Source organism: Pavona decussata, unplaced genomic scaffold (genome assembly GCF_977016875.1).
Source record: "Pavona decussata unplaced genomic scaffold, jaPavDecu1.1 SCAFFOLD_41, whole genome shotgun sequence".
Classification (NCBI taxonomy): domain Eukaryota; kingdom Metazoa; phylum Cnidaria; class Anthozoa; order Scleractinia; family Agariciidae; genus Pavona; species Pavona decussata.
This window is the reverse complement of record NW_028145463.1, coordinates 1,752,233-1,875,000: the sequence shown is the minus strand read 5'-3', so window position 1 is coordinate 1,875,000 and position 122,768 is coordinate 1,752,233. Positions and strand designations below refer to the sequence as shown.

General features: G+C 39.2%; 6 protein-coding genes, 1 long non-coding RNA gene and 1 pseudogene across 14 annotated transcripts; 3 read left to right on the top strand and 5 right to left on the bottom strand.

Annotated features, from left to right (window-relative positions):
- Window positions 1-1,243: 1,243 nt before the first annotated feature.
- Window positions 1,244-23,760, bottom strand: LOC146482988 (uncharacterized). 2 transcript variants are annotated; one of them, XM_085106591.1, is made up of 13 exons: window positions 22,588-23,757; window positions 22,415-22,507; window positions 18,894-19,012; window positions 17,843-18,004; window positions 17,168-17,245; window positions 15,936-16,003; window positions 15,190-15,349; window positions 14,778-14,939; window positions 14,568-14,645; window positions 13,978-14,045; window positions 12,158-12,271; window positions 4,011-7,298; window positions 1,244-3,215 (listed from the first exon to the last, which is right to left on the bottom strand). In XM_085106591.1, exons 3-12 carry the CDS (start codon window positions 18,982-18,984, stop codon window positions 4,026-4,028), a joined length of 4,254 nt encoding a protein of 1,417 aa, XP_084962717.1. In that variant the 5' UTR covers window positions 18,985-19,012; window positions 22,415-22,507; window positions 22,588-23,757; the 3' UTR covers window positions 1,244-3,215; window positions 4,011-4,025. The 2 variants fall into 2 exon arrangements, with proteins under 2 accessions (XP_084962717.1, XP_084962718.1); XM_085106592.1 differs by lacking the exons at window positions 14,568-14,645; window positions 14,778-14,939; window positions 15,190-15,349; window positions 15,936-16,003 and having other exon boundaries at window positions 22,588-23,760.
- Window positions 23,761-27,613: 3,853 nt separating this feature from the next.
- On the bottom strand, window positions 27,614-29,737 carry LOC146482987 (uncharacterized). The gene is made up of 3 exons (XM_085106496.1): window positions 29,728-29,737; window positions 28,422-28,806; window positions 27,614-28,340 (listed from the first exon to the last, which is right to left on the bottom strand). Exons 1-3 carry the CDS (start codon window positions 29,735-29,737, stop codon window positions 27,614-27,616), a joined length of 1,122 nt encoding a protein of 373 aa, XP_084962622.1.
- Window positions 29,738-31,470: 1,733 nt separating this feature from the next.
- Window positions 31,471-32,082, top strand: LOC146482986 (uncharacterized). The gene has a single exon (XM_085106495.1). It carries the CDS (start codon window positions 31,471-31,473, stop codon window positions 32,080-32,082), a length of 612 nt encoding a protein of 203 aa, XP_084962621.1.
- Window positions 32,083-39,719: 7,637 nt separating this feature from the next.
- Window positions 39,720-119,515, bottom strand: LOC146482981 (uncharacterized). Of its 4 annotated transcripts, XR_014864022.1 has the most exons (9): window positions 119,282-119,515; window positions 118,786-118,927; window positions 118,051-118,200; window positions 117,807-117,897; window positions 115,543-116,355; window positions 113,752-113,915; window positions 113,516-113,606; window positions 39,892-40,055; window positions 39,720-39,739 (listed from the first exon to the last, which is right to left on the bottom strand). It is a non-coding gene; the product is annotated as an uncharacterized LOC146482981 (long non-coding RNA). The 4 variants fall into 4 exon arrangements; XR_014864023.1 differs by lacking the exons at window positions 39,720-39,739; window positions 39,892-40,055 and adding an exon at window positions 112,501-112,968; XR_014864020.1 differs by lacking the exons at window positions 39,720-39,739; window positions 39,892-40,055 and having other exon boundaries at window positions 112,501-113,606.
- LOC146482983 (uncharacterized) lies at window positions 52,760-107,773 on the bottom strand. The gene is made up of 12 exons (XM_085106488.1): window positions 107,767-107,773; window positions 107,563-107,658; window positions 105,491-105,652; window positions 105,086-105,163; window positions 104,449-104,516; window positions 104,105-104,195; window positions 103,706-103,867; window positions 103,506-103,583; window positions 100,372-100,439; window positions 59,567-59,680; window positions 53,905-58,299; window positions 52,760-53,402 (listed from the first exon to the last, which is right to left on the bottom strand). Exons 1-11 carry the CDS (start codon window positions 107,771-107,773, stop codon window positions 53,917-53,919), a joined length of 5,307 nt encoding a protein of 1,768 aa, XP_084962614.1. The 3' UTR covers window positions 52,760-53,402; window positions 53,905-53,916.
- Window positions 75,781-84,021, top strand: LOC146482985 (uncharacterized). Of its 4 annotated transcripts, none has more exons than XR_014864003.1 (5): window positions 75,781-78,621; window positions 78,977-79,032; window positions 81,697-81,792; window positions 82,765-82,874; window positions 83,793-84,021. XR_014864003.1 is itself a non-coding variant. In XM_085106589.1 (4 exons), exons 1-4 carry the CDS (start codon window positions 78,415-78,417, stop codon window positions 82,790-82,792), a joined length of 387 nt encoding a protein of 128 aa, XP_084962715.1. In that variant the 5' UTR covers window positions 75,781-78,414; the 3' UTR covers window positions 82,793-83,665. The 4 variants fall into 4 exon arrangements, 2 of the variants coding, with proteins under 2 accessions (XP_084962715.1, XP_084962716.1); XR_014864004.1 differs by having other exon boundaries at window positions 75,783-78,621; window positions 81,697-81,802; XM_085106589.1 differs by lacking the exon at window positions 83,793-84,021 and having other exon boundaries at window positions 82,765-83,665.
- Window positions 89,417-93,457, bottom strand: LOC146482984 (tetratricopeptide repeat protein 28-like). The gene is made up of 2 exons (XM_085106601.1): window positions 90,978-93,457; window positions 89,417-90,474 (listed from the first exon to the last, which is right to left on the bottom strand). Exon 1 carries the CDS (start codon window positions 93,312-93,314, stop codon window positions 91,005-91,007), a length of 2,310 nt encoding a protein of 769 aa, XP_084962727.1. The 5' UTR covers window positions 93,315-93,457; the 3' UTR covers window positions 89,417-90,474; window positions 90,978-91,004.
- Window positions 108,042-109,992, top strand: LOC146482982 (uncharacterized; annotated as a pseudogene).
- Window positions 119,516-122,768: the final 3,253 nt, after the last annotated feature.

The window sequence follows — 122,768 nt, the reverse complement described above, 5'->3', positions numbered from 1 at the left end:
TTTTTTCTGATGTTTTGCTCTTTTCTCGCAGTTTTAATTTCTGAAATAAATGTCTTCGAAGGACAATATTAAAGGCCCAGTTTCACCCATTCGGCTTTGCGGCCGTTTGTTATTGTTTATAAGCGCTTCTATTGTTTAGTCTTGCGATCTGATTGGTTTACCAGAATATTCCCGCTGGGATGAAAGTCCTGGCGCATTCAAAATAAATCAGACCACGCAAATCGGACTGGTTGATTTCGTTTCAGTCGCTCCGATTTATTTTAATCTCTATACCTATAAGAAATATGTACTCTCCAAAGCGCTCGAGTTCTTTGTACTCCTTTGTGTAAAATTTTCGGCGAACGAAATTCGAGGTGTGGTTCGTTTTTCTGCATTCATTCCTTTGAGCGACGCGGCGAAACAGTCGAACAGTTAAAGCCGGCAGCCCTCAACATTAAATAATTTTGTCCGAAGATTTTCATTCTATTGTTGTATAAGTTAGACAGTAATCTTAAAGTGTCCTTTCGATTATTATAAAAGCTGACATGAAATGAAATTAACAGTGCTGGACTCGTTAGCTCAGTTAATATCGCTTTCAAAATTATCATGAAAATGAGCGAGCTGCGCCGATCCGGTCTATCTTACTATCATGAAATTATTTCTACCTTTGATGATAAAGCAACGATGCTACCAATGAATCTGCAGCTTACTAAGCAAATGAGTATTTTAATTTATTTGCCTGTGCCAATAAGAAAAAACGAAGGGACGCCACCTAGAAAACCATACAGTTTATTACGTCTCTTAATTCGCAACGCTGTTTACATGAATCGGGAGAATAAAATCGAATGGAGCTAAAAAACTTACGTGTTAAGGTCAGACATCCGTAGAAATCAGGAACATCGTTACAACAGATGCATGCATGGAGACAACAAATCCTCCCGCTTCTTTGTTTCAGAATAAAAGCGAGACGAATACATTCCTTCGGAATAACAACTGTACAACTACATTGTCAACGGCGAGATGTTACTTAGAAGCGACCGACGATTTTCCAATTTTCCTTTCCACGCGAAGACTGTTCTTGAAAATATCCACATAAATAAAGCGAGAGGATATTATACAAAGCTTAGTGACACGAAAAATAGTGATATTCCGGGAAATGAACTCGATGAATGTGGATTACTTTCGCTATTTGGCGCTCGCTGATAATTTTCTGAATTTTCGACTGTGCGAAATTCAGTTCGGCGCGCAATGTCTCTTGGGTGAACATGGGCCTTTAAGTATTATTATATGGCAAGGTAGTCTTGAGGTAAATCCGCGCGTTCTGATTGGTTCTTTCTTGGTCGGGATTTTACCATACGGACCGTTTCCGTGGAAACGGTCATAAGCCGTGTATTTTTGTTTACGACAAGCGGCAAATTTGAAAATTTGCAGCTAAAACTGCGAAAAGAAACTCTGAAAATACTTTCATTCTCTGCAAAGAAACTACCCAAAAGACTGATTCCAACATGGATGAAGAAGAATATCATTTACAAAGCAAATTTTACTATCCCAAAGATCTAGAAACCTCTGAAACAGGTATCAGCGAAAGCCATGCACGAAGTCGTAAACAAACAGAGAAGTGAAAACACAAAAGGAAGACGTCTACTGATATGAACACGCTACTCCGTTTTATTGAAGCTAATGGCTTGAATAGTCAAACAATTGAAAGCCTACCTGCGTCCGAGCTTTTTTTTTTTATGAACGTACGCAGGAAAAGATGAATACGAGCCAGCAACTTCTTCCAGTTTTCAGCGCAATATACAGCGATACTTATCTGAGAAGAAATATCCATTCAACATACTCAAGGACAATGAGTTTGAAAACTCGAGAAGAGTTCTAGCTGCGAAGCACAAGTCACTGGTTCACAAGCACGACAGAAGAGACAAGCTGCAAGCCGCTCAGGCGATTGACGAAAACGAAGAAGATGCTTTTTTTGAGGCAGGAGAATTCGGCGACTCCAATCCAGTTGCACTTCAAAGAACTGTGTGGTGGTATTTATCCCTACACTTGGGTTTCCAAGTCAGAGATGAGAGCGATGAGGACGATGCTGCTTCTTTTAAAGTCGAATGTAATTTTCACAGCAACCTTTTCTGGATCCGTACTTTGTGATGGGCTAGTAAAGTTTCGACGAAACCAGTTTTGTGAGTTTCAAAACAAAACCGCGGCTGTTAAGATTTTCGTCAAATTCTGCTACAAATCGTTCTTGAAGTCTTTTCTATAATCAACATGATTATATAAACGTTCAGTAAATTTGTTTTCAAACTCGTGGTACCGAAGCTTGTTCTTTCTGGGTTGCTCGCGTCATCAAAAACACGTCGCGACGGAAACCCTTTGAATTCAAGTGACCGGAGGTGCGTGTTTATAAATAAACCGAAGTTTGCTCCGAGTGCCATATAATAAACTACTTACTAACCTAGCTTGCTCGAGCCGCACTAGGGAATATTGGCCCTCGGTCGTTTTTGTACGGACCTCGCTGCGCTCGGTCCGTACTGCCACGACCTCGGGCCAATATTCCCCAGTACGGCCCTCGCGCTCGGTTAGTAAGAGGTTAATACCTGTAAATCAATAAATTTCCAGTTCCAGACTATTGGTATCTCAGTAATAATGCAGATGCAACAGCAAAGAATTTATATCGGAATCACACCTTTGATCACGAGAAGTCCTTCTTTTGATTCTTGACACCTATTTTCTTGCATTTTATAAACGAGTATTTTCTTTTGCACCATCAATTTAGCAGGTAAGTAAGAAAATTTTAAAAACTCTCAGATCCTTCACGTCTAGTTTGGCTCTTAAATAGCAAGGTTTTTACTCACCAATTGAAGATTTTGGCAAGTCCTAGACTAAAATCAATACGAGAGGTCCTCTCTTATAAATATTCCCTTTTTGCACATAAGATTCTCGTAAAAAAAAAAAAAATGTGAAGACAATTTTGCAGTGCAAATAGTTCAAAACTACATGTATGTAAAGACTCCAATCTTTATCCAAAAATATTTGTAATAAACTGTACTGTACATTCCTTTGATAACGACTACAAAAAAAGCGAAACCACACCATACATATACAATTAACAGTATTTAAAGTCTCCGGCGTACGAGTTCCAAGCCATCTTTGTCCGGTCATCATGATTCTCCAACTCATAAGCTTTCAAAAATGCTTTCTGGTCTTTCCTTGATTTGTTACAACTCTGTGTTCAGCAGCTATAAAGTAAAAGCCAAAAGGCAGATTTGAGTGATAGCTTGAAACGTCTGGAATAATTATGCATAATAGGGTTGTAGTTGCAGAGATTTTTTTATATGTCTGTCTTCCCTCTATGCTATGTCGTTTTACAAATGATTTAGACTATTCCTGAAAATACTTCAGCATCTCTTAATGTCTTACTCCAATTTAAAATGGAGACAGCATCGCTTTCAGATTAAGCCATCTACTCCCTCATGCTTTAAATATTGTCAAAAAGATCGCGCAGCAGAAGAAAACACCTTTTGGCGCATCAGAATCGCCAAACCTCAAAGGGACACGTTTTGACTTAAGCTACGCATACTGCAATGTAAAACGGATTTAGTTTCGTTTCTCAGCCTTACCAAAATGCATACCAGTTTGTTTAACTGAACAATACTTAGACTCGATGTAATGCTCGTAATGCTCGTAATGCCCATTATCTCAATTTGGCGATTCTATGAAATCTTATAGAATTCTAACTAATCCATTAACCTCTAGGCTCTAATTAACAATTACGATTACTAACCAATTTTTATAATAGAGACTTAAAGGTAACAAAAGATAGTCACTAATCTTCCCAAACCCAAGCGGTGGAGAAGTAAATTATAGCGCTGAAAACGCTTTAGACCTTTTGTTTTTCTCCATCAAATGGGAAAGTAATATGTTCAACGGGTGTTTGGTTCCAAAAAGGTTAAATTAAAACAGCCGCAAATAACTTTAATGAAGAGCTAGTAAATTTCCTTACTTAAACGTTTATCAGTGGTCAGTGTACTCACAGTAGAGCAGGTCAGCTACTCTTGTCCGCCAAATTCTAGTGTGACGTCATCACCAATTAGTACAAACGGAGCCCAGCACTTCACGTCACTAAATTCGTCAGATTCTCTCATGTATTTCATGGTTTGATTCAGGGCTGCACTGGCACTTTCACCTTTCACTAAGTGCTGATAGAATCTTTTCATGAATTCCATAGTAGCCTTGTCATAAATCCCCCATAATGACACCAGAACAGACCGAGCACCAGCACCCAAAAATGCCCGTGCGATGCCAACCACACCCTCAGCCTTAATCTCTCCACGGGCACTATGACAGCAACTCAGCACAACCAATCTAGCTCGCATCTGAATATTCAGCACATCTCTCATTGTTAAAATGAAGTCTTCCTCGACAGGAACCCGTGATACAGGTGAAGGGTTTGGTGCCAAGGCAATTTCTCCCGTTTCCATTCGCCCATGTGCTGCAATGTGCACCAAAGCAACTGCGGAGAGTCGTTTCAATACTTCATTCTTCGTTGCATGCTCTCCAATTAGCGGCGTAGTGTGAAGTATTCGCCCTATCATCTGCGCTTCTTTTCGTGCGAATGGCAGCTGCGGAAACTTCCTTCCCTCAAAAGTTACCTCGTGTATCCAAGGATCACCCACGATCAGCGTTCCGCTCTTAATGTGGTAATCAGCGGGACAATCTGCGATCAATTTCAAACTCGTCAGTGATGGAATCACACGCACTCTGAAGGATTCACAGAGGTACTTTGAATCTGAATCCATGAATGCAGCAAAAGGAGCCAAACACAATGGACCCACGGGAACGAATATTACTTCATCGTCAAGTAACAAATCTTGGATGGGACTAATAAGAGTCTCATGCAACAAACTTAAAGAACTATTCGGGGGATTGAAGATTTGATGTTGTCTCTCGTCAGGAGGGGACCTCTCATCTATAAGGTCTTCATCTCTAGTCATATTTAATGAACGGTCCTCACATTTGACAATAGCTCTTCCACGAATTGTTTGGATTGTGGTTTCAAAGAATTTGTCGGCATCAACCTGACCATCGGGAATCTGTTTCCTTCTTAACTGAACATCCTTTCCTTTCTGCAAAACCCAAAAAATGACTTCTTGATCCTCAAGTTCTAAAAAAACTGTATTTAAAGCAACACCACTTAAAATGTTAGCCATAGTTTCTTTTTCCGTGTTAGGTTCTGCTGGGTAAAGTTTGGATGCATACTTGAACTCAATGAGATCATTCAGAGCCTGTGCACGTCCCTGCTCGGCAGATGAAAGAGCCTCCACAATCTTGCCTTGCTCTAACAACAAACGCCATAAACTATCGTATGCAGATTGGTAAAAACCGCGCAAGCTCACTTTCCAGTCATCATTAAATCCAAGATCGCGCCTTAAACCATTTAACGTTGCTATACTCCGTTGGCAACAATCTACAGCTTTGCATAAAGAGCCCATTGATTTAAAGACGAGTCCAAGGTTGTGAAAACATTGGACAATGATAACTTTGTCTCCCACTTCTTTTGCGAGTTCTAGGCCTCGTTCATGGTAATGTATGGCTTTTTTGAAATCTCCGATGTTATGATAATCACTGCCTAGAGTAGTATACGCCTCTGCTGAACTTGAGACGTCTCCCACTTTTCTTGCGATTTCTAGGTGACGTTCATGGTAGTGTAGGGCTTTTTTGAAATCTCCGAGTCTGTGGTAATCGTTGCCGAGATTTGCATACGACTTTCCTTCTTTTGAGAGGTCTCCCACTTTTCTTGCGATTTCTAGGCTACGTTCGTGGTAGAGTATGGCTTTTTCGCAATCTCCGAGGTTACGGTAAACGTTGCCTATATTACCATACGCCATTCCTTCACTCGAGACGGTTCCGACCCCTTTTGTGATTTCTAAGTGACGTTCATAGTAGTATATGGCTTTTTTGAAATCCCCTAGGCTGGCATAATCGCTGCCTAGATTACCATACGCCATTCCTTCACTTGGGACGTCTCCCACTTTTCGTTTGATTTCTAGGCAACGTTCATGGTAATAAATAGCTTTTCTGAAATCTCCGATACCACCATAGTCGCTGCCTAGATTACAATAGCTCATTCCTTCACTTGAAACGTCTCCTATTGTTTTGAAGATTTGTAGGCCTCGTTCATGGTAATATATGGCTTTTTTGAAATCTCCAAGGCCCTGATAATCGCTGCCAAGGTTATCATACGCCGTTCCTTCACTTGAGACGTCTCCCAATTTTCTTGCCATTTCCAGGCAACGTTCATCGTAGTGTATGGCTTTTTGGAAATCTCCGCAATTACGATAATCGGTGCCAAGACAACCATACGCCTTTCCTTCACTTGTGAAATCTCCCACTTTTCTTGCTAATTCTAGGTAAAGTTCATGGTAATGTATGGCTTTTTCGAAATCTCCGAGATTAAGATAATCGCTGCCTAGATTACCATACGCCAATGCTTCACTGGAGACGTCTCCCACTTTTCTTGCGATTTCTAGGCAACTTTCATGGTAGTGTAACGCTTTTTTGAAATCTCCGAGATTAAGATAATCGCTGCCTAGATTACCATACGCCATTGCTTCACTGGAGACGTCTCCCACTTTTCTCGCGATTTCTATGCACTGTTCATGGTAGTGTATGGCTTTTTTGTAATCTCCGAGAGTAAAATAATCGTTTCCTAGATTATTACACGCCATTCCTTCACTTGAGACGTCTCCCACCTTTCTTGCAATTTCTTGGTGACGTTCATGGTAGTGTATTGCTTTTTCGATTTCTCCGAGGCTTGCATAATCGGTGCCTAGATTACCATACGCCTTTCCTTCAGTTGAGACGTGTCCCACTCTTCTTGAAATTTCCAGTTGACGTTCATGGTAGTATATGGCTTTTTTGAAATCTCCAAGTTTCTGGCAATCGCTGCCTAGGTTACCATACGCTGTTGCTTCGGTTAAAACGTCTCCCTTTGCTCTTGCGATTTCTAGATGATGTTGATGGTACAGCTTGGCTTTTTCTAAATCTCCGAGTTTATGATAATCATTGCCTAAATTGCAATACGCCCTTCCTTCATTTGCGATATCGCTTACTTGTTTTGCGATTTCTAGGCAATGTTCATGGTAGTGCACGGCTTTTTTGAAATCTCCGTGACTGTAATAAACGTTCCCAAGATCCCAAGAAATCTCCATTTCCCGAAATTTGTCTCCCATTTCTTTTGCATTTTTTAGGTCACGTTCGTGGTGTTGATTTCGAGGGATATTTGTACCTCTGCCAGTTTTGACCAAAAAGGTGCCTCTTTCCTATCAAACATAAACGTAACTGTTTTTAGAAATAATTTGCTTCCAATTATGGACACTGTCACTTACGGTAGTTGAATAATTGGCAATGGGAAAAAGTATCCGCTGATTATGTGTTTTACACTTGCTCTTGAAATAGGCTTTCAAAAATTACGTAACACTGATAATGTATTTTAAATGTACTTTATCTTCGACTGTAAGCAAAGAAAACACTTTTACTTTTATCTTCATCGCTCTTAACAGCAAAGCGCACAGGTATGGCACAGGTTTGTAATCTTTTGTGATAATAGAGAGAAAGAACGATATATAGACAATGATAATTGAAAATACATATGGACACATTCTTAAACTTTCAAATTTTAAAAACAGTACCAGGTTTTAACAAAAGTTGACAAGAATATCTTTTAATTTCGGAAGTTTCCGAAATAACTATATTGTAAGTTTGCCTTGCTTATTTATTTTTTCTCTCTTTGCTTCTTATTTTTCTTTCTTAGTTAAGTGAGCTGAAGTTGTATGTCCCGTAGACAAAATTATCACTTTATAATGACGGCCCATTGGTAGAGAATATATTCCGTATAGGGCAGAGGGGTGAAGTCACGAAGCCCACTACGGAAAAAATTTTGTCCCAACTAGCCATTATTGCACAACCTAGACAAGTAAATGAATCGATCTTTATTTGGATTTTTTTTATTACTAAGCAGTGCACACCAGAAATCATCCTTCTGCATAATGATGTTGGAAAGGGAAATCCGCAAGTCCTGGTACAAATGGTTTGGTGACTCCTGACTCAATATTTTGGCCTAGAGCATTACGTTGAAGATGTCTATGTCTTAGAAAGTCTTAAAAAACAGTTCACTGAACTATCAACTCTTTAGAAGTCTATTTCTAAGTGATAACTTGTTTACTTCTAAGTGACAACTTGTTTACTGTAAGTTATTTCATATAAACTGTTCGCACATCGTCAGAGAATCTGACAGGAGTCTTGATGCAGTTCCTTTGTCATCGCCTCAGAGGAATGTTCTCTTTGGATTCTGTCGAGCTTGGCTGTACCACAGGTGTGTCTGAAACGTCTTTTTTTCCAGCTTCGTTTTGACCATTCTTGTGATGGTTAGGAACGACTTTAAACTGTGACGAATTTCGTGTAACAGTTTCTGATCCATTACACACTGTGACCATTGAACTTTTCTTTCCCTCCACAACAAAACGTTTTGGGTTGTACGGTGTGCTCAGTTTATTTTGTTTGGGTTGCTCCATAAGCCCAATGTTTACCTGGAGTCATTTCTATCTCTTGAGCACTTGTCTTGTGGTCAGCGTTGTTTCCGTAACGCATCTCTCTCGGCGATGTTTGCTGATAGATCTTGAGACATGAATTTACGTTGTCTGGATTAGACATGTGGTGGTTCGGGTATTGTAATCTTGAGCTTTTTGTTTTTCAGAACTTCGCCAGGTGACACGTTGGTGATGGAATGAGGTGTTGCGCGGTACTGACGTAAAAACTTGTGTAGCTATTGCTTCCAATTTTTGCCTTAAGCTTCTAGATGGGCAGTCCCAGCGCTCTTCTCAAGGGTCTGCGCTAAACGTTCTGTTTCACCATTGGCTTTGGGCCAGTATGGAGTAATCCTTCTGTGCTTGAATCCTAAGTAGTCAGCAAAGTTTTAAAACTGAAATCCGTTAAATAAAGGACCATTGTCACTCTTGAGGACATCTGGTATGCCTTGTCTTGCAAATATGGCATCTAATTTAGGGATCACAGCTCTGGCTGAAAGTGAGGCGAGTACTTCCACGTAAGGAAAACGACTGCCCGATTTCGTCAGTTACCACCATTATGTAATCTGGTGGTGGTGACTCCGTTTGGCATCAGAGACAGTTCTTCACTTTTTGTTCTGCCATCCTACCTATGCCTGGGAACCACACTTTGTCTCTGATTAGTTGTTTGGTCTTCATCATCCCTTGGTGACCTTGAGGCGCTAGATCAATACCAATACCAAGCCATTGAACACCGAGATTTCTTGTTTCATTTACTTGTACAACTACTTCTGGGCTGCTCGACAGGTCAGTTTCAACTGCCTTAATTACAGCTTGCAACTGTATATTTTTTGGTTTCTTGCTTAATTTTTTCGAGTGTCATTGCCTTTGGGACATCATAGTTACAAAAAATAATTGACGTAATGTTCGGCGACGTTCTGTTTCACTGGTTTTGAACTGGAATGTTGGCTCATGAAATCAGCAAGGGTTTCTGCGTTTCTTCCAGGTCGGTAAACTAATTTACAGTCATAAGGCATAAGTCGAAGTTTCCACCCTTCAATCCGTGCTGAGGTTTGCTTGTGGTCGCTAAAGATACCAACGAGGGGCTTGTGATCAGTGATGACTGAAAACTGGAATCCATAGACGTAGAGATGAAAATGTTCTACAGCCCATATGGACGGCAAGCATTTCTCGCTAGGTTTGGGAGTAACGGCTTTCGACATCACTCAAGGCTTGACTTGCATAACTGAGAACTTTGCCTTCTTGCAACAGTAAATCACCAAGGCCAACTTCGCCTCCATCAGCAATGACTTCTATCCTCTTCCTTGGGTCAAAATAGGACATGACATGATCTCCAACCAAAACTTCTTTCAACTCTTCTAATGCTCTCTGCTCTTCTTGTCCCCATTTCAAGGGTATGTCTTGTCTTGTCAGCTGGCGAAGTGGTGCTGTGATTGTTGAATAATTCGGAATGAAACCTAACACATACTGGGTCATGCCTAGCAGAGACGACTTCACTGGGGGTCTGCAGAGGACTTGCTCTGTAGATTGCTTCGACCTTCACGAGATCTGGTTGATGCTTTTGGGGCTGAAGACGGGCCCATAAGACTTGATTTCAGTTTTGGAGAATTCGCACTTGTCTTCGTTGAGACGGTGCTGTTTTCTTGGAGTCGCTGAAGAACGCCACAAAGATTGTTGTCGTGCTCGTCTTCACTTTTCTCGAAAACAATGATGTCGACGGAGATGTTCTTGCATCACTGTATGCCGGTTAGAAGCTCTCTGATTGCTTCTTGGAAAATTTTGGATGTCGCATTAATTCCATATGGAATTCGCTTGTACCGTCTTTAGCCAACATGAGTGCTGAAAGTGGTGACATTGCGACTTTCCGGTGCAAGTTCAAGTTGTTGATATCCTAAAGGCAGTTCCAATGTACTGAAATGGGCTGCTCCATTTAAATCAGCAATCCATGGTTGGTATGAGATTTTTTCTCTTTTGATTGCTTTGTTTTCTTCTCGCATATCAATACAGATTCGTACTTCTCCAGATTAATGACTAATCCAGGGCGTGAGACCATCAACTTCTTCAATGATACCCAGTTTTTCTGACCATTCAAGCTCTTTCTCCACGGCTTCTCGAACATGAAAAATAATTCTGCGGTACATTTGTTGTCTGGGAGTCACCTCAGGATCAACATGTCACTTAACAGTTTTGTTGCGCACATTTCCTTCACCTTCAAACAAAGATTTGATATCTTCTTTTAAAGATTCAGGGCCGTCCTCTGGCTTGTCGGCGGCAGTGACAGTGGTACCAGATATCACGATCAAACTAAGCTTCTGTGCAGTGTTGTAGCTGAGGAGATTTCCAGTTGTTCCTTTCAAAACACGTAACTAGGTGGTAGTACTGACGGTACTAGATTTTATGGATACTGTGAAAGTTCCAAACTCAGAGAGGAAGGTTGCAGATCCATACGAATAAATCTTGCTGTGAGCAGGCTGTGACGTTTGGTTGCCAGAGTTGCCCATTCTTCGAAATGTTGCTTCGTCCAAAAGATTGGCGGATGCATTTGAATCAATCGTCATCTCCACAGACTGATTCCACAGTGATGGCTTCTTGCTCTCTGGATAATTTACTGTGTATACATACTCTTATTCCTCATCGGACTCTTGGCTAGGTTGTACGTAAGCCACAGTTCGAGGTTTTGATCTGCAAACATGTGCAAAATGACCAACGTTTCCACATGCCCTACACGATTTACCACGAGCTGGACATGGATTCCTGTAAGGAGCGTATCCACCGCAATTTCCACATTTCTCGAGTACTCAATTTTGCTTGTTTGACGTGTGAAGTGGCTGCGAGGAATTCATGCTTCGCGGGCGGACGCGACGATCAATTGCTGTAGTCTTTATGCTGTGGATATCGGATTTGGTTGTTTTCCATCTGTTTGCTAGCTTTTCGCTGAGTTCTAACGCTCGTCCTAACTTTAAGAGGGCTTCCTGTGAAAGGTTTTCTCGAAGCGCAGAATTTGAAGTACACGTGAGAATCATGTATTCCTTGATTTCTTTATCGACATCGGAAAATTCACAGGTTTTTGCGAGTTGTCGCAACGCCCTGCTTATGTGTAAGAACTCAATTCTGTATTTTACTTGCTCTCGTGCTCTAAATACATGCGCATGATTATGACTAATTAACGACATTACAGAGAGGTTCGTGTATTTTAGAGTCCGTAATACAACAAAAACGTAGCAATTCTATAATTTCGGCATGCTTTTCGGTTGAGTATCGAAAATCATTCTGCGTTTCCTTTGGTATTTGTTTACTGCACTCGATGATTGGTTTGCAAAGTTTCCGCCACTTTCTCAAGACCAATCGTAACTTGCTTGAATAAAGATTAAACGTGTTTCCCGCGCCCGGCAGAGACCTCATTAGTTTTCTTCGAATTCTGATTCGTTCATTGCGCTGTTTACGTCTTTTGTGATTAACCAGAGTAATTACGTTGGTTTTGGTTTTGCTACACTCAATCAAAATCCGCTTTGATGTTCTATAAGCGTTGCTAATAAAATTGGTTTTCCTAACCAATAAACACTGAATAAAATTTGAGTTATTATTTTCAAACTTACTGTTTGAGTTTCAGACGGATCCTTCACTGCCTCTTCCCCAGTGCCTTGCAGCTGGTTTTGCTCGCTCACCGACCTGCTCCTTAATTCCAACAACTTCCGGTTATTCTTGTCAATCTTACATATTGGTCAAGATTTCTAATACGTCCCAAATAAACACCGTTATAATATGGTAAGGTAGTCTTGATGTAAATCAGAGCTCTCTGATTGGTTCTTTCTTGGTCGCGATAAGCCGTGGTTTTTTTTTTGTTTACGACAAGCGGCAACTTCAAAATTTGCAGCTAAAACTGCGAGAACCTGTAAATACTCCCATTTTTTGCAAAGAAACTAGTGAAAAGACTGATTCTGACATGGACGAAAACAAATATCATTCACAAAGCGAATTTTACTATTCCGAAGATCTAGAAACCTCTGAAGCAGGCATCAGCGAAAGTCATGAAGCTATTGAAAATTTCATAAACAAACAGAAACGTGCCGGAAAACACAAAAAAGAAGAGGTTTACTGATATGAACACACCATTCCGTTTAATTGAAGCTAATGGCTTGAAAAGTCAAAGAAGTGTACGAGCCAGCAACAATTTCCAGTTTTCAGCGCAGTGTACAGCGATTCTTATCTAAGAAGAAATATCTATTCAACATTCTCAAGCACAATGAGCCTGAAAAATCGAAAAGAGTTCTGGCTGCGAAGCACAAGTCATTATTTCACGAGCACGGCAAAGGAAACAAGCCGCAAGCCGTTCAGGCGATTGACAAAAGCGAAGAATGTGGTCCTTTTGAGGTTGGAAAATTAGGCGACCCCAATCCAGTTGTACTTCAAAGAACTGTGTGGTGGTTTTTATCCCCGCACTTCGGTTTCCGAGCCAGAGATGAGAGCGATGAGGACGACTGACTTAATGCTGTTTCTTAAACTTTGAAATGATTTTCACAGCAACCTTTTGTTCTTGATCCATACTTTGTGATGCGATAGTCAATTTCTTGGGATCGACGAAACCTTTTTGCGAATTTCAAAAATAACCCGCAGCCGTTACGATTTTCGTCAAATTCCGTTACAAATTGTTCTTGAAGTATAGTGTATGATAAACATGATTAAACGTTTAGTCAATTTGTTTTTTTAACTCGACGTGGTACCGTAGCTACGTAGCTTGTTCTTTCTGGGTTGCTCGCGTCGTCGAAAACAAGTCACGGCGGAAGTCCTTTGAATTCAAGTGACCAGAAGTGCGTTTTAACAGAAAAAATAATAAAACAAGTTTGGTCTGAGTGCCATATAATAAAATGCTTACTAACCTAGCTTGCTCGAGCCGTACTGGGGAAAATTGGCCCTCGGTCGGTTTTTGTACGGACCAGGCTGCGCTCGGTCCGTTCTGCCACGACCTCGGGCCAATGTTCCCCAGTACGGCCCTCGCGCTCGGTTAGTATACTAAGAGGTTAGTAATAATGAGTGGACATTTAGAATTAAGATATTTCATAAAATGTAACGGCCTGACTTAAAAAACGTTACATTTGAAGGACAGTGTACTTAGCTACATTTCCACCAAAAACCTTTGCGCTTTTTCATTCAAAACAAGAATTAAAAGTCAACAAGGCAAGTCAAAGCGAGAAAACTGGAAATTAACATGTTCACTTGTAATTTCGTTAAACGATTGTTTTCATGGCCTGCATCTGGTTCCCGCTTGGAGTACCGCGCTTCTAGAAAACGTCTGTTGTGATAACTAGTTTGCACAAAAAAGTAACCGAGGATAAAGTCAAGTTTCTGTCATTTTAAAGTTGAAAAACTGGGAAATATCTATTTTTATTATTATTTGTTTGCGTACAATGAAGGATACTGCTAATCCCTTATCACACCACGTGATGGCTTCCTGAAATTGATTCAGCTGAACACAGGCACTTGCTCCTAAATGAAAAAAAAATGATATCAGTTTGGCATTTAAATTGACTGACGCTTGAACTGCACCATGCCTCCATGAATTAACTATAAAGTACGATAAGTGTTCTGGCCAAATTTTGACCATTCGTGATGTTGCACATACAAAATCACACGTTAAAAAAATAGTGGCTGCGACAGTCAACAGCATTAACATATCATTGAACATAAGCTGGTTATAGTTTACTTAATGCTCGTCTGACTGCTGTAAAATGATTGATAGAGCTTTCACTGCTTAATTACATATTAGAACCCCTAAAAGGCTCTCCTAGATCTCCAAAATCTGGTTTCTTTAAGTGGCACTTGTTTTGTAAATACACCACCAGTTACAATTTAGGAGTTTTGTTGGAATGAGTGACGGAAGCGTTTAAAAAATTCGGAGAAAATATTACTTGAAATACAAAGTAAACCCTACAGCTATATGGGCTTTTTGGACTTTCGTTAGATTAATAACAGCATAGATTTCCAACCATTTTCTAAGGTGACTGTTACCTCTAAAAATCGCTTTGACATAAGACGGTTGTAAGTCCGTGGCAGTCTTTGCATCACTCAGTGAATCATGGAAGTTACCTGCGCGAAAATCGATGAAAAGAAATATGCGGTTTTGACCAGCGTAAGATTAACACTAACCAGTCTTAATTGTTTGTGGAAAGACATTAATTTATAAGTTGACAAAACTCATAAAACCTCAAAACTCCTCACCCAGATTAAAATGTGCCGTTGCTCTGTTACTGTACAGTGTGGCATTCAATTCTTCATCGTTGCAGTGCACTTTGATTCCTTTGGTGTAAAGCAATATGGCATTGCTGAAATCTTTCGTCCTGAATTTATCATTGCCCTTGTCCTTGAAGAGCTCTGCTGTTGCTGAAACGAAGGAGGTTAAAAGACATCTTGCATTTTTTTCTGAACAAAGTTCGCAAACAAGCTATCACTGTCTATCATAAGGAGGGGGAGGTAATGTTTTTCTTTTTTTAACAAGAAAGGTTGACGAAATACGGACTTCCGGCACCCATTAACACTCCCCTAAGAGATGTTGCGGAGTTAGACCTTAAACGTTCCAATGAAGCTTTCAAAAGCTCTTGGACCGTTATTTGTCGTTACTAAAACTCCTTACCTCTTAAAGTGGTCTGATCATCAGTTTGAAGTGTTTTCTCGGCAGCAGTTGTGATGTCAGATTCGTTTGCATCGTCCTCTCCGCCTGCATCTTGTAGCTTGTTCTTTTCCTTGACAGACCGGCTCCTCAATTCTAACAACGTCTGGTTGTTCTTGTCAATCTTACATAAGTCAAGGCTTGCAAGAACATAGCCGGGTGTGAAAGTTCTCAGTAGTTGAAAAAACACTAAGTCAGACAGGCCAGTCATATTGGTAGAGTTTGTTGATTTCTTCCTCGTTTGTTTGTTTGTTGGGTTTTCGGGAGTTTGAAAAAATTAGCAACATTAGAATTTTGATGAGTAATTTCTTAGATATTCCAGCCATCCGCGCGAAATTATTCGTTTAGATCAGTTCTTAACAAGCCTCGTTATTATTTATTGTTTCATTGTTTATATGTCTTTTTTTTAACTTTATAAATACTTATCATCGAAATGTTTTATCACATTTTAGCGTTCATGACATTCTTAACGATTTTAACTGTATTTTACTCCCAGTTGAAAATGAACTCCGAGAGGTCGAAACGTCGTGACTTTTTAGCGTTAACGTTTATCAAAAAAACATTCCAATTACCATGAAATGTCAAAGAAATCATTTTTTTACTTGTCCTTTTTTTTAAGTGGGGTGGTACAGAAAAGCAGGAATGATAGACAATAATAAAATATGAATTTAATCAATATTTTTCGAAGTAGCATCTGTAATAAAGGATACTGCTAATCCCTTACCACACCACGTTATGGCTTCCTCAAACTGATTCAGCTGAAGACAGGCACTTGCTCCTAATAAAACAGAATAATGTTGCTTTGGCATCATTTTTTCTTAAAAACAGGGTGGCTCGTATAATGTTACTAAAGGTCACTTCTAAGGACTCCAAGGCAAGGCCACCCTCCTTACTTAGCCTTACTTAGTCCGCTGGAAATATAACTTAACTTTCCAGTGAATTTAAAGAACACTGAGAAGTGTCTAAAATTTGAACTTTGTGACGGCAATATGAGCGTGCGCCGAGAAAAATGTTATCTTTGGGCACAACTGGCCTGGTATTCGGGCAAAAAATTATCTTCTTAATAAATTGCGGTAACTGTTGTGAAGAACAACTACACTTTGTCAGGAAAATGACGGTAGAATCATTTTTTAACCAACAAAATTGCTTATAATATTGCATAGTTTGTTATCTATCTATAATCGCACACAAGGTCAATTTACGCCCACGAGGGTCGTACCAGTTTTAAAACTTTCTTTAATCAGTAACCACGAACGTAGGGTAACTTGCACAAAAAATAAAAATACAAAAACAAATGAATGCAGTGCAAACAACTAGTCAAAGTAAAAGAAAATCTACAAATCCATGATAAGCAAAAACTTGCTTGACTAAATAATTTCAAAGGAATTTACGTATAGTTGACGATCCTTCACGGTAGATCTTACATTATAGAGTTGGCAACAAGTGGAGCTTGGTAAAAAAGCGGGAGGGGAAAAAACGCCCACAAAAGAGCTGTTGGGGCATCGGCGTGTGCGGGATAAAGATGGGCATTGAGGGTTTAACATCCATAGAAGCTCCTTGACTGGACAACTGCAATGAGAGCCAATGGACTTGGAGAAAGTCTACCTAGATTAGAGCCTCAATATTTGAACGAGATACATGGCAGTTTACATTACGAGATGTTAAAGAAACAAACACAAGAGGGTCGTGTAGGCCTATGAACCCCACGTTAGCAACAACCATTATTATATTGCAGCTCGAACTGGTTATTTCTTATAATAGTTACGTAATCCGGAGACCGCTGTCTCTGTGCACCAGCGACCAACAATTTTCATTCGGGCAAATGAACTTCAGCCCGTCTAAAAAGAATTGCCGGTACGTACGCGATCGGACAGCAAACTTCTGCCGCCTCGAGAAAATTAAAATAAGGTTTTCCTTTGTTTGTTTGTTTTAGAAACCTTACCTCTCACGATCGCTTTAATAAACAATGGCTGTGAGTCAATAGCAACCTGAGCATCATTCAGCGAATCATTATAATTTCCTGAAGAAGAAGAAGAAGAAGAAGAGATGCAGAAACATAAATGAGATGAGAGGTAATCATAAATTAGGTTTCAATTTAACCCTAGCTAGACCAGAAGAGGGGGGCGGGGGAAGGGAGGTATTTTGCCCGCGGCTAATTTGAACATGAATAAGGTTTTTAATATTTGAGTAAACGGCCTGAAACTTCAGGACTTTTTCACAAATTATCTGCGAAACAATTTAGTGTGACCGGTGAGTGTTCATTGACTTTGATGTTACCCCTGAAACCAATCTTGGACGAGCATTTTTGTTTCCAGAAAGTGTAAATCCCATTTTCAAATTAAGAAAAAAATACTTATTTTACTCTAACATTTATGTTTTTAGCTAATATTAGTGTTCTTTTATTGGTTTTGATTAATTTTGGTTCAATTTCGTAGCTTTCCTGAAGTTTGGAGGAACTCCTGAAATCCAAGATGGCGGATATAAGATGGTCGCTATTTAGCAATTTTGACATAATGACACGTTATATGGTGGCATCTTCATCAGTACTCTTTAAATGTGCGACATTGAAACACCTTAGTTAGGCGAAGCCTAGTTAATTAACATGAAAAATTCGAACCTAAACAAAAATAGGCCTCCGCCCTGTTGCTGTACAGATCGGCCTTTAGTTTTTCATCCTTGCAGTTTACTTGAATTCCTTTCGTGTAGAAGTATACGGCGTTGCTGAAATCTTCCTGTTTGTATCTCTCGTTACCTTCATTGTTGTAAACCTCTGCAATGGCTAAAATGAGGCCAACAAAAAGATAGTGTGTTATTCATACAACATAAAATACGGTTTCGATTAGCCCTAGACTACAACAATTCCGAGAGTATCTAGAGAGGGTTTATAAATGGCGTTTAGATTTACGGATATAAGTCGGCATATACAGGTAAGTGAGGGTGAGAGGGAGAGGGGGAAAATCAAAGGAATTTTAACATAAAAGTGTTAAAATAATCGGTAATGGAAACTTCAAAACAAACTCATCTTAGATGTCCTTAATATAAGTTGGTCATTTCTTAATGATACATTGATTAAACATTACTACAGTGGAACCTTGATTTAACGAAGTGCCAAGGGACTTGGGAAGTTTTTTCGTTATTTCGAGGTTCTGCTCCATAGTCATTTTAAAAGACCAGGCTGGAGAATATCGTTCGTCATACCGAGGACTTCGTTATATAGAAGTTTACCTCGCCGGCAAGTTCGAAGTGTTGTAACAGTGACAATTTAGTATGACTTTAACCTTAGAAACGAGGTCTTAGAGAAAGAGGAAGCTTCTAGTAAATTGTAAATGTTTTAGTTTATTATACTTAACTCACATGTATGTCGTGTGCAGTGGGAAATGCCTGCAGCACCCTAGTGTTTCGTTTTAGGGAAAAAAGCTGGAATAATTGCTTCATTAGTAGAAAACAGCCATTTTGGATTTGAAAACGCAGAGGATTGACACGAGGAACTCTCAATCCCTTTGGACAGCTATGGGCCTGCTTGGTTAAATCGTTCCAGTTCTCTTCTGGGTTTGGTAATCCATGACGTTGCACTAACGCATAGCACATGAACGGTAGGCTACCATTAGGATTGAGTTTGTTCTATACCCAACATCTTCTGTAAAGGAAAATAACATGTTTCTTCTCACCTCTTAAAGTGTCGTCATCAAAATCCAGCGTTTCCTCACCAGCTGGTGTGACGTCATTGTCATTTGCGGCCTTGATTGGACTCCTCGCCATGAATACTTAGAAAATCTGCTTAAATCCCCTAGGGAATATATTTTTTCAATTACCATTACTGTTATCAAACCAATCAAACCAATGTTCTGTTAAAGTTGATTCGATTAAGTTACATTGCGCATTCTTACTGCACATAATTTCTTGCGGGCCGGCGCGCAGATTTTCCTTCATTCTAAGCTCTGTTAATCAGTAAAGTTTATGAATTCGAAGTTGATTATGTTAGTTTTTCAAGCAAGCAAAAAATAAAGGTATTTGCTCTTGCTTCTCTTGCGCTTTTGCCAAGGAAAAAATGGCCTTGTCAGTATCGTTTTCCTTCAGTTTAGTGAAGGTTGCGTAGACAGCTCCACATTTCTTTTTTGAATGAAAAGTTTGACCAGGACTAGTTAAAATTGAGTGCATAAGACTCTTCTAAGCAGACCTAGATTGCTTGCTATTCATTGCTTGGCTTCTACATAAACACTTTCTAGTTAAATTAGCTTGTGTTGGTTGTATGAATTTTATGCCAAGGATCAATGAACAATAATGAATTAAGATTTCCCCTTTCGCATAGAAGACTGATTTCTCGTCAACTTACAGAAACAAAAAATACAGCGACAACCAAGAGTTCCATTCCGTGGAATATCTGTTCGGAAAGACGTTACCCACCTTGCAAATTCGGATTGAATTATGAAGAAAAACATGGGCCTTTTTCGCGAAAGGTCACCTTGAGCTTTCGCAACGCTGAAAAGCTTATCCCTTGTGTTTTTAGTGGGGGCAAATACGTTGTTTAAAGTGCAAAAAAAGCCAGCAGCAGTTGGTTTATTCGGGGAGAAAGATTCCATCTCCTACAATTTCGACAATTTAAATTTTTAACTTTAGAATTCGAACAGATCAAACTGTCTTAGCTTATACGAATTTGCGTTTTTTAAAACCATAAAACGATGCGTGAATGAAAACAGTCGGCCCGCTGTTTTCCAAGTTGGCCGCTATTGCCGTCGAATCTGGGACAGTCAATTAAATGCTGCCGGACTCCGTGGGCAATGACTTCTACGATTTGCTACACAGCCTAAGAATCTGTTTCTGCAGACTTAACTGTTGGGTTATTTTGCTGATCCTGCGAATCATCGTAATGGTTTTCTTTCTTGATATGTTCGATTAGGGGTGGATGAAGCCGACGTTTGATCGATAGACAACACCTGAGGGTACAATACCTGTACACGGTTGCTTTTACCGTCCCACTATATTCAAATCACAGCACTGGCATTCCCACTGAATTCAAAATGGAAACTTATATCTAGGATCCCGCCTTAAATTTAACACAACTGTTTTCCGATTCACAAGTGTTTGAAAGAACGCTGATGTGACCTAGAAAAGCGTGTCATACTAACATCAAATATTGGTAGAATATTCAGCAATCTAATGCATCCAACGAGAAAGTTAAATAAAAATGCTTGAAATGTTGTGTCCAATGTTCTCAGATAGTTTCGTCCCTTTTTAAAGTCATCAGTACTTGTTTAAACTAATTCAGTTTGATTTGTACGGATGTCTTCAGGAGCCGAAAATTTAACTCACGGAAAGTTTTAGGAAATGGATTTTCTTTCCCAAAAAATTTAAGTTCTAGCTGTTCTACGAAAATGCTAGCGGACCTTTCTTCGCATATTTAACAACCTATTTTGCCCCCTCAAAAAAGAAAGGAATCTGTTTCCTTGTAGTGCTTTGAATTTTCGAGCTGGCATTTTAAAAACTGAAGATTTTCTATACTTTACGAATGAATCCTAATTTCTAAGATGATTAAGGCCACCCGAACAGATATCCACCGAAATAACCCCTTGAGTGCACCTGATCATGAGCAATGTCTGCTTCGTGTATTCAATGAGGGGAGCAGTCACAAGTGGGGCCGAGTTTGGCCAGAGTGAAGCGTATTCATAAAATTGTTGCTATTAAGATTTCTTGAACATTGGATGTTGAATGTTGTAGTAACAGAATTAACCCATTCTGTTTTTCGTGAGTTAACCTAAGTGTTTTTGGTAAGTGCTTATGGGTTCACTCTACTACTCTAGTTCAATCGGCACTCAGCTCCAAAGGGTTCTTGGTTTTTTTAGAAGCACAGTCACAACTCTAGTTTGCTCCTGTTTTTGCAATTATTATTCCTTTCAATACACAAGACAAATCAGCATCAACAAACTCACCACCTAGCTGTAACCTTGCAGTTAGATCACACTTATCACCATACCGCAACCTTATAAACAGCAACCACTGTATCGCTGCTTATGAGCGGTAACAGCTTTTACAAACTGATATGACTTTCAAACGACTGATCTTAAAGCAGAGACACCAATGACCAGTGGCTTAAACAGATACATGAACTGTATTAATAATTGGGGGTTTTTCCCTTCTTTAGAAAATGAATGCCTCCAGCTGGGCTTGGTCTCATAACAATAACTTACTACAATTGATATGACTGACAAGTAGTGAGCTTTATTGCATGAGATGCAAATGTTTCCATTTGTAATCATATTTTTCAGAGAACATTTCGATCCCTTTGTTTATGTTTCTACTTCAGCTCATAAAGATTGTGCCACGCTGCGAGCCTTTCAGTTTGTCTTGACAGGCAAGCGAAACTAAAGCCTCCAGTAGTTTTCTAATGTATACCTTAACTTCACTGTACACATGTTGGTTCAGTAACACAATATTCACAATATCCGTTTGAATGATATTCAATAAGACCAGACTTTAGTCAGGCGCACCCAACAAGGACATCTTAACCAAATACTTAAACGTTGTCTTACAGATCGTTTAGTGTTAGAATACTTTAGCTGAAAATTTAAGTTGCTGGCAGTTTAATTAAGGGAACGGAATGTTTTCCCCCGAATGTATGAGATGCTGTTGGCTTTACCGCAATGCTAGCTGACCTAATGCAGTTCGCATTTTTAACAACATATGTGACCTTTCAAGCAGAAAAGGAATCAGGTTTGTTGTGTGACGAAATTTTGAGCTGACACTTTTCTACTTTTCACTACTTTCACATTACTTACTTTTATTTTTAACTAAATCAGCACTTCTCAGGCGATTATGCATTTCGATAAGACATTCATCGAAAGGAACTATTGGGTTCCCATGAATAATAATTTCAAAGTCAACCTGCGAGCGACGTATTGTTGAGGCCGTTACATGTATCCCTAATTTTAACAAACGGTGAAACATTTGCTCTCACCAATTTTGGCGACAAACAGACCTAAAGCGACATCAATATCGACCGTCCAACTGCTTCTGTCAGTAGGCAGCGAAGTTATTAGCTGTGGGCTATGTTCCCCTACATGTACAGAGAAGTGTTCATTGAAATGAAACCGAAACTACAAATGCAAATTCTACATTGAAAATACCAAATAAATGTTGGATAATTTAACCCCGAGAAGAAGCTTACTGGAAGCAAAAACATTAGAGTACTCACAAAAATATGACAGTAGGTAAACAGGAACAAGACTAAAGCTACTAGTGCTCAATCCTGTGGCTGGTTCCCATTTGATATGAGCTTATGATTAACCTGTCAACAAATGACCATTGTGAAACACTGAAAATCGTTTCCTATCTATAAAAAAACTATAAACACTAAATACTGCTTACCTGATATTCCAGAGAGTTTACATGACTGCATGGCTTCGATACATACGATTGCTAGTGACTGTGTTTGGCAGGTTGCATTCGTTTAATTGCATGAATAGTAATTAGGGTTTTTTCCCTTTTCCATGAATACTGATATGCTTTGTTCTTTTTAAAAGTGTTTTATTGGTGTCGGTTTTCTCGTTTTTTGGCATAATCTGTGAAGGTTTAGTTTCATTGGTATTGGTGGTTACCCAAGCTGCAACAAACTAACATGCTCTAAGAAATTGAAATAAAATAATGGTTTCATTTCGTGAAAAGAAATTTGGACGTCTGTACGTCGAGCTGCGTGCAAGTTGGATGGAGCTAACACTATCCCGTTCGTTAATAACTATTAAATCACAAACTGTGTACATCATAAGGATACACTGCCTATACACAGTGGCTTACCGCTCTATTATATTCATTTTAATCAGCGCTGGTATTCTCACTGAATTGAAAGATCAGCTCAAACGCTGCGTTTCCGCCATCAACCGAGAACTGTTTCCCGAGTTACGTTCGAATGAAGGAACACTATTGTCTTCTCATTTGTTAACGTTTTGACATCAAGAAACGTCTCATTAACATAAAGTGTCGATCGAATATTCAGCAACATATATAGGGCTCCCATTTCGGCGACAAACAGACCTAAAGCGACATAATATCAACGGTCAAACTTGTTATGTTCAGTAGACAGCGAAATTATTACCTATGGGCTATATTCTCCTACGTGTACAGTGACGTGTTCATTGAAAATACGAAATAAATGTTGGATAATTTTAACCCCGAGGAGAAGCTATCTGGAAGCAAAAACAGAGTATTTACGAAAAATATGAACATAGGTAAACAGGAAAAACAGCAAAACTACCGGGACTTAAACGGAGTCTTAATCCTGTGGCTTGTTCCATTCTGAAATGAGCTTATGATGACCCTGTAAACAATTACTTATTTTTCAACACCGAGAAATGTTTCCTACTTACTATTTTCCATAAAAAATACAAGAAAACTGCACACTTCAAATGCTGCTTACCTGAAATTACAGACTCGGAATGTACATGACTAGCTTGAACATGTATGAGTGTTAGTGACTGTGTTTGACAGCTGGCATTCGCTTAACTAAGCATATCCTGAATAGGAATTAGGGTTTTTTCTCCTTACCGGAAATAGCGATATGCTTTGTGGTTATATAATTCGGCCGAAAAAATTGCCTTCCGCCCCATAAGCTGCCGTGTGCAAGGTGTCAAATATTTCTTTGTTATCCTTGATGACCAAAAATTCTTTCAGCAACCATTTAAATCCTGCTTTGAACTGGAGATTCTCGCCAAGAAATCGTTTATGTTCCATTGACCTTCTTCCGTGATTAAACAATGAGATTGCGTTACAGAAACGCGCAGACACATCCAGACGGGCTGGGGTGGGGGTGGGGAGGAAACAAAAATGGAACAGCTCCTAAATTGAAAAAAAGAGGATCATTCAAGATTACTGTCAAAGCTATTTTATGCATTTCGGGTATTATTATGGGGCGTGGGAGGGGGGGGGGGTGGGGGGTAGGCGAGTAAAACACTAATTTACAGCATCAGTTGATCGTTCCTCTTCTGTTTAGGGTTCATACAAGCCCACAACTATCCCAAGCTCAATGGCAGCTTTATATTTGTAATATTAGGTAACAGTGAGAAAGTACCGGCACGTAAAATTAATATGAGGGTTTGTATGGGAATACATGCCGACATAGAATTCCAATAAAAAGCTATTTATTTACTAAATCTGAACATCGTTGGAAATGCCATGACAGCTTTGTATTTGTAATCTTAGGTAACAGTGAGAAAGTTATATTCACCGGCACGTAAAATTAATATGAGGGTTTGTATGGGAACACATGCAAATTAACGGCTAACATAGAATTCCAATAAAAAGCTACTTACTTGTTTTTTTTTTTTTGTGTGTGTGTGTGTGGGTATTACACTTGCCTGTTTGTGTTATGGATGGTTGTTTTAGCGACACGAGTGCCGCTGAGGATCAAGCTGCCTACGTTACAACCCAAACAATATTCTCGAAAACTGCCAGGCTAAAGAGCTAAACTAAACTTAAAGGCTAAGTGTAAATATGCTTCGCATTATGTGCGAATATTTTAATTTAGATATTGCAAATATCCCAAGATCGCGGAAAGCACCATACATGCAGCTGCTTAGCAATGGTGTGCAAACATGCAGCTGCGTTTCATCAGGACAATAACTGCATGAGCCTCAGGCTCATTCCATTATCTAATGTGAAAAAAAAAAAAAAAAAAAAAAAAAAGCAGCAACAAATATTTAAGGCATATGGGTTTTCAATAAAGAGGGTGGCTGAGGCATGTCAGTAAAACGCGGGGCCTGGGTCTTTTTTTTTTTTTTTTTTTTTTTCAACATCACAGGTCATTTGTGGGTCAAATAAGGATTAAAGCCAATATAAAAAAGTTAAGTCTCTAAAGCTTACTAGCTTAGGATAGGATAGGATAGGACAACACTCGTTGCAGTTCCGTATTCTGGCGGACATTGGTTCCGTGGATATACCATTTAACAGTTGTTGCTGTGTTACCTGGCTTATGGCTGGAAGCGAGGCTGCCGGTGACCTTGTTTTGATACAAATCTCTTTACTTTTCTTATGCAAATGCAGGCATGTTTAATGTTAAATTGAATCACGCATCACCAAAAACCTTTTTAAAGCAATTACGCATGACGTAAGTAAGTGCACTAAGCTAATAATGTAAGATTCCAAACTCTCCAAGGACGCATTATTGAAAATTGTATTGCATGCAGCATCCTCTTAAATTGATTGTGTGTTATTTGATTTTATTTGCCATACATGTTTAAAGACGACTTACTTGTGGGAAAAAATGCTGGATGTACCCTGAAAGGTTAACCCTACGTTCAACTGTCTTCTTCCCTTCTTGTCTATCGTGACTTTTAGGTCAAAGAACGTTCACTTATCTTGGAAATCTAATTGGTACATCACGCGTCACGCGCTCGTAAAAAAGAAAATCACGCATCTCGTTGTGATGTCAGTCCCGCATCACGCACGGGTTCCATTAGCCGTCACGCTGCTTATTTATGGGCCATCACGCGTCGCAAAAAAAACCCCTTGCCACCCTCTATAAATTTACTTACTATTAGCTGTTGTGCCCTATTTGTCAGTCGGTTGCCCTTCGCAACAATTGATGGCATTTCCAACGATGTTCAGATTTAATAAATAAATAGCTTTTTATTGGAATTCTATGTCGGCATGTATTCCCATACAAACCCTCATATTAATTTTACGTGCCGGTACTTTCTCACTGTTACCTAATATTACAAATATAAAGCTGCCATTGAGCTTGGGATAGTTGTGGGCTTGTATGAACCCTAAACAGAAGAGGAACGATCAACTGATGCTGTAAATTAGTGTTTTACTCGCCTACCCCCCACCCCCCCCCCCCCCTCCCACGCCCCATAATAATACCCGAAATGCATAAAATAGCTTTGACAGTAATATTGAATGATCCTCTTTTTTTCAATTTAGGAGCTGTTCCATTTTTGTTTCCTCCCCACCACGACCCCTGCCCGTCTGGATGTGTCTGCGCGTTTCTGTAACGCAATCTCATTGTTTAATCACGGAAGAAGGTCAATGGAACATAAACGATTTCTTGGCGAGAATCTCCAGGTCAAAGCAGGATTTAAATGGTTGCTGAAAGAATTTTTGGTCATCAAGGATAACAAAGAAATATTTGACACCTTGCACACGGCAGCTTATGGGGCGGAAGGCAATTTTTTCGGCCGATGGTTGTCCTAACCGACTTTGAAGAATTCAACTCAGTTTAACAGCTGCGGTGTATTACAGTGATTTCGCACAACAAATCATCGAAAATGCGGCTGTATCCGACTGAAACTATAATTTGATACATTTTGAAATATCCAGTTCTCGATAGTTCACGAGGTAAGTGCAATTTATCATTATTTTCTTAGTAAGTCGTTATTTTCATGTTGTTATGCTAATTACGAAGGCGGTGTTTGTTGACAAAAGTACAGGTAAAACGTCTTCTTCTATAATTTTCTCTTTTTAACTGCCCAAAAATTTTATTGCATATTCTTACAGACGAGATATTGCTCTTTAACCGGGATGCTGTTTTAGGATGCCAACTAACGTATCTTTAGCGATATTTTTCTTTAAACTCGGCCATTTTTTTGGCACCTGAAGAGTAGTTCAATAGGGAAGAAATTAAAAATTTTGTAAAAAAATTAGATTTCGATCAAATTCCCAAAAAAGCTTCTCAACACAACAACAAACATTTGCTTGTCTCGAATAATAAGATTTTGTTCGGATTTGTAACGCTTTCTTTGTAAGGCAAATTCTTAAAAGTGTGTCCTAAAATGGCTCTTAAAACAAATCTGACAAATTGTAGAAGTGTACCAAGGGTGGGCCCAAGAGAGGCCCGCAACACTAATCTTGACATTGATTAACGGATTGTGTACCACGCGTGCATGTCACACACACAAAATGTGGTTTCCTTGGATCATACAAAATCTATCTTTAAGAGCCGTCCTCTGTAAATATCGACTATCGTCGTTTGGACGAGAAAAAATGAAATCCCTCAAACTTTCTCAGAAGAATGGTCTATATAAGTGATTCACATAATTATAACTTTCAGCTCAGTTCGATTCGTATTTTAGCTGTAGTGCGAGCATCTTGGTTTTACCACTCTGAGAGGGCTTTCAGCGGCCATTTTAGGCCACACTTTTAAGAATTTGCCGTACAAAGAAAGCGTTACAAATCTGAACAAAATCTCATTATTCGAGACAAGCAAATGTTTGTTTCTAAAAACGTTCTCTGGTTAAAAGTTTAAAAACACTAAGCTTTCGATTGCCAGTCTGCAATCTTTAAAAAGTGAGATGTAAAAAGCGAAGGCAGAAATATATATACAAAGAGGTGACCAAAAAAAAATAACGAACAAATTTGAATAAATACAATAATACAAGGGAAATACTAGTGTGAAGAAAAACTATCGATGACATGAATAAAGTTTTAATAAAATTGAGTATTGTCTTGGCAGATGTTTAGTATCATTGTCTGCCTGGCTAGTTATCGCAGTGTGCCAAGATTCCAGCGTTTTTCTTACGCGTGAATTGCCTCTGTCGACGACACGTGCATTCTCAAAATCAATAGTATGGCCTTCGAGCCACGCATGGCTGGCAACATTGGAACCACTTTTAAAAACTTTGGTGTTTCGAATATGTTCCTTTTTCCTGGTGTGTAAACATCTGCTCGTTTCTCCAATGTAACTCCATGTGCAGTCCGCACATGGGATTTTATAGACAACGTTCGTTTGGCGATCTAATGGGGGTCTAGATTTAGGAGACACAAATTCTTGTTGCAGGGTCTTGACCGGTCTGGTGGTGGCTCGGATGCCGTTCTTGTTAAGAATTCTTGTAAGTGGTTCAGTGACGCCTTTGATGTATGGTAAAACTGCAAAGCCATTTTGGGAATCTGGTGAGTCTATCAACCTAAAGAACATTCCCACTAACTCTTCAGGGGAAGGGATGATTTCAGGGGTCGAAGCCTTCTTTAGGATGTTGGATATAGTTGCTAATGGATAGCCATTTGATTTCAACGCATCAGAAACGTGGGTCAGCTCTTTCTTTACTCCTTCGGAGGTGCTCGGGAGGTTGATTGCCCGATTTAGGAGGGTAGAGGCAGTACTTAATTTGTGTTTTAACTCGTGATGAGAGTTAAAGTCCAGGTATCTGTCAGCGTGTGTGGGCTTTCGATAGACGCCGATAGTAATTGTCCCATTCTTCCTGGTTATCAAGGTGTCTAGAAAGGAAATTTGGCCATTGTTCTCAGTTTCGAGGGTAAAAGATATTTTAGGGTCACCTGCATTAAGAGTATCGTGGAACTTGCCAACGGAGTGTTTCTTTATTATGACAAAACTGTCCTCTACGTAACGTTTCCAGACTTTTGGGGGTGTTGTTGAGGCGGCGATAGCCGATTCTTCAATTACCTCCATGCAGAGGTTAGCTATAACTGGGCTAACTGGGCTCCCCATTGCACATCCATGTATCTGTTTGTAGACAGAGTCGTTGAACATAAAGTAGTTGTTGGAGAGGGTGAATTCCAAGAGGGAGATGTTTTCATCGGTGTTGAGCTTCGTTCTTAAGAGTGCCTGACTGTAACTTTCGAGAATCGCTGGCCAAGCTTGAAAAATCGAAACTCCTGATAATTTGCCTGAAGTTTACTTTTGGGGAACTATCTTCGAAAATATTATTTGAATGTTCTGGAAATTTATAGTTTTCGAGAATTTTGGAGAAAACGAAATTACGGGTTTTGCCTCATTAGTTATGCAAAAATCTTACTCAAAATCAGCCAAGTTCAATACGCTTGTGTTGAAACAGTACGCAACGCTACAAAACGAGGTCGGTTTTGAATAAGAGCATAACTCACCTACGTTCTATCAATGGGACCTATGTAAGCTTTTGTAGAACTTTGGAGGGTTTATGGCTCTTTGAAAAATTGACATTTTGAGGACTTCGCGATGAGGTGAAAATTGAGTAAGATTGAAGGTTTAAAATGCATCTTGGTATGTCAGGTATCGACTCGAGAGGAACATTGTGATAAAGTTTGGGTCTTCGTCTTTGATAATATGAAATAAAAAATGTGGCCAATCAATGCACGCGCTGACGAAAACCAAAGTTAGCGAGGCTTCGTTAACAAATTTGCATAATTCGCAACTGTTGAGAAAATGCTGTTGTGGCGACTCGGTGAAAACATTGACCCAGGCTATCTTCAAATGGTCATTTTATCTCATATTGCATTTGTCTGTTTCTCTTTCTTGTTTAATAACGTGATAGAAAAGGTCTGGACAAAAAAAAAAATGCACGCCATCGGGGAAGAAAATATTCGCCAAATTTTGCATAATGCAAATCTCCCAATAAATCTTTCTGCAAAAGGAATCTGATTGGGAAGGTTTCGTGGAGAGACCCGAAACACTCCATATAAGAGGAGTTAAAACAACCTTTAATTATCCGATTTCAACAAATAATTGTCGAATCTTAACCTTTAAAAATTAATAGTGCCAAACTGACACTCGCTATCGCGTTACCTGCGTCACGTCAATACCTGTCGACATATTTTAAATAATATAATGCCCAGAAACCAACTTGTGCTGCGAAATTGCCATTTACAACAACTAGAATAAAGACCTTTATTTGCTGGCAAATAAGCGGTTTTGATAAAAATAAAACGTTCACAGGACACTGGAATCACGTTTAAAAAATACACGCTTGTCAAATGAGGTAAGAAAGTTAGACATGGAGTCGGTCAAAGCGAACATTTTTAATTAAATCAAGTTTGTTTAGTGGAATGCTTTTCAAATAGCGAGTCCAACCTTTTTCAGTGGCTTCCAAATAATGATCACTCAGAAGCGGGTCAGTTCAAAAAAAAAAAAAAAACCTCGCTGTTCGTGTTGTTTGATACTGTACCTTCGCAAGCGACTGAAAAACAATGTCAGCCGGCATGCCATACTTTAACGTAATTACTGATATGAAATATCACACATGCACGAATACACACTTCAAAACCTGTGTGTCAATTTCTGTTTAACCAAAAAAGTAACTCAGTTTATACCTACAGTCCACATTGGCTGTAGGGCATGCATTTATCTTTGTTGAATGTCAACAAGAGAAACACGGGTATCTCAGTGACACTGTGTACACGCAGTGTCTACCTTGTCATGTCACGATGAGTGTTACACAATGGCGTAAATTATAAGGGTTTGTATTGGAATTTACGAACGTGTCTTTGAGTCGAAAAGTAAAGGGCATGAATTGAACAAAAATGGCTTACCTTTTCTCCTTGATATGTTGCCAGTGTTTGTGTGCCATGTTTTGCCAATTTCAGTACGATTCCAGTGGGTTTTAGGTTCGCTGAAAGTTTTCGTTTCCCTATACGGTATCCTACTATATATATATATATCTATACCCCCAAAATCTTGGTCACTTCGGTATCAATAGTACTTTTAGAAAAAAATTGCAACGTTATCAACGCAGTCAGTATAAAACGTGAGTCGCAGACGAAGAACTGTGGACCACGGGCTGGGTATAAAAGAGGTAGTACTAACGGTATAGGAGGACTATGGACTACCGACTACGGACTGGCTGCATGCCCTACAGTCCACATTGGCTGTAGGGCATGTATTTACCTTTGTCGAATGTCAACAACAGAAACACGGGTATCTTAGTGACACTGTAGACACGCAACGTCTACTGCATGCATGCACGACATCTACATGATTGTTCACATGGGCTCATTGGTTGATCACGATCAATGATCATCAAACATCTTTTTGCGCATTTAATCTGCACTGCAAGAGCAAGTTTTCACCAAATCGAGCACTGAGATGAATGCAAAAATCTAAAATGCCGGGCTCTCTTCAGCGCGTATTAAAAATTCAGCTGTTTCGCTGAGATAAAGCAAGATTTTATGTTTGCACTGTCGATCCTCACTATTTTATTCCCAGTCTGTTACAATATTGTTATTGCGTGACACTGTCACAGCCTCGTGGCATGCCTACGTCACAGTCTTGTTTTCAATAAAAACTTACTTGTTGAACCGCCATCTTGAATGTGAGCTAATCTTCTTCTCTCATCGTCTGTTCGTCCGCTAAGGAAGACTACGCGTTCAACTTGTCACATGGTGGCAGCGGTGGGATAAAGAACAACTTCGTCAGTGACTACTGCTGTCGGCAATTCTCCTCCGAACCTTTAAAAACTCGCTGTTTGCTCCACGCATCTCTGCTGTCGCACGTGGACCTTCGCTGACCTTCGCAACTCGTAAGTCGCTGTTTTAAAAAATCGTCTAAATATGCCCAACAATGAAGCTCCCGGTGCTGAGGCGCCCATTGCTGAGGCCCCCGGTGCTGAGCCCAACGAAGCACAACGTTTTCGCCGTCCTCAAGTTTCTGCTCCAAAGCCTCTCGAAGTTGACGGCGATCGTGCTGATAATTGGAAAATATGGAAACAACGATGGGACAACTACTGCATAATCACTGGCCTCCTCGACCAACCTGAAGATTACAAGTGTGCGATGCTTCTCCATAGTATTGGAATTGAAGCCATGCGGATTTTCAATGGTCTGAAGTTCGGCGATGGTGAAGACCGAAACAAAATGGCCGATATTATTAAGAAGTTTGACCAACACTTTCTCGGACAAACCCAAGAGTTCTTTGAGCGTTTCCAATTTAACCGACGAAATCAGGAATCCGGTGAGTCGATCGACGAGTATATGTCCGTACTCAGAAACATGGCTAAAACTTGTGGGTTTTGTGACTGTATGCGTGAACTGTTGATAATGGATCGTTTGCTACTTGGAATCTTGGATGACAAAACGCGGGAAGAACTACTCTCCACGCACGATTTAACCCTCATGAAAGCTATCGAGATCTGCCGCGCTCGGAAGCCGCAACCCTTCACATGAAAGCTTTGAAAAGTGAAGAAATCAACAAAGTCAAGGAAACTCCAAAACAAAAGAAGCATGTGAAGCACAGGGACCCCACTAAAAGCAAATCTCGCCAAACAGAAGACCCACGCGCAGTCACGAAGAAGTGCCATTTCTGCACTCAAGTTCATGTTATGAGAAAGGAATCTTGCCCTGCCTGGGGAAAGTTGTGCACATCCTGTGGTGGAAAGAACCATTTCTCTGCTTCAAGGAAATGTAAACGTCGAAGCGTTTATGGTGTGATGGATGACTACGCCTCTGGCTCATCGAACAGTAGCACTGGAACTATCAGCGCTATAACAGCTTAGCTGTGTCACGATGTTAATTCTGTACAACCCCAGCACCAACTGATCTACTGCGAAATGGAGATTAACCAACAACCTGTGAAGCTTCAGGTTGACTGCGGTTCAACTGTTTGCATTCTGCCCAAACGTTACCTTGGAAACCTCCAAATTCGCCCTGAGATTGTCAACCTTCAGATGTGGAACAAGTCGTCTGTTAAAGCCCTCGGTAAATGCAAAGTGTACGTCAGAAACCCGGCTACAAAGCAAAAGTTCAAGGTTGACTTTGTCGTGGTTGACAAGGATCTCACCCCACTGCTCAGTGGGTCTCATCACAGTAAACTATGACAACTTCAAGGTGGTTAACACTGTCTCCTCAGCTGATCGCTACTATGTTCAGCAGTTTCCTGATGCCTTCAAGGACACACCAGGCACTCTTCCTGGCAAGAAGGTACACTTGACCACTGAGGATGTAGCCATCCCGGTCGTGCGTTGTGCTCGTACCCTCCCGGAAGCTAGGAAGGACGTTGTTAAAGCTGAACTTCAGCGACTCGTAAACGAGGCAATAATCGTACCAGTAGACGAGCCCACTGACTGGGTCAGTCAAATGTCCGTAGCTGAGAAGAAGTCTGGCATTCGCATCTGCATAGGCCCCAGGCCACTCAATGAGGTGCTAAAGCGTGAGCACTACAAGCTCCCAGTCCTAGAAGATGTCCTACCAGAGCTCACCTCAGCCTGCAAGTTTTCAGTATGTGACCTCAAGTCAGGCTACCTCCACTGCGAACTGGACTACGAGTCAAGCCTGCTGACCTCCTTTGCAACTCCATTTGGGCGTTACCGCTGTCTCCGCCTCCCATTTGGCTTGAAAGTAAGCAGTGAAATCTTCCAGAAGAGGCTCCATCAAGCCCTGGAAGGTCTAGAAGGCGTGCGCTGCATAGCCGACGATGTAATCATCTGGGGTCGCACAGATGATGAACACGATGACAGAGTTCGCCTCTTCCTCCAACGCTGTTGCGAAATTGGAATCTCCCTGAACAAAGAGAAGTGTCGCTTCGGTTTGCACGAAATTCCGTTCATGGGCCATGTCGTCAGCAACACCGGCCTGAAACCTGACCCATCTAAGATAGAAGCTGTCGTGAAGATGGACGCTCCAACCGACAAGGCAGGTGTCGAAAGGCTTAGAGGAACTGTGAACTATTTATCAAAGTTCGTTCCCAAACTCTCTGAAATAATGCGACCTATCAACGACCTCACTCGTCCCGACACTGAATGGACTTGGGACTCTGTTCATGACAAAGCCTTTGAGGAACTCAAGCACCAACTAACGCAAGCACCGGTGCTGGCCTACTTCGACCCAACCAAAGAATTATCTATACGGTGCGATGCTAGCGGGCAAGGTCTAGGAGCGGCACTCCTTCAAGAAGGACAGCCACTAGCATATGCCAGCAGAGCCCTAAGCGACACCGAGACCAGATATGCTACCATCGAGAAGGAAATGCTGGCCATTGTGTTCGCCCTGGAAAAGTGGCACCAATACACCTTTGGACGACCTGTCACGGTATATTCTGATCACATTCTGGTACGGGCCCTAGCCTACGACATCAAAGTACAGTACCTCAATGGCAAAGAAATGTTCCTAGCAGACACCCTTAGCAGGGCATTTCTTCCCAAAGCCAGTGAAGATGCGCAAGACGAGTTTGAAACCATCAACGCCCTCACGTACCTAGTCATGTCTGATGAGAGAATTCGTGAGATCCGCCAGCACACCAGCAATGATCCGGCTCTACAACAGCTGAAGCGGACTATCCAAGAAGGCTGGCCAGACGACAAACTAGCACTATCTCCCCTCGTTACACCTTACTTCAGCATTCGTGATGAATTAGCAGTCACCGATGGCTTGGTCTTCCGTGGAGAAAGACTGGTGATCCCCAAGAGCATGAGATCAGAAATTAAGAAGGACATACACAGCGGTCACCAAGGTGTTGAGTCATGCTTACGAAGGGCACGCGAACATGTATTCTGGCCCGGCATGAACAAAGAGCTGAAGGAGTGGATCCAAACCTGTGGAACATGCAGAGAATTTGAGCAGACCTACTGTAAGGAGACACTTATGAGCCATGACATTCCCGAGAGAGCATGGGAGAAGATCGCTGCTGATCTGTTCACCTACAAGAACAGAGACTATCTCATCACAGTCTGCTACAGGTCCAACTTCTGGGAGTTAGACCGCCTGTACGACACCAAGTCTTCGACTGTCATTAAGAAGCTAAAAGCTCACCTCGCCAGATATGGTATTCCTAAACAGTTGGTTAGCGATAACGGCCCCCAGTTTGATTCCAATGAATTCAAGAAGTTCACCAAGAGCTGGGGCATCGAGCACACGACAACCTCACCCCATCACAGCAAAGCCAATGGCAAAGTGGAGTCGGCGGTGAAAGTTGCCAAGCGAATGCTACGCAAGACTACCAAGTCAGGAGAAGACCAGTACTTGGCCCTGCTTAACATCAGGAACGTACCCACACAAGGCGTAGACAGCAGCCCAGCCCAAAGACTTCTGGGGAGAAGAACCAGAACCCTATTACCAACCACACATTCCTTGCTCGAGCCGACGAATCCAGTAAGTTCTCATGAATCTGAGCAACTACGCCTAAACCAAATGAGGCAGGCGAAATACTACAACCGCTCTGCTGATGACCTGCCTGTACTGAAGGCAGGTGACACTGTTCGCATGAAACCATTTGTGCTTGGTCAGAAATCATGGGACAAAGCTGAAGTGACCAAAAGGCTTGACGAGAGATCTTATGAAATTCAGTCAGCTGGAACCACCTACAGACGCAACAGACAGCACCTGGTCAAGACTGCTGAACCCTCTGTCCAGCCGGACATCTCTGAACAACCCAGACCTGACACAAACGTTGGAAGTGACCAGTCAGCCCACCAGCAATCTCAAGCCCCTGCTGTGCAGGCCAGTCCAGAGCAGGAGCATGTGCAGACCAGTCCAAGGACACACCCTACAGGAGAGAAAGGCGCTACAGCCTCCCCTAGGCGCACCCGTTCCGGACGCATCATAAGAGAACCAGCGAAGCTAAGCGACTATGTCAGGATTTGAACTGTTCTCTTTGCAAGACACATTGAGACTTTGACAGCGCATTTCATGTTGCTGCCAATTGACTGTGAACACTATAGTACAGAGTTGTTGTTGTTATTTTTTTTTCCCACCACTTATTACTCGCCATTTCTAGGTTATTAGGAAAATTTTGTTTAAAAAAAAAAAAAAAAAAATGGGGAGGATGTTACAATATTGTTATTGCGTGACACTGTCACAGCCTCGTGGAATGCCTACGTCACAGTCTCGTTTTCAATAAAAACTTACTTGTTGAACCGCCATCTTGAATGTGAGCTAATCTTCTTCTCTCATCGTCTGTTCGTCCGCTAAGGAAGACTACGCGTTCAACTTGTCACACAGTCCATTTTTTGTTTCTCAAAAACAACAATAAAGGGACAAAAACAACTACGTACTACCGAAACTTGATTTTATACATCTTAAACTTATTGAAAATGAATACAAGAAAGATATGATTTTCAGACTTCCAGTTCTCTTTTAAGCCTGGTGCGTAGTACGTAGTCCTGCTATTATACATATACCTTAGTACCTCTTTTATACCCAGTCCGTGGTCCGTAGTCCTTTGTCCACGCATTACGTCGTATTCAGACCGAGTTGATAACGTGCGCAAGTCTTCGAAAGTAAATTACAGGGGACTGAAGTGACCAAGAATTTGGGAATAGATATATATAGCAGGATATAGAGCGAGGAAAATGTCCAGCAAACCTTTGAAAATCCACTGGAATCGTACTGAAATGGCCAAAATATGGCACATAAACACTGGCAAGAGATCGAGAGACAAGGTAAGCCATCTTTGTTCAATTTATTCCCTTTATTTTCGATTCCAAAACACGTTCGTAAATTCCCATACAAACCCTTATAATTTACGTCATTGCGTAACACTCATCGTGACACTCAAATTACAACATGACAATAAAAAGGTCAAACGAATTTCTTTTGAACGCTCATAGAGCTTCGGCCACCTGTGATGTATGCAGTAGACATTGCGTGTATGCGGTGTCATACCCGTGTTTCTCTTGTTGGCATTCGATGTCCAAAGATAAATGCATGCCCTACAGCCAATGTGGACTGTAGGTATAAACTGAGTTATTAATTTGGTAAACGGAAATTGGCACACAGGTTTTGAAGCATGTTTCTGTGCATGTGTGTTTGTGGCATCTTTTACAGTCAACTCAGGTCACGCGTGAACGATATTTTTGAAATTTGAATGGAGTTTTGAAATTTACATGTCAGTTTGCAAATCGCCAACGAGATTTCAGAGTTCCCGTATAAATTTTCCTAGCTTATTGACGGTATAAAACTATGAATTTTTCTTTACACTGCAAAATTGAATATTTCAAGAATAATAATAATTGTTTCCCAAGTATTTTGAATCTTTTTTTTGAGTTAATGCGTCTTTTTCGGAACGATTTCCAGAAAATGGCCCAGCTCGTCTGGATGTGCGCGCGTTTCTGTAACGCAATCTCATTGTTTAATCACGGCGAAAGGTTAACGGAACATAAACGATTTCTTGACGAGAATCTCCAGTTCAAAGCAGGATTTAAATGGTTGTTGAAGGAATTTTTGGACATTAAGGATAACAAAGAAATATTTGACACCTTGCACACGGCAGCTTATGGGGCGGATGGCAAGTTTTTCGGCCGATGGTTGTCCTGACGGACTTTGAAGAATTGAACTCAGTTTAACACCTGCGGTGTATTACAGTGATTTCGCACAACAAATCATCAAAAATGCGGCTGTATCCGACTGACACTATAATTTGATATATTTTGAAATATCCAGTTCTCGATATTTCACGAGGTAAGTGCAATTTATCATTATTTTCTTAGTAAGTCGTTATTTTCATGTTGTTATGCTAATTACGAAGGCGGTGTTTGTTGGCAAAAGTACAGTTAAAACTTCTTCTTCTATAATTCTCTCTTTTTAACTGCCCAAAAATTTTATTGCATATTCTTACAGACGAGACATTGCTCTTTAACCAAGATGCTGTTTTAGGATGCCAACTGATGTATCTTTAGCGATATTTTCCTTTGAAGTGGGCCATTTTTTTGGGCACTTGAAGAGTAGTTCAATAGGGAAGAAATTAAAAATTTTGTAAAAAAATTAGATTTCGATCAAATTCCCAAAAAAGCTTCTCAACACAACAACAAACATTTGCTTGTCTCGAATAATAAGATTTTGTTCGGATTTGTAACGCTTTCTTTGTAAGGCAAATTCTTAAAAGTGTGGCCTAAAATGGCCGCTGAAAGCCCTCTCAGAGCGGTAAAACCAAGATGGTGGCGCTACAGCTAAAATACGAATCGAACTGAGCTGAAAGTTATATTTATGTGAATCACTTATATAGACCATTCTTCTGAGAAAGTTTGAGGGATTTCATTTTCTCTCGTCCAAACGACGATAGTCGATATTTACAGAGGACGGCTCTCAAAAAGCAAATGGAACAGCGATCTGCTGGGGGCATGACGTCCCACAATTTTTGACAGCCGGACAACAGAGAGACATTTTATTGTGAAATTTGGCGCGAAACTTCAGAGTGAAGGCGCAGTCTTTGTGTACAAATACGTATAGACTTCCCTTATGCGCCGAAAGAGTGACCTATTTTGAGAAAGTCTAAAATACGTACGGCCAACGTGGTCGGACTTCGGCTTGCTTGATCATAATCCCTTGCCTCTTTGACGGTTTGTGTAGTTTGAGCGGGGTAATTAACTGAGAATGAGACCTCAAATTCTTCCAACTTCAATTTATTTAAACTTATTTAAAATTACCGCTGCACCTCAATTACCCTTCCGCGCCTCTAAATACCGCAAGACTAACCTGTGATATAAGCGACAAGAAACTGTGTTGTGCTGCAATGCGATACTGATTAGTGTACCATATTCTACGTCGCTCGTTATACGGAATACACATGTATACTTTCATATTGAGAATCCTGATTAAGATTACGCACTGATAAGATTAACCAACATTTCCACTCACGGACGGAACCAAAATAAAGCTGTTCCGAGGAAATCGTATGTAGCACCGCGCGGTCTTAGTGTATTAAAAAAATAGATGTGAATTTGTATAGATGATTACATGACGCTTGTGTAGTTGCAAAGCTTGATCGTGCAAAACTCGTTCCCCAACTTACCTTATGATGTCGCTAGCTTGCTGTAATCATTTGCGAAAAAATAATTTGCACCTTTGCAGAAGTTCGCGTTTTCTACATAAATGTCCTTCGACCAAGAGCTTCCTGTAGTCTGTTGTGGGTTATGGGATTTTTCCCTCGACAAAACCGTAAAGTACGTCAATCACCCGAACGAAAGAATGTGCTTCGAAAAGCAACTAAATTCAGTTGACACCTAAACAAACCCTCATTCAGAAGGAGCCTTAACCTTACTCGTTATTCCTTGCACTTCTATCATAGCTGATATTCATTGGTGGAAATGTAACTTATATTTTGAAAATTAACAGCAATAAATACAGTACAAACAAATCTATGCCATTCCGTTCGCTGTTGTTGTTCTCAGCTTGCGTAAGAAGATCGATCATATGACATTCCTCTATGACAGATGGCCATGAAACAATTCACAACATGAATTAATCACGTTGCCTTCAAAGTGTTTCTTTGTCTAGTCAAGAAAAGGGGTTTTCCCCTTCTTTAACCTTTCGGTTTCACGGAAAAAGGTCAATTGAAACGGTGCCAGCTTACAAGGATATTCATTGGGGGAAATGTAACTTATATTTTGAAAACAAACAGCAATAAATACCAGCAAACCTGTACCATTCCGTTCGCTGTTGTTGTTCTCAGCTTGCGTAAGAAGATCGATCATATAACATGCCTCAATTGCTTTGCTTCCAATTAATATAGATGGCCATGAAACAATTCACAACATGAACTAATCACGTTGCCTTCAAAGGGTTTCTTTGTCCAGTCAAGAAAAGGGGCTTTTCCTTCCTTTGGACTTTCGGTTTTAACAGAAAAGGCCAATTGAAACGGTGCCAGTTAACACGGGTAGGGAAAAACCCCTTCGATCTGTTTTAAACGGAAAAATTTGCTACCTGTCGGTTGAGCTAAACACAACAAGAAGATATCTTTCCGAGAGACGGTTTCAAAATAGGTATTAAATCTTCTGTCCTTTGATTATTACTTCTTAATTTCGACTAACCGTAGAAATAGCTGCTACAACAACTTATAGCGGTGATTCTAGTCTTGAGGCCTTGTACTTGTACTTCGTGTAACAGGGATAACCTGAGAATACGATGAGGGTCAGTCCTCGCATATATGACTCCTGACTAATTTACTTTATGTTGAAATTAGTGTGCATAATTTTCACTGGACATTTTTCATGTCCCACTATCATTTTTAGTAAGCTCTAGCATGAAACTCGTTCTCCAACTTACCTTATGATGTTGCGGGCTTGTCTAAATCACTTGCGAAAAAATAAGTTGTTGCCTTTGCAGAAGTTTGCATATTCTGCATCAAATGTCCTTCGACCAAGGAGTTCCCTGTCTGTTTTGGGATAAGGGGTTTTTCCCTCGGCCAATCCTCAAAGTACGTCAATCACCTGAACAAAATAATGTGCTTCGGAAAGCAGCTTTCAGTTGACATCCAAACAAACCCTCATTCAGAAGGAGCCTTAACCTTCCTCGTTATTCTTTGCACCTCTACCATAGTTGATATTCATTGGGGGAATGTAAACTCATATTTTGAAAATTAACAGCAATAAATACCAACCAATCGTTACTATTGCTTTCGCTGTTGTTGTTTTCAGCTTGCGTAAGAAGATCGATCATATGACATTCCTCAAGGACTCCGGAAATTGTTTCGCTTCCATACATGGTCATGAAACTATTCACAACATGAATTAAGCACGTTTCCTTCAAAGGGTTTCTTTGTCTAGCCAAGAAAAGGGGTTTCCCCTCCGTTGGCTTTTTGGTTTCACCGGAAAAAGCCAATTGAAACGGTGTCAGTTCACAATGGTGGGGAAAAACCCGTTCGATCTGCTTTACACTGAAAACTCTCCTACCTGTCGTTACATAGTGGATCTTCAAGAACCACGAACTTGCTATATTTTCATCGCAAGAAACCGAATCTTTATCACGAGTCATTTACTTTGAACTCAACTGATTGAAAAGAGAAGTTTCAAATTACGAAACGTTATATTTATTCGAAGTAACCAAATTAATTATTAAATTTTATGAATTCATAGAAATAAGTTAATGAAAGACCAGGGCATAGATGGAAACTTATCGCGTTAGGCTTAGGGCCTATTCATATCAATTTTGTCTTCTGTTCATTTAATTTATCGCGTTAGGCTTAGGGCCTATTCATATCAATTTTGTCTTATTTATTGGCCGTGTTGTAGCTATCATAAGGTCTCACGTGATTGGCTTGCAACCCTTCTAGAAAACAATAGAACAAACAGCAGAAAAAATAATTTAAGCCCAAAAAACAACAGCAACTGCAGAAAAATTAAAACAATTAAAAGCTTGCGAGAGCTGCTACAATGAATTCATTTCGAAAAATTTAGCCCGGTTACTGAGATCTTGGTAACCAAGCTAGCCCGCCTTCTCATACGGATGACATCAAAATGTTTACAAAGGACAGAGCGGAGAGGCGAGATCTCGGAAGCTGAGTCGGACAAGTTGACTAAGATCATATGAAGAGGCCATTAATCTGGTATACCAAAAAGCAGAGATACTTGCTATTGAATCAGTTATGATATAAGAGATTACAGAGTAATACGACACACAATCAAAACTTACAGCACAAAATTTTAAAGACCGTTTGACAAAAATACAAATTTGAACATTCCTTTTCTTCTACAAAACTCACTGTTACTTTAGTATCCTTATAAACAGTTCATTTTGCTAATACAGTGGAACCCAATTAATACGGATTTATACCACAGGAGGATTCTTTTCAGTTTAATGGAAAGAATTATCTTCAAATACATGCCAACCTATTCATGGCAGCGGTTGAAACCGAAATCCTTAGTGAGAGCACAAACAAATCACTGGTGTAGGAAAGGTATATCGATGACATGTTCTCTTTGTGAAACAAAAGCATAGAGGAAATAAATGAGTTCACTGCAACTACCGGAAATCTAACAACCACTATTGTGAATCATATATTCAACTTTCTTGTTCTGGCCGTATCTCAGTTTCTTTTCCCTTTTTTTCTTCACAAACGCCAATAATGTCCAACTTTTTTTTAACTGAACAGGAAGCTCTGAATTAATTTTTTTTCTTTCATCCAAGCCTTTAACCAGCCAAAACTCATTTTTGACTGGACACTGTCCGTTTCCCTGCCCATTTTTATCAAGCCCTGGGTTATTTTATGCCCTGATGGCTTGTGTTAAGTGGTAAACTGAACAAACCACGCAGAGACTACCCCCCCCCCCTCTCTACTCCTGCTTCTAACACTGACTAAGTCTGGTTGTACACAAGGACGTTTTTCTTGACAAGTCTACATTTAAAATACAAACGTTTTAATTTTGGTTATACGACAAAATATGTCGTATAAAGTTTCTCTTTGACAACTCTCCTTGTTAGAAGACTTGTTGGAAACGAGTAGGAACTGGAACTAGTCAAATTTGCACGTGATCATTTGTATCAGATTTCTCGGAGAGATTCTTGTTTTGAATGTAACTCTCGAAGGAACTCTGGAACTATTACTTCTAAATGTAGCGGAATTTATCTTGTACGTCGGAAATAGCGGAATTCTTTCTCAGGGAATGTTATCATGTAATCTTTGAGTTTATCAAGGATTAAAGAGTTTGGTCAAATACAACAAGACTGATGATCTAGGCTTTGAAGACGTTCACCGAAAACTTGGTAATCCTTTTCACGAGAACAAGTCCTAAAATTATAATTTTGACGGCGTTTTAAATTGTACGGCCCTTATTGTTTCTTGTCCTAGGGTGTGATATACAAGTCGCATTTCTTCCTTTGTGACGTCTTCAAGTTGGCATCTCAAATCGAGGGCGTACATTTTAATTGTAGATTAATGCTAAATTATTCGTCTTTTTCTCTCATCTATTACCACGAGGAACGTTACAGCAGGACGAACAACAGTGAAGCCTAAATAAGTTCTTATAGTTATTTCCCGGACAAACCATTTGCCAAGTTTATTCCATGGAACGGTCCGTCTATAACAACATGGAGGAGGGGCATTATGGTGTTATGGCAGATTTCCGTTTTGTACACGCTTTGAACTTTCCATACATCAGGGGCACCCAACGGATCGTTTCGGTAAATTATCTGTTCGGAAGGCCCTTAATCTCCTACAATTTTCTAAAAATAATTTTCGCCTCGAACTTTCGTGATATGGGAAATTTAAGGCCTGGTGTTTTCGGATTGATAAAAATGTCGTTTCGGGTACCGACAAAACGGTCAGCTAAGATTTTCGGAAAGGAAATAAGACCTAAGTTTTTGGGAAATAGACAAAAATGCCCTAGTAATTTCGAAAAGACTCAACTTCCCCTAGAATGACCGAACAGATAAAAATATTATAGCGCAGCTTTAAATGAATCTACAGAGCTTTAATTAAATAAAGGCACTCCAGATAGCCTGAAATAGCGTTTTAAAGGATCTGAGAGAAAACTCCCATTGGGTGCCCCTGATACATTTCCCAGTATTTTTTCCCGCGAACTATTTTTAGTAGTAGTTCACGGCTGGTTCGCTATACAGACAAATGTATAGAAAGTTCAAAACACGACTGGACGCTTTCTGGCACAGCTACATCACTCCAATTTTTTTTCTTAAAATCCTTTTCCTCGGTGCCAAAAGTTTCCAATTGATGAATTTTTCAGAAGCGATGTTTCATAAAAATTATTTGACATCGGATTTCCATACAAACACTGTTATTTCATGCCTGTTTGCCTACTCGTCAAAATGGCGTCAAAAACCGCGATAAGGCCTATTATATAGCCTATACCTTTATTGCAAATGGAATTGAAAAGCTTGTCTGTTGTTGTTATTATCATTTAATCATTGTTATTAGAGAACTAGAAACACTCCGTAAGATACGGTAATAATTATTGTCATACAGATCTTTCAAAATCTGTGGTCACAATATGGATATTACAATGTTCTTACAGTAATCATTCCTGTGAACACATTCAATTTAGTGTAATCTCCTTCGGGAAGTCTAGAGTGGAACAATCCAGCCAATCAGAGCATGAGCACTAAAATGGCTTTCAAAGCGAGAACGGCGAGTTCTCGAAGACGAAGACGAAGAGCAGTTTAGCTCAGCTTAAGTCATGAATAACATAAGCATTTCAAATGTTTTACTTGATGTTAGTCGTTTTCAAATAACATGCTTACATGTAAACAACATTTTATTTTCTATCAGATTTTTTTTAAGCGAATCATTGTTTTCACTGCAAGGTCAGTAAACTTTAGTTTTCCATTGCTTCCTTTGGTGTGAATTTTCACGCTTCGTTCTAAACTTGATCACTTGGTGCATCAACAATGCCATGGTTATACGCCTCGTTCCAGGCTTGATCACATGGTGTATGTTTACATGCCCCGGCGTAAAACAAAAGTTAGATTCATTATCTTACCAACAACACGTTCTAAAACCTTCCGTCGTATTCTAAAATAGCCCAATTCTAGTAAAAATGTGACACTTTTATCGTATTTTTGCAAGATTTGGGTTAATCGGCTAGTCGTATGTAAAAAGTTTGCATAAAAGAAGTAAATTTTACCAAATTCGAACGTATGTTTGCAATTTTTCACTAATAGAGGGTATTTGTTGCCAAACTTTTGCTTTGTTTTGCAAGATATTGCGAAAAATGTCGTTTTTCAGAATATGCTGCCTTCCATCAACAAAAATAAAATGAAAAATGGCCATGGAAATTTCCACGTCGTTTTTGATACATAGGCAAAATGGCCATGGAAATTTCCACGTCGTTTTTGATACAAAGGCAAAATGGCAATAGAAATTTCCACATCGGTTTTGATATAAAGGCAAAAAGGCCATGGAAGTTTCCACGTCGGTTTTGATACCAAGGCAAAATTTCCAACGTCATTTTTTAGCAGAAGTACAAATTGAACATTGAAACTGCATCGTTATTTTTCTGGATGAATTTCTAAATGTCGAGCGTAAAGGTCATTGGAAAACTACTAACATGAATGATGGGCAGTGAAAATTTTTCGACTTTACTTTTAACCTCTTCCAAGACATATTCTCCATTTTACAAATTGCCCTTTCTTTACACAAAAAAATGATGCAAAGAAATATAGAACGAACACCACGATAACATAAAAAAACATGAAATCTTGTGGCATGGATGACATTAAGTGCTCGATATGCTCTACTATTACTAAATTGAAAACAAACTGCTGAAATGTTTAAAAAATTTAATCCATTTGATTTTTGTCCACTCTGTACTAATTATCTGTTTAAATCAAATGAGGTTTTTTTTTTAATTTCTGATCTCAGTTATCTATCTGATATCCCACATGCCGTTTTAATTTTGGCACAACAGTCGACAGCCGGGCAATTTGGATTGCAGAAGTGACTCTCACTGCACCTGAAAATTAAAGTAACAACACAAAATCAGCACAACTTAATCGCCAAAGTTTAACATTAGTTTAGGTTACTGAGGAGGTAGTGAACGGTAACTAAACAACTCGCCCCGCGGTACGAAAAGGCTAATTGATAGATTCAAAAGTTGAAGGGACGTTATCAGTTATTTCCGTTCATTCGCGCGAAAAAGGAATACATATCCATGTAAAAAAAGGATAATAATAATAATAATAATAATAATAATAATAATAATAATAATAATAATAATAATAATAATAATAAAAGATTTTCATCGAAAAGCGAAAAGGGAGATCAGTCGCGAACAAGTCAATAAATTAAAGGAACGTACTGAAACAAAGTGACATCTGAGCGTTGACGGGTGAGCGCAGGCTTCGCCAGTGGCATGAAGAAATCTAACGTAATAGTCGCGGGGAGCTATGAAAATTTCATGAAGTGAGCTCTAATATTCGTCATACAGTCAAACTTGTATTAAGCGGACACCCTCGGGCTTGGGACCTTGCTATTGTCCGCTTATTTTATACAGGGTGCCCGCTGAAAACAGGTTCCCTATCATATTAATATTCCTCAGTATCTAAAGGTCTTGAAATTCCACTCAGAAGGATAATGTAGAAATTTGTGCAAGTTAAGAATATTTTGTAGACCCTATTATTAATGGCAGAAACAAGAAAGATTTCATTCTTACCGTGACCCGGCGGGATAGATGTCTTCCAACGATTTAGTCGCACTGGCCTAATCTCTGGTTTTTGAAAACCGATTCATCCACTGTTCGTGGATCCGAGGTAGTACACACCAAATTTGTATCAGCTTTTGTTCTTTGTCGAACGTTGTATTACAAGCTGTAAAGGCAGTTGTATGGCCTGATGATCACGGAGTTCTATGTGCTTGTCCAGAGAAATGAATATGTGTCGTCTTAAGTCAGATGGAAAACAAAATAAGCCCTTTGTCGGCGCAACAGTGGCAGTTGTGGTGAGGCGTATACAACCCAGATACCGACTGCGTCACGTACTAGGTTCGTGTGAAGTCTCCCATGCTACTTTTCTTGAAGAAAAGAGCCTTGAGAAGTAAAATCAAGTCTTTCACGTACAAAGTAATGTTTTTTTTTCCTTTTTGGTGTAATTCTGTGACGAGCTCTGCCGGCACACAGTCATTAACAAAAGATATATGTTACATATTCCCCCTGACATTTCCGGCCCTTGTCATAGAATCATTTGTGGCATATTTGTGGTCCACCGAGAAACGGTTACAAGGCTTTCCGCTTATAGATTATTGCCGTTGTACGGTCACAACTGAGAACAGCTGGTTTCTGAATGTTGTATATTACTAGTTTCTCATCTGCATCAACTTGGGACTCTCTGACATGTGGTGATGAGCTGTGCTAGATCCTCTCGTGCGAGAATTTCATAACTATTATTGTAGAAATGTCAATGACCTTTGGGTCCCAGCACGTTGTATGTAAGTTCACACGAACCGATAAATCAGTCCCGTAAGAACAAGTAAGGATGAGATCCAGGATCCGAAATTAATGTAACAGGCAAAGTGCAGTTATTTATAATTCGTTCAAAAGAATAGACAGATCCGCGATCCACTACACTCTAGGACGCGCCAAGCAGAAGAAATGTCTAATGCTTAAAACCGTTTAGATTTTCAATATTTCTACTCCGCAGAGAACACACAGAAATGCTGGAAATGGCCATGGTAATTTTCTACCCTCTCCCTCCCCCTCCCTCCCCCCCGCCACGACGTTGTAAACACGACGTTTGTAAACATTGGCATTGGAAATTTCCATGGCTATTTTGAGTTTGTAAAAAAAAAAAATGGCCTTGGAAATTTCCATAGCCATTTTGTCTTTGCAAAAAATGGCCTTGGAAATTTCCATGGCCATTTTGAGTTTATAAGAAAAAAATGGCCTTGGAAATTTCCATGGCCATTTTGTGCTTGCAAAAAAAATGGCCTTGGAAATTTCCATGGCCATTTTGAGTTTGTAAGAAAAAAAAATGGCCTTGGAAATTTCCATGGCCATTTTGTGTTTGGAAGAAAAAATGGCCTTGGAAATTTCCATGGCCATTTTGTTTCTGGCAATAAAATGTTGGACATTTAGTGAAAAACATGCCATACTACCTTAAACTGGTAATTTTCACAACAATTCTTGTTATTTCTGACATGCTGGAATTGGCTAAAAGTTGCAATAACAGCGCATACTGGCCCAATTTGTGAAAGTGCTACTAGGAAGTTGGCAAATATAAGCCATACGAGCCTAATTATTGCAAACTTTACCTGATATTTTGGCACTTTTTTATCCGAAAGTGCCAATTTTGTACAAAAAAAGGCGTTTTAGAATATCACATTTGGTTTTAGAACGTGTTCAACTAAACAAGTACAACAGGAAACAATATTTCAAATGTCCGATATTTTTAGCCTTGTAGTTTTTTCACAGGTTTTATGTAATCACCCTAATAGACGGCGTTTTAGGAACGTTAAGTACTTAGTAACAAGAAGTATTAGTCAGAAGTCTGTTCCACCGTTTAAAAAGTAAAATGACACTACAATTTATCGTATATTCAATAGTTTCAAACAAATACAATGGTAAGTTCTGTTTCCTTTCTACTTTCAACATGTCATTAAAGCCTGGTTTACACGTACGACGCAAGCATAAGCATAAGCACAAGGATGTTTACACATACGATAACCATAAGCATAAGGTGACATACGCAAGCGCAGAAGCATAAAAATTTGCTGCCGCCATTTTGCAAATGGCAACGCATGAGTAACTAGAATGTACGCTGACAACTTGTCACTGTTTTTCAGTTTTATTTCCTTGCGCTTGTGCTTATGCTTGCGTCGCGCCGGCTTACACGTAGGTTTCTTGCGCTTTTGCTTGTGTTTATGCTTATGCTTGCGTCGTACGTGTAAACCAGGCTTAAATACACATTTCCGTTGTTAAACACGTTTCTTGTTATCACTGCGTTTTCCCGTTTCACATAGGCACCATGGGTCATTTTTAACTCTTTCAACCTTACCTTCTTATTGCCATCATAACAGCACTCCTGCCTCCCCAAGGCAGCATTCACTGCCGTTCCGGTATACTAGTCTATAGTATATGCCTCAATTTCTGGCTAAAACCTCGCCTGCCCCTCCCCCCTCTAACATTTGTCTGCAAGTAACGTAATATGCTGTATCTTTCCGCATTACCTGCCGCGTTACTGTGGATAAAATATTCCTGATATTGTATACTAAATATAGTATATATTTGTGCTGTAAAAACTAATTTCCGATAAAGTAGCAGTACAGGGCTAATTACTCCTGAATTACCAGTAGTGTACACGAAATATAATGACATACGAATCCGACGGTATTACGAAGTAGCCACGGAACGTACACAAACAGAGCACTCGTGTCAGCTAAATTAAAGGTCCTCAAAGGTTAAGATCCAATTTTGTAAGGATTGACATTTGAATTTATCGCGTGGTGGTAAGTTTTCAAACATTTAAAAATGGTCGTTAGGTTTCCACGTGGTTAGAATCAAGCGTAACTCTACTGACACAAATACACAATTACAAATAAATTCATCGATGTAAGCGAAAACCTACCTTTTCCACAGTGATGACAGTATTGAGTAATTAGCTTCTTCGGACGATATTTCTTTGTCACAGCTTGGACAAAACATCTTTCGATCTCTATAGAAATGAACTTAAAGCGAAAGAACACTCAGAACAAACTTCGTCGTCTGGATTTTGTAGATGAAAACATGAAGCATCGTGGAAACAAGTACAGTTCTGCCGTGGCATTTTACTTCTGCCTTAGCATTTCACTACCGCCGTGTTAAAACTCTTGCAGTTGTGCCGTGAGTTGGCGTGGTTGTGCCGTGAGTTGGCGCGGTTGTGCCGTGAGTTGGCGCGGTTATGCCGTGAGTTGGTGTGGTTGTGCCGTGAGTTGGCGCGGTTGTGCCGTGAGTTGGCGTGTTTGTGCCGTGAGTTGGCGTGTTTGTGCCGTGAGCTGGCGCGGTTGTGCCGTGAGTTGGCGTGGTTGTGCCGTGAGTTGGCGTGTTTGTGCCGTGAGTTGGCGCGGTTGTGCCGTGAGTTGGCGCGGTTGTGCCGTGAGTTGGCATGGTTGGGCCGTGAGTTGGCGCGGTTGTGCCGTGAGTTGGCGCGGTTGTGCCGTGAGTTGGTGTGGTTGTGCCGTGAGTTGGCGCGGTTGTGCCGTGAGTTGGCGTGTTTGTGCCGTGAGTTGGCGTGTTTGTGCCGTGAGCTGGCGTGGTTGTGCCGTGAGTTGGCGCGGTTGTGCCGTGAGTTGGCGTGTTTGTGCCGTGAGTTGGCGTGTTTGTGCCGTGAGTTGGCGCGGTTGTGCCGTGAGTTGGCGCGGTTGGGCCGTGAGTTGGCGCGGTTGTGCCGTGAGTTGGCGCGGTTGTGCCGTGAGTTGGCGTGTTTGTGCCGTGAGTTGGCGTGTTTAGTTGGCGTGTTTGTGCCGTGAGTTGGCGCGGTTGTGCCGTGAGTTGGCGTGGTTGTGCCGTGAGTGATGTGGTTGTGCCGTGACTTGGTGTATGTGAAGTGATACTTGTGGGCCAGTGTAGTTTTTTTTAGCTTTCTTTTTTGCAACTACACACCACCAACTGCTCTAGTTGTATACATGTACCTGTAATGGAAATGATGGTCTGGATCCCAGGAGAAGAATGAAAAATATAGCAAAGCCAAGAGCAAATTTCTTGCTCAACAAGTTTTATTCTGTCAGCTTGTGGTCACTCTCTCCACTCTTTGTACATGTCTTGGTTGACAAAGCTGAATTTAGGGTGGGGTGGTCTAAGTATCTTATTTCACACCTCGGAAAAAAAATTGTCTTAGCTTATTGAATTAGTTCTTAATTCGTCATCACAGCTTCAATTTCTTAAATCTGGGCTTCATTGTAACCGCTAAATGACCAGTTAATTTTGTAATTTTTGTTTAAAACAGGCCAAGAGTCTCACGCCAGAAGGAGCTCATCAGTACATTAAAAGCAAAAGACCTCACATTCTGCTCTCTCCTCGGCAGTGGGAGACCATTAGATTGTTTCACCAAAACCTGTTGCAGCAGGAAAATCGTCATACCACAGGACATTAATTGTTATAAGATTATTGTGATGTGAAGTGTTGTGGTAAACATTTGGCCATAAACCCTTACTTCTCTCTCTGTATGCAGGTGGAATGGATGTCAGAACTCACATTACATTACATTTTTTGTGCTTATAATTTAATTGTTTTGGTACATCCTTTCTTTTGTGAGATAAATTTGAATAAATTAGCTCAACTAGTATGAATGTGTATAATGTTGGCCTTAATTTGAATAGCACACATTTGCATTAAATTAGACAGAGTGTTTGGTAAGACAAGGCTGTCAATGGTCTCCATGTTCACTCTTCAGTTTGGAAAAAAAATGCTAAGTTCTGCTCTTTGTCAGTTACAAAAGGAAACAAAGTATCCTCGTAAATCAAAGCGCAATTTCTATTTGCCAGAAATGGATGGCTTCATCACTTACTCAGTAATTGGAATTTTTGAAAACTGTGAGAGATTGCCAGGGTAATATCATCTTATATCTCCCAGTTTGAGTTGTGTCACGTGAAACATTTTGACAAATCACACACACGACAAAGTGTTTGATGGATTAGAAAAACCTGGTAACATTTGATTAAAAACCTCATTTGAGGTCTGGCAAGGTCTAATTACTCCAGCTGCAAGTGTCAGGGATGCCCATTGTTATGTCCCGCAGTTTCTAAATCACGAGAAGACCAGAAGTATGCCCCACTTCACCCTCCTGAATAGGGTACTAGTTTTGATTGCAAATCCCAGAGCTTCCACTCGTACACCTGGGTGGGGATGGACGATACAAGGAAAAGTTCCTCATCAAAGATAAATAGCTATTCAAATTCTCACATTTTTGAAAATACATGGTTTTTATCAATTAAACTGATTGGTCAATTTCAAGGTCCCAGTTTTGTGAACGGAAACTAGTCCCTCGCATTTTGTTACATTTCTGTAACAGAGCACAGGTTTGAAGTTATACCCCAAAGATAGAAATAGAGAGGCAATGAGGAAAAAGTTTTCTTTCCCAAGGAAATGACGCTGTGACAGAATGAAAGTCTAACGACCAAAACACGTTACCACAGCTTCTCTCTGAGATCTCTGTGATTCTTACAACGTGTGGCGAAATGTGTAAGCTCCGTTACTGAACAAATGTCCAGCTTAGTTGTCTTAATTTACCTTTCCACAGAAAAAGTAAACCGTCGACGTCCTCTTTCAAAGAACCTTTTTATTACTTTTCAACATGTCAACACTCTGAAACTAAATAAGCTATACTAAGGTATGCTCGTTAACATTCTGAAGTTAAACTAAATAAAGTGTACTGAGTGGTTATCCAGTGACATGAGAAGCATCTCCTGTATACTGAGGTTTCTTCTATTGTTGTTTCATGTTCTTATTTGCCTTTGGCGGTAAACGATAATTCAAATGATCACATCATCCTCAATCATCTTGTATCTTTACTTATTTGTCATGTGTTTCAATTCTTTTTTCCGGGTGGGTGCCCCACGTGGGATCTCGTTTCCAGCTCGCACTCTTACCCTTTTGGGTTCTCTTTTGATATTTTCTCCACTGCAATGTTTAGCAAAATAAATACCATCAGGTTAGAGAACAATGAACTACTTCATTACAAAGTTTCGGCCGCGTACTCTCGTTGAGGGAGGGACCACCTCCCGCAAAAAAAACAACAACAACAACAACAAAAACAGATCAAAGACCAGAGGAAAGCTGGCAGGAGAAAGCACGTGTACAGGGATCTTACAAACTTGGGAAAAGATATCCATCATTTATACCATTTACAATTTTCTACATAGATTCATGAAGGCCCTGGTACTTTTTTCTGTCCCAAGTCAATGTTTTGGATCACTCGAGTAACGTCTGCCCTGGAAAAACAGTTTATTTTAATAATATTTAATGGAAATTTCCTTGCGAGTTAGTCTAATTTAAAATTAGTGTGTCGTAGACACTAAATAACCAGCCTAAATTAGGTTCCAAACTACTGTATTATTTTCGGCAATGTTATCTGTACGTGAGTAACATTGTCACCTTAGACCACACCTTGTTTACTGAAAAAAAAAAAACTCAATACCGTAAACACTGGCATATAAGCCGTACTTTTTTTGCTTGCAATTTTCGCTCAAAATCGGGAGTGTGGCTTATCTGCGAGAACATCTACAAAAGATTACGTGAAACTGCAATTTTCGAAACAAGCAAACTGTGCTCAAGTGTGAGAATAATTCAGTTTTGCAGAAGCAATTGCTAATTCAAAAATGTGATTAAAGCTTTCTGAATATTTCTATATGATTTTCATATTGTCTTTATTAAGCACTCAGTTTAATTTGTGTATAAAAGATATAAAGACAAAATATTTTCATTTACGTCACAAAACATTAATTCTAACGTTTCTGCCCTCATTCTTTCAGCTCGATTCTAGGCACTTTAATTTTTTTATGATTTTTTGCTCTTTTCTTGCTATTGCCATTCTATAAAAGTTATAATTGATGAAATAAACATTAAGTACTTTTAATTGAGAAAAAAAATAACAGTGCCTTACTATTGACATCTGAGTGAAATGGAAGTTGTAACAGAAAAACATTTAATAATAATAACAATAAGAGTAGTAATGATAATATTTTATTGAACTCTCTTGTAGTGATTTACCGAATTGACGGGTTACATCAGTGAAAACTAAATAAACTCAAAGTACCCTGTATACATTAAATGAAATCTATGTACACTACATTGCAATTTATGAGGTAATCACGTCTATGATGAAGAGCAGTCAGTTTTTTTATTCTAGACACCCGTTTTCTTGCATAAATGATAAACTAAAATTTAATCTTTTTCTACCAGTGTACTGTAATTCTATTTAAGCAATCAAGAAAAAAAAAAAGTCTCAGATACTTCACGTCTAATTTGATTCTCAAATTGCAAGGTTTTTCCAACCCATTGAGGAATTTGGCAACTCCTACACTAGGTAACCATGAACCAATCTAAATACTGCCTTTAAGCACAGAAGTTTATTGATAAAAAATGTTAAGACAATTTCGTAGAGAAAATGTTTCAAAACTGTGTAAAGTGTCCAATCCTTATCTAAAAACGTTTGTAATTAACTGTACGGTATATAATAACGACTTCAAAATAATCGAAATCACACGATAATTAAAAAAAAAAAAACGGCAGCAAGTATTTACAGTCTCTTGCACGAGTTCCTAGCCATCCTTGTCTTGTCTTGATGATTCTCCATCATGTAAGCCGTAATAAATGATGTGTTGGTCTTTTCTTCATTTATAACGGCTGTGTGTTCAGCAGCTAAAAAGCAAAAACACCAAGAATTGAGATAAATTTGAGTGACAGCAACAAACGTCTGCAACAATTATCCATAACAGTCTTGCAGAGGCGGAGTGCTTTTCTTCAACATTTCTTGCATGTGTTAGTCTGCGTCTCTTTCAGATTAAGCCATATAATTCCTCATGCCTTAAAAACTGTCCAAAAAATCGCGTCAATGAAGAAAAAATATTTCGCGTATAAGCAAGAAACCACAAAAGGCTACTAATTTTCGAGCGAACATTTTACAGGGGAGAAACGGAAAATTTCCAATGGCACAAAAATCGTAAATGCTAACAAAAGACTGTCGGTATTCTTCCCGAACCAAAGTGATGAACAGGGAAACTGTTCCATTGAAAACTTTTAGACTTTTTTCCATTCAATTGAAATAGGTTTCAAAATTAAACGCTAAATAAAATGAGCTGCATATAAATGATCAAGGAGAGCTGGCCAATTCTCTTATTCAAACGTTGATCAGTGTACTCACAGAGCAGGTCAGCTACTCTTCTCCGCCTAATTCTAGTGTGGCGTCATCACCAATGAGTACAAACGGAGCCCAGTGATCCACTGTGCTAAACTCGTCAGATTCTTTCATGGATTTCATGGCTTGGTTCAGAGCTGTACTAGCACTTTCACCTTTCATTAAGTGCTGGTAGAATATTTTCATGAACTCCATAGTAGCCTCGTCATCAATCGCCCACAATGACACCAGAACAGACCGAGCACCAGCACCCAAAAATGCCCGTGCGATGCCAACCACACCCTCAGCCTTAATCTCCCCACGAGCACTATGACAGCAACTCAGTACAACCAGCCTTGCTCGCATCTGAACATTCAGCACATCTTTCATTGTTAAAACGAAGTCTTCCTCGATAGGAGTCCGTGATGCCGGTGAAGGATTTGGTGCTAGGAGAATTTCTCCTGTTTCCATCTGCCCATGTGCAGCAATGTGCACCAAAGCAACCGAGGAGAGCCCTTTCAATACTTCATTCTTCGTTGCTTGTCTTCCAATTAACGGTGTAGTGTGAAGTATTCGTCCAATCATCTGCGCTTCTTTTCGTGCGAATGACAGCTGCTCAAACTTCTCTCCCTTCAAAGTAACCTCTTGGATCCAAGGATCACCCACGATCAGCGCCCCACTCTTACTGTGGTAATCAGCGGGACAATCTGTGATCAATTTTAAACTCGTCAGCGATGGAATCATACGCACTCTGAAGGATTCGCAGAGGTACTTTGAATCTGAGTCCATGAATGCAGCGAAAGGAGCCAAACACAATGGACCCTCAGGGACGAATATTACTTCACTGTGAAGTAATAAATCTTGGATGGGACTAATGAGAGTCTCATATAATAAACTTAAAGCACTATTTCGGGAATTGGAGGACTGATTTTGTCTCTCATCGGGAGGGGATCTCTCATCTGCAAGGTTTTCGTCTCTCGTCATAGTTAATGAACGATTCTCACACTCGACTACATTTCTTCCACGAATTTTCTTCATTGCGGTGTCCAAGAAATCATCGGCATCAACTTGACCATCGGGAATCTGTTTTCTTCTTAACTGAACATCCTTTCCTTTCTGAAAAACCCAAAAAATGACTTCTTGGCGTTCAAGCGCAAAGAAAACTGTATTAGAAGCAAAACCATTTAAAATGTCAGGCATAGTTCCTATTTCCGTGTCATATTCCGCTGGGTCATGTTTGGATGTATACTTGAACTCCATGAGATCATTCAGAGCCTGTGCACGTCCCTGCTCAGCAGATAAAAGGGCCTCCACAATCTTGTCTTGCGCTAACAACAAACGCCATAAACTAACGTATGCGTTTTTGTGCAAATTGCGCAAGCTCACCTTCCAGTCATCATTCAATCCAAGATCGCGCCTTACATCATTCAAAGTTTTAATACTGTGTTGATGACAGTCTACAGCTTTGCACAAAAAACCAAGTGATTGAAAGGCTATTCCAAGGTGATGAAAGCATCGGCCAATTACAACTCTCTCTCCCACTTCCTTCGCGATTTCTAAGCATAGCTCATGGTAGTGTATGGCGTTGTTGAAATCTTTGATTTTGTAATAATCGCATCCTAGATTGCAACACGCACTTGCTTCACTTGAGACGTCTCCCACTTTTGTTGCGATTTCAAGGCGACGTTCATGGTAGTGGATTGCTTTTTCGAAATCTCCGAGAATGTGATAATCATTACCTAGATTACCATACGCTTTTCCTTCCATTGAGACGTCTCCCACTTTTCTTGCGATTCCAAGGTGAAGTTCATGGTAGTATATGGCTTTTTGGAAATCTCTAAGGTCCTGATAATGGCTGCCTAGATCACTATACGCCTCTCCTTCCATTGAGACGTTTCCCACTTTTCTTGCGATTTCTAGGTTACTTTTATAGTAGTGGATAGCTTTTTGGAAATCTCCGAGTCCATGATAATCGCGACCTAGATTACCATACACCATTCCTTTACTTGAGACTTCTCCCAGTTTTCTTGCGATTTCTAGGCAACATTCATGGTAATGTATGGCTTGTTTGAAATCTCCGAGTTTGTGGTAATCGTTGCCTAGATTACCATACGCTGTTCCTTCAAGTGACACGTCTCCCTCTTTTCTTGCGATTTCTAGGCTACGTTCATGGTAGTGGACGGCTTTTTTGAAATCTCCAAGTTTGTGATAATCACTGCCTAGATTACCATACGCCACTCCTTCACCTAAGACGTCTCCCACTTTCCTTGCGATTTCTAGGTCACGTTCATGATACTGAATGGCTTTTTGGAAATCACCGAGTTTGTGGTAATCGCTGCCTAGATTACCATACGAATTTCCTTCACGTGAGACGTCTCCCAGTTTTCTTGCGATTTCCAGGGAACATTCATGGTAATGTATCGCTTGTTTGAAATCTCCGAGTTCGTGGTAAGCGCTGCCTAGACAACCACACGAATATTTTTCACGTGAGATGTCTCCCACTTTTCTTGCGATTTCTAGGCAACATTCATGGTAATGTATGGCTTTTTTGAAATCTCCGAGTTCGTGATAATCGCTGCCTAGATCACTATACGCCCCTCCTTCCATTGAGACGTCTCCCACTTTTCTTGCGATTTCTAGGCGACCTTTATGGTGCTGTATGGCTTGTTTGAAATCCCTGAGTGTGTAATAATCGTCGCCTAGATTGCCATACGCTGTTCCTTCACTTGAGACATCTCCCACTTTTTTTGCGATTTGTAGGTGACGTTCATGGTATTGCAAGGCTTTTTCAAAATCTCCGAGACCCAGATAATCGTTGCCTAGATTACCATACGCCACTCCTAGTGAGGCGTCTACCACTTTTCCCGCGATTTCTATTCCACGTTCATGGTACTCTATGGCTTTTTTGAGATCTCCGAGTTTGTGATAATCGTTGCCTAGAGTACCATAAGCCACTCGTTCACTTGAAACGTCTCCCACTTTTCTTGCGATTTCTAGGCTACGTTCATGGTACTCTATGGCTTTTTTGAAATCTCCAAGTTGGTGATAATCGGTGCCTAGATTACCGTACGCCACTCCTTCACTTGAGACGTCTCCCACTTTTCTTGCGATTTCTAGGTCACGTTCATGGTACTCTATGGCTTTTTTGAAATCTCCGAGTTTGTGGTAAGCAGTGCCTAGACAGCCATACCAATTTCCTTCACTTGAAACGTCTCCCACTTTTCTTGCGATTTCCAGGCAACATTCATAGTAATGTATGGCGTTTTTGAAATCTCCGAGTTTTTGATAATCGTTGCCTAGATTACCATACGCCGTTCCTTCGCTTGAGACGTCTCCCATTTTTCTTGCGATTTCTAGGCAACGTTCATGGTAATGTATGGCGTTTTTGAAATCTCCAAGTCCATGATAATCGCCACCTAGATCACTACACGCCACTCCTTCCATTGAGCCGTTTCCCACTTTTCTTGCGATTTCTAGGTAACGTTCATGGTAGTGTATGGCTTTTTGGAAATCTCCGAGTTCGTGATAATCGCTACCTAGATTACCATACGCCGTTCCTTCACATGAGACGTTTCCCACTTTTCTTGCGATTTCTAGGCAACGTTCATGGTAGTGGATGGCTTTTTGGAAATCTCCGAGTCCATGATAATAGCTACCTAGATTACCATACGCCGTTCCTTCACTTGATACGTTTCCCACTTTTCTCGCGATTTCTAGGCAACGTTCATGGTAGTGGTTGGCTTTTTGTAAATCTCCGAGTCCATGATAATCGCTACCTAGATTACCATACACCACTCCTTCACTTGAGACGTTTCGCACTTTTCTTGCGATTTCTAGGCAACGTTCATGGTAGTGGATGGCTTTTTGGAAATCTCCGAGTCCATGATAATCGCTACCTAGATTACCATACGCCGTTCCTTCACTTGAGACGTTTCCCACTTTTCTTGCGATTTCTAGGCAACGTTCATGGTAGTGGATGGCTTTTTGGAAATCTCCGAGTCCATAATAATCGCTACCTAGATTACCATACGCCTTTCTTTCATTTGAGACGTTTCCCACTTCTCTAGCGATTTCTAGGTAACGTTCATGGTAGTGAATGGCTTTCTTGAAATCTCCCAGTCCATGATAGTCGCTACCTAGATTACCATACGCCGCTCCTTCATTTGAGACGTTTCCCATTTTTCTTGCGATTTCTAGGCAACGTTCATGGTAGTGAATGGCTTTTTGGAAATCTCCGAGTCCATGATAATCACTGCCTAAGTTACAATACGCCACTCCTTCACTTGAGACGTCTCCCACTTTTCTTGCCATTTCTAGGTCACGTTCATGGTACTCTATGGCTTTTTTGTAATCTACGAGTTTGTGATAATGGTCAACTAGATTACCACACGCCGTTCCTTCACTTGAGACATGGTTCATCGCCTTTGGTAATAATAGAGAAAAACAACCATCTAAAGACAATGATACTGAAAAAGAGAGACATGTGCTTAAAGTTTCAAATTTTAAATGTTTAAACATGTTTTAACAGATTTTATCACGGAGATCTTTTCTAAGTTTGCCTTTTTTTTTTTCATTTATTCTCTTTTAATTCTTCTTGTTCCTCTTTCCCAGTTAAGTGAGCCAGAATTTCATGTCCTGGAGACAAAATATCACTTAATTATGACGATGGGTTAGGAAAATATATATATTCCCCACGGCCAGAGCGGCAAAGCGAAGCGAGTCCAATACGAAAAATTTGTGCTTATCTAGCCACTGTTATAGAGCCAAGACAAGTAAATGAAACGAGCTTTATTTGGAAGCCGATCTGATTCTTTTCATTACTAAACAGTGAGCAACAGAAATCAAAACGTTCATGGAATTTTCAAACTTCACTTCCCACCCAAGCCCTCTAACACGTCTTCAATGCATAAGAGTATTTTAGTCAGTTTGCTAATAACCGGCTTCCAGTTTTTCAAGCCTCAAGCCATGCCTTGGACAACAAAAGCTAAAGCGCAAGAAAAAAATCAACATTGAAATTGTTTCGCCTTAGAGTTCGTATCTCTGCTAATGGAATTCAGAAAATGAGTTTGCACCAGGCCTTCTGGCAAGGCAACTTTCAGATGACCGTATATGTCGATTTATCGTGTCAAGAGGCGCTGACAGATCTAGCCGCTAACTGATTGTCACTCTGATCACTATCAATAGATTTTGAAGCATCATTGTGAAATCCAGGCACTTCCTCATGCAGTCTCAGAACAATTAGGATTTCTTTCTACGGAAGCTGGAGAGGTTCGTGTTTTTTACACTCCATGATACAACCAAAACGTCGCGTTGCCAAATGTTTTCAGTTGAGTATCGAAAATAATTTTGCGTTTTCTTTGGGTTTGCTTTACTGCGACCTATGATTGGTTGACAAAGTTCGCTCCACTTTCTCATTCATCGAGGAGCCAATCAAAGACCCATCAGTCACATGCTTGAATGTAGCTTGTGTTTCCCGCGCCCGGCAACGGCCACATTAATTTGCATCGAATTCTGATTGGTTCATTGTGCTGTTTATATTTTTTGTGCTTGGCCAGAGTACTAACGTTTGTTTTACTTTTGCGATATTCAATCGAAAACCGCTTGGATGTTCTTCAAGCGTTGCTAATAAAATTGTTTTTACTAACCAATAAAACTAAATTAAACTTGAATTACTGTTTATCAAACTTACTGTTTGAGTTTCTGACGGATCCTTCGCTGCCTTTTCCCCAGTACCTTGCAGCTTGTTTTGCTCGCTCACCGACCTACCCCTTATCTCCAGCAACTTCTGGTTGTTCTTGTCAATCTTACTTTGGTCAAGATTTCTAATACGTCCCAAATAAAGACCATAACAAATTTCAAAACTCTTACGATAAATACCAGTAATAATGAGTTGCCATTTAGAATTAAAAAAATTTCATAAAACGGCTGGACTTTTGTTAAAACTGTACATTTGAAGTAAAAGTGAACTTAGCTATATTTCGATCAAAAACCTTTGCCCTTTTTCTTTCAAAACATGAAAAGAAAAAAAAAAGTCAAAAAAGGCACTTCAAAGCAATAAATACTGGAAATTAATAAGTTCACTTGTAACTTTCTGAGAACTATTTTTTTCTTTAAGCAGTTTAAGATAAAATATAGTTCTCGAATACGAGTGTTGAGTGCCATTATGTTAAAATAAGTCCAGACGTTTCGGGCTTAGCCCTTCTGATCAGTGGAAAAATCTTTGACTTTCCACTGATAGTGCCACGCAGCTAACGAAAATTTTTCGTTCAACTTTTATTGTTTTCTTTGCCTGTATCTGGTTCCCGCTTGGAGCACCACGCTTCTAGCAAAAGTATGTTATGATTCCTAGTTTGCACATAGAAATGACAGAGGATACGTCAAGTTTCTGTTATATAATAAACTTTGCAAAACTTGAAAATATCTATTTTTCTTTTTATTTGTTTGTGTACAATGAAGGATACGGCTAATCCCTTATCGCACCACGTGATGGTTTCCTCAAACTGATTCAGCTGAACACAGGCGCTTGCTCCTAATAAAATAGAATGATGTCAGTTTGGAATTTAACCTGACTAATGTTAGAACTGTACAATGCCTCCACCAATCAGTTAAAAAATGCGATAAGTACTCTAGCAAAATGTTCACCTTCGTGATCACGTGCCTCTGTATAGTCAGCAGAATTAACATATCAGTGAACAAAAGCTGATTATAGATTACGTAATGCCCATCTGACTGCTGTGAAATAATTGATAAAGCTTTTACCACTTAAATCACTTATTAAAGCCCCGAAAAGCTCTCCTAGATTTTAAAACTCTGATTTCCTCAGGTGCTATTTGTTTTAACACTATTGCAAAGCAAATACGAGCCACGCGCTCATTGGACTTAAATTAGAATAACAACGTAAATTTCCAACCGTTTTCTTAGGTGTCTCTTACCTGTAAAAATCGCTTTGACGTAAGACGGTTGCAAGTCAGTGGCACTCTTTGCATCACTTAGTGAATAATGGAATTTACCTGCGCAAAAATCAATGAAAAGAAATATAAGATGTTGACCAGCGCACGATTAACACATATGATTCTCAAACTCATTACTAATTCATGAAGAGAAAACAAAGGAAATCACTACCGTGAAGGAGGTTTGGAAATGTGATCTTAATTATCATAAAATTTTGGGAACTTTTGCTTCGAATTTCTCCAAGAATTATCAATAGTTTGAGAAGCTCATATCAAACACTCGAAAGAGTGTTTCCACCTATTTCCAAATACCTCAAAGTTGGTTAAAAAAAAAAACTCGGCTGCGCCTCGTTTTTCCAACCTACTTCTCGATGTTTGGAAATCGGAGGAAACACTCTTCCTCGTGTTTGATCTTTTATATCTTAACTGTTTGTGGAAAGACATTAAGTTTACAAAACTGTGAAAATCTCAAAACTTCTCACCCAGATTAAAATGTGCTGTTGCTCTGTTGCTGTACAGTTTGGCGTTCAGTTCTTCATCCTTGCAGTTCACTTTGATTCCTTTGGTGTAAAGCAATATGGCATTGCTGAAATCTTTCTTTCTGGATTGATCATTGCCCTCATTCTTAAAGAGCTCTGCTGCGGCTGAAATGAAAGAAGATAAAAGACATCTTGCATTTTCCTATGTAAAGGTTAAGAAACTGGGCGTTGTTAAGGTGATGCTAGTGCAGTCCTTTTTGCTACTGCGGCATATTGTAAGTCATTATAAACAACGTAAACTGTTCCAAAGCACATTTTTAGCGTTAGTAACGTCAGGCAATTTTACTGATTTTCTTCAGGGCTTTTTTGAGTTCCTTAGCTTGCGGGTCGGGGTGGGGCTAGTTCATGCTTTCTCGTTCTTCTCATCTGCAACATTAACGCTACATGATATATTTTTCCACACAGTACACTGTACGTTAAAATTAAAGAAATGCCAAAATGGTATAAAACAAATTATAAAGATACAACGGTAAATTTTTGTTAAGGGTAAGGGGGGGAGGGAGGGGGGGGGGGGGTCAAAAACAAGATATCACGGTCTATAATGGGGAGGGGGGGAGGCCATTTGTTTTTCAGGAAGAGAATCATTACTAAAATTCCTCACCTCTTAAAGTAGTTTCATCATCAGTATTCAGTATTTTCTCAGTAGCAGTTGTGATGTCAGATTCATTTGCATTGTCCTCTCCGCCTGCATCTCGTAGCTTTTTTTGTTCATTGAAAGACTGGCACCTTAATTCTAACAACGTCTGGTTGTTCTTGTCAATCTTACTTCAAGTCAAGACTTGTAAGATCGATAATAGTTGTAAAAGTTATCAATAGTTAACTAAACCGTCAAACTACTATAAGCATAAAGTCATATTTGTAAGGTATCTTGATTTTCTCATTTGTTTGTTTTGGTTTTCGGGAATTAAAGAGAAACCATAGCATTGATATTATCAGGGAAAGTAAAAAAAAAAAATCATTTCTTCAATTATTCTTGCGCGAGGTGGAACATAAAAGCATGAATGAAGGAAAATCATAAAATTTGAATTTTGATCCCAATTTATCGTTGTAGCATCTGTAAAGGATACGGCTAATCCTTTTTCACACCACGTGGTGGCTTCCTCAAACTGATTCAGCTGAACACAGGCACTTGCTCCTAATAAAAAGAATAATATTAGTTTGGAATAGTTTTCTCTTAAAAAATGGGGTGGTTCATATAATATTCCCTTAGGGTTACTTTTAAGGACACCAAGAAAAGGCCACCCTTGCTGTTTTATCCTGGGTAAGCTTTACTGATGTCTTTAAACTCCAAATACTAAAATTTTGTACGTGACATTTATATAAACAGTATTGTAAAAATTATGATGCGTCACTTAAACCCCTATAACATAAATTTTCAGGGAATGTAACATTTAGCGGTGTTAAAAATTTGAACATTGGCACAGCAAACTACGGCGCCTCGGTGAAAAGGAATGTACAGTGTTTTTTTTTTTTTTAGAAATATCTTACCTGTCACGATTGCTTTTAACAATGACGGCTGTAAATCAGTAGAAACTTTAGCATCATTCAGCGAATCATTATAATTTCCTGAAGAAGAAGAGACCAGAAGTAATACATTAAAAAGGTTTAATTTTAACGTACCCTTTAAAGTTGCGATATTAAAACACCTTGGTTAGGCAAAGCCTAAAACATGTTAAACATACTGACCTGAACAAAAATATGCGACCGCCCTGTTGCTGTACATTTCGGCCTTCAGTTCTTCATCCTTGCAGTTCACTTGAATTCCTTCCGTGTAGAAGTGAATTGCGTTGCTGAGATCGTCCTCTCTGTGTCTCTCAATACCTTCGGTGTTGTACACTTCTGCTATGGCTGAAACAAAGAAAATTAACGAAGGGTTTGTGCTTTTATTCTGGGACGAGCTGGAGGGGAGGGGAGGGGGGGTTGGGTGGGGAGGGACAAGTACGAAGCATAGTGAAAGTGTCAAACTGTTGTAATTTTGTATAAAAAAATGATGTGTGGGAAAGGAGTGATTGGGATTTATTCAAACTCCAGAAACCATGAGGAGTTCAGTACGAGTAAGGGATTAATTGTGGAATCCTCTGGAGAAGAAATGGAATCTTTAATTTAAAACGGCAGTTACAGTTTTCCGCAAGAAAAATATGGTTTAAGCAATGGAAATTAAACAAAAGGTACGCGAAAGAAACGTTGAAAGAACTCCTTAGTTGGTTGGCAAAATGTCTTTTCCTCGACCCAGACGGTCCCATAATCCCTCATTCACACCAATCTACCAATCTACATCAAATTAGAGTGTCTGTAATTCCTGGTCAAGTGGGGACTTTTAAAAAACGCGCAAAGAAAAGCAAGTTTTAGTATAACCACTTTAGGTCGAAGGTCCCGTTTAATGATGAATTGAGTCATGTTCTATTTAACAAAATGCTTTTGAAACTGGAATTTTAACGACGTGGACACACAGCAAGATGAAAAAAAAAAATCGAACTTTTGATAGAAATTTATTTTTGCAGAATAGTAAGAGAAAAGCCCATCTTTGTGGCTATAGCTCTAGCCTTTTTCGGGGAAAGGATTATGTCCAGGACCCACTGTCCAATATATTCCTGCAGCGCATGTTATCCAGGGGAGGATTAATATTGGGGCGCCTCTTTAGGTCTTCGGAAAAAGGAAGTAACATGTTTCTTCTCACCTCTTAAAGTGGCGTCATCAAAATCCAGCGTTTCCTCATCAGCTGGTGTGACGTCATTGTCAATTTCAGCTTGGGTTGGACTCCTCGCCATGAGTGATGGAACTTCCTTCCTAAAACGGCTATGGATCGAATATTTATAAGCTCCTTTTTTGTAGAAAACAGAAATGGCTCTATTAAGGAAACATCAGTGAGTTCTAAAGTCAAAGAAAAACAAGGAGGACCAAGATGGTCACCTTGAGTTCGGAAAATCATTAACAACAACAACAACAACAACAACAATATTTATTAACTCACACTTTGACTAATTACAGGGGATCGTTATATACATCACAGGTTAATTAAAGAGAATAATGACAATAGTAATTTAGGTAATTGAAGCCTAGAGGCTAAAGGAACCGTAAGGTTTTCGAGTTAACCTCTAGTAACTATTTACAGTTAATTTTGATTAAAACAAAAGAAGCAACGAAGAAGAAAGAAACCAGACCGAGTAGTACACGTCATCTTAAGTCCTTTGCGGACATCAGAGAAAGGCAGTATTCACCCTCCAAGTGTCATTGCTTTAATACTTACGGTGTCATCAAGGGTCCCCTCCCCTCCCTTGCCCCCCCCCCCCCCCCCTCACTCCCTTCTCCCCTCGCCCAACGAAGGCCCCAAAAGACCAAAAACTGCCGATCTGGATAGGATTAAAATAGCTGGGCTCACGTTCTTATTCCAGTCACGCCAAAAGTCGAATAAAGTGGACGAAATTAATACCTACCTCAGTAGCACAAAGTATGATTTACACTTCGGGTCATGCAAGGTTGGCCAGCTGGAGGAGAAAATTGTTATTCGCTCAGATTAGTAACCAGCTGTTGTTATATATAATATAAAACAGTTATGTTTCAAAGAGACAAAACATTCAAAAAAAACTTCTACGTAAAGCAACTTACTGACTACACCCAGGAAAAAAATTAATCACTAAAAAGTCTTTTAGACGTTAAAGTAAGACTCGGGTTGGTGTAGAGGGAAAAATTATATACCTGGGTAGTTTTCAAAATGCACATTTCACTTCACATTCACGACTCAGGTAAACGTTTCTTTGACGTGTTAACTACACGTAGTGAGCTCAACTCATGACTATAAAAACGTTGACCAAAGATCACGAAAAAGCAAACAAATAAGCTATGCTGGTCACACAATCCGACGATACCTTCAAATTTATTTATTATAAAAGACGTATAAAGGAAAATTATGGTTTTATGGTTCAAGGTAAATTAAAAACTTCTTACTTTTTTTTCACAGACACACTGAATATTCTAAAGGCGACTATTAATTCGTTCTAAATGGATTCTACTGAAGATAAAACTAGGTTTCCTTACGTGTTTGTCCTCATATCATATCTTCAGATTACTTTACTCGAGTCTATGTATTTCCCAGACAATGTCATAAGTTTAGGTAGTTGTTTTTCATGGGTGTTGGCCTTCGGAAGCATAAATGCACTCGGGAAAGAAAGCTCACGCTTATAATACTACGTTGCGATTTCTTGCACGCAAGGATCGTGTATGCCCGTTTTTTAACACGTTTGAGTGGCGTCACGGCCGTTTCGCGGAATTTCTGCGCTCGGTGATTCTTTATGACAGTCTCATCAATCGACTGTTCATGTTTTACTTTTAGTCAAGCAATGTTTTTTAAATGTCTTTTTAGCAAAGTATTTTGTTTCGAATTTTCCCTCTACGAACAGTTTCTAATTCAGAAAAAAAAGTGCGCCCCTACATTCAGTTTCATATAACAAAATGTTCACAATTTGGTGAGATATTCATCCTCCGTCCTTCTAAACGCGTCCTTGCTGTACTTTGTCTCTTATCTGTTAAGCCATACAGTTCCCGTACAAAGCCATGTGTAAGAGAAGTTTTCACATTGAAAAATGAAATTAAAAAAAAATAAGGCGACGTCATAGGTAACACTAAACAAATTATATATGCTGGACTGACATGAAAACTTAGGACGTTGAGTGGGTAAATACCGGCAAAGCTCTCCTCTAAACTCTCTCTGATCTTTGTCTTCTATGATTATAAAAGGCAGACAGACGTGGCATTGCATTCATGAGAACAGAATTCAAAGGAGAATGGACGACTGAACTTGGAGTGTTCCTAAACCCGGGATCTAAGTGTAAGTAAAACGAAACAAGCCTCCTGCGAGCGAACACAGCATTCAACTCGGAGCCCAACTCTAACGTTAAAACGTTAGATGCAAGTTGAGCTAGTATTCTTTGCTTCCTTATTAAAAGCGGAACGACCAAACCTTAGCGAAAATTCAAGTGTAAAGAAAATTTGAGTTGTTTGAAACTTCTCTCTCTTCTCTTAAAACTCCCTGTTGTTGTACTAATTGGCAGTGGGCGTCATTAATACTAATTTGAATTTCATTTTCAGTTGAGTTTACAGCGCATAAATTTACTTTTAGTCAAACAAAGATAAGATAAAAGTGGTTTTAAGGGATATGCCAGAGAAATCTATTGATTCATTTCGCTGGATATCTGTTCGGGAGGGACTTTAAATCGCCTCAGAAATTCAGATTTAGTTTCAAAGAAAATGTAAAGTTTTCTTCGGGAAAATATAAGCTTAAAATTTCGAAACACTAAAAATTAATTCCCTTCGTTTTCGAAGAGGCAAATATGTCGTTTAAATGCAAACAAAAGTTGGCTGAAATTTTCATAAAGCAAACAACAGTTAGTAAATTCGGGGAATACGATTCCGCTCGACTAAAGCTTTCTGCAACTTAAAGGAGCATTGTTACGGAGCCTTTGCTGTATTTTGGTCAAAACTGCTCATAATAGTTGATAAAGAACCTCTTTTCTAACACGAGATTTGCTCTTGGAGCACCGAATGGAAATGAAATGATTTCTCCAAGGAAGAGTAAACTCTAATACATTTTTAGCCATTTCTACAAGATACCTAGGATAAACTTGAAAAAATTGGCCAAATTTTTTCAAGTTGTAATCTATTTCCATCCTAGCCACCCGCAGCCAGAGATGAATGATACTAGTTTCTGTGCACTGGTAGGGTTATTATTCACAATACTGAACCATTATTTTGACGTTTACAACCATACCTGTATGATTTTTTGCTATTCAAAGTGACACTTAAAATAGGTGACACTGCACCATTTAAATTTCTACCTGAAGCATCCGAAGAAATCAAACTGTATTAGCTTACACAAATATGTCTTCAAAAGGCCGCGTTCCAGAACGATCTGGGAACACAGGTAACAACGTTTGAAGTGTTTTGCTTCAATTTTCTCATTAGGTGTCCCCAATATATCTCTCTCCTTGAACAGTTGTTAATCCAGGAAACAAAATTCAATGAAGTCGTTGTTGGGTTCAGTATTAAACAACTTGCACAATTTGGTGAAATTGCCACCTTTTCAATCCGAAATTAAAAGGACGGAATTTGTCTAAACGAAGTGACTGCCCTTCTACATTGAAAGCGTTAAATAACATAAGCAGATACTCGACATTCAAAGCTGTTCTTACCTTAAACTATTTGTGTTTTAACACTGTATAAATTGCGGGCAAAGCCGAGATAATGAGTTACTTGCTTCGACGTCGAACTTCTCGTTAGATAATGGATCTTCAAAACCCACGGACTTGCTATATTTTCATCGCAAGAAACTGAAACCTTTTTTCATGAGTCATTTACTTTGTCAAACCCAACATTGAAAAGCGAAATTTCAAATTACGAAACATCTTTATTCCAAGAAACCGTATTATTTATCATATTTTATGAAGTCATAGAAATAAGTTTTTAAAAAACCCAGGATATATATGAAATTTTAGCCCGGTTAGCGTGGAGAAATTAGCGCGATTCTTCGCTTTGGTTGTCAAAAAAAATGTTCAAGTCCTGGGTTATTTTATGCAATGGATTGTGTTTCACGGTAAACTGAACAAGCCACGCAGACACTAGCCCCACCCCTCCCCCTCCACTCCTGCTCCGAAAACTGACTAAGTCTGGTTTACACCAGGAAGTTTTTCTTGACAAGTCTGCATTTCAAATACGAAAGTTTTAATTTCGGTTGTGCGACAAAATTTGTCAAGTTTCTCTTTGAACTCTCCTTGTTAGAAGACTGATGATCTAGGTTTTGAAGACGTTCACTGAAAACTTGGTAATCCTTTTCACGAGAACAAGTCAAAGTTTAAAAAAAAAATGTCAAGCATAAAACTGGCTCGGTGAATGAAACTGTCCTAAAATTATGATTTTGACTGCGCTTTAAATTGTAACCTTATTGTTTCTTGTCCCAGGGTGTGATATACAGTTCGCATTTCTTCCTTTGTGACGTCTTCGAGTTGGCATCTGAAATCGAGGGCGTACATTTTAATTGTAGATTAATGGTAAATTATTCGTCTTTTTCTCTCACCTTTTACCACGAGGAACGTTACAGCAGGACGAACAACAGTGAAGCCTAAATACGTTCTTATAGTTATTCCCCGGACAAACAATTCGCCAAGTTTATTCCATGGAACGGTCCGTCTATAACAACATGGAGGGGCATTATGGTGTTATGGCAGATTTCCGTTTTGTACACACCTTGACAAGCTTGACTTGGACCGACGCTTTGAACTTTCCATACATTTCCCTGTAAGTTTTCCCGCGAACTATTTTTAGTAGCAGTTCACGGCTGGTTCGCTATACAGACAAATGTATGGAAAGTTCAAAACACGACTGGACGCTTTCTGGCACAGCTACATCACTTCAATTTTTTTCTTATAAAAATCCTTTTTTCTAGTGCCAAAAGTTTCCGATTCATGAATTTTTCAGAGGCGATGTTTTATAAAAATTATTTGACATCGGATTTGCATACAAACACTGTTATTTAAAACCTGTTTGCCTACTCGTCAAAATGGCGTCGAAAACCGTGATAAGGCCTATTATATAGCCTATACCTTTATTGCAAATGGAATTGAAAAGCTTGGTTGTTGTTGTTATTATTATTATTATTTAATCATTGTTATTAGAGAACTAGAAACACTCCGAAAGTTACGGTAATATTTATTGTCCCGGGGGGGGGGGGGGGGGAGGGTGCGGCCCGCTTCCCAAAACCCTTACCCTATTTATGACTTAAATCTGCGATTTATCGTACCCTATTTGTGACCTGACCAAAAATTTGATTTTTTTTTTTATTCATAGCAACGACACATACAAACAATACTACGTTACATGACTATTTGAGTTACACTACTATTACTACATTACATTTACATTGCTTGACCTACTTACAGAAATTGTACTTACATTGCTTGTATTCTTTTTAACTAATTACGAAATAAATACACGTGCTACGTCATCCTGCATACGATGCTAACACAACACACACACACATACACACACACGCACCCCACCCACACATACAAGAGATAATAAAAGATTCCCCTTACTTAACTTTCATACTTAAAGTGCTTCACGCATCGTAGTTGCTGAGAGTGGTCCACTTAGCTCTGTATTTTTCGTAATTAGAATTTCTAATGGCTATTTGTCTTTCACATTTGATCTTGCTGTCTAGTAAGGCAAGAAAGACCTTTAAATTTGGAGTCTCTGACTGGTTTCTTGCAAGAAAAACATGATATTTAGCAATAAGAAGATAATGGTTTTACGCGTAGAAGGTGGTCGTTTCAGGTTTGTAACCGTACAGGATTTCAGTATTCCTAGGACTAATGTTGTCAGAGCGCTTAGCATTCCACCACATCATTATGTCTTTCCAGAAGATTTTAACGTCGGGGCATTCGCAAAGCATGTGAATAAGCGTATCGTTCGGAAAGAGGCAGCGTTCACATTCTGGAGAAGCCTTTATATTCATTTTGTAAAGAGAGTGATTAGTGGGTATGATGTTATGAATTAGTTTAAATTGGAAGCTCCTCAGTTTGTTTTCGACTGTGACTTTAAAAGGAAGCTCGTATACTGCTTTTACATTCAACCCTTGTTTTCTAAGATTGATTTCAACGATGGGGGGAGAAAAGGATCTTTCTGCAAGCATCACACGGGCTTTTTTTGGAGAGGAGATGTCAAGGGATGGAACTGGTTCGTTATCGCCGTTAGTGAGATTACCTACGATTTCGCTTTTCCAAATTTTAGGGATTGCCGCAAGAACACCAGCATAATCGAGAAAAGTAGAGCGAACGCTATATTTGCATTTGAAGTTTTCGAACGAAAGGAACTGGCCATGGATGTTTAGGAGGTCGCTTATTTTCAAAATGCCTTTATTAGCCCATGATCTATAATAAAACGATTTTCCGTTTATCTTTATAAACCGATTGTTCCAAATGATTTCTTGTTTGTATTCATTTGCGTTACGTGGGTCTTTGGAATTGAGCTCTTGCCATACAGCTAAAACGTCTTTATAAAAAACAGAGAGATTTTTGAGGTCGAGTAATTTAAGATCGTAGTTACATTGAAATAAGAGAGTTCCACCGACCTTACCTAAAAGCGAATCAAGGAGGGCACACCAATGGCGGTCATTTGCTAGACAGTAACGATTAACCCACGAAGTCTTGAGCGATTTAACAACGTCAGCAAAATTGAGCATATTAAGACCGCCGTGGCTTATTGGGCCGGTCAGAGTTTTTCTTTTGACTTTATCTGGCGTAAATTTCCAAATAAAAGAGAAGATATTGCTGTTGACTTCTTTTACAAATTCTTTGGGAACATTTAATACGGAACAACTATAAACAAGTTTGGCGAGAGCTAAGTTTTTGACGATGGCAATTCTGCCTAAGATCGTTAAATGTCTACTTGACCAAGTATTTAGAACTTTTTTGAGTTTGGCAAGCCTCTCGTCGAAATTGATTTTATTCCCAACCTGAACATGATAAGGAAAAGCGATTCCAAGCGCAATGACGTATTGCTTCGGCTATGAAATGCCAAAAGGTTCTTCTTTGCCTAATCGGCTTTTCAAAGGACCAAGCCAGAGACCCTCGGTTTTAGACTTATTGATTTTCAAGCCGGAAAGGTCACCGAACTGATCGAGAAGAGTTAGTAGGGACACCGCGGCTGAATCGTCGCGAATGAAAGCGGTGGTGTCGTCAGCGTACATACTGAGTTTAGTGATCTTATTTCCGTTTTCAAGTCCTTTGATTGATTCATCGATTCTTATTTGGTGGGCGAGTGGCTCCACAGCTAGAACAAAGAGTAAGCCTGAAAGAGGACAACCCTGTCTAACACCCCTTTGGAGAGAAAAACATTCCGACGAGTAGCCATTATTTACAACACAGCTAGAAATGTTGGTGTAAAACGTTTTGATCCAGATGAGGAAACTTGGACCGAAATTCATAGTGTTAAGCACTTTAAAGAGAAAGTCCCATTCTAAAGAATCAAAGGCCTTTTCAAAGTCAAGGAAGAGTATCATTCCGTCCTTGTTTTCATATTGTTCAATTATATCCCAAATTAAGCGAATATTTTCACCAATAAATCTACCTTTGATGTACCCAGTTTGATCACCGTTTATCAAGTACGGAAGTACTTTCTCTAAACGTTTCGCAATACATTTGGTTGCTAATTTGTAGTCTGTGTTTAGAAGAGAAATAGGGCGCCAATTTTTTAACAGAAGAGGATCTTTATTTTTTGGGGGGATCAGGGAGATGATTCCTTGATTCTGAGAGATAGAAAGTTCTCCTAGTGAGGCACTGTGATTGAAGCAGTCTATCAAAGGACCAGAAACATCGGGCCAGAAACGAAGGTAAAATTCTGCTGTTAACCCATCTGTGCCAGGAGTCTTGTTAGGTTGAAACGTTTTCAACGCGGCAAGGCATTCCTCTGCGGTTATCAGACCTTCGCAAAGGTCTTGTTTTGTGCTGTCGAGTTTTGGTAAGGATTCACAATCGAAAAAGGTAGAAAAGCGTTCAGCTGAAAGCTGGTTTTGAGAGGTGTAAAGCTGATTGTAAAAATTTTTCATGGCGGTTAATATAGTTTTTGGATCCTCTACAGTGCTACCGTCAGGTGTCTTCAGCTTTGTTATATGTTTCTTTACATAACTTCTTTTTTCTAAGTTAAAAAAGTATTTGTTGCATTTTTCTCCTAATTCATACCATCTAGCCCTACTCCGGATAATAGACCCTTTAGTTTTTTGCACGGCAATTTCATCTAATTCGATCTTGAGTTTTCTAGCCTTGTTTACAAGGGAGCTATTTTCTGGGGTTTCGTCGATACGTGAGTTGATTTTCTCTAGCTTTTGGAGGAGGTTCAATTCCGTACTTCTTTCAGCGTTGGCTTTCTTTTTCGCAAAACGAATTGCAAATATCCGGATCTCCATTTTCAACATTTCCCAAAATAACCTTTTATCAGCAACATCTTTGTGTTTTTGGGCGGCGTGTTTGATGATGAAGCTCATTTTTGTGACGAAATCTTCATTTTCTAAGAGTGAATTATTAAATTTCCAGTAGCCTGGGCCTCTTTCTTCTTGTTTGTCTTCAGGCTTGATCGAGATGGTGACAGGGGAGTGATCTGAATCCTGATAGGCGGAAATGTCGGTTTTCGAAACGCGGCATAATAAATGCTTCGAGATGAGCCAGAAATCCAGTCTACATTTGATTTTCCCGGAGCTATTTCTCCACGTAAACTGTGTATCATGTGGATGTTGTTCTCGCCAGGGATCGACTAGGTCATAGTTGCAACGGAGTTCGTCGATCGAATGTATTACACTTTTTTTGAATTGAATGTCTTTGCCTCCAAATTTATCGGAAGCGGACAGTGGGCAGTTAAAATCTCCACCAATAAGAATTTTGTCAGTTTGCTGGCCACGAATAGAATCGGTTATCTTCTGAAAAAATGAAATTTGCTGGTTTTGGTCGTTTGGGGCATAAATATTAACGAGGCACAATTCGTCTTCGTTGACGGTGGTGTTTACAATAATAAATCTGCCGTTTTTATCCGCAGTAACATTCGTCACCTCTTTACTGAGCGAGGGACTGAAAAGAATCATAACACCTCTACTGTGTTTTGAGCCGTGCGCAAAGAAAATGTCGCCTCCCCATTCTGCTCGCCAAAAATTTTCCAGCTAGCATCGCTGTACGTCTCTTGCAGAAAAATTACATCAAATTTTCTAATATGAAGCCACCGGAAAAGTTTTCTTCTTTTGACAGATTTGTTGAGGCCTCTTGCATTAAGAGAAACAGCATTTAAGGTCATATACACACTAGATTTATGAATTTCTGTCTAACGCAATTCATGAACCACAGCTTGCAACGTTCGACCTTGCGATGGAAACGTTTTGTGCAGATGGTGCGCTGACAACAATTTACAATACGTTGAGTAAGGCGGGTACAAAACACGATGAGTACAACAAGTGTACTATGGCAACTAACACTTAACATAATAGAAACACTAATTAAACTGCGAAGCAGCTTATTGTATAGAAGGGAATAAGTGCCATTTTTTAAAGGCATGTTGAAAAGAGACAAAACCCTCCTACAAAACTCTCCGCCAAAATTTAAATAATTAATTGATGAAGCGAAAGGGAAGCGAGGGTTTTGAAAGGGAACGTTTGAATAATGTTATGTTACATGTGGGAGAGGGTGGGAAAGAAAAATATTTGATTATAACCTAACGAATATTGTCCAAATCTTCGACTTCATATACTCTATGTACTTGATCGCTTTGGGACTTCCTGACGAAAATTTTGCCGTCAGTGGTCCAGGCGCTATGCCAGTTGTTGATCTTTTTAACTTTTCTTACTTTACCGAACAGTTCACGCCTATAGTTAGTTAAGTTCTCATTAATATAAACAGCTCCTGCATTATGAAAATAGTTGTTTAGACTTACTGACTTCAGGTGCTTTTTGGATTTATAGAGTTCATTTTTGGCTCTGTATGATCTGAATCGTACAATGATTGGTCTTGGACCGCCGTTAGATCTTCTCGTAGCCATTCTATGACAGATGTCGATGTCATTGTTGGCAATATGTACATTGAGAACCTTTCCAAGCTTGATGATCTTGTCAGACAGATTTTCTTCTGAAGACTCAGGAATGCCGTGAATTTCGAGATTATGTTTTCTAGTGTATTGTTCTAAATCGTCTATTTGGCATATAGCGGTGTCCAGATCGCTTTTAAGACCATCTAGATCGTCGTTTAAGTCGGCAACTTCATCTTCTGCTTTGCGAACTTCTTTCTTGAGCGAGCTCACATCTTGTTTCAGCTTGTTATTCTCCGCCTCTAATTTTTCCAGTTTATCGATGTGGAACTCTAGCGACTTCTGCAGTTCTTCGTGTGGCTTGCGCAAAGCTCTATTCTCTTTAAGAAGCTCGTCAGTGTTCCGTTGTATGTTGTTCAGTGCGATCCAGATACTCGACAGATCGGCATGCTCGACCATGTGCTCTGTAGTCTTTGCAGTCTTATTTGGAGGAATTTCGGGCGAGCTGCTGCTACTAGGCCTTTCAACTCTCTTCCCTCCAGTGATGGGCGGACTTTCGTCGCATTCGCTTACCTTTTCAGCCATTTATTACGAAGCGGAGAGCTACACAGGACGGACTACTCAAAAACGCTGCCGTCCATCTTGGCTCTCCCCCAGGACTCCACCAAAAATTTGATACCCTATCTATGACCTGATAGTGCCTGGTCAACTTCAATTCAAAAACCCCTGGAGCCCAGCGCGTGACCGCGGAGCGCGTGACAAGCCGTTGCGGAACGTTCACAGTTGCCGTAAACATCATGATGAAGAAGTAGCTTCTTCAAAAACAACAACAACAACAACAAACGAATTCAAAACTAGAATGAAAAAATCGATACCCTATTATTACCAAAATGGCGGCAAAATGGCTAAAACCGATACCCTATTTATGACCAAGGCGGCTGAAAAACCATACCCTCTGGCGCCGTACATAAATATATAGTCCATATAAGGGAGTACCCCCCCCCCCCCCCCGGAGGTATTGTCATACAGATCTTTCAAAATCTGTGGTCACAATATGGATATTACAAGTTTAATCATTCATGTGAACACATTCAATTTAGTGTAATCTCCTTCGGGAAGTCTAGAGTGGAACAATCCAGCCAATCAGAGCATGAGCACTAAAATGGCTTGCAAAGCGAGAACGGCGAGTTCTCGAAGACGAAGATGAAGAGCATTTTAGCTCAGCTTAAGTCATGAATAACATAAGCATTTCAAATGTTTTACTTGATGTTAGTCGTTTTCAAATAACATGCTATACATGTAAACAACGTTTTATTTTATATCAGATTTTTATTCACTGCAAGGTCAGTAAAGTTTAGTTTTCCATTGCTTCCTTTGGTATGAATTTTCACGCTTCGTTCTAAACTTGACCACTTGCAGGGGCGTAGCTAGCCTTCAAGCCATTAAGCACGGGCTTAACAAGAATTTCGTTATTAGTTTTTTTTAACAGCCGAAAGCCCGTATTTTCTTTTGCTTACTATTCAATAGCGAATACCCGCTATATCAACGTTTTATTTTGAAAAACAAAATAATGGCTTTTAATATTATATATTAAAAAATGCTGAAAGTTTAACAAAGGATAGAAACGTTACTATAGAACTCTGAAATAGTTTTGCGCACGAAAATCTAGCTGAAAGTTGACTCCGTGCTTACCATTCTCCTCACTTTGCCAGGGTCCATTGCCACACCAGAGAGATCATTTAGCACCATGAGAAGAGTGAAAACATATGTGCGGTCCACTATGCTGACAGAGCGACTATGATATAAATGCACGCATACAGGGACACGGCAAGAAAACCCTCATTTACCAGTGATTTTACCAAACGGAGAATTCTAGGAAAATTTAGTATTTGCCTTCAGTTTTCCGATGTTAGAAAATGTTCTGTGAATTTGTGGTTTTTCTTTTGTGAACGCTGGCAAAATGTAAAGTTTATCATATGTTTTCCATCACGCGGAAAACCGCCAGTCAACGCCTTGTATTCAGAAACGTTTTCTTTATATTTTCCCGCCTGGGTGAACGTGGCGTTTATCGTAGGTTTTCTAACTGCATCTGTTTGCGGTTAACACAAGGTAAACATGGCATTTACTGTTAATTTTGCTGCGCTCGAAAAACTCCTGTGAACACTTTGTTTTCCAAAATGTTTTCAGACGGTTTTCCCAAGAGGGTAAACGCGGTGTTTGTCTCGCGTTTTCTTTACATTTATATTCACGGTTAACACAAGGAAGACATGACATTCGCCAGCAATTTTGCTGCACTCGAAAAACTCCCGTGAACACTTTGTTTTTCAAAATGTTTTCATATGTTTTCCCAAGAGGGTAAACGCGGTGTTTGTCTTAGATTTTCTTCACATTTATATTCACGGTAAACACAAGGAAGACATGACATTCGCCAGCAATTTTGCTGGGCTGAAAAAACTCCTGTGAACACTTTGTTTTCCAAAATGTTTTCAGATGTTTTCCCAAGAGAGTAAACGCAGTGTTTGTCTCGTGTTTTCTTTACATTTATATTCACGGTTAACACAAGGAAGACATGACATTCGCCAGCAATTTTGCTGCACTCGAAAAACTCCCGTGAACACTTTGTTTTTCAAAATGTTTTCATATGTTTTCCCAAGAGGGTAAACGCGGTGTCGGTCTGTCGTTTTCTTTACATTTATATTCACAGTTAATATAAGGAAGACATGATATTATCCGTGAAGTTTGCTGCGCTGGAAAAACTCCCGTTAGCACTTTGTTTTCCAAAGTGTTTTCAGGAGTTTCCCAAGAGGTTAAGCGCTAAGTACCAATCGACTCTGGGACTGCGGGAGCACTCGTTTTACTCACTTCATTTAAATATTCATCAATTCTGGGACTGCGGGACTGCCAAAGCGCTCGTTTTACTCACTTCATTTAAATATTCATCAACTCTGGGACTGCGGGACTGCGGGAGCACTCGTTTTACACACTAAGATTTAAATATCTTTCTTTACATTTTCCCGCCTGAGTGAACGCGGCGTTTATCGTAGGTTTTCTAGCTGTATCTGTTTGCGGCTAACACATGGTAATCATGAGATTAACTGTTAATTTTGCTGCGCTCGAAAAACTCCTGTGAACACTTTGTTTTCCAAAATGTTTTCAGACGGTTTTCCCAAGAGGGTAAACGCGGTGTTTGTCTCACGTTTTCTTTACATTTATATTCACGGTAAACACAAGGAAGACATGACATTCGCCAGCAATTTTGCTGGGCTGAAAAAACTCCAGTGAACACTTTGTTTTTCGAAACTGTTTTCAGATGTTTTCCCAAGAAAGTAAACGCAGTGTTTGTCTCGCGTTTTCTTTACATTCATATTCACGGTTAACACAAGGAAGACATGATATTCACCGTGATGTTTGCTGCGCTGGAAAAACTCCCGTGAACACTTTGTTTTTCAAAATGTTTTCAGATGTTTTCCCAAGAGGGTAAGCGCTAAGTACCAATCGACTCTAGGACTGCGGGAGCACTCGTTTTACTCACTTCATATTTAAAATATTCATCAACTCTGGGATTGCGGGAATGCGGGAGCACTCGTTTTACTCACTTCAGTTAATATATTCCGGCATCAACTCTGGGACTGCGGGACTGCCAAAGCGCTCGTTTTACTCACTTCATTTAAATATTCATCAACTCTGGCTTCGGGAGCACTCGTTTTACTCACTTTAATAGATTTAAGTATCCATCGACTCTAGGACTGCGGGAGCACTTCTTTTTCAAGTAAGATATTTAGCAATCGAGACATGATATTCACCGTGAAGTTTGCTGCACTCGAAAAACTCCCGTGAACACTTTGTTTTCCAAAATGTTTTCAGGTGTTTTCCCAAGAGGGTAAACGCGATGTAAGTCTCGCGTTTTCTATTCCTTTCTCCTGACGGTTAACACAAGGAAAACATGACATTCGAAGGAAATTTTGCTTAGCCTGCGAACAGGCTCCCAATTAAGTGGGGTATAGCCGTAAGGGCGAAAAGAAAAGTCAGTAAGCCGGGCAAGCGGTGCACGGTTTTGCTGCGGTTGAGCCTGAATAGGAATAACGTGCGCCACAACGAGAACATTGTATGCGACGTCTGTTCCTTTTCTTGAACTTTGCAGGAGAACTTCGTTTCGGCATACTAGTAAATACTTAAATTTTAGTGGAAACACCAGAGTTCCGAATTCTTTTCTTCTTGTGACAAATTTTGGCGCCTGCAGCTTGCCTGCAACGAAAACTGCTGATCAAAACTACTTTGGGCTTTTGAAATGCTGGCCAAGAAGGAGTCTCCGTCGGCAGGCGTCGCTCCTTGATCGTGTGCTGTTTCGTGTAGCGTTGTGGGATTGATTTAGCGCGGTGCGCGTGGCGTTGTGGGACTGATGCAGCTCGGCGCCTGGGGACGAGGCAGGCTTCTTGGATTGTTTATACATTTGTTCCCGCCGTTGTTGCCTAAGTTGTCTTCACAATCGGCGGCGTCATATGCCGTCTAATGCCGTTTTTAAGGCCATCGAAAAGATCCAGGAAACTATGGAGAATGGTTTCAAGGCCATAGAAGCAAGGATCGCTTCTTTGGAGGAGAAGGTAAATCACGATGTAGCTACGCAGGCTAACAGCGTTGGATCGTGTAAGCCATCACCAAACAGTTCAGGCAGAAAGCGAAAGATTCACAGAAACCCTGATCTGTCGGTAAGTAGGCTCTTTATGGAAAGCCGATCATGGATTTGTTGTTTCTGTGTATGTTTGCTCATAGGAAGGGGACATATCTTAGTTTCTACGCCAAATGAACGTTGGAAACCTTTGTAATTTTTCAAATTTCGCGCCTCGATCGGCGAGCAATTTTTCACACCTTTTCTTCTGAAACCCCCGCGTAACGGCTAGGAGATCATTTTTTTTTTTTAATGAAAACGACCTCAAAACATTGCGATTTGGTGACCGGCAAGCTTGGCAAAAATACAACCTTTTGTATCCCTAGGCCATTGCGTTCCAAGCATGGAGATTCTTTTCAGCAGTCTTTATAAGACAAAATATTTTGTGTTCACAGCACTATATCCGCTCCAAGATGGATCAGTTGGAACTGTCCTGGAATACTGACAAGAAGTGAGTTCTTTAAGTTTTTTATGTATCGGACAATTTTAGCGGCTTTTGTTACTTTTAAGGAGGCTCGTAAGGGTTTTGTCATTGTTGTAGTGTCTTTGAACTTATGAAAGATAATTGCAAAAAATTGCATGTGGGAATATGGACAAACTATAAACATCTTTGTAACTCAGTTGTTGGGCAATACCTTAAAGGTAGTTCTGATGTCATTTGGGTTACCATGGCAACAGGTTAGCTCACGAAAAATGACCTCTAACTTTCAGATTTTGCATAGTCAGTTACCTACTGTGTTTATTGCTTGTTGGAAAGCATTCTAAATTCTTTAACTCCTTTGGAAATATTACAAAAGTTATCTACAGTAGTAGATCTTGTGTTTTTCCAAAAAAGGCATTTTTTCACGTACAGAATATTCAACTTGATAAATTTCACCCAGAAAATTCTATTGGAAGTGGCATACTGAATGTTGCATGCATGTAAAAAATCAAAATAGGTCACTGTGCAAAATTTCGAGATTACGACAAATGTTTCTTGCAGCTTTTATTCCCGGTCGCGTAATTGATTGAGTTCGGCAATCAAACCTAAAAAATTGTGTGAGAGTTCGCTTTCTGAATCCAATCACATTTAATTGAATGGTGCAAACCATCAGTTGAAATACATGTAGACAAAAATTTTGAAAAGTCTTTTTTAGCATGTAAGAACAACAAAGAATTAGGTGAAATGAACAGTAGATTGATGTAGCTTTGCTGAAACATCATTTTATGATCTACTACTGTTATCATTTTTAATCGAATGTATGCCAACTTTGGCTACCAAACCTAATCAAACCAAATCAAAGGTCAATTGCTCCAATTTTTGTGTGAGAGTTTGATTGTGTTTGATTGTCAAACTCAATTGATCCCAATCGTTCGATTAAGTTCGATAAATGAAATGTTCTACATGAATTTGGTTCGAGTAGTTACGTCGGGCACACGCACACATGGCTACAAACCCTTTTGAGCCTTTTGGGACTCACGCTAAGTAGAGAAAACAGTGCCTAAACGTACACGCAAAATTGCGTGGATATTAATCATGCAATGATTAATTTTTTTACGTTTAGGTTTTTTGGAGTTTGGAAAGCCAATTTCAAACAAATGCGTGGATTTTACATGTGCATTTAGACAGTGTTTTCTGTATAATATAGTGCGAATCCCTTAAAAGTAATAAAAGCTATTTCAACAGTGCCCATAAATAATTTAGTACAAGTGTTTACTAGCAAGGGTTCCACTGTGAAGCATTCATACCTTTCAAATAAATAAATAATAATAATATTGACAAGTCCTTGGGGATTGTTCTCTGTACTGACCCACACTCTTGCTAGTGTGCTAAATGTCTCTTCTTTGAATTTACTTTATATGGTTTCCCTATGCATCAGGGGAAGAAGTAAGCAGCTTATAAGATGATCCACTTATAAGATGGCTCCATAGGGTTTTCACTTATAATATGCTGAGCACTATATGTATGTTACACATTGAGAGCCAGCTTTCTCTTGTTTTTGCATGTACATGTACTAATTATTCATTGAAATGACCTGAAATGTAAACATTAAGAACAAAACTGTCCTCCAACCCTTGCTGGCAAAATAATGCCCTTCAGTCTCAAGTTAAAACTGCTCAAACACAGGTTTTTGTTAGCATGAATAGGCCTTGATTTCAAATTTTGTCGTATTTTCTTCAGCAAAATCTTCTGAAATTTTAACAGTGGATAGAAACTCATCAGAAAAATCTTTCAAGAGCAAAAATGGTAGGGGTTACAAATTCAGATTCTTTGGTTTTTGCAAATTTGTGGTTTTTGCTACTGCCTAAAAACTTGTCTTACTGATCAAGTTTTTGCGAAAATTGAGCCCTTATTGGAGAAAGTTATTTGAAACCTCTCAGGTGCAAGTTTTTAGGAAATTTAACTGAAGAAAAAGCTAAGAAAATCCAAGTGAAAGTTTAAATTTCACAGACAATAATGACATCTTAGAATACAAATTTGCCAAGATTGCTTTCTGAGCATGCATGAATTTTAGAGAAACGGGCTTGTTTGCGCAACCAAATTGGATTAAACAACCTCGGTTGCATTACTCTTAAGTTCACGCATGCCCAAATAGCAATCTTGGAAAATTGTTAGTGTATCATTGCCTGTGAAAATGTAAACTGTTTTGCAGTGCGCAACTCTACTGCACACAATGGCAAAATAAAAAATTGTCGCTCATTCTAGCTAACTACTGAGTATCACTCAATCTGACTTGCATCTAACAATAAAATTCTTAAGTTGCATTTTACGCTGAATTTAAGGTGTTTTCATAAGACTTGCCCCAGTCCCTTCGCGGAGAAACCAGTTTTGAAGCTCGATTTACCACTGCTTTGTGAAATATCTGCAAAACCAACCCGGTGAACCTATTTTCTTTTTTTCAGATTTCTAACCACAATGTCATTTGCCAACTACCGTGAAAATTTAAGGAAAATCCTAGTGTTAGAAATATCAAATTTTGCGCCTAATATCTAGCCAATGGACATTTTGGCCTACCTTCAGAGGTAACGAATTAGATTATTTTGTTGAATATCTCAGCACAGGCGGCCCAAATGCGAAATAAGAGTAGTTATTTTGAATGGATTAATTTTGTGGCACATTTATTATCATTTGCAGGGAGAATGAAGACCCAAACCAGGCAGTTACAACAACCTTACTAAGAGAGATCAAAGAAGTAGAACAAATCAAAAAAGATCCACTCTGCACAGAGAGGTAATTTTGGGTAAGTTTTTATGATCATGCCTATGTCTGTGTGTATACTGTATGACTTAATAATTATTAAAAGGTACTGGATTTTCATTAAATGCAAGGCAAGGCCCAGATGATATAACAGCAGTGGTCACACTATCACTTTTACCAAATGAATAGCAAAAAACCTTTGTCACTTGGCAGCCATGTTGAGTCTCAGAAGAATGAAAAGCTTTGTTTTCACATGGCAAGCCTCGCACTGCAAAAGCAATTCTTGTTTTCTTCTGAGACTCAACATGGCCACATGTGACAAGGGTCTATTCACTGGGATTTCACGAGACTGGGAGTGAGAAAGAAGGGAGGGATCGAGCCTGTGGACATTCTTTTGATGGGGCATTCCATGATACCAAATTCTGGTATCATGATTTGATTGGTTAGATACTTTTTTTAGATAACTGTTGACAGCTTTGCAAACAATGTTAACTTTAGTTATTAAACATCATTTTGATTGGCTTGTGGTGTAAATTTGCATCATTTTGTCAAAGAAGCTGAGCTTTTTGCTTCTAGTTTGGAGAGGCAAAATGATGGCATCAAAAAGATGTTGACAGCCTCTGTCCCTTTTCTTTCTTGCCCTCAGTCCAATCTCTGCTTGTGGTTTCTCTTCACCCTATAACCCACTTAGGAGCTTGTTCACACTGGCAGGATAGAGTAAAGTATATATCAGGCTGCTGAAAGAGCAGTTTTTGTTTCATATTTTATTATATTCTCATCTTTTTCTTTTGAGAAAGCCTACTTTTTTAATAAAACCCTGACCAGTGTACCCACATGAAGCAAGAACAGCCACAATTCTGATTGTTATATCGATCATGTGCACAGGGCTTGTGTAAAATGCATTAGGATGATATGGTTTGTAAACCTTCAGTCCTGAGAATACAAAAATATATGAAACAGCAAATTTATTGTACTGGCAACTAATTCAGTGTGTTGTGCTTTCAGATGCTATTTCTCAGAACTATGCCTCTAGCAAGAAGAGAAAGAGGCCAGAAGAAAATGGCACCTATGAAAAGTATCAGCAAGAGCAGAAGAGGAGGCAAAGGATCAAAAGGGTAAGCATTGTATCACTGATAAAATAACACATGATAGGATGTAAGTTTCAGAATATATTATTGCTGTACACACTTGAAAGATATAAACCATGAATGATAACACCCAACAGCTTTTGGGAAACTTTCGACCCACATGACTGTATGAACTTATTTGTATTTTTTTTGCTAGAGAGTAAAAGCACATGAAGATTTTAAGGCTTAAAATTTGCATTTTTCTTGTCGATAAGAGAAAAACAAGAAATATGCATACCCCATAATTCCATAAAGTTGTATTGTTTGTACTTTGCCCAAGGCAATGCTTTTTTTTCAATCTAGTGAAAATGTTTTGGATCCCATGTTTGGTTTATACTAAATATATTCCTGTAGATGCCACTATCTGATTTAGTTTAAACGACCGATGCATCCAGTAGAACACATCATTTTTTCTTTTCTAAGATTACTTTCAGGTATTTGAAAGGAATGTTTGTTTAGCTAATGCAGTTTGATTTCTGTGGATTATTCACAAATCCCATCCCTTGAATTTATGAGCTGTTGTTGAATTTCCAGAAATCCTAGCTAGCTGTACAGTACATCACTCTTGACACTTCATTTTTCCCAAAGAAAGCAATGGGAATTAGTTTTCTTGTGATATGAAAGTTTCAGGTGATGTTTCATCAAATATTGAAAGAAAATGCAAGCTCCTCATCCATTAACTAAATACAAATTACTTATAAAAGGCTTTCTGTAAAAGGACCAGTGGGTTACAGCTCTGTTATAATAAATTGAAAGTCTCAAGGCATCACAGTGATGCTACATGTACGCTGATTATTAGTGCATTTGCTGCCTATTTTTGAATTATGTATAATCATTTTGCCTCAAATTAAAAACAGTTATTTGCTCTTAATAACTTGTTTCTATCTATCAATTCTGTCAATTTAGAAACTGGAAAAAAAAAGACTGAAAGTTGTGAACGAAGAAGAGAAAGAGGACGAAATATTTGTATCCCTCCACATCAGCCTTGTCTCCTCAGATACTGGAGAGTGGAGGAAGTGTCAGACCTTTTTAAGACACTGGATGACAGGTGGAAGGCAGCAATGACACCACAACAAAAGCGTCAATCAGTAAGCCGAAGAAATGGCCTTCCAAGTCTTCGGAGCCCAAAATTATGGAGTTCACCAGTAGTTAGTTTGGGCTGTACGATCTTTGTAGATCACTCAGCTATAGTTTTGGGGGCAGTAATGTTATTAAGGGTTTCATGCAAAAGGTATGCAAGCTGCTTGAAATCAACACTTTTCTGGCTATATACAAGAACTCAATGAGTTGAAAGATTTTTTTATTAAACAAAGTCTTTGAAGTCCTTGAAACTGAGTCTTGAGGTTATAATAGAATCAATCAAGCTCATAGCTTTTGCATTTTACCCTTCAAATAATAACAAAGAAATTCTTTTTTCTCATAGACTGCCTCCTTTTTGGATATCAGACATTTAATACTAGGGTTATACATTGTAGTATTTTTCTTCATTTCAGTGTTTTTGCCTTTATAATCTTTTACATTTTTACATGATACAACTGTATCTTGTACAGGGTATGTGTATATAGTTTCTTAGTACAAGATATCAAAAAAAATATTCTACAGCTGTTCTTTGACTGTCATCCAAATTTTTTTTATTTGAATGAAGTATTTTGGAGAGCAGTTGTCTCTTGAACAACATGTACAGGGTATGTGTCTATAGTTTCTTAGTACATGTTGTTTAAGAGACAGCTGTTCTCCAAAAAACTTCATTCAAATAAAAAAAATAGTAGATGACAGTCAAAGGACAGCTGTAGAATTTTTTTTTTCATTACTACAAGTTGTTCATGCATGTGATTGACTGTGTTGAAATGCACATGTGATCATACTAAAAATTAAATGACATCTTCCAAGTCACAACTTTCTGAGTTGAATGAAACTTTTGGGTGCTTGGGAGAGGTAGCTTGACTGCAAGGTTAAGTTTGTACAGGGTGACATTGCATCAGGGTTTGTGTTAATTTTACTTGCTTACAATCTAAGAGGTTATAGTAAATGAGCGTAATTTGCTTCTTTGCCAGTAGGTAATACTGATAACTGATTGTAGTAATGTTGGTGGGTCCTTTTTTCTCAGCTTTGTTTTTGTATTCTTGTTGTATTATATAAAATTCTGAGTTCTCTTTTGGACAAACTGACACCACATCTAGTTTAGTACGGTTAAATGAAAGAGCAGTGTTATTTAATTTCACAGACATTGTTTGTTGGAGTGGGGGATGAAAGTAACTATAAATCTGGAAACTTATTTTGTTTGTTTCTCATATCTGATTTTAGTATTGTAATACTTCAACACCAGTGTACATTTAAATAAACGATATTGTTGGATTTCAGAGTTGTTGTCTTTAATCCTAACATTTAATACTGGGGAGGGAAGTTTTTATAACGTAGTCCGCTGTTTCCCTTAGTTCATTTCAAATGAACAGTTAGCAAAAACCATAAATCGCGCCAAATAATCTAGAGTTTGGCTGGGGGAATGGCGAAGCAGGAAAACCCTCGGAATTCACTACCCCAGAAAACAAGACAAAAAAACGCCTAGCGTATATCGGAATATAAAAAATAATTACCATGTTTAAACCGAACAGCAAAAGCTGGAAAACTAGCGTTTTCTTGAATTCACCGTACCAGAAATACAAGAAAACGCGAGGAAGAACGCCGGGTAAAAACAATTTTCCGTGCGTTTATCGTTCGGTGAACGCAAGAAAATACGCGTTTTCTTGAATTCACCGTCCTAGAAAACAGCGTGAAACGCCAGAAAAACACCGGCGAACGCCGGAATATTCATTATTTTCCGAGTTTTGACGGTTTGGTGAACACTGGAAAACAGGCGTTTTCTTCAATTCTCTTGAATTCACTGTCCCAGAAAATGTAAGAAAACACAGCAAAACGCTTGTGAACGGCCGATTATTCGCTGTTTTCCGAGCGTAAACGGATCGGTAAACACTGAAAAACATACGTTTTCTTGAATTTACATGAATTCACCATCCCAGAAAATGTAAGAATACGCAAGGAAAACGCTTGCGAACTCCGGAATATTGGCTATTTTCCAAGCGTTAACTGATCGGTGAACGCTTGAAAACATACGTTTTCTTGAATTTACATGAATTCACCGTCCCAGAAAATACAAGAATACGCAAGAAAAACGCTTGCGAACGCCGGAATATAGGCTGTTTTCCAAGCGTTAACTGATAGGTAAACGCTAGTTTTCCAGTGTTTACCTACGTTGAACAGGGATTTTCCGTGACGGAAAACAACGGAAAACGCGGGTTTTTACTGGATAACGGCGGTGAACGCGACGTTGGTCGGTGGGAAAACTCCAGTAAACGCCCGGAATACAAGACGTTTTACGAGTGTTAACCGGCCGGTGAACGCCAGAAAACGTGCGTTTTCCAGCGTTCACCGCCACAGAAAACTGCCGGATAATGGAACGAATACTCCAATTCACCGGCACGAAAACTCGCGGAAAAGATTGGATTTTCCGTTTTGGTGAACACTGAAAAATACTGGAAAATACCACATTTTGCGTAAGTTCGCCGCGTGTTTTCTGAACGGTAAAATCCCACTTTTCCTGCCGTGGGAGATGTCGATTGATTTGAGCAAACCAAGAATGCTTGCATATGAGTGATAGTCACTGAGTGCACATGATCATGCCCCGCAGTCTTTATTAGTTTTAAATTTTCCTATTAATATAACAAAAACCCACAAGGAAAAGGAATCAGCTGTGCATCTGTATTAATTAAAGCATTAGTTTGTTGACTGCCAGGGATAAAACTAGTAAGACCACCTGTTCTTACGCTGGACGTTGGCGAAGTTTGATATATGACTTACGCGGTACATCTTAGGCTTAAATGGAAAAAATGGCTGGCTACGCCCCTGGAACCATGCCATGCTTATACGCCCGGGGGGGGGGGGGGTACTCCCCTATATAAGGTATATAGGTATGTGCCGCCCCAAAGGGTATGGTTTTTGAGCCGTTTTGGCCTGAAAACGGGTATAGATTTTGACAATTACGATCTGAAATCGGGTCGGATTTTTGGGGCGGGGAACATTTACGAAAGCTTACAAAGTATTAACATATTTTTCTTCTCAGTATGTAACTGGAACGACTAACTGATAGCGAGAAAAAGAAATAGATAAACTATGTCATTCCAGCTTACTTTTACTCCTTGGGTCAACTTCCGTTCGGCACTGATGCACAATTATCAGGTCTGAAAACGGGTATGAATTTTAGAGGTCAGGTCTGAAAACGGGTGTGGAAAATGGCATGTTTAGGTCTGAAATAGGGTCGGGATTTGAAGACCCGGGCGGCACACCCCCACCAAGAATTCCGAGGAGTACCCCCCCCCCCCCCCCGGGCTTATACGCCTCGTTCCAAACTTGATCACTTGGTGTATGTTTACATGCCCCGGCGTAAAACAAAAGTTAGAATCATTATCTTACCAAATAAACAAGTACAACAGGAAACAATAACATTTCAAATGTCCGATATTTTTAGCCTTGTAGCTGTTTCACAGGTTTCATGTAATCACTCTAATAGAGGGCGTTTTAGGAACGTTCACTACTTAGTAACAGTAAGTATTAATCAGAAGTCTGTTCCACCGTTTAATAAGTAAAATGACAAAAAGGAAACAAAGTATCCTCGTAAATCAAAGCGCAATTTCTATTTTCCAGAAATGGCTGGCTTCATCAGTCCCTCAGTAATTGAAAATTTTTGAAAACTGTGAGAGATCACTCGGGTAATATCATCTTATATCTCCCAGTTCTAGTTGTCAGCCATATTATGTTACATGAAACATTTTGACAAATCAGACTCACAACAAAGTCTTTGATGGATTAGAAAAACTGGTAACATTTGATTTAAATCCTCATTTGAGGTCGGGCAAGATCCAATTACTCCAGCTGATTGTTATGTCCCGCAGTGTCTAAGCACGAGAAGACCAGAAGTATACCCCGCCCCACCCTCCTGAATAGGGTACTAGTTTCGATTCCAAATTCCCAGGCTTCCCCTCGTACACCTGGGTGGGGATGGACAATACAAAGCAAAGTCCCTCGTCAAGATTAATAGCTATTCAAATTCCCACATTTTTGAAAATACATGGCTTTTATCAATTAAACTGATTGGTCAATTTCAAGTTCCCAGTTTTGTGAAGGGAAACTAGTCCCTCGCATTTTGTTATATTTTTGTAACAGCTCACAGGTTTAAAGTTATACCCCAAAGATAAAAATAGAGGCAATGAGGAACAAATTTTCTTTCCCAAGGAAATGACACTGTGACAGATTGAAATTCTAAGGATCTTAACGCATTATCACAGCTTCTCTCTGAGATCTCCGTGATTCTTAGAGCGTGTGGTGAAATGTCTAAGCCCCGTTACTGAACAAGTGATCTAAACGCATGATCACAGCTTCTCTCTGAGATCTCCGTGATTCTCACAACGTGTGTCCAGCTACATGTAGTTGTTTTCATTTACCTTTCCGCAGGAAAAGTAAATCGTTGCCGTTCTCTTTCAAAGAACCTTTTATTATTATTCAACATGTCAACACTCGGAAACTAAATAAGCTATACTAAGGTGTGCTTGTTAACATTCTAAAGTTAAACTAAATAAGCTATACTAAGGGGGTTATCCAGTGACAAGAGAAGTATCTCCTGTATACTGAGCTTTCTTCTATTGTTGTTTCATATTCTTATTTTGTCTTTGGTGGTATACGATAATTCAAATGATCACAACATCCTCAATCATATTGTATCTTTATCTTATGTGTTTTAATTCATTTTCCTGGTGGGTGCCTCGCGTACAGAACTATAACAACTTTATTTCAAAGTTTCGGCCGTGTACTCTGGTTGAGGGAAGGACCACCTCCCGCAAAAAGAAAAAAACCAACAATAATATATCAAAGACCAGAGGAAAGCTGGCAGGAGAAACCTTCTCATATACAGGGATCTCACAAACTTGGAAAAAATATCCACCATTTATACCATTTACAATTTTCTACATAGATTCATGAAGGCCCTGCTACATGTTTCTGTCCTCAGTCAATGTTTTGAATCACTTGAGTAACGTCTGCCCTGGAAAAACAGTTTTCCTTATAATACTTGTAATGGAATACAGTTGAAAATTGTTTTTTTTCCTTGCGAGTAAGTCTACTTTTAAGTAAGTGTGCAATAGACACTGAATAACCAGCATAAATTAAGTTCCAAACTACTGTATTATGTAGTTTATGTAATGCAATCTGTCTGTTAGTAATATGTCACCTTAGACCAAACCTTATTAACTAGAAAAAAAAAGTCGGTACCGGAAAGTAACACTTGCGTATAAGCCGTACTTTTTTTGCTTGCAATTTTCGCTCAAAATCGGGAGTGTGGCTTATCTGCGAGAACATCTACAAAAGATTACGTGAATCTGCAATTTTCGAAACAAGCAAACTGAGCTCATGTATGAAAAGAATTCAGTTTTGCAAAAGCAATTGCTAATTTAAATGCAATTGAAACGTTCTGAATATTACTATAGGATTTTCGTATTGACTTTATTAAGCACTCAATTTAATTTGTGTAAAACATATATAGACAAAATATTTTCATTTACGTCACAAAACATTAATTCTAACGTTTCTGCCCTCATTCTTTCAGCTCGATTCTAGGCATTTTTTTAATGATTTTTTGCTCTTTTAATCTACTACTATTGCCACCCTCTAAAAGTTATAATTCATGAAATAAACATTAAGTCCTTTATAAATTGAGAAAAAAATAACAGTGCCTTACTATCGGCATCTGAGTAAAATGGCAGTTGTAACAGAAAAGAATTTAATAATAATAATGATAATTAATTGAACTCTCTTGTTGGGATTGACTGAATTAACGAGTTACATCAATGAAAACTTAAAAGAAAATCAACTAAATATACCCTGTATACATTAAATGAAATCTATGTACACTACATTGGAATTTATGAGGTAATCACGTCTATGATGAAGAGAATTCATCTGTTTTTTTATTCTAGACACCCGTTTTCTTGCATTTTGACAAACTAAAATTTTCTCTTTTTATACCAATTTACCGAAATTCTAGACACACTTCTTTTTGCATATTTATTAAGTTAAATTTTATCTTTTTCTACCCATTTACTGCAATTCTATTTAAAGAACCAAGAAAAAAATTTAAAAAGTCTCAGATACTTCACGTCTAATTTGATTCTCAAATTGCAAGGTTTTCCAACCCATTGAGGAATTTGGCAAGTCCTACACCAAGCAACCATGAACCATCTAAATATTCCCTTTAAGCACAGAAGTTTATTGATAAAAAATGTTAAGACAATCTTGTAGTGTAAATGGTTCAAAACTGTCCAATCCTTATCTAAAAACGTTTGTAATAAACTGTACGGTATATGATAACGACTTCAAACTAATCTAAATCACACGATAATTAAAAAAAAAGCAACAAGTATTTACAGTCTCTTGCACGAGTTCCTAGCCATCCTTGTCTTGTCTTGATGATTCTCAATCATGTAAGCCATCATAAATGATCCTCTGGTCTTTTCTTCATTTATAACAGCTATGTGTTCAGTAGCTATAAAGCAAAAAGACCAAGAATTGAAGGTAAATTTGAGTGACAGCAACAAACGTCTGCAGCAATTATCCATAATAGTGTTGCAGAGGCGGAGTACTTTTCTTCAACATTTCTTGCATGTGTTAGTCTTCATCTCATTCAGATTAAGCCATATACTTCCTCATGTTTTTGAGATGGTACAAAAAAAATCGCACTTCCGGAAGAAAATGTTATTTCGCGTATCAACAAGAAAGCACAAAAGGTTACTAATTTTCGAGCGAACATTTTACAGGGGAGAAACGAAAAATTTCCAGTGGTACAGAAGTCTTAACTGCTAACAAAAGAAAGTCGGTAATTTTCCCAAACCCAAGCGATTAACAGGGAAACTGTACCACTGAAAACGTTTGGACTTTTTTCCATTAAATTGAAAAGTAGTAGGTTCCAAAACGCTAAATAAAATGAGCTGCAAATAGCTGAACAAGGAAAACAGGTCAATTCATCTAAACGTTGGTCAGTGTACTCACAGAGCAGGTCAGCTACTCTTCTCCGCCTTATTCTAGTGTGACGTCATCACCAATTAGTACAAACGGAGCCCAGTAATCCACTGCACTAAACTCGTCAGATTCTCTCATGGATTTCATGGCTTGGTTCAGAGCTACGCTGGCACTTTCACCTTTCATCAAGTGCTGATAGAATATTTTCATGAACTCCATAGTAGCCTCGTCATCAATCGCCCACAATGACACCAGAACAGACCGAGCACCAGCACCCAAAAATGCCCGTGCGATGCCAACCACACCCTCAGCCTTAATCTCCCCACGGGCACTGTGACAGCAACTCAGCACAACCAACCTTGCTCGCATCTGAACATTCAGCACATCTTTCATTGTTAAAACGAAGTCTTCCTCGATAGGAGTCCGTGATGCCAGTGGAGTATTTGGTGCTAAGAGAATTTCTCCTGTTTCCATTCGCCCATGTGCTGCAATGTGCACCAAAGCAACCGAGGAGAGGCGTTTCAATACTTCTTTCTTTTTTGCATGCTCTCCAATTAGCGGCGTAGTGTGAAGTATTCGCCCAATCATCTGCGCTTCTTTTCGAGCGAATTCTAGCTGCGGAAACTTTGTTTTCTCAAAAGTAACCTCCTGTATCCAAGGATCACCCACGAGAAGCGCCCCACTCTTAATGTGGTAATCAGCGGGACAATCTGCTATCAATTTCAAACTCGTCAGCGATGGAATGACACGCACTCTGAAAGATTCACAGAGGTACTTTGAGTCTGAGTCCATGAATGCATCGAAAGGAGCCAAACACAATGGACCCTCTGGGACGAATATTACTTCATTGTCAAGTAGCAAATCTTGGATGGGACTAATGACAATTTCATGTAATAAACTTAAAGCACAATTCCAGGGATTGGAGGACTGATTTTGTTTCTCATCGGAGGGGGACCTCTCGGCACCTGTCATATTTAATGAACGATCCTCACATTTAACATCAGCTCTTCCTCGAAGTTTCTTCAGTGTGGTGTCCAAGAAAGTTTCGGCATTAACGTCTCCATCGGGGATTTGCTTCCGTCTTAACTGAACATCCTTTCCTTTCTGTAAAACCCAAAAAATGACTTCTTGGGCTTCAAGTGCTATAAAAACTGTATTGGAAGCAAAACCACTTAAAATGTCAGTTATAGGTTCCATTTCTGTGCAAGATTCGGCTAGGGTGTTTTTGGATGCATATTTAAGTTCCATGAGATCATTCAGAGCCTGTGCACGTCCCTGCTCAGCAGATAAAAGAGCCTCCACGATCTTGTCTTGCTTTAACAACAAACGCCATAAACTAACGTACACCCTTTGGTACAAATTGCGCAAGCTCACCTTCCAGTCATCATTAAACGCAAGATCGCGCCTTAAATCATTCAAAGCTGTGATACTCTGTCTGTGACAATCTATAGCCTTGGATAAACAGCCCATTGATTCAAAGTCAAATCCAAGGTTACAAAAGAGTTTGCCCGTTGTAACTTTGTCTCCCAATTGTTTTGCGATTTCTAGGCCTTGTTGATCATATTGTATGGCTTTTTGGAAATCTCCAAGTCCTGCATAATCGCGCCCTACCATACCATACGCCTTTCCTTCAGTTGAGACGTCTCCCACTTTTCTTGCGATTTCTAGGCAACGTTCATGGTAGCCTATGGCTTTTTCGAAATCTCCGAGTTCAGCATAATTATTGCCTAGACTACCATACGTCTTTCCTTCATCTGAGACGTTCCCCACTTTTCTTGCGATTTCTAGACAACGTTCATTGTGGTTTATGGCTTTTTTTAACTCTCCGAGGTCTTGATAATGGTTGCCTAGATTAAAATAAGCCTTTCCTTCACTTGAAATATTTCCCACTTTTCTGGCGATTTCTAGGTCACGTTCATGGTTCTCGATGGCTTTTTTGAAATCTCCGAGTTCAGAATAAACGTTGCCTATATTACGATACGCCGTTCCTTCTCTTGAGATGTCTCCCAGTTCTCTTGCGTTTTTAAGACAAAGTTCATGGTAGTGTATGGCTTTTTTGAAATCTCCGAGATCAAGATAATCGTTGCCTAGACTACCATACGCGACTCCTTCACTTGAGATGGTTCCCATTCTTCTCGCGATATCTAGGGAGAGTTCATTGTAGTATATTGCTTTTTTGGAATCTCCCAAGCTGCTATAATCCGTACCTAGATTGCCATACACCATTCCTTCAGCTGAGATATCTCCAACCTTTATTACGATTTCTAGGGAACGTTCATGGTAGTGTATGGCTTTTTTGAAATCTCCGAGTTTGGCATAAGCGTTACCTAGATTACAATACACTCTTCCTACACTTGAGTCCCCCATTTTTTTTTTTTTTACGATTTCTAGGCAACGTTCATAGTACTGAATGGTTTTTTTTGTAATCTGCGAGTTCAACGTACTCGTTACCTAGATCACAACGCACCAGTTCTTCCATAAAAACGTCTCCCACCTTTGTTGCGATTTCTAGGCAACATTCATGGTAGTGTACGGCTTTTTGGAAATCTCCAAGTCTTGCATAATCGCGCCCTACCATAACATACGCCTTTCCTTCAGTTGAGACGTCTCCCACTTTTCTTGCGATTTCTAGGCAACGTTCATGGTAGCCTATGGCTTTTTCGAAATCTCCGAGCTCAGCATAATCACTGCCTAGATTACCACACACCTTTCCTTCATCTGATACGTTCCCCATTTTTCTTACGATTTCTAGACAACGTTCATTGTAGTATATGGCTTTTTTTAACTCTCCGAGGGCTTGATAATCGTCGCCTAGATTACCATACGCCCTTCTTTCACTTGAAATATTTCCCACTTTTTTGGCGATTTCTAGGTCACGTTCATGGTTCTCGATGGCTTTTTTGAAATCTCCGAGTTCAGAATAAACGTTGCCTAGATTACCATACGCCGTACCTTCTCTTGAGACGTCTCCCACTTCTCTTGCGATTTTAAGACAAAGTTCATGGTAGTGTATGGCTTTTTTGAAATCTCCGAGATCAAGATAATCGTTGCCTAAAATAGCACACGCCGCTGCTTCACTTGAGATGGTTCCCATTCTTCTCGCGATCTCAAGGGAGCGTTCATGGTAGTATATTGCTTTTTTGGAATCTCCCAAAATGCTATAATCCGTACCTAGATTGTCACACACCATTCTTTCAGCTGAGATATCTCCAACCTTTATTACGATTTCTAGGGAACGTTCATGGTAGTGTATGGCTTTTTTGAAATCTCCGAGTTTGGCATAATTATTACCTAGATCATTATACACCTTTCCTTCATCTGAGACTTTCCCCACTTTTTTTACGATTTCTAGGAAATGTTCATGGCATTGAATGGCTTTTTTGTAATCTCCGAGTTCAAAATACTCGTCACCTAGAACCCAACGCACATCTCCTTCCCTAAAGACGTCTCCCACCTTCCTTGTGATTTCTAGGCAACATTCATGGTAGTGTACGGCCTTTATGAAATCTCCATGTCTGTGATAAACGTCCCCAAGATTCCAATAAACGTGAAACTCTTGAAATTTGTCTCCCGATTCCTTTGCAATTTTAAGTTCACGTTCATGGTATTGTAGAATTGCTTCGAGATATCCTTGGATGTCATTGTCAGCGATGCAACCTTCTCTACGGCTGTCATTTCCATCTCTGCCAGTTTTGACCAAAAAGGTGCCTCTTTCCTGTCAAATATAAACATAACTGTTTCTTGAAACAGTTTGATTCAAATTGGACGCTGTTAGTTTCGCTCGTTGAATAAATGGATATCGGAAAAGTTGTTTGATGATCATCTGTTTTAAACTTGTTGTTGATATAGGCTCTCGACTGGCAAATATTGCACGGTGTAATTCACTTTGAATCTACTTGATTTTCGACTGTAAGGAACGAGAACACTTTAACAACCAATCTTAATCCTTTAGAATCCACATCATTGTCATCATAATCATTTTCGATCATTATTGCTATTGTACCTCAACAAAGCGGGCAAGTAAGACAACGGCTCGTCGCCTTTTGCGACGATAACTAAAAGAAAAAACAACGACATATTACAAACTAAATTCGATTTTGAGACGGCATTACGACTTTATATTGACTTTATATTGGGCGGAGTCGCGAAGCGACGGAGTCCAATACGGAATATATTTTCTCCCAACGCCGTCAATATTAAGTCGTAATGCCGTCTCAAAATCGAATTTAGTTTTTTTTTTATCGCGATACTGACATTTTGTTGGAGAGAGTAAACGAATAAAGTACAAATCGAGCGCTGATTGAAAGAGAAATTCTTATACTTTAGTTAAACTGTAGCCATGGTAATATCTGGTCGCGAAACTCGGGGCGGGTAATTTGAATTTTTGGCTTTAATTTTTACGTCAAAACAAAGAAAATGCAAAAATTTACAGTCCATAAAGCACCTACCATTGATGAAATAGACGAGCTAGTAGGTTTGAACATTTTACCAGCAAATTTTATTGAAAATTTTTTCCCGCCGAGATATAAACAACAACAAGAAAACAGTGATGAATAAACCTCACAACCAGAAGCAAGGATAAAAAGAACAACCATACTAGTGCCCAAAAATGAAAACAGAGCATTGTTATCCTAGCTTAGATACCGTGGAGATTTGGAAATTTAAAAGAAACCAAGCGGCGAAGAATACTGTAAAAATTGCCGAGTCTGCCGTTCGGCGCTACGACAAGAATATCAAATTGACAGACCTGGGCCATGAAAGAGAACGCAGCAGAGCTCTTCGAGCAATTTTTTCTAGAGATAAAGAGACATCAGAAAAGAAACAGATCCTTTTGCTTTGAAAATGCCATAATTTATTGGAATTTAAGCTCATTGTTATTTACCGTGGCCGCTTTCACACTCAAGAAAGTCTTCTAAGTAAATTTCTCTTCATCGAATTTATAATCACTCTTTTTCGCTTACCTTCAAGAAAAAAGTTGTATCCGCTGTATCATGGTACACGTTCACCACAAAAAAAATATTATAAGTGGTCCTTGAACAGTTTCAGAAGCTTTGTAAACTCAAATGAAAAGAAATAAACAACACCATCCAACGTCGCATGTTCAATTTTGATCTGTGCGAGCCGAACCCGTTTAAGTGCCGTTCTGTCATGCTTAAATGACAGTTTTTGAGCCAATCAGAAACCGTCATTTTGAGACGACAATATCGCAAAATAACGTCGTCTCAGCGCAATGGGAAGATCCCCCAGGATCGCGATAAAGACAATTATTAAATTCTCAGCCTCGGATAATGCATTTCTAGTGTTCTGATTGGTTCACTAAATCCCGGTTATCAGCTCATATACTGTAGTTTGACCTTATATGGAAAACGATTGCCACAGGTGTCGCTAAGCTAATTTTTTTTTCGGCGGGAGGCGAAAGTTTCTCCGGAAAATGAAGGGTAAAAAAAAAGAAAAGAAAGAAATACCAGACAATGCCATTTCAATATAACAACAATAAAAGCCACAAAGTTCGATATGACACTATTTAATGGTACGTATCTCTGAAGTTTCCTTTAAAATCTCTAAAATTGCAAGATTTTACAATTTAGATCACATAACAACAACAACAATTATAACAACCGGTGACCTTCAAAAATTTCAGGATGGCTTGCAAATCCTGGCGGTAAGAGGTTAAAACCGATCGAAGAAATTTCTCAAGAAGAACTTTATGCCGGCGTTTATGTTTTTACGCATTTACGAGGACTTCAGGAAAAGTTCATCTATGAAATCCGTGCGAGCGGCGGCCATAATGTTCGTTTCCGTCGTTCGGCACCACTCAGCAAAACATTTGCACAAATGGGCACAGCTCTTACGCTTCTCGAAAAGCTTGAAGTTGAAAAACTTGCACTGAATGCTTGTCTCAGTGAGGTTAAGCCTCGTGCACTTGGACTTGCCTGAATTGTTTTAAAACTTCTGCGAGGAATTCAGTTCAGCATAAAAAAAAGCCGTCCTTAATCCCTTCCTTCGCTCGGCACCACACAGCAAAACATTTGCTCAAATGTGCACAACTACTACGCTTCTTGATGAGCTGAAACTTCAAAAGCACTTGAATGCTTGTCTCAGAAAGGTTGTAACTCGTACATTTAAACGTTTCTTAAATTTGAGATGTCCGACTGTGTCCGATCTTCTTCGCTTTCGATTTTTCATTCAACTCCGTTTGCAAAGAGCTGCACGTGTCATGTGATCATTACGTTTCGCGCGCTTTTGTCGGAAGTTGCCGCAACATCCGGTAGTTTTAATTTGAAAGAAATTTTTACTTAAAATAAAATACAGTAAACTTCAATAGCAATATCCAAACGCGGAGAATTTAATGTAACAATTATTCCATTCGCGCTTGTTGGATATGAGATTAGTTATAGCCAACGTTGGCTATTTACCATCTCATATCCAACGCGCGCTCATGGAATAATTGTTAATGGTAGTTAAAAGGATAGAAACGTACTTAAACTTTCAAATTTTAAATATAGGGACAGGTTTTAACAGAACTTACACGGCGGCCTTTTCGGAAGTGGGAAATTGTGTTCTAAAATAACTGCATTGAAAGTTTGCCCTCTTTGTTTTAGTTTTTCCCCTTCTTACTTCTATTTATTCTTTCTTAGCTAACTGAACCAAAATTTTATGTCCTAGGGACAAAATTATCACTTTATAATAACGGTCGGTTTGGCAGAAAATATATTCGCCATGGGCAGAGAGACAAGCGACGGAACCCAATATGGAAATTTTTTTGTCCCAAGTAGCCATCAGTGTACAGCCTAGACAAGGAAATGAATCGAGCCTCATTTGGAATTCTTTTGATCGCTAAGGAAGCAGTAAGCATCTGAAACCATCCTTCTGCATAACAATGTTGTAATAAAAATTACATAAATAATAAATGGAAATTTCGTTAGAATCCATGGAGTGGCTCTTCACTCCACTGTTTCCAGGTCGAATCGGTATTTGGAAATGTTGGTTTAAAACCTCACTATCCGGCCACCCACTTCCTCTACCACCTCTTGAGTCACGTAAGAAGCATTTCAGTCGGTTCATTGATAACCTTGCAGCTAGAGGGCTAAGTTATGCAACCTTCAAGCTGTACCTTGGGGAACATAGCCTGCTCATTGTCTTTGAACAGGTGAAACTGTCATGTAAGTCATCAGCGTAAAAACATCAACGTTTAAATTGTTGCACCTTAAAGTGCATTTGTCTGCTAATAGCATTTCGAAAGCGGCCAGGAACCAAACCTTCAGGCAAGGCAACAGCCAGATGACAGAATGTTATGACTTATTGTGTCAAGAGCCCTCAACAGATCTAACAGCTAGAAATACCATAGATTTTAAAGCATCGCTGTGAACTCCAGGCACTTGTCAGTCTGAGAAATATAACGGGATTTGTTTGTTTGGAAGGTGAAGACTTTCGTGTGATTCACTTTCGGAGAGACAACCAAACAGTCGTAATGCTACAGGTTTCTGGAGTGCTTTTCATTTGAGTATCGAAAGCAACTCGCGTTTGGTTTTGTTTTGCTATACTGCTCTCTATACCGCGCTATTTTCTCAACCAATGGAAGCCAAACCAAAACTAATATTGACTTGCTCTTGGTAAGGGTCACATGCATTCCCTTCGAATTCTGATTGGTTCATTGTACTGCTTACGTCTTTGTGGTTCGTCAGAGTAATTACGTTGGATTTGGTTTTGCGACGTTCAATCTAAAACCTTTTTGATATTCTATAAGCGTTGCTAATTAAATAGTTTTTGTTAACAACAACAACAAAATAAATAAATAAATAAACACTGAAGAAAACTTGAATTGTTGTTTATCAAACTTACTTTTGGAGTTTCTGACAGATCCTTCGCTGCCGCTTCCCCAGTACCTTGCAGCCTGTTTTGCTCGCTCACTGACCTGCTCCTTAATTCCAACAACTTCTGGTTGCTTTCGTCAATCTTACATTAGTCAAGATTTCTTATACGTAAAAAACAAAGGTTATAAAGGATTTCACAAACCCTTACGGGGAATACCGATAATGATGATGAGTGGCCACTAACAAGACTAAAATACTTGGATTTAAAGACGTTGCATATGACACTCGATACCAAGCTATGTTTAGACTTAAAACTTTCGGCCTTTTTCATTTAAAACAGCAGCAAGTCGAAGTACTAAAGAAAGGTTCAAAAGAATAATTTAAGAGGCCCTGCGCCTAAGAAGCTATGGTTGATTTCCCGCCAAAAAATAAAATCGGCAGATTTTTATCTCTCAAGTAGAGGTCACCAGATACTATTTCAAAATGATTTCCTTTTGTTTCAGTCTCGCTTAAATCCAAAGATATCGACCCTAGAGGTTAATTACTGTCCTCTGATGGCAGTCAAATTAGGCGTAAAATAAACACTTTCGATAAGTGGTTCAGAATTCATTATCGCAACGGCTTCTTTAGAGCATTGCCAGTAGATTGTAGAAGCTTCGAAGGAGCTGTTCAAATAATACGAAGATTACTTGGCACAATATTTTCAAGGGCTTTTGATTTAGACTAGTTTTTGTTTGTACTGATTTCATCTCACAATGATCGAAAACTTCATCGAACGAATCTTGAACGCATTTTAAAACTAATGCGATTTTCTGAGGTTTTATACATAAACTTGAATTTTCGGCAACTTACTCGAATTTTTTTGCTCCTCAACCTGAAGAGTGCCCACAAATTTTGATTACTTTATTTGCTGTTTAGCCTTAGTACTAGAGAGTGATGAAAATCATTGTTCAATCTGAGGTTCCCCCTTTAAGAAAAATCGATTCATTTAAAGGTTCCATTGGCAAAAATGGAGAAGGCGATTTTTATGGGTTACCCAAAAAATCAAATCTTTGCTTCCCTTTAACAAAGACAAACAGTTTTTAGTTATTTGGAAAGAAGAAACAATAGTCTAGTAATCATGAAAGAATTAAGCTGTTTCACTGAATGTGTAAATTTTAAGCCACTTTGGAGTAACCCAAAATCTCGTGTTTTAATTTTCATTTTCTGTGCTATTTGAGGGAGCTATAAAAAAATTCCCCAAAAACTAAAACAAGCGAATCAGCCCAAATAAACACCATTTTTGTTCATTGCATATGTTTCTTGTCTTGTGCAGAAAATATAAAGGAAACATTTTTTCTACCGAAATTTGAGTGAGTGGTTCTTACGCGGACGCCCTCTTAAAACTGATAATACTGTAATTTGTTTGTCCTTAATATTTTCCTACCGGTTTTCTAAGAATAAATCAAGTTAGAAAAAAGGTTCTTTGTCAACGGTTTTGCACAACATACAGCAAAATCTCCGAGACAGGGCCCCTTTTAATAAGTTCAACCTTGTCAGTAGCAAAGTTTCTGCTATTTCAAAGACGCAAGAGGGAAAGATATATCATGCTAGTGTACAATGAAGGATACTGCTAATCCCTTATCACACCACGTGATGGCTTCCTCAAACTGATTCAGCTCAAAACAGGCACTTGCTCCTAATAAAACAGAATGATGTTAGTTTGACATTTTACATGACTCATGTTAGACCAGGATCAGGCCTCCCACATTTGTTATAAATATAAGTTTTAAAGTACTGTTGCAAAACATTCCCTTTTTAAAAATGTATAATATACATACAAAATCACACATGAAATAATATAACTGGCTGCCTTCACAAATCTGGCCAATCAATAGACTTAACAAATTAGTGAATATACATTACTTGCAAAAAATTTCGGACGTTAAAATTTCGGACATTTTTTTTCGGACGTTTAATTTTCGGACATTTCTTTTATCTCATTTCGGACAAGTTTCGGTAAAAAGATTCGGACACTTTGTTGAAACATAGCTAAAGTAAATTTACACCTATAAAACACGAATTAGACCGCGAAACAACAACTGCGAAAATTATAGTTGTACTGGTATCCTCAAGGTTTCTGTATGATGAAGAGCAAAGAAAACTCGTAGCCGATGTCACGTTGCCATGTTCGACAAGAAATATCACGTTTTATGTACTCGATGCAGCAGTTTATGATGAAAAGTATAGGCCTTCTTCAATTGCAAGAGGAGGAGTTGAGGTACTACGTTAAAAATTAATGACAGAAAGCGGTTCATTCTTCTTCGTCTCTCAAAGAGTTTATGGGAAATAACTTTGAGCTACTTGATAAATCGCAGTCACCGAGAGCTACAGATGAAAAAGAACCACATGCTAGTAACAATGCAGAGGATTTTTCGATTGTGTTCATTAATAATTAAGCAGAAGAGGACTAGCACCGCTCACACTGGAAATGCAATTATCATAAAACTGAGATTGGAACAAAAATATAACTATGTACTTGCAAAATGGAATTAAACGACAAAAATTTTCCTTCCCAGTGATAAATAAAAAAAACCCAGCAAAACCTAATATGAGTTCTAGCTCTATCATGTATATTGGCCTTGAATTCATGTGACGGCGTCGCCAAAGAAAGTACGAAGTTAAAAGTTTTATGTTGTGCTGTAAATGTTTGGGAAGCTTAAAATTTCGGACGGTTTTACTTTAGGAGACTTTTTTGTCCGAAATCAAAAATCGTCCGAAATATTCTTCATTCAGTGCTCGACTAACTGCTGTCAAATAATCGATACAGGTTTTATGGTTAAACTCTTTTTTAAAGCCTTTAGATACTTTTCTCCATCTTTAATATGCGATTGCCAGTAATCAGAGACCTACGGGTTATACGTAAGGGATTCTGGGATCTCCAGGGGGCAAACATTGCAAGTCGCTAGAAAGATATATATGGCGTGAAGTTGTTTCTTCGTCAAAAGCAGTAATTTTGAACAAAGAATAACGCATTTTCGCTGTGATTTTGTGAGAAGCGGAGGCAACTCACGTTGGTGCATGGAAATTGTACGGGCTTTTTGTGTGATTGTTATAAAATCTATCGATAAACACTCTTTCTTGCGAAGGTTAATTGTGAAATGTACTGAATCTAAATCAAGTAGTGTTCTCGAAATAGTACAAACTTAGGTATAAATTTGAGGGGATTGACCTAATAAAGCCTTTTCAGTTGGATTTACGTGTGCTGATATTTAGAACGAGTATAATTGGAGCCATCATTGTGCTGTATGGTTGTAATGGGGTTGACAGGCCTACGCTACTCTCCCGTGCGTGTTTTAGCCTAAATAAACGTTTTTCCCTCACGGTTATATCTTTTTGAGTGTTTCGTAATGTAAATGTAATTCAAAGACCCGGTTTAATGGGAACGCTTTCTGTATGTTCGATCAGAAGAACGTTGTAAAGAAAGAGATAAGAGACATAAACATTATGTAACAATAGATCATATGACTGGCGTACAATTTAATAGACACGTGCTAATTATGCAACATCCTCTATTGTTAAAAAAAATAATTAATTATTTTTGATGAGGCCAATAAAAGGAAAAAAAAAAAAAAAAAATAGTTGAATCACTATTGCCCCTTGTTAATGGAATCAGTGATCAAGGTCCTTGAATAAGTGTTATCAGGGTGAGCGTTCATTTTAATCACTGTTCAATTATCGCGCGACACATTTCTTTCCAATTTGTGAAATCAAATCATTGTTCAACTATTTCCTGTCCTTCAAATGTGCTGGTTCTCTCGTGGTCCCTTTTGGGCCTGGCATGTCTCTCTACTGCTGTTGGTTCACTTGAGATCTCATCAGGCTCTGCCTTGGTGCTGATTGGTTCTGTTACTTCAGACACAGCAGGCTTGTTCCTGACGTCCTCAGTGCTGGTACCAGGTGGTTCATCTGATGACTCGATTAGCGGCTGTTCTTCTTGAGTCTTCTTTATTTCAACACGATTTCGTCGATTGGATCTCTCGTCGGTCTCTATGATATACGACCGTTCGTCAAGCCGCTCACTGACAACAGCTTTTGGTCACACCTTACTTCCCATGTGTTCATCGACAGATTTTATCGTATTATACAAATACACAAAAACTTACAATTTCCACGCACCAACATTAGTTACCTCTGCTTCCCACAAAATCACGGCGAAAATACGTTATTCTTCGTTCAAAATCACTGCTTTTGACGAAGAAACAACTTTAATCCTACATTTCTTTCTACCGACTTGCAATGTTTGCCTCCTGGAAATCCCAGAATCCTTTGCGCATTACATAGAATCTGATTACTGGCAAACATTCCTTAACGCTTTATTATTATTATTATTATTATTATTATTATTATTATTATGATTATTATTATGATTATGATTATGATTATGATTATGATTATGATTATGATTATGATTATGATTATGATTATGATTATGATTATGATTTTTTTTTTTTTAATTTCATTTTTCAAGATTAGGTGACAACATACATACAAGGATTTGAGTAAGCATGAGTAACAGCAACCTTTTTCCTCGGGCTTTTCTCTTGTACATTGAGACGGGCCTTTTTCCCGCCAACCATTAATTGTTAATTATTAACCTATTAACTTTTTAGGAACCTTAAATTTTACGGCAAGAATATTACTTTAAATGAAAAGCATGCCTCAGCTGAGGATTTCCTATCTTTCGTTCTTTTATGACTCTTACCTCTAAAAATCGCTTTGACAAAAGACGGTTGTAGGTCCGTGGCCGTCTTTGCATCACTCAGTGATTCATAAAAGTTACCTGCACGAAAATTAATGAAAAGAAATATACGTTCTTTATGAGCGCACGATTAACGTAAATTACTCTTTTAACTTCTTTTTTAATGGAGAAGCAAAACTGCGAAAACTTCAAATTTTTCTCACCCAGATAAAAATGTGCTGTTCCCCTGTTGCTGTACAGTTTGGCCTTCAGCTCTTCATCTTTGCAGTTCACTTTGATTCCCTCGGTGTAAAGCAATATGGCATTGCTGAAATCTTTCTTTATGAATTCATCGTTGCCCTCATTCTTGAAGAGCTCTGCGATTGCTAAAACGAACGAAGTTAAAAGGCATCTTGCAATTTTGTTACTGAATCATAAAAGTAGGTATCACTGTCTATAACAGGGAGGGGGAGGTCATATCCTTTTTTTAAGAAGAAAGGTTAACGAAATACAGACTTCCTACCCATCAACACTCCCCTAGGAACTGTTGCGTGGTTAGACCTCAAACTTTCAACTGAAGCTCTTGGGCCGTAAGTTATCTTTACTAAAACTAAACTCCTTACCTCTTAAACTGGCCTCATCATCTTGTAGCTTGTTTTGTTCATTGAAAGACCGGCTCCTCAATTCTAATAACGTCTGGTTGTTCTTGTCAATCTTACGTAAGTAAAGGCTTGTAAGAAAATGGCAGTGGAAGTTATCAAAAGCTGAAAAAACAATCACACTGCTGTAGGCAAAAGGTCATATTGGTTGTTTCTTGATTTCTTTATCGTTTGTTTGTTTTTCGTGAGTTTTAGAGAAGAAGTAACATTGAATTATCATGAAAAGTCAAAGAATTCATTTCTTCTTATTTAAGTTTAAATGAGGTGGTACAGAAACGAAATTTTCGTTGTAGTATCAATAAGGATACTGTTAATCCCTTATCACACCACGTGATGGCTTCCTGAAACTGATTCAGCTGAACACAGACACTTGCTCCTAATAAAACAGAGTAATGTTAGTTTTGTTTTAAAAAGATGCATAATTTGTGATCTATCTATAGTCGCACGCAAGTCAATTCAGGCTGACTCGGGTCGTACCAGTCGTACATTATAGAGTTGGCAACACGGTTTAACTCAATAAGAAAGTAAGGGAAAAAAAGCCCACAAACGAGCTCTTGGGGCATCGGCGTGGAGCGGGAGGAAGATGGCCCTTGAGAGTTCAACATCCATGCCAGAAGCTCGATGGGCTTTGAGAAAGTCTACCTATATTAGAGCCTCAAAATTTGAACGAGATACATGGCAGTTTACATTAGGAGATTTTGAAGAAACAAACACGAGAGAGTCGTGCAGGCCTATCCACCCCTCGTTAGCAACAAAGACCATTGCTATTGGCATCGCTACTTGGTTATTCTTTAATAACTAGTTATGTAGTCCGGAGACCGCTGTCTCTTTGCGCCAGCGACCAAAAAGTTTTGTTCGAGCAAATGAACTTCAGCCCGTCTAGCAAACTACTACCGCCTTCAGGGAACAAGGTTTTTCTTTCTTTTTTTGTTTTAGAAATCTTACCTCTCACGATCGCTTTAATGAACAATGGCTGTAAGTCACTAGCAACCGTAGCATCATTCAGCGAATCATTGTAATTTTCTAAGGAAGAAAAGATGTAGAAAATGAAATGAGATGAGAGATAAATTCTTAAATCAGGTTTCAATTTAACCCTAGCTAGTCCGGAGGAGGGGGAGGGGGGATAACGTTTTCAATATTGAAGCAAACGGCCTGAAACTTCAGAGCATTTTCACAAAGTTATCTGGGAGCCATATCGATGCGGCCAGTTAGTGTTAATTGACTTTGATGTTACCCCTGAGACTAATCTTGGACAAGGAGGCCTTTTTTTTTTTTTTTTTCAGAAAATGGAAAATCCCTTTTTAAAATGACGAAAAAATGCTTTTAGCCCTTAATTTGAAAAATTCGAACCTAAACAAAAGTAGGCCTCCGCTCTGTTGCTGTACAGTTCGGCCTTCAGTTCCTCATCCTTGCAGTTTACTTGAATTCCTTCCGTGTAGAAGTATACGGCGTTGTTGAAATCATCCTGTCTGTATCTCTCATTACCTTCAATGTTGTAAACCTCTGCAATTGCTAAAATGAGGCACATAAAAAGATCGTGTGTTATTCATACATAAAATACGGTTTCAATAAGCCGTAGACAATTCCAAGAGTGTCTAGAGGGGGTTAAATGGCGTTTGAAACTGGGTATATAAGCCACTTTATTAAAAACTGGATCATTGTACAATGCAATTCCAGGTTTTTGATTGGCTGAGCGGCCAGGAACCATTATACCATGCCCGAGAAGTTGCGCCCATAAATTGTTTTCTAGTTTCTCTTGAAAAGGAAATCAGCAAGGCCTACCAATATCACTTGATTGTTTTTAATAAAACAATTATTCCACTCGCGCTTGTTGGATATGAAATGATTATAGCCAACTCGGCGCTTCGCGCCTCGTTGGCATAGCTATTTATCATCTCATATCCAACGGTCGCTCGTGGAATAATTGTTAAATATCCAGCTAGGTGAGGGAGGTTGGGGGAGGGGGGGGGGAGGAGCATTTGGGAGGGAGAAAATCAAAGGAATTTTATCATACAAGTGTTAATATAATCTGTAATGGAGACTATATAACGATTTAAGAAAGTGCCAAGGGACTAGGGAAATTGCGGTTCGTTATATCGAGGTTCTGTTCCTTTCATTTCAAAAGGCCGGGCTGGAGAATATCCTTCGTTATACCGAGCACTTCGTTATATAGAGGTTCGTTATATCGAGGTTCTGTTCCACGCATTTCAAAAGGCCGAGCTGGAGAATATCCTTCGTTATACCGAGCACTTCGTTATATAGAGTTTCGTTAAATCGAGGTTCCACTGTAGAACGTTATGGTTATGTTGATCACTCCTCTAATGTACAATCGTATTACCACGCCGGCAAGTGGGAAGTATTGTAACAGTGATAAGGACGGATGACTTTATCTTTAGCAACAAGGTCTTAGGGGCTGTTTACATGGAGGAATGAAGATCCTAGCACTAGGAAGATCCGAGAAGGCGGAAAAACTTTTCGTTTTCTTTTCATGCAGAAATTTCGGCCGAAGTGGTTACCAAGTGGAGAAGGAAATGAAGAAGAACTTTCGGCCTTGAGCAGCTAAACGCCCGGCTACGCCCATATTTGTTCTTTTTGTACTTAGTACTAGGATCGTCCAAGCGAAAGTAGTTTACATGGTGCTAGGATTTTCCTAGTTCCAGGATCTTCCTATCTCTCAGCTAGGAAGTTCCTATCTCTAAGAAGATCCTAGCGCTAGGGCCAAGTACAACTTTTTGCATGCAAACTGAATAGAGAAAACATATGGCACTAGGATGGTCTGCCCTCTAGGATCTTCCTCCCTCCATGTAAACAGCCCCTTAGAGAAAGAAGGAAGCTTCTACTCCAGACACACTTGAAGGTCAATTATCCCAAGGAGGGGCCGGAAAAGGGGTGGTGCGTCACGTCAAAATTCAGATTTACTAAAAAAAAGTTTCAGGAACCAACAATTTAATTGGTTTTCAGGATGTCACGCGTTCAAACTCTAAACGAAAACAGAATGCCGATCATTTTTCACATTCTTCACTCAAAAAAATGATATATGTTATAGTAAATTGTAAAATATTTTAGTTAGCTCACAGGGTTACATAAAACTTATCATATTTGAGCTCTCAAAGTAAATTATGATCTTTAACGGACTAGTTTACGTTTGACCGCGATTAATAAATTACCTCATGTATGTCGTATGGGAAATACCTGCAGCACCATGGCGTTTCGTTTCAGGGATTATAGCTGGACTAATTCCTGCATCAGTAGTAATCAGCCATTTTGGATTCGAAAACACGGAGGATTGACACGCAGAATTCTCAATCTCTTTGGACAGCTATTGGTCTGCTTTGTTAAATCGTTCCAGTTCTCTTCATTATGATCGAGTTTGTTCTATACCCAACATCTTTTGTAATATTATGTAACATGTTTCTTCTCACCTCTTAAAGTTGCGTCATCAAAATCCAGCGTTTCCTCACCAGTTGGTGTGACGTCATTGTCACTTGCCGCCTTGTTTGGACTCCTCGCCACGATTGCTTAGAAAATCGGCTTAAATCCCCTAGAGAATAATTTTTTTTACTGTTATCAAACCAATCGAACCAATATTCTATTAAAGTTGATTCGATTTAGTTGCGCATTCTTACTGCGCATATTTTTTTGCGTCAGTAGCACGCGGATTTTCCTTCATTCTAAGCTCAGTCAATCAGTAAAGTTTACAAAGTTGATTGTATTTTTTCAAACTAGTAAAAATCTAAAGGTGTTTACTCTTGGTTCACTCGCGCTTTTGCCATGGAATAAATAACCTTGCATCTGTTGCAGAGTACACGCAATCTGATTGGTCTGACGATTTTTCTCACCAGTAAAAAAATACCGTATGACCAATCAAAAGCCACAGACGAAAGTTTCCAATAGTGACGAGAACTGTATCGGTTTTTCCACCTTTCACTGATGGCTTCACTAGGCAAAAGGCGAACCATGGCGTCTTCTTCGAGCAATTCAAGGTTTGCAGATATAACTTCAGTAGAGGAATTTATCGAAGGACAAGAAAACGAAAACACCAAGAAGAAAACTGAACAGAATGTTGCTTTGCTTAAGGAATTTTTGAGACTAAAAGACGAGTCAAAGCCTGTAGAAGAAATTCCCGCACACGAACTGAGTTCGTTCATCAGCGAATTGATCACAACAATTCTTTGCTTCAGTATGATGGCCAGTTTTGAATGGTATTTAAAATAGAATTACGGCTACAGCATTATGAGAGATGTAGAGTTTGAAAAAGCACGAACGGCACTAAAATCAAACCAAAGAGATCTCAAGAAGAAAGGCAAAAGCGATAAACCAAGCACTTCAGTTCCCCTCACAGAAGACGACATAAAACTGCTGTATGACAAAAGACTGTTAGGAAAGTCAACTCCTAAGGCTCTACTGAATACAGTTTGGTTCAACAACACAGTCCATTTCGGTCTCCGTGGTTGTAAGGAACATATAGACATGTATTGGGATGATGTGCACCTACGCCAAACTACAAATGGCGAAGAATTTTTAGATTGTACTGAGAAACAATATATATAAGACTCGAACCAGAGAAAATCCCAGAGATGTCAGGCAAATAAAACCGAAACTGATCTCTGTTCAGGGAAGGGAAAGAGATCCCGTCGCTGTTTACAATTCTATGCGGAGAAAAGGCCGTCGGAAATGAACGACAACAACGCGCCATTTTATCTAGCAGTAAATGACTGTAAAAAAACAAGATTCTTCTAAACCATGGTCAAAAAAGTCAGCCTTTGGCGTGAACAAGAAAAAAGCCGGGGTGGGGCCCAAAGTAAAGAACCATAGTGGTCGCAAAACAATGATCCAAACAACGACATCCCAGTGACAGATAAGACATAAAAGTTTTCAGCACGTGACAAATTAATCTGTAGTTTCTGAAAAACAGTAAGTAAAAATGTCTCGCAATTTTAGTGAACTGATGTCCGGGAATGTGAATAGCTTATAGAAAACGAATTCATCTCACGTTGGAGAATGCTCCTCTAAAATGTCTTTAGCTAGCTCGGCGGCAGAACATCAGCAACAAGCGATGTCGCTTTTCAGTCACGGGCGCTGTCATAGGTTATTCATTGAGGTTAATTCAGCATTTCTATTAACAGCCTCAATCAATCCCCGAAGTTGGCAATCCAAGAAGTTGAAATGAAGTCTTCTCCAAAGAGGTACAACAGGCTAAAAGTGCTGGATTCTGACTCTGATTAGAAAGCATTGCGATAATTAGATTTACAAATTAAAACAGGCAACTTTTTCCAAATTTTATATAGTTACGGTTTTGAACGGCGATATTTAGAGCTGAAAACATTTAAAGAATCATTTGAAAGTAGACTTTGTTTCACTTTCTTCAGAGTCATTGAATTTTTAATGTTGATGGAAATTTTTGTAGATTCAGTTTGCTCGAATAAAATCGTTCTCATCTTGTTGTGGTGTTTGTATTGATTTCACCGCGCAATTGAAAGTTGTTAACATTATTTTGTAATATCTCGTGCATATATAATAAGCAAATTACTTCATGGTTGGTTCGTTTGTACAATTTTTATTCGCTCGTTGTAAAGAATCACAAACTCATTCGATCTCGCTCGTTCGTTTGTGATTCTTCACAACTCGTTAATAAAACTCGTACGCACTCACCAACCAGGAAGTAATTTCTAAGTACATAATGAATTTCCGCAATGCGGCATGGCGTCCACGAATCCTTGTAGCTTAGTTTGATGCGAGTACCACCTTTAACACGGTTACCCGGCTATTCACATCTGCATTTACGAGTTGGCTCACATGAGCCTTTAATTGGCCTTTTTGGCCATAAATAATAAACAAATCTGACAAATCGTAGCAGTTGTTCAGAAAATGCGAGTGAAATTTTTAAATCCCGTAAGAAACTGAGGCTGAACATCTGACGAAATGAAATTTCCAAATTTCCGGGAAAAAGGACAACCTCTAGAGGTTTTCCAAAATTTTTTAAATTGCCGTTCCATATATTTGATTTTGAACGGGAAGTTTTTGTTGAATTAATGGATCGCGCCCTTTAAGTTTTGTGAACACGTCCAGAAGTGATTGGTCGATGGAAACAATGGTCCCTTGACGGTCTTGACAAAAAGTACACGAGGGGACCCCGATAACAAATCGGTTTGCCTGTCGACAACTGGCCGCTGATCACCCGTGCTAGGGAACTTTTGTTACCCAGCGTGCTTTACAAACGTCCAATGTGTCATGTCGGTCTTGCCGGGCATCTTTCGAAATTTCAGAAGCGAGCTGACTTGAAAGAAAATCTTTCTTCCAAACGGGATACGGCTTCAACTGAGTCGGAATTGCGCTGGCAGGATAGGTATACATCAATTATTTGATTCTATGGAGGAATCGGGACACTACGGATGATTTCAGCGGAAGTTTTTTCCGCTTCGTGCTTCCGGCATGGTTGAAATGGGGTTTGGCCGTGCGTTTCACTTAGCAGTGGAAACCTGAATGACGCTAATTCGCCGAAATCGCTTCGAAGAGGTCTAAAAGGCTGGTAAATAACAAAGAATACAAGAAGCAGCAGGGTAAGTTGACTTTATTAACAAAACAATGTTAGTTTCTACCTTTTTACACAATTCCATTGCTTTCCCATACAAATCCTTGTAGTCCAACGGTTCTCTTATATTGAGCTTGGGCTGCCTGTAATTGGATTCGCCCATGTTTTTTTCCTCTTATCGTGTTGTTGTCGAATGAAACTTGATACATGTGAACGATTTTGGTTGCCTAAATCTTGCTGTTTTCAGCATAGTAACATTTCCTTTCTACGTTCAAACGACGGATTCTGTCGCGTTTAATAACATCGGAAGAAGCTTTCAACCTTGCTAAAGTTGCTATTTTGGCTTTATCCAATTAAACGTAAACATAGAAATACATCAAGTGTTGCGATGATCGTCGCCATGCATTAGCAAATTTTCAGTGTTTACATTTGTTCTGTTGAATCGATCTTATGGCTCACACTGGACGCCAAATGAAATTCATTGCGGCTTCTGTCAGCGTTTTAAATCATCGGATGAAGCTTTCAATCTGGCTAAAGTTGCTATTTTGGTTTTATCCAAGTGAACGTAAATATAGAAATACATCAAGCGTTTGATCGTCGCCATGCATTAGCAAATTTTGAGTGTTTATATTTGTTCTGTTGAATCGATCTTATGGCTCACACTGGACGCCAAATGAAATTCATTGCGGCTTCTGTCAGCGTTTTAAATCATCGGATGAAGCTTTCAATCTGGCTAAAGTTGCTATTTTGGTTTTATCTAAGTGAACGTAAATATAGGACTACATCAAGGGTTGCGATGATTGTCGCTATGCAAAAGCAAATTTTCGGTGTTTCCATTTGTTTTGTTGAATTTATCTCTCACAATGAACCCGGAATGAAATTTATTGCGGCTTCTGTCATGTGTTTGTTTACACAAGATTACGCCGAGTTGTCACGTTTCATCATTAAAAAATAGAAAAAAAAGACAAAAAGCTTTCCTAAATAAAAAAAATATATATATTTAGATAGGTTATTTATAGGCCAAAGAAGCAAAAGCGTATAATTTTTGCCGCAAAGCGAAGGCACATGTTTTAAACGTACATTTTGCAAGAACTGTTGGGAATACGAAAAATCGGTCTATTAGAATAGTATTTCAGTAGAAATTCACAATCGAACTTGTGTGTTGTATCCCTAGAAGCACTCGAACATTACCAAGAAAGTCCGCGGATTAAAAGTTGATTTGAGATCCGTCCGCTCATCGGGTCGGTAAAACCACAAATCGAAGAACAATTTCTTCTATGTTAATGCTTGATTTCCGCTGTTGAAACTGTCAACCATTTCCTACAAGTTAATCTTTCGATTTACCGTTTCGAAAAGATGTGTAATTATTCCAAAAGTTTACGACCAGCGTCCGAGTGAAATTCAACTACATTACGATAACTCATTCACTGCGCATGCCTGAAAGTTAACGACCCAACAACCAAGTGACAAAAAACCCACATCGCAATAACTCATTCATTGCGCATGCGCCCATTCACGATTTAAAAAGTAAATAGAAAAGTGATCTGCTGGGGGCATGACGTCACAAAATCTTTAACAGCTAGCAACAGAGAGTATGACATCACATTATCGTCAAATTTGGCGCGAAATTTCAGAGTGAAGACGCAGTCTTTGTATACAAATACGTATAGACTTGCCTTATGTGCCGAAAGAGTGACCTATTTTGAGAAAGTGCTGCAATGCGATACTGATTAGTGTACCGTTATCTAGAAAATTTTATCAGCTCACCTTTCCTTGGCACTCATGAAATAATTTAGCTTCTGGGGTACAATAAACTTCTGAAAAAAAAAAAAAGAAAAGAACCACAGGAAAGTGATCTTAATTGGGTCTTGAATTTTCTATTTTTTCGTATATTCTACATCGCGTATTATGAGCAATACACAAACTTTCATATTGAGAATCATGATTAAGATTACGCATAAAGAACAAGCGTCAGATTAACCAACATTTTCACTCATGGACGAAACCAAAATAAAGCTGTTCCTAGGAAATCTTATGTACCACCGATCGGTCTTAGTTTATTAACAAATAGATGTCAATTTGTATGGATGATTACATGATGCTTGCGTAGTTGCGAACCTTAATCATAAAAAAACTCGCTCTGCAACTTATCTTATGATGTTGCTAGCTTGTTGTAATCACTTGCGAGAAAAATAAGTTGGCGCCTTTACACATGTTCGCATATTCTGCATCAAATGTCCTTCGACCAAGGGGTTCCTAGTCTGTTGTGAGAAAAGGGGTTTTCCCTTCGCAAAACCTCAAATTGCGTTAATCAAAAAAAATGTCTTTCGCAAAGCAGCTTTCAGTTAACATCCAAAAAACCCTCATTCAGAAGGAGCCTTAATCTTCCTCGTTCTTCTTTGCATTTCTATTATATGTGATATTCATTAGGGGGAGTGTAACTTATATTTTGAAAACTATCAGCAATAAATACCAGCAAATCTATACCATTCCGTTCGCTGTTGTTGTTCTCTGCTTGACAGTGCGTAAGAAGATCGATCATATATGAAATTCCTCAATAACTCCGGAAATTGCCACGCTTCCATAGATGGTAATGAAACAATTCACAAAATCAATTAACCACGTTCCCTAAAAATGGTTTCTTAGTCTAGTCTAGACTTTCGGTTTCAACAGAAAAGGCCAATTGAAACGGTTTCAGCTCACAAGGGTGGGGAAAAACCCCTTCGTTCTGCTTTGCTTTCTGTCGGTTTAGCTAAACGTAACAAGAAGATATCTTTCCTAGAAACGGTTTCAAAATAGGTATGAAATCTTCTGTCCTTAGATACTTCTTAATTGCTACTAACCGTAGAGATAGTAGGTGTCACAACAACTTACAGAGGTGATTCTGGGCTTGAGGCCTTGTACTTTCTGCTGGCTTCGTGTAACAGGGATTACCTGAGAATACGATGAGGGTCAGTCCAAGCATACATCACTCCTGACTCATCTGTTCAAATTAGAGTGCATTATTCTACACTGGACATTTTTCATGACACCCTATCATTTTTAGTAAGCTTTAGCATTAAATCGTTCTCCAACTTACCTTATGATGTTGCTAGCTTGTTGTAATCACTTGCGAAAAAAATAAGTTGTTGCCTTTGCACAAGTTCGCATATCTGCATCAAACGTCCTTCGACCAAGGAGTTCCCTGTCTGTTGTAGGATAAGGGGTTTTTCCCTCAGCAAAACCGCAAAGTACGTCAATCACCTGTAGGAAAAAAATGTACTTGACAAAGCAGCTTTTAGTTGACATCCAAAGAAACCATCATCCAGAAGGAGCCTTAACCTTCTTCGTTATTCTTTGCACTTCTATCATATCTGATATTCATTGGGAGGAATGTAACTTACATTTTGAAACTTAACAGCAATAAATACCAGAAAATCTATAATATTCCGTTCACTGTTGTTATTTCCAGCTTGCTTAAGAAAAGGATCATATATGACATTCCTCAAGGACTCCGGAAATTGCCTCGCTTCCATAGATGGTCATGAAACAATTCACAACATGAACTAATCACGTTCCCTCCAACGAGTTTCTTTGTCTAGTCAAGAAAAGGGGATTTCCCCTCCTTTGACCTCAGTTTGGTTTCACCGGAAAAGGCGGTGACAGCTCGCACGGGTGGGGGAAAATACCTTTGATCTGCTTTTCACGGAAAACTTTGCTACCTGTTGGTTGAGCTAAACGCAACAAGAAGTTTGCATCTTCTGCATCAAATGTCTTTCTACGAAGGGGTCTCTTGTCTGGGTTTGGATAAGGGGTTTTTCCCTCAGCAAAACCGCAGAGTACGTCAATCACCTGGGTCGGGTTGTTTGAAAGCCGATTAACGCTAATCTCCGATTAAACGTTAACCGAGGTTTTCATCTTTCTTATAAAAAATGATTTTAAAGGCTCATTTTAAGCTAAAGGTAAAAGAAAGGTTTAAGGCAAAACTAAGGGACAAAGACCTTTTGGACGAATCCTTACGGATTAGAAAATAAACTCGAATCAAAATTTACGTTAAACCAGGATTAGCTTAATCGGGCCTTAAACAACTGGGCCGTGAAAAAAAGAGGTTAAGGTAAAACTAAGGGACAAAAATCTTTTGGACGAAGTTTACGGATTAGTTACGATTCTCGAATCAAAGTTTACGTTAATCCAGGATTAGCTTAATAATCGGGCTTTGAACAACTGCGCCCTGAACAAAAAAATGTGCTTCGCAAACCAGCTTTCACTTGACATCCAAACAAACCTGATTCAGAAAGAGCCTTAACCTTCCTCGATATTCTTTGCAATTTTATCATATCTGGTATTCACTTGGGGACATGTAACTTATATTGAAAATTAACACCAATAAATACGAACAAATCCAAAACCCCCTATGGCCCCAAAAGATAGCATAAGGTATAGGCTCTAAAACTACCCGAAGGTATTTCGTTAACAGCTTGGCCTTACGATTAAAAACCACTGCGCCCTGGCGCATGATGGTCTGGCACACGCAGATAACCTTAACACCGTAGGTGTTATGCAAGAACGTAGCAAAATCTTCAATAGCTGAGCCAACATGTAAAGAGTCGGAGTCTGTTAAATCATTGGAACCCAACTGCATTATAACTATCTGCGGTCGAAAGGACTCGATAATATTCGTGTCAAGATGTAGTGTTTTGGAAACCGTGCGGCCACCGATTCCGTGCCATTTTATAAAGGCACGGTGAGATAACTTGAAATCAGCGCGGAAATCGTAAGATTCACGGGACAGGAAAAGGCGCAAACGGCGAATAAAAGATTCGCCCAGAACTAGAACACGGGGCTCAGCCATTGAATAAAAGGAAAGATAAAAGGAAAAGAGGGTACTTGCCTAAGATGCTGAAAATTGGTTCAAACCAGCGATGTGAACGACGTGATGGTGAGCGATCAAAAGGGGGCGAGCACATGGAAAAGCGCCCCTAAGAATGATATAGTCCGGAACGCCCTAAATTCTGATTGGCTGGAAATAAGATAGGCTTGGACCCTGCCGCCTTGGCCTGCAAACCATTATGAAATGCCTTGACATAAAATCCCATTATGATGTCGTCATAACGGTGTCTTTAACCTTCCTCGATATTCTTTGCAATTTTATCATATCTGGTATTCACTTGGGGAAATGTAACTTATATTGAAAATTAACACCAATAAAAACGAACAAATCTATACTATTCCGTTCCCTGTTTTTGTTTTCAGCTTGCGTAAAATGCTCGATCATATGATATTCCTCAAATACTCCGGAAATAGCTTCGCATGCATAGATGGTCATGAAACAATTCACAACATGAATTAATCACGTTCCTTCAAAGGGGTTCTTTGTCTAGTCAAGGAAAGGGGTTTTTCCTTCCTTTGGACTTTCGGTTTCAACAGAAAAGGCCAATTGAAACGGTGCAAAGCTCACAACGGTGGGGAAAAACCCCTTCGATCTGCTTTACACGGGGAAGAAATTGCTACCTGTCGGTTGAGCTAAAGGCAACAAGAAGATATCTTTCCTAGAAACGGTTTCAAATAGGTATAAAAGCTTCTGTCCTTAGATACTTCTTAATTGCTACTAACCGTAGAGATAGTAGGTGTCACAACAACTTACAGAGGTGATTCTGGGCTTGAGGCCTTGTACTTTCTGCTGGCTTCGTGTAACAGGGATTACCTGAAAATACGATGAGGGTCAGTCCTCGCATACATCACTGCTGACTCATTTACTTTCCGCTCAAATTAGTGTGCATAATTTTACACTGGACATTTTTCATGTCACCCTATCTTTTTTAGTAAGCTTTAGCATGAAACTCGTTCTCCAACTTACATTATGTTGTTGCAGGCTTGTCTTAATCACTTGCGAGGAAAATAAGTTGTTGCCTTGGCAGAGGTTTGCATATTCTGCATCAAATGGCCTTCGAACAAGGGGTCCCTTGTCTTGGTTGGGATAAGGGTTTTTCCATCGGCAAAACCGCAAAGTACATCAATCACCTAGGCCCTGTTGTTTCAAAGTCGATTAACGCTAGTCTCCGATTAAACGTTAACCGAGGTTTTCATCTCGCTCATTAAAAATGATTTTAAAGGCTCAATTTAAGTTAATGGTAAAACAAAAGTTTAAGCCGAAACTAAGGGCCAAAAATGTTTTGAGCGAATCATTGCGGATTAGTAAATATACTCGAATCAAAGTTTACGTTAAACCGGGATTAGCTTAATCGGGCCTTAAGCAACAAGGCCCTGAACAAAAAAATGTGCTTCTCAAAGCAGCTTTCAGTTGATACCCAAACAAACCTTGATTCTTTCTCGTTATTCTTTGCACTTCTATCATATTTGATATTAATTGGGCGTAATTTAACTTACATTTTGAAAATTAACCGCAATAAATACCAGAAAATATATGATATTCAGTTTGCTGTTGTTGTTTTTAGCTTGCGTAAGAAGATCGATCACATCACATTCCTCAAAGACTCCGAAAATTGCCTCGCTTCCATATATGGTCATGAAACAATTCACACTGACATAAACTAATCACGTTGCTTCAAAGGGTTTCTTTGTCTAGTCAAGAAAAGGAGTTTCCCCCTCCTTTGACCTTTTGGTTTCACCGGAAAAGGCGGTGCCAGTTCACAAGGGTTGGGAAAAACCCGTTCGATCTGCTTTTCACGGAAAACTTCAGTGCTACCTGTTGGTTGAGCTAAACGCAACAAGAAATTTGCGTCTTCTGCATTAGATGTCCTTCTGCCAAGGGCTCCCTTGTCTGGGTTGGCATAAAGGGTTTTTGCCTTGGCAAAACCACAAAGTACGTTAATCGCCCAGGCGTGTGTGTTTGAAAGCCGACTAACGCTAGTCAATGAACATGAACATGAACTAATCACGTTGCTTTCAAAGGGCTTCTTTGTCTAGTCAAGAAAAAGGGTTTTTCCTTCCTTTGGACTTTCGGTTTCAACAGAAAAGGCCCATTGAAACGGTGCCAGTTCACAAGGGTGGGGAAAAACTCCTTCGATCTGCTTTACATGGAAAACTTTGCTATCTGTCGGTTGAGCTAAATGAAACAAGAAGATATCTTTCCTAGAAACAGTTTCAAAATAGGTATCTAAAATCTTCTATAGATACTTCTTAATTGATACTAACCGTGGAGATAGTCGGGGTCACAACAACTTACAGAGGTGATTCTGGGCTTGTTGCCTTGTACTTTCTGCTGGCTTCGTGTAACAGGGATTACCTAAGAATACGATGAGGGTCAGTCCTCGCATATATCACTCCTGACTCATTTACTTTCCGTTCAAATTAGTGTGCATAATTTTACACTGGTCATTTTTCATGTCACCCTATCTTTTTTAGTAAGCTTTAGCATGAAACTCGTTCTCCAACTTACATTATGGTGTTGCGGGCTTGTCTTAATCACTTGCGAGGAAAATAAGAAGTTTACATATTCTGCATCAAATGTCCTACGACCGAGGAGTTCCCTGTCTGCTGTGGGATACCGGGTTTTTCCCTCGTCCAATCCTCAAAGTACGTCAATCACCTGAACAAACAAATGTGTTTCGCAAAGCAGCTTTCAGTTGACATCCAAGCAAACCCTTATTCAGAGGGAGCCTTAACCTTCCTCGCTATTCTTTGCTTTTCTACCATAGCTGATATTCATTGGGGGAAAAAATTAACACCAATAAATACCAGCAAATCTATACCATTCCGTTCGCTGTTCAGTGTTGTTTTCAGCTTGCGTAAGAAGATCGATCATATGACATTCCTCAACGACTCCGGAAATTGCCTCGCTTCCATATATGGTCATGAAACACAACATGAATTAAGCACGTTACCTTCAAAGGGGTTTCTTGTCTAGTCAAGAAAAGGGGTTTTTGCCTCCTTTGGCCTTTTAGTTTTACCTGAAAAGGCCAATTGAAACCGTGCCAGCTCACAACGGTAGGGAAAAACCCCTTCGATCTGCTTTACACTGAAAACTTTGCTACCTGTCGTTGGATAGTGGATCTTCAAGACGATGAACCACGGACATGCTATATTTTCATCACAAGAAACCGAAATCTTTATCATGAGTCATTTACTTTGAACCCAACATTGAAAAGCGAAGTTTCAAATTACGAAACGTTACCTGTAGCGGCCGGCACTCAAAGCTATTCGACGACTAACTTCGCTCGAGTTACGACACACCAATAACGCAGGGAAATACTTTACGGACAATCACTTGAATCAATTTATTACGACAAACCACGAATCCAAGATCATATCGTAAACTGAAATCAACAATACAAGCGAATAAACTAAGCTAAAATCCTAAAATAGTATCTAACATTCCAATCATTCCATCACAAAATACCAAACTCAAAGCGAATCAACGTACAAAATCAATAAATAATCAAGATACAACATAACAAGAAAATAGTGAAAGAAAACGATTAATTAAGCTAAACGATAAAACTAGCGAATCGCGAAGAAATCTACTCACGGGCAGCCACCATAAAACTGACAAGAGAAGGCCATGCCACGTGGTTAAAAGTACAAAAAAGCGATAAAAAATTTAGCGAAAATACAATCGGAACTAAAAGGGTGCTAAAACTATAGAAACTGAAAGGAAAAAGATGACTTACATAACAATCCCGCTATGCCGATTCCAGACCAAAACTTCAGCGTTCTTCTACGGGAAGACTTCTTAAAAAACGTCTGTTCGCTAACACGATCAAAGCCAACTAACTAAAATGCGGTTTTGGGCGAAGCTATGTTGCTCTATATCACGTGCGATTTGTGGCTAACAACGTCATAAGCTAAAATAAACTAAAATTAATTACAGAGTCCGGGGATTGGCTTACAATGCCGTTACATAACCTTTATTCGAAGAAAGCGATTTATTTATTACATTTTATGAATTCATAGAAATAAGTTAAAAAAACCGGGACATATTTGGAAACTTATCTCGTTAGGCTTAGGGCCTATTCATATCAATTTTGTCTTCTGTTCATTTAGGAAATTTATTGGCGGTGTTGTAGCTATCATAAGGTCTCACGTGATTGGCTTGCAACCCTTCTAGAAAACAATAGAACAAACAGCAGAAAAATAATTCAAGCTCTAAAAACAACAGCAACTGCAGAAAAATTAAAACAATTACAAGCTTGCGAGAGCTGCTACAATACTGAAATTTCGGCCCGGTTAACGAGGAGAAATTAGCGCGATTCTTGGCTTTAGTCGTTTCTTCCTTTCAAATTTTGTCGGCACTTGCAAAGCAGGTCCGAACATGAAAATATCATCGTATTTGATGCTTAGATCTCCATTCGCAATTCTTGGTACTAAATTTCTCTCTCAGCTCTGAAAAAAAAAACTCTTATATGTATTTAAACGGGCTGGAGAATTTAGCCTGGTTACCGAGATCATAATTACCAGGCTAGCCCACCTTCTCATATGATGACATCAAAATGTTTGCAAAGGACATAGCGGGGAGGCGAGACAAAGCAGCGGTTTAAACCGAAATCCTTAGTGAAGGCAAAAACAAACCACTGATGTAGAAAAGACATATCGATGACATGTTCTCTTTGTGGAACATAATCATGGAGGAAATAAATGAGTTCACTGCAACTACCGGAAATCTAAAAACCACTATTGTGAATCATATATTCAAAGTTCTTGTTCTGGCCGTATCTTTTGTTTTCCCTTTTTTTCTTCACAAACGCGAATAATGTCCAACCGTTTTTAACTGAACAGGAAGCTCTGAATTAATTTTTTCTATCATCCAAGCCTTTAACCAGACAGAACTTATTTTTGACCGGACATCGTCCGTTGACCTGCCGGTTTTTTCAAGCCCTGGGTTATTTTATGCAATGGATTGCGTTTCACGGTAAACAAAACAAGCCACGCGGAGACTTGCACCACCACCCCCCCCCCCCCCCCCTTCCCCCTCGCCCTCCCCTTCTGCCTCGAACACTGGCTAAGTCCAGTTGTATACCAGAAAGTTTCTTCTTGACAAGTCTGCATTTGTAAATACAAAAGTTTTAATTTCGGTTGAACGACAAACTTTATCAAGTTTCTCTTCGACAACTCTCCTTGTTAGAAGACTGATGATCTCGGTTTTGAAGACTTTCACCGACAATTTGGTAATCCTTTTCACGAACAAGTCCTAAAATTATGATTTTGACCGCGCTTTAAATTGTACGGCCCTTACTGTTTCTTGTCCCAGGGTGTTATTTACAGGTCGCATTTCTTCCTCAGTGACGTCTTCGAGTTGGCATCTCAAGTCGAGGCGTACATTTGAATTGTAGATTAATGCTAAATTATTCGTCTTTTTCTCTCACCTATTACACGAGGAATGTAACGGCAGGAAGAACAACGTTGAAGCCTAAATACGTTCTTATAGTTATTTCCCGGACAAAATATTCGCCTAGTTTATTCCATGGAACGGTCCGTCTTTAACAACAAGAAGGGGCATTATGGTGTTATGGCAGATTTCCGTTTTGTACACACCATGACAAGGTTGACTTGAACCGACGCTAGCAAACACGGTGTGGCTGGACATTCGGCGTGGAAAACACAAGATTTATTACAACGAAGGTATTTACTCAACGTTATTATCCACTTTGTTGTTTTGTTTTCTCCGAGTAGTGCTCGATTTACAATAAATTTCCAATACCTTTTCCGGTAACTATTCTAACTGAAGGTCGTTTTATTTTAGAATTTAATTCACAAATTCAAAAGCTAGAACAACCGTGCACAGCATAAGAAGTAGTAACACATTTGAATGGTTACACTTTTGGATTTCATACACAAGGTCAGAAGGTGGAAACACTTTGTGCAGCATAATCAACTGTACCAAGTATAGCTTTCATCTGAATCGTCACACATTGGGATTTCATACACAGACTCGGAAAATTAAACAGTACCACAAGAAATAGTTACTCGCCAGTAGCTTTCATTTGAATTGTCACACTATAGGAATTCATGCACCACTCATAAACAAGAACCACCTTGTACAGCGTAATAAACAGCACCACAGGAAAGTATTGCTTTTATTTGAATGTTCACTCGTCAGGATGTCATCCACAGACTCGAAAGTTGGAACCACCTTGTACAACGTAATAAACAGCACCACAGGAAAGTACTGCTCAGTGGCTTTTATTTTGAACGTTCACGCGTCAGCATGTCATGCACAGACTCAAAAGTTAGTACAATCTAGAAGCAGCAACACAATAAACAACACCATGCACAGGAGAGTATTGCTCTGTTAAAGTCATCTTGTACAACACAATAAACAACACCACAGGAAAGTACTATCCAATACCTTTCATTTCAGTGTTTACATCAGTTTTAGGATTTTAAATCTATGTAAGCACTGATTAAGCTTAGAATCGTTAATTACGCACGTTGCCTGTTCAAGATATGAATGAACGCTAACAGCATACGATTCCATAACCAACACCGATTCCAAGCAGAATGACACAACTACCGCACAGAACATTTTAACGCTATTAATTTTTATCTTTACAGGCAGATTTTTACTCAGACTGGCGTAAGGAGGGGAAGAAATCCTGACTGAGAATGACCATTTGTTTCAGGTAAGATAATTATCTTTATCTTCATACATGCAATTGTCCAGCTTCTAATTTGTTTTTGAATGTCCACAAATAATAAAACATATAATTATTGAGAACATTTTTCTTGAGTAAGGGATACGCTACCTTAGGTTCAAAAGTTTCTGTTGTACACAAACTAACCCAAATATGTGTTATCCCGGCTTACACTGAACACACGAGTAGTTAAATTGGAAATTTGGCATTTTTAAATCGTAATCACTTAAAAAAAAATGTTAGATTGCTGATTCGATTTTCATATTGCCAACTGATTTGATTCCGGTCCGGTTAGATTTGAATTGATTATGATTTGACTCGAACATTGAAACAGATGGATCACCAGTGATAAGTAGTTAACTTAAATCTGGAGTGAGTGTTGTCGGCCGGTATTTTTGGAAAAACTTCAGTAAAATGGGCATTGAATCTTTTGCGATCCTTCGCTTACAACTGCACAAAATTGATATTTTATTATTTGAAGCTACACAATTTGTCTGTTTGGTATAGAATTTGCGCCAATTTTCAA

Excerpts from the sequence above, each read along its gene's own strand:
- LOC146482988 (XM_085106591.1), bottom strand. The coding sequence starts at position 18,984 with ATGGCGAGGAGTCCAATCAAGGCCGCAAATGACAATGACGTCACACCA. Across the intron at positions 18,005-18,893 it reads TGATGACGACACTTTAAGAG|CCATTGCAGAGGTTTACAAC; the intron begins GTGAGAAGAAAC and ends GCCTCATTTTAG. Across the intron at positions 12,272-13,977 it reads GGTGTGATAAGGGATTAGCA|ATTGACAAGAATAACCGGAA; the intron begins GTATCCTTCATT and ends CCAATATGTAAG.
- LOC146482987 (XM_085106496.1), bottom strand. Across the intron at positions 28,341-28,421 it reads CAAATTTCCTTTCTAGACAC|CTCTCATCACGAGTTAAAAC; the intron begins CTTGATAACCAG and ends CCTGGACTTTAA.
- LOC146482986 (XM_085106495.1), top strand. The coding sequence starts at position 31,471 with ATGCCCAACAATGAAGCTCCCGGTGCTGAGGCGCCCATTGCTGAGGCC.
- LOC146482985 (XM_085106589.1), top strand. The coding sequence starts at position 78,415 with ATGCCGTCTAATGCCGTTTTTAAGGCCATCGAAAAGATCCAGGAAACT. Across the intron at positions 79,033-81,696 it reads TCCTGGAATACTGACAAGAA|GGAGAATGAAGACCCAAACC; the intron begins GTGAGTTCTTTA and ends TATCATTTGCAG. Across the intron at positions 81,793-82,764 it reads GATCCACTCTGCACAGAGAG|ATGCTATTTCTCAGAACTAT; the intron begins GTAATTTTGGGT and ends TTGTGCTTTCAG.
- LOC146482984 (XM_085106601.1), bottom strand. The coding sequence starts at position 93,314 with ATGGGGGACTCAAGTGTAGGAAGAGTGTATTGTAATCTAGGTAACGCT.
- LOC146482983 (XM_085106488.1), bottom strand. Across the intron at positions 105,653-107,562 it reads TGATGACGCAACTTTAAGAG|CAATTGCAGAGGTTTACAAC; the intron begins GTGAGAAGAAAC and ends GCCTCATTTTAG. Across the intron at positions 104,196-104,448 it reads GGTGTGATAAGGGATTAACA|ATTGACAAGAACAACCAGAC; the intron begins GTATCCTTATTG and ends TACTTACGTAAG.